The sequence below is a fragment of the Fistularia commersonii genome, chromosome 16 (genome assembly GCF_037954325.1).
Source record: "Fistularia commersonii isolate RoL2024-O1a breed Wild chromosome 16, RoL_Fcom_v1.0, whole genome shotgun sequence".
Lineage (NCBI taxonomy): Eukaryota > Metazoa > Chordata > Actinopteri > Syngnathiformes > Fistulariidae > Fistularia > Fistularia commersonii.
In genome coordinates this window covers 18,162,002-18,294,371 of record NC_141299.1, presented here as the reverse complement: position 1 = coordinate 18,294,371, position 132,370 = coordinate 18,162,002, and the positions used below count along the sequence as shown (strand labels likewise).

At 50.5% G+C, this 132,370-nt stretch overlaps 6 protein-coding genes across 11 annotated transcripts in view; 4 read left to right on the top strand and 2 right to left on the bottom strand.

The window, feature by feature from the left end:
• The window catches only part of myo1f (myosin IF), a 20,758-nt gene extending 13,493 nt beyond the window's left edge, over nt 1-7,265 (bottom strand). The window contains exons 1-9 of the mRNA XM_086162257.1: nt 6,960-7,265; nt 6,678-6,859; nt 4,452-4,580; nt 3,858-3,947; nt 3,683-3,777; nt 3,264-3,351; nt 2,435-2,524; nt 994-1,125; nt 735-869 (exon numbers count right to left, since the gene is read on the bottom strand). Coding sequence (XP_086018383.1) covers nt 735-869; nt 994-1,125; nt 2,435-2,524; nt 3,264-3,351; nt 3,683-3,777; nt 3,858-3,947; nt 4,452-4,580; nt 6,678-6,680 — 762 coding nt within the window. The 5' untranslated portion in view covers nt 6,681-6,859; nt 6,960-7,265. The remainder of the gene's footprint in view (nt 1-734; nt 870-993; nt 1,126-2,434; nt 2,525-3,263; nt 3,352-3,682; nt 3,778-3,857; nt 3,948-4,451; nt 4,581-6,677; nt 6,860-6,959) is intronic.
• Nucleotides 7,266-11,411: 4,146 nt separating this feature from the next.
• adamts10 (ADAM metallopeptidase with thrombospondin type 1 motif, 10) lies at nt 11,412-65,915 on the bottom strand. 6 transcript variants are annotated; one of them, XM_086161948.1, is made up of 27 exons: nt 64,837-64,874; nt 64,641-64,722; nt 60,056-60,423; nt 51,123-51,265; nt 50,823-51,032; nt 45,908-46,076; nt 44,578-44,780; nt 42,825-42,908; nt 38,551-38,696; nt 37,404-37,447; nt 36,650-36,755; nt 34,841-34,987; nt 34,482-34,623; nt 33,063-33,170; nt 32,586-32,731; nt 31,882-31,945; nt 31,623-31,725; nt 27,639-27,772; nt 24,726-24,849; nt 19,738-19,818; nt 18,886-19,049; nt 18,677-18,803; nt 18,397-18,526; nt 16,819-17,023; nt 15,437-15,613; nt 14,690-14,855; nt 11,412-13,294 (listed from the first exon to the last, which is right to left on the bottom strand). In XM_086161948.1, the coding sequence occupies exons 3-27, from the start codon at nt 60,156-60,158 to the stop codon at nt 13,185-13,187; spliced, it is 3,336 nt and encodes a 1,111-aa protein (XP_086018074.1). In that variant the 5' UTR covers nt 60,159-60,423; nt 64,641-64,722; nt 64,837-64,874; the 3' UTR covers nt 11,412-13,184. The 6 variants fall into 6 exon arrangements, with proteins under 6 accessions (XP_086018074.1, XP_086018075.1, XP_086018073.1 ...); XM_086161949.1 differs by lacking the exons at nt 64,641-64,722; nt 64,837-64,874 and adding an exon at nt 65,758-65,915 and having other exon boundaries at nt 60,056-60,409; XM_086161947.1 differs by lacking the exons at nt 64,641-64,722; nt 64,837-64,874 and adding an exon at nt 65,758-65,915 and having other exon boundaries at nt 60,056-60,395.
• Nucleotides 65,916-69,895: 3,980 nt separating this feature from the next.
• On the top strand, nt 69,896-80,188 carry zap70 (zeta chain of T cell receptor associated protein kinase 70). The gene is made up of 13 exons (XM_086161741.1): nt 69,896-69,944; nt 72,452-72,895; nt 74,212-74,372; nt 74,458-74,596; nt 74,680-74,761; nt 75,612-75,634; nt 75,740-75,779; nt 76,404-76,611; nt 76,797-77,003; nt 77,602-77,794; nt 79,007-79,147; nt 79,246-79,358; nt 79,515-80,188. Exons 2-13 carry the CDS (start codon nt 72,491-72,493, stop codon nt 79,630-79,632), a joined length of 1,830 nt encoding a protein of 609 aa, XP_086017867.1. The 5' UTR covers nt 69,896-69,944; nt 72,452-72,490; the 3' UTR covers nt 79,633-80,188.
• A 1,599-nt stretch (nt 80,189-81,787) lies between these two features.
• Nucleotides 81,788-87,638, top strand: mob3a (MOB kinase activator 3A). The gene is made up of 4 exons (XM_086161945.1): nt 81,788-81,998; nt 83,654-84,197; nt 85,596-85,798; nt 87,190-87,638. The coding sequence occupies exons 2-4, from the start codon at nt 83,780-83,782 to the stop codon at nt 87,217-87,219; spliced, it is 651 nt and encodes a 216-aa protein (XP_086018071.1). The 5' UTR covers nt 81,788-81,998; nt 83,654-83,779; the 3' UTR covers nt 87,220-87,638.
• A 6,597-nt stretch (nt 87,639-94,235) lies between these two features.
• mknk2b (MAPK interacting serine/threonine kinase 2b) lies at nt 94,236-104,514 on the top strand. The gene is made up of 14 exons (XM_086161944.1): nt 94,236-94,371; nt 94,909-95,131; nt 95,621-95,711; nt 95,900-96,001; nt 96,096-96,193; nt 98,345-98,424; nt 98,563-98,636; nt 98,811-98,915; nt 99,210-99,265; nt 99,465-99,560; nt 102,808-103,002; nt 103,088-103,252; nt 103,346-103,386; nt 103,482-104,514. The coding sequence occupies exons 2-14, from the start codon at nt 95,081-95,083 to the stop codon at nt 103,756-103,758; spliced, it is 1,431 nt and encodes a 476-aa protein (XP_086018070.1). The 5' UTR covers nt 94,236-94,371; nt 94,909-95,080; the 3' UTR covers nt 103,759-104,514.
• A 5,247-nt stretch (nt 104,515-109,761) lies between these two features.
• Nucleotides 109,762-125,170, top strand: rexo1 (REX1, RNA exonuclease 1 homolog). The gene is made up of 16 exons (XM_086161777.1): nt 109,762-110,067; nt 111,260-113,097; nt 113,646-113,747; nt 115,863-116,112; nt 116,204-116,340; nt 116,623-116,760; nt 117,165-117,288; nt 117,459-117,584; nt 118,171-118,311; nt 118,892-119,005; nt 119,086-119,159; nt 119,361-119,471; nt 119,553-119,668; nt 119,770-119,908; nt 120,653-120,773; nt 124,079-125,170. Exons 1-16 carry the CDS (start codon nt 109,887-109,889, stop codon nt 124,165-124,167), a joined length of 3,801 nt encoding a protein of 1,266 aa, XP_086017903.1. The 5' UTR covers nt 109,762-109,886; the 3' UTR covers nt 124,168-125,170.
• Nucleotides 125,171-132,370: the final 7,200 nt, after the last annotated feature.

Below are 132,370 nucleotides of genomic sequence, written 5' to 3'. Positions count from 1 at the left end.
CTCCTCAGTCCATGTCCAACCCATCTCGGTCTGACGTTTATCTCCGGATCATTAACATGCGCCGTCTCGCCGATGGACTCCATCCTCCTCCCTTCGCCTCCAGAGAGGAACCTCCAACATCTTCACCTCTGCTACCTGCAGCTCCGCATCCCGTCTTCTCCTCAGCGTCTCCGAACCAGACGCCACGCCCGCCGTCCCCCCCGTCTTCGCCACCCTTCCTTTACCGATGCTTTTATCACCCCTGACGCTTTTCTGCGCTCGTTCCGTCCTTCTTGCACCGGTTTCTCCACCTCCTCTCCTCCCTGGACTGTTGACCCTCTGTACTTAAAATCCTCCACCCTCTTCTCATGTACGTGCGTATATTCTGTCTTGCAAAGGCTGACCGTCATTCCTCTCCTTTCAAGGTTATACTTCCACCTCCCTAGATGTTCCTCCTCCTGCTCCCTGCTCTCACTATAGATGAAAACATCATCTGCAGACTTCATATTCCGTGGAGGTTTCCGTCTAACCTCATCTGTCAGCCTGTCCGTCACCGCTGCCGGCAGCAAGATGATCCCTGATGCAAACCCAGCTCCACCTTGAACTCCTCTAGCACACCTCACCACTGTCTTTCAGCTGTCATACATGTCTTGCGCCGCTCTACCGTGCATATCTGATAGATATCATAATATAAAACCCCAGCACTAGCAACTGTTAGCACAAAACCAAAGTATTCAACGTGTCCGTGTACGTACCATAGTCTCGTGGAATTCCTTGCTGTCGTTGGTTCCGTCCACCTTGTAGGTGCCGGACTGGTTGAGGTAGTTGTAGTAGTCCGGGGTCATGATGCCCAGGCCCTCCTTTTGCTGAGCGCTGGCCCCCTCTATCAGCTGCAAGACAACACTGCATGTCAGGAGCAGCGGGTCGATGGCGTGCGCGGCGCTCGGAGACATTCGGGGAATCGGGTCGTTTCACTGCTATCGTGCACGTGGGTGTGCGCGACACATGTCAGACCTGATAGTAAATGTGGAAGTTCCTCTCGTTCTCATTCTGGCTCACCACCCTCGACTTCTCCAGCAGAAAGTTTGAGATTTTGCCTCCGTCCGGCTCCCCTCCTCGGCTGAACTGGATCTCAAAGTACTTCCCCTGTGAGGAAGCATCAATCTGTCAAGAAATCTTTCGCCGCCTAAATGAACGTCTGCGCTTTGTGCAAAAAGGTGTCTCAACACGATGTTTCCCTTCTGGTGAGATACCGACCCCCCTGCACGGGGCAGCTTCAGACTGAAATTGAAATGCGCCACCAACAGGAAACCACGAGCTTGTTCACGATGATGCACTTGTTCCATATCCTGCACGCGCTCGCAGGCCGAGCGCTGTGATGTGGCTCCTTCACAGGTTTTGTCAGCGCCTGCAGCCGACCCGCCGAGGGCAAATCAGAAATCAGTGAATCAACCCTGGAGCGCTGCGACCCTCCTTGTGGCTGAATCATACATCGGGTGCGGCCAAAGTCCGGCCCGCGGGCCAAATGTGGCCCGTGTTCAAATTCACATCGGCCCGAAGGCTCTGACATCAAATCACAGATTTGCGTCCGCCAGCACTCTCGACCTCAGCATAAAACACTCTGAACACTGTAAAGCTATTTTATATTTCACCGAAGGCCAGCAGCACGCCTGCGGCCATTTTCTCTGCTGGGAAACCTTGACCCTTGTCACAAGGGTCACATTGCGTGATCCTTTCCAGCCCATTTTGAAACATGATGGGAAAAATAAAAAACAAAAAAAAAAAGGGAAAGTTGACGGTGACGGCTGCCGCTTTCAGGACCCGTGGAAATCCGATTATTTCTTCTGAGAAATACGAAGCGACCGTGTCAAGAGACTGTGGCTGTTTGCAAGGAATTCAAGGTGAAGAGGCCTCGCCAGACCAAAGCACACAAACTACAGCAAGCTAACTGGAAACCAACGTGGCGAAAAATTGAAGCTCCAGGAAGCTGGCTTTTAACGGCCCGGCGGTGCTTTATTAACCCGCAAATCTAATGAAACACCACAAAGGCGAGCCAGGATTGCAGAGCCTTGCAAACCTTTTACTGAGGCTGAATATATCACAGACGGCGTGAGGAAAATGCTGGGGAAAATTTGTCCTGAGAAGAAGCAAGTATTCGCTAATGTTCCCCTGGCTCGTAGCACCGGGGTACGGACATTTGAAGACGTTTAAATACCTTTTTTTGGATACCGTCCGCCCAAAGCACGGGCGCCTCAGAGAATGTCGGGCTGAACGGTCGGCACGCACGCATTTTCACCTGGCCAAATATGGCCCTCTTTGCATTAGGTTTGGACACCCCCGCCTTACATGGATTTGCGCCCACGTCAACGCTCAGAGGGTTTCAATTCCGTGTGGCATAAAGCTGAGAGGCCCAGCGCAGCGCAGCGACAAAACAAGAAGTGAAGACATTACTCACAAAGCGACTGGAGTTGTTGTTGCGGACGGTCTTAGCATTGCCAAAGGCCTCCAGCATCGGGTTGGACTGCAGGATGATGTCTTTGACATGCTGCAAACAAGGAAACGGTTAGAACACACACACACACACACACACCCATATGGTACGACCTACTGAGCTTTGCACGAAACTGTACATAACAAAAACTGTCAAATATCAGTCTGTATCTGCACCTCATTGTTTCCTGTTTACTGTTTAATGGCACAGTGTCCTTTACTGATCATTTGCACTCTCTTATTATTATTACTATTATTATTATTATTATGAGGAATTCAATGGATTTAGTGGTTTGGAGTGAGATGCAGTTTGATAAACCTGTTATGCTATGTTGTTTATGTGAATAACAGTTAAATGTTACGTAAACATAGCAGACACTTATTCTAATGTTATTCTAATTCTAATGTTCTAGAACTTGCTGTTCTTGGTCTCAGATTCTTTTAAATGAAATTCTCCCCAAAATTGCGACTATTAGTCCACTGCGACTTCTATATGTTTTTTTTCTTCTTCATTATAGATTTTTTGGCCGGTACAACTTGTACTCCAGAGTAACTAATAGTCTGGAAAATACAGTAAATCAATGAATGCTAATTTTCACTCTGTTATTATTAATATTTTGTTCATTTCATGTCACCATGAGATTGTGACAAATGTCTTTTGGATTCATCTGTATGTCCTGTACATGAGGAGACACTGACCATTAAGCTGACTGTAGCTCACACACACACACACACACACACACACACACACACACACACACACACACACACACCCCGTCCCGGAGTCCCCTTACTTGAACTTTGGATCCTCCCCCAGACACCTTGGAAATGTATCCCATGATGTATTTGGCAGCGACCGTCTTGCCAGCTCCGCTTTCACCGCTACCCAGACAGCAAACACACCGTGAGGAAGACGTACCATCTGATTTTCAATGAAAGAGTGTGTAGGAAGCGTCCGGAAAGGATCAGGAAGGAGTGCGTCAGAGGGACGGCACATGTTGGATGTTTTGGAGAGAAGGTGAGAGAAGCCGGGCGGAGAAGGTCGGGTGGACAGAGGAGGGACGTGAGTACATGGGTGGACGGACGCTGGAGTTGGACCAAAGAGAAGATGTGTGGAAGAAGGTGGACTGGCTGTGGAGACCCTGAAGGGAAAAGAAAGCCCAAAGGGGAGGCAGAAGAAGAAGAAGAAGTGTGTCGGACGGCGGCCTTTCACCTGATGATCACGCACTGGTTTTCTCCGTCGATCATCATGTTTCTGTACATGTTATCGGTCAAGGCGTAAACGTGGGGCGGATTCTCGTACTGGGCCTGCGGAGGGAGAAGCCGCCTGTGAGGACCGGCGGGCGAGGAGGAACCGTCCGGAGGTCGGCGTGAAGCCGTCCACTCACCGCCCCCTGGTAAAGCTCCACCTCTCTGTCCGTGAAATACGGCATCTGTTTGAAGGGATTCACGGAAATCAGCACCGGGCCGATGTATGTCTGAGCCGCCGGGATAAGGAGGGACTGCCGTTTAAAGCCGATGCCGGCGACGGAATGAGCCTTCAAAAACAAAGCAGGAGGACGCCTGGCCGAGAGTCCTGCGCCGTTTCCACGCTCATTCAGGGAACCTCGGCTCTCTGGAATTCATGGCTCAGAGCCTGCTCAGAGCCTGCTCCAGACCTGCTCAGAGCCTGCTCCAGACCTGCTCAGAGCCTGCTCAGAGCCTGCTCCAGACCTGCTCAGAGCCTGCTCCAGACCTGCTCCAAATGGAAAGTGCCAGCATGCCGCTAAAAATATGACATTTTGAAGACACAAATACACAACAGCAACAGAAAGTTGGACTGACATGAGCGTCCGCCAACAGGAAGGCCTGAGTCCTCACGCTTTGTTGACAAGACGGCCTGGCGAGTGAGTTGGATAGAATTTGGAGCAGGCTTTGGATGATGACGGATATTTTACAAGTGGTAGTGCAAGCGGGCGGCGGACCGCCGGCTAGAAGGATACGAAGATGTAGTCGTCCATGTATCTCTTTTTGAGGTTTTCCACGATGGCGTCCTCATTGATCTTGGACAACAGCACCATGTCGTCCACTCCGCTTTGCTTGACGTTCTGACTCTGCCAGTGGTACTTGGCCTGGGCCACCGAAGCAAACAACCAATGTGGAGAGAAACAGCGGGAATGAATGCAGGGTGGGAATAACGAGGGAGAGAAATCACATCGGGCTGAAGGTCTCGCCGGTTCTTCTCTCATTGCTACTCGGTCGAAATTCAGGTCCGACCTGCCGACAACAACATCTATGCTTTTTGAACGAATCACAACAGAGACTTCCAGCCCCTCTCCGAGAAAACCCGTTGGTTTTTTTTCTGACAACTGGACCTCAGACCGGTCGTCCCTTTCGAGGAAAAGGCGAAACCGGGTCATTTTACAGAACACTGAGATTTTTCAAAAGAGCAGAATGAGAAGGAAGACGGGGAAGAGGAGGCGACTGCGGCAGCAAAGTAGGAACTTTGCCGCTCAGGGAAACACGTTTCTACACTGAACACGTGACAATAAACGCTTTGGATCTCGTCAGCCGAGCACGTCGACCCGTCAACCGGCAAAAAATATCAGTATGAGTCAAATGAGATTCACACATATTCAACTGAACTTGCAAAAATAAGTAGAAAAGACAGTGAAGGTTCTACAGTGTGACCCAGTGCGGTTGCAATCACAGGAAGCCGGCGCTGGGTCGCCGAAACTAGTCTGTGGTCAAATTTGGGCATTTTAGAGAAGCACAGGCAGCGACATCATCCACGGCCATGACGAGCCCTAAAACATCGCTTCTCTGAGAAATGACTCGTGTGTCTATAAATACAGAGTCGGCCTTGCTGATGCACGACAAATGAGCTCGAATGAAGAAGTTTTAAGAAACAAATAAAGAACTCTCATTGTGAAAACCCCTCCAGATGTAGAGAAGCTGAAAGATGACCAGCAGCCATCATCTAAGAGCAGGAGCGTCAAACTCATTTTCACCGGACGAAGATTGGACTCTTTGGCAACCGACGCCGCCTCACAACACAAAAGACACACAGCTTTTTCTCCTCAAAGCACAAACATGTTCTGGCCTTCCCATCTTTCTTGAAACCGCCTTCCGTCCGCGTCAACGTTTCTCTTCCTGGACATTTAGGGATCATTCGTATGTCTCAGTTCCACAGTGATGTGGACACACTGCGATCTAATGGCGGGTAACACGATCGGCATCAATTGTGGGAAATGTAGTTTATGGTCAATTCAACCGTTTGACTATATTTGAAGACGATCAGCCCTCTGAGACGTTCTCGCCGGCCACAGAAAATGAGGCAGCGGGCCACATTTGGCCGACGGGCCTTGAGTTCATCAAGTGGGTTCGAGCTTCTTCTCAGAACTGGCCGGAGAATCTCCTAAACTCTTGAGAATGTTGGACGTCCCCATCTCAGAGCTCTGTTTCGGTGTCCATCCAAGCCAATCCAAACTCCAGGGCACCAAACCAACGGTCGATCGCGACCGATGCTGTTAAATAAGTGCAAACCAGGCGTTTAGCTTGGAGACGCTTTGACATTTTGAGCAGACACGAGAGAACCAAGGTTCTGAAACCTCGGCGCTTCACAAGATTGTTCTCATGGTGTTTTGTTTTTTTTTTTGCAGCCGGCCTGGTGACTCTCTGTTCAGGATAATTATAATAATAATCATGAAATCATGGAGTTGAAATAATCAAGTAGATCTGTTGGGGTTCATGTCGAGCACGAAGGAGGTGTGGTTGGACGGTTCGGTGCAGGCAGTCCTCCAGCACAGGAGGCTGAGGAGGAAGTGTTATGACAGAAACTGCAAGGCTTCTCGTCATCCACTTCCTCCTCATCACTGCCTCTTGTGAAACCCTCGAATCTCGTTGGCGTCCCTTTTTTAACTTGTTTTTTTAACACGCCCGCGGCCTGCAAGCATACATGTACACTTGATGTGTACACATATGTGCAGAGGTCAGAATCTGAATCAAGGTGTGCCGCCGCCGCCCAAAGCAGTCCAGGTGAAAGTGCACATCCTGGAATTGAGGAAACTGGCCCCGCTGTCGCTCGGGGCGTTCGGCGCCGATGAAGAGATTCATTTTTGATATGTCATTTGATGTCGGGCACCAAAAAAAACAACATGAAAACACAGAGAGGCTTTGCTGACTGTCCGACCGAGGAGATTGTGAAGAAAGAAGGTGCGGTACTCTACCATCGTTCCAAAGTCTTAGGCTCTCCTGGTCCAGCCTCGGGGGTCCGACGTCCAAAGAGCGCTCGCTCGCTCGTGTTTGTGAGAGTGTTTGTCGGGTGAAATCTCAAGATCCACGATCCTCACGAAGCCATCGCACGGCGGGGTCGGCAGCTGACGGCAGCCGGTGACCTACAAGGCATCGACTGCAAGTGCACAAACCTTGTTCCTCATACTGTCACAGAGTAGCAGAGTGAAACAAGAACTGCTCGAAGATTTTACACACAGATCATTGCACACACTCACCACCGCGCTCGCAGAGACCACTTCTGTATTTCCGTCGCATTCGTCGCCACAGAGATCAACCCGGGGACCCAAACTTGATAACTGCGTTTAACGGCGGGTCGAAAAAGGAGCGGCACGATCAGTCAATCCATCGGGCGTCGCAAACGCCGGTCGAGTGTTGACGGCAACGACGGCGGGCGTAAAAAACGGTTATTATCCTCGACCGGTTGCTAAATGATGGTGTTTCAGTTGTCGGCCGCCGGCTCCACCCAGACTGTGGTTACCACATGATGTGTTGTCAGGAAGACAGCTGACTTCCAACGCCCCTGAAAACCGATGCAGGTTTTCTGACAGGAGGGCCTCGCGCAGCGGTTAGCGCTTCCTCCTCGCGGCAACAAGGTCCCCGATTGGTCCCCGGTTGGGTTCCCTTTCTGTGCGGAGCCACCCTGTTCTGCGTGGGGTTCCTCCAGGTTCCTCAAAGAGTCCAAACCCTGCAGGAGGTTCACTGGAGGCAGAGATGGAGGTGAACGGTTGGTTGTCTCTATGATGTTTGATTGGGTGAACGGTTGAATGGCGGGCGAATGAGAAGCTAACGAGTTGTTGACGCAGCTGCACTTGCTATCACTGCCATCACTTTTTTTCTTTGCAACTGCACCTTCGCACTCCTGTCACTTTTAAAATCAAACCTAAACCAGATCTACCTCAGCATAAGTCGTCATTGTTTGTTCTCTGTGACAAAATGTTTATCATTTTTTGTACCTTTGCCCTGTGGGTCTTAGAGTAACGCTATCTCAATGCACTGTGCGTGTGAACCTGTGGCCGGATTGACAATAAAGTTGACTTTGACTTCTTGACTTGTATGTCTCTATGACGTGAATGAGAGTGAAAGGTTGGAGGTCCCTGCAGAACATGTGAATGAGAGGGTGAACCCTGGCATGTCTCCGGCGTGCACGAGAGTGCATGGTTGTCTGTGTTTGAATGCGTGAATGGTCGCATGCGTCCATATGGGGGTGCCACTCCATTCGCATCCTGTTTATTCCTATCCTTGTTGTTGGTCATTTTGACATCTATTTTTCATGATTGTCTTTCGCTATCATTTAATTGTCTTTTATTTATACTCATATTTATCGATACTGTCATTGTCGCTGGAAAGTGAAGGTGTGATGCTCAATGTTGTTAGTGGCTATGCCACTTCAGTGGACATGTAGGTGAAGGCAATAGAGGGGATGAAGAAGTGATGGGCAGATTTGGTATCCAGGATAGGAATGCAGAGGGACAGATGGTGGTAGATTTTGCAAAAAGGATGGAAATGGCTGTAGTGAACACCTTTTTCCAGAAAAAACAGGAACATAGGGTAACTTATAAGAGCGGAGGTAGGAGCACGCAGGTAGACTACATCTTGTGTAGACGAGGTAACCTGAAAGAGATCAGTGACTGCAAAGTAGTTGTAGGTGAGAGTGTAGCCAGACAGCATAGGATGGTGGTTTGTAGGATGACTCTGGTGACAAGGAAGATGAAGAGGACAAAGGCAGAGCAGAGGACAAAATGGTGGAAGCTGAAAAGGGAGGAGTGTTGCATGGTTTTCAGGGAGGAATTGAGAAAGGGTCTGGGTGGTCAGGGAGAGCTTCCAGATGATTGGACAACAACAGCTAGTGTTATCAGGGAGACAAGTAGAAGAGCACTTGGTGTGTCATCTGGAAGGAAAGTAGATAAGGAGACTTGGTGGTGGAATGAGGAAGTGCAGGAGTGTATACAGAGAAAGCGGTTAGCAAAGAAGAAGTGGGATACTGAGAGGACTGAAGAGAACAGACAGGAGTTCAGGGAGATGCGGCGAAAGGTAAAGATAGAGGTAGCAAAGGCAAAACAAAGGGCGTACGATGACTTGTATGCTCGGTTGGATAGTAAGGAGGGTGAGAATGATCTATACAGGTTGGCGAAACAGAGAGATAAAGATGGAAAGGATGTACAACAGGTCCGGGGGATTAAGGACAGAGAGGGAAATGTATTGACAGATGCTAGAAGAGTGACGGGAAGATGGAAAGAGTACTTTGAAGAGCTGATGAATGTGGAAAATGAAAGAGAGGCAAGGGTAGAAGAGGGGATTATTGTAGACCACAAAGTAGCACAAATTAGTAAAAGTGAAGTGAGGAAGGCATTGAAGAGGATGAAGAGTGGAAAAGCAGTTGGTCCTGATGATGATATACCTGTGGAGGTGTGGAAGTGTCTTGGAGAGACAGCGGTAGATTTTCTGACTAGATTATTCAACAGGATCTTAGAGAGTGAGAAGATGCCTGAAGAATGGAGACAAAGTGTGATGGTGCCTATTTTTAAGAATAAAGGGGATGTGCAGAATTGCGGCAACTATAGAGGGATTAAGTTGATGAGCCATACAATGAAGTTATGGGAAAGAGTAGTGGAAACTAGACTGAGAGCAGAAGTCAGCATTTGTGAACAGCAGTATGGCTTTATGCCTAGGAAGAGTACTAGATGCAGTATTTGCATTGAGAATGCAAATAGTAAAAGTACAGAGAAGGCCAGAGGGAGTTACATTGCGTTTTTGTAGACCTAGAAAAAGCATATGACAGGGTGCCAAGAGAGGAGCTCTGGTATTGTATGAGGAAGTCTGGAGTGGCAGAGAAGTATGTTAGACTGGTGCAGGACATGTATGCTAGCTGTGAGACACTGGTACGGTGTGCTGTAGGGGTAACAGAGAAGTTCAAGGTGGAGGTGGGACTCCATCAGGGATCAGCTCTGAGCCCCTTCTTGTTCGCAATGGTGATGGACAGGCTGACAGATGAGGTTAGACAGGAATCCCCATGGACCATGATGTTTGCGGATGACATTGTGATCTGTAGTGAGAGCAGACAACAGGTAGAGGAACATCTAGAGAGGTGGAGGTATGCTCTGGAAAGGAGAGGAATGAAAGTTAGCAGCAGCAAGACAGAATGTATGTGTGTGAATGAGAGGAACTCGGGTGGAACGGTGAGGCTACAGGGAGTGGAGATCAAGAAGCTGGAGGATTTCAGGTACTTAGGGTCAACAGTCCAGAGCAACGAAGAGTGTAGAAAAGAGGTGAAGAGACGGGTCCAAGCAGGTTGGAATGGGTGGAGAAAAGTGTCAGGGGTACTATGCGATAGAAGACTTTCAGCCAGAATAAAAGGAAAGGTGGAGGAGACACTGGTGAGACCAGCGATGCTGTGTGGACTAGAAACTGTTACAATGACAGAAAGACAGCAGGCAGAACTAGAGGTTGCAGAGATGAAGATGCTGAGGTTCTCTTTGGGAGTGACCAGGATGGAGAGGATCAGGAATGAGTCTATCAGAGGAACAGCACATGGTGGATGTTTTGGAGAGAAGGTCAGAGATGGTTGGGTCATGTACAGAGAAAGGATAGAGAATATATTGGTAGACGGATGCTGGAATTGGAGGTCTCGAGGAAGACCAAAGAGAAGATGGATGGACGTCGTAGGAGAGGATATGAAGGCAGTTGGTGTGAGAGAGGAGGATCCAGAGAACAGGGTGAGATGAAGAAAGTGGATTTGCTGTGGAGACCCTGAAGGGAAAAGACCAGAGGAAGAGAAGAAGAAGACTATCATGATTTTGGGAATAATGTCTGACCCAAATGCAAGGACACTTAGGAGTTCCTAAGGGGTTTTATTGACCAAGGAAGACGAATGGAGGGCTGTGCTGGGTCAGGGTTGTTTCTGGGAGTCAGAGGAACTAGGGAGAGGCTTCAACCCTCAGGGACTAGGGAGAAGCCCGGTTGGGGACAGGGAGTTTGGAGATGGAGTCCTGGGATGGGTGGATGGACCAGGAGAAGGGTCCGTGAGGCGGTACCCACTCTAGAAGACCATCTGGCCCCGAGGGTCTGGCAGCAGGATCCTCTCATGGTCACCCTGAGGAGTCCTGAGGAGCCCCAGGAGTGCCGGCAGCCCAGCTGCAATGATTCTCCCACTCAATCAGGCTCACTGGTGAAAGAAGCTGCAGATGCATCACCCGGATCCCAACTATCATCATTTATCATCTGCACACTTTCTCTTGCCATGACGTCCCTAGAGTTCGTCTAGTGTTTAACACATTGAAGGCACAGATCCATCGGTGTCACATGGACATCGTAATCAATCTGAAAATCGCCTGAATCACTGATGCAGCACATGGAGTTATTTAATTCACTTATTCTAAGTTCTTTTTTTTCCTTTCTGCTTAGATGCTAAGTTGCGATACGTTGCCCCGCCCTTGTACAGCGTAATGATAATAAAGTTCAATCGAATTTAAATCCAATCGACTCAAGAGTGAGAATCAGTTCGAGTCCGAGGCACCTGGACTCGGCACCTCTGGTGGCCTCGGGCTTCTTTCAGAGGAAACATGGTTTCTCAGAGGTCGAGATGAACCGTCGAGGATGATCTCATTCTCTGTCAGCAAGTGAAACGTTTTATCTTAGCATTTAGACGAAGAAGGAAATGGGCGTCGAAGTTCAGATGCCGATGCGATTCTCTGCCGAAAAATAAAAGGCACCGTGTTTAATCAGTTTAATATTTCCTTTTTTTTTTTTTTTTTTGAAAAGACGTACATGCCTGACGAAACGGGTCGGTCTGGAGAACTGAACAGCATACAGTACATGTCAGGGTATAATTAGAAAAACAGAACAACAGTTACCAGTACTTTTCCCCGCGTGGGAGTGCGGCCGCAGACGGCCGGCGGCGGCGGCGGCGGAGGGGAAACCCGACCGCAAACACGGCTCTCCGACTGAAAGGGTCCTCGCAGACCCGGGTGTTTGCGGGATCAGCGCCATGAGCCCCGGCCCGGCGGATCCACCCCGAAGAATCGCTTCCGTTCGTATCTCCAAATGTACGCTAGCGCCGTTCCCGAATACTGACGCGGTCATAATAAGTGTCGGGGAGCTGAGAGGCCCTGAGCTGCCGCCGGCCCGGGTTTGCTCGGTCTCCCCGAGCGTAACGGACTCCGAGCCATTCGTAAATAAAGACGGTACGATGATAAATCCAGACACGACGACGACGAGTCAACTAATAGCACCATTAGGAACCAAAGCACCACAAAAAATAAGGAACGACAAACTCGGCAGCTCATCGGCTCCGTCGGGCAGAGCCGCTTTCAGTGTGAACGGTTGACAGGATGGCCGCCCTCTGAGTGGCTTGAGCAGCAGGTTTCCGATAAAACTCCACCAGAGAAGAACGTAGCTTTTTTTAAAAGAAGGGTCTCTGCTGACGCTCCTGCTTTCCGATGCATGCAGGGTGGACAGTTGGACCGCGACACGTGAAGAGCTTTTCTTTTTGGTTTTAAAGCACGAAGCGAAGGCTTCGGTCATTCAAGCGTTTGGTATTTTCGGATTCTCTTTCGGCTTCTTCCCGCCGGACTGGAACTGAAGGCTTATAGTGATCTGCACCGTCCGCTCATCCGGTAAACCGATAAGAAAACGGGCCCCGCCGGAGGAAACGTAGGATTAACACACACACAAAAACACACACGAATACGCGTCAAAGCGGCACCTCCTGCTGGAAACCGTCCGATGAGTCGTCGCCACGGTTCCCCGCCGGCGGTCCGGCTTTTTTTCCGTTATTCGAGTCGCGGAGTCGACAGGATTCAAGACGGGGACGTCGAAACCGAACGCGCCCCCGTGACCGCACACGTCTGCCGAACGTCCGACCTTAAACACGAGTGGTCAAGTAACAGCTATCGAGATAATATAGAATCTTAAAATATAGATACTTTCTTCGGACGAGGATACTTGGAGGATCATATTCATTGGTTTCCAGCCGACGTGGCCGGTGGACGGAGCAGGTAGAGAAGAGCGAGCCGCCGAGAAGCCAAGACGACTCACAGTTCTGGGACGAGTCCCGCGGCCCGGGACGAATAGAGTAGCACCAAAATGTTGCGACGGAGGGACGATCTGGAGGAGGAGGAGGAGGAGGGGCGGTGATGGGGTCGTCCAAAAGACGCCGGAGGAGCTTCTCCTCGGCGTGTCGGCGTCCCTCCCTCCCTCTTCCTCCCTCCGTCGGAATGTAACTCGGCTTCGGCCGCCTCGGCCCCGGATTCTGGAGAAAAGGTCCCTCTGAGCGGCCGCGAGTCCGCCGGGAGCGCCGGCGGCTAACCGGTCGTTGTTGGGCGAAGCGGCCGCGCTGACAAAGGCTCTGCGGGAGGAATTCCGGTTTGAAGGAGTGTGTGTGTGTGTGTGGATCTTGTGAACGGAGACCAAAGACGGACGCTGCCGGTCAGACGGACGGCCCGTCAGTGGCCCTGGCACGTCTTGCAGCACATCTGTCGAAAATATGGCCGGCTGCAGAACTTGAACCTGAGCACCAGGGGGCAGTAGGCCACAGTGTTCACATCTTTACACTCTGTAGGGTCGGGGACACACACACACACACACACACACACACACACACACACACACACACACACACACACACACACACACACACACACACACACACACACAAAACATGTCAGTTGATTCACACTGCTCCATTCTACTGCAGTGTCATGTTGCAGTGAAAACATCCAAAAGAGGTCATGGCTGTGTGTGAGTGTGTGTGTGTGTGTGTGTGTGTGTGTGTGTGTGTGTGTGTGTGTGTGTCCTCAGGTTATTTCTCTGTTGAGCCAGAGATTACAGAGCAAAGGAGAGCGATGCCTCACACTCTGACACCCACATGCACCCAGGGAACCCGCTGCAGTATCAAAAACCAGACAAAGCCCTTGGCTTTGCCTCTTGGCTTCAGTTCACACACACACACACACACACACACACACACACACACACACACACACACACACACACACATACACATACACACACAGAGAACTGTGTCCCCACCTGGTGTTACATGCATGTCAGCATGCCTCTGCATCCTGCGCCCCCCTGGTGTGAGTGCAGAGGCGTCGCTCCCCCCGGTGGCTTTTCATGAGGACTGATTTCCGGTGCTGCCAGAAAGCTATGCTAAAGGCTACGGCTAACGGTTCCCCGGCCACACCTGTGCTGCAGCACGAGGCCCTCAGCAGGGGAATACATTTCAACACATTCAGGGTCTCGGAGTGCACGGCGGCCCGATGCATCTGACATGAATCAGTCAGCCGAGCTGCGCTTTACTTCTGATTTACACTCAGTAATTCTGAGTGATAATAATTGACTGGTGGAACCTTGGCCGGTGAGCAGGAGGCTGCCGGAGGAGCGGCGAGGGCTTCGGCGTGTCGCTCAGCAACACTTGGACGCACCGGGAGGAGGCGGGAATGTTCGCTCGACCTCCTGCGCCGCCGCCGCCGCCGCCCCTTATGGTTATTATTTTCTTAATTTCTTGTCAGCGTGGGCCGGTGAGAAACACCTTCTGGATTCCTTCTGTATCTCTGCTACAAACTCACTCCAATCAGCCACTTTGCTTATTATTCACTCCTGTATATTAGCAAATCGGAAAAATGTCTTTTTTTAAGATACTTTATACTTTTACACTTGATTTATTTCATTTATATTTAGGTGTGTATTCAGCTTGTCTTGTGCTTGTATGCGTTGCTGCTACTGCGGAACAATTTCCCAAGCATTAAATTAAATCTCATCTCCTCACGCGGACAAAACTGACAATAAAACTGACTTTGACTCATACTTTGAACGACACGAAGGGAACAAAAAACCCTTCGAACGACGTGCGACATCAAAACATGACGAAATAAGGCGGCGTCGGAGAGACGAGATACTTCTTTCTGTAGAAACATACTGGAAGTATTGAACTTTGCCCTCTGACCTTCGGGGTTGTCTGTGCTGGCGGGCAGACTGAGGTCACACTTGCTCTTGCACTGCTGCATGCCGGCCGGACGCTGGTGTTCCAGGCACTCGCTGGACGGCTGGCCGTTGTGGGTCAGACACTGGACCGAGCGCCGCTCCTGACCCAGGCCGCACTTGGCGGAACACTGCCACGGACAAACAGGCGGGGAAACGGGTCAACCTGGAAAATGACTGTGAAACGACTGTAACGGAGCGGCGGTGACTTTTCAGACCTCAGATAAAGCACAAAAACAGACGTGGAAAACATGAAATGCGCTTTTGAAACTACGGATCTGGAAGCCGGACGTCGCGTCTGCTGCGGAAACGCAGGAGCCTCCCTTTACATCGCGACAAACATTTCCAGGACTGACAAAATATCAGACTCCGATGAAAACGACTTCCGGGTTAGGGTTGCATATAAGCAACCGTCACTATTGTTTGATTATTGGAGCTACAACGCACTGAGAGCGCACATCAATAAATATATATGTGAAATACATAATGTCTTATATTTATCTTCTTCTTCTTCTTTATTGATACTGTCATTGTTGTGCTGCCCTGACAACATTTCCCCTATGGAGATCAATAAAGTGTATAATAAAATAAAATCATAATGTCGTATAACATTCCATTAAATAAAGAGAAGCCAAATACAATTGAACAAAAGAAAATAAAACCAAAGAACACTATAATAATGCGCAGGTCCAGACGCAGGGTGTGAGGTTACCTCTCCCCAGGGTCCCGTCAGCCAGTGCGGCGGCGGGCAGCGCTTGAGGTTGCAGCGGACCCTGGAGGTGGGTCGGCCCTGCTTGGGGCACCTGGACTCGGGGAGGGTCTCCCCGCTCTCGCCGCTCTTGCACAGGACCACGCGGTGCCGGTATCCGGGGCCGCAGCTGGGCGTGCACTGCGGGCGGGAACACCGCGCACGGCGTGAGGAGACCCAGGTTTGGTTACCAAGCAGGAAAAGCCGTGAATCCTCTCGGCGGCGGCGTGGAAAGAGACGCCCCGGGCGAAACTCCTTCCCCTGAGCGCCGCCGACCCCCCCTCGTGAGAAACATCAGCTGAACACACTTAGCGCTTCACACACCGTTACCATCAAATTCATATTTGACTCCGAAGCTCAACTCCGACAGCGGAATAGGAAAGGGGTGATTCATTATCTCGGCCGCTGCGGCTCAAAATAAAACTAAAAAAGCCGGAGGAACAGTTTGCGGAGGCTCTGAATGTTACTGACAGCCCGGTTAACGCTCCCTCCAGGCGGAAATAAACCCCGGATGGTTCCGGCTCTGATTCCCGGCTCCTCCCGGCCTGTGGAAGTGTTGTCGAGCAACTCGCTGAACCCCTGAGCGCTCGCGCTTCGTGCACGACGGGTCGGACGCAGAGGCAGACGGAGTCGCTGCGGAGCTGCACGGAGAGACGGCCGCGACTGAATAAAGGGATCCCGTTCTTTCCAAACGGGAGGTTGCGGAGCGTCGGGCCGAAGGGGAGCGGCTGCGGGCCACGGGAAAGCAAAATGTATTCGCTTCCGCTCCGCGGCCGGCGTGCCATCGCCCGTCTCTGTGCACGGAGCGCACGCTTGTTGTATGTAGCGCAATGGTAGCGCACACGCTTCACATGAGGGTCCGGGGTCGGATCCCCGGCATCTCCGTGTGACTCGCTTAGTTTAAAAGCGTCTGCAAAGTAACTGTCGGGTAATAACGTGCTCCAATCACAGAGAAGGATCAGGCCGCCGCAGGTCGCAGATTCCATCTTGGAGTTGCTGCAGAAAAGCCGTTTGACCGCGAATTCATTCAGTGACGGCGTGATCCGTTCACCCCTGAGGTCGCAGGGGCGCCGGAGGCCATCCTGGCTGTGGTCGTGCGAGAGGCGGGGCTGTGCCGGTTGCCGGCCGATCACAGGCGTCTCCTAGAGACACTCCACCGTTCGCCCGCACACTTTTTGCAATTCCGACGTCGGATCTCTAGTTGAACCACCCGCGTGTTTTCCACACAGAAGATCCCCGGTCGGAATCCCGTCGAGAACCTTCTTGCGGTGCGAGGCGAGCGCCGACCGCTGCGCCGCCTTGCATCGCCGTCATTCGAACAGAAAAGCGCGGCGCCGGCTGCCTACCTCTGACCAGTCCAGCGCCAGCCACTCGGGGGGGCAGCTGTGGTTGCTGCAGGGCTGGGTGAGCGAAGGACGCGAGGCGCCGCAGGCCGAGTCGTCCAGCGCCTTCTCCTCCGAGACGGAGATCCTCCTTTTGCACAACACCTCGCGCGTCTGCAGGCCGCCGTTGCAGCTGCGGCTGCACTCGGACCAGTCGCCTGTCCACCAGCTGGACGCACCGACACCCAAAGGAAAGAGGTTGAGATGTAAAGCGGGGGGTTACGGACCGAAGCGGAATAGGATTGACAAATAATTAGCCGCAGTATCGTACCGGAAGGAAACATGGAGGCCGCCGTGCTCCGAATACCAGCACGCGGCGGCGAGGGAGTCAAGCGGCCGCAAAGTATTTCACGATGTCAGCGGTTATTATGGTTTTCAGGATGTGAAAACAAAATGAGGGCTCAACTTATACAGCATACCATAATAGGAGGCCTGATAAGAGGGCGGGCGTGAGGCCCCGGGGTGAGGGGGGTTTTTGCTAATTCTATGCTCATTTTTTTATCACTTCTGCAAATTCTGATAAGTGATTTCTTCGAAAACTAATACAGTGCAGCTTCGCTCTGTGAATTGGACTCGTTCTTTGACTCTGACTCCGTGTCTCCCATTGAAATCCACGTAAATCCAGTTGATCCGTTCTCCAGCCCCAAAAAGCATTCTGCACTCTTGAAACAAATTTGTTTTTTTGTGGCAAAAATACAGAACTGAGTTACAAAAAATTTTGATCGTTACTGCTTTTGGATTCTTTCTCCTCTCACCAGCACCTGCACTCGACGCTTCCTTCATTAAATCAGCAAAAATAAAGCCGTCTTACATATGAGATCCTCGCTAACGCTAATGCTATCTCCATCTCCGGCTAGCTAGCGTTCCTTCATCCAAACTAACGGTCACTTTCCTACTTCTTCTAAGACTTCAGACCTTCCCTTCTTTAACGTCGTCGCCTCTTTAGCCGCATTAGCCATCTTTAGCGCGTGTTAGTTCCTCAGGATTTTACAGATGGTTGACGTTGCCATGTGGGACGCCGCTCTCACCTGTAGCTAGGATTTCCTTCTTCGCATCCGCTGTAATTCTTCTGAACACCACTATCACTTGCACTTTTTACTTTTTTGGGAGCCAAAATAAGGGCTGGCTTACAGAAAAAAAGCATTTTAACAGAACACAACGATGAAGGATGTAAACAATGCAGATTAGCACGCACAACTGTAGCTAGGCTACAACGCAGCAAGGCAGAAAGTCTGTGATATTGTTTGTTTGATTCTTTGATCCATGATTTGTGATTAGTGGCGTTATGAGCCGAGGTTCTGCTGTACAGGAGCAGACTGCGGATCGCCGGCTGAGCGGAGCGTCCGTCCAATCACAAGGTTGAAAGTTTTCTGCGCGCCGAGGAATCCGAACACCTGGTCGCTACCGATGGTCAGGTTAGCGCCGTGCATGGCCGCCGCTGCCGCCGCGTGAGTGCGACAAGGCGTCAGAGCGCTCCATAAGATCCGGACGGTAGATGCGGATTCCAAGGTCATAAAGTGTGCCGTAAAACCCTCCACTCACGTTGGGGAACACGGCTCAGTGTTGCAGGACCTCCGTTTCTCCTTGGGTTTGCCCTTCTTGTCGCAGAAGTGGTTGTAGACCACCGAGTTGTCCCCCAGCTTCCGGCACACCACCTGCTGGAGCTGCACACCTGCGGGCCGAGACGGCACGGGCGTATTCACCTTCTCCACGTGGAGAACATCCCAACGTTGCGCCTCCTTCCATTCCAACACCACAACGTTCATATTTTAGGTGTGTGTGTGTGTGTGTGTGTGTGTGTGTGTGTGTGTGTGTGGTCTACCTCCAGCACAGAGCGCCGAGCAGCGTGACCAGGACGTGTAGTGCCAGGCGAAGCCCACCAGCGGCTCCCGGCTGACGGGGGGGTTGAAGCGATAGTGGATCCCCAGGTTCTCCTCCCTGACCAGCACCTGGACACAGCAGAGCGCCACCGGTTCTCGTCCTCCGCCGTCACAAAACCCCGAAGGGTCCGGCGGACGCGTGGTCTCTCACCATGACGACGAGGGTCATGTTGGTCGGCCCCAGCGCCTCCAGAGTCTCCGGGGCGTCGGCGGGCCGCCTGTAGTGGAAGGTGGTCCCGGCGATGCTGAACCTGTGCGGCGTGTCGATGGTGAGCTTGCCGTTGATGAAATACTGGTCGCCTTTGCTTTTCAGCACTGGGACGGCGCAGACAGAGCCAGGACACAACAACGCAAGAGCCTCGTATGAAAATACAGCTACGTTTTCTCTCCCGAGTTATTCTGCATCTGGTTTTAGATTTGACTTGATTCAATCTGCCTCCAGAGATGATGTCACCTGCTGGGTGTCATGGAGGGATGATGGAGGGATGATGGATGGATGGATGGATGGATGGATGGATGGATGGATGGATGGATGGATGGATGGATGGATGGATGTTTTGATGGATGGATGGATGGATGGACAGCAGGTACATTCACACATTATAAGAGGTAGCATAACCCAAAGGAAACACTGTGTTGTCATAGGAATAAATACACACACATATATATATATATATATATATATGTGTGTGTGTGTGTGTGTGTGTGTGTGTGGATGTGTATATCATGGAATAAATATATAAACATATATAGAGAATTTTATGGATATTATATCAGCAGAATGAGATTGATATAATACATATAAAAAGAAAAAATATGAATGTATATGTTTTTAACAGAACTGGATACATGGAATACATTTAGACAGGATGGGATGGATTTATAGAATGAGATAAATATATAAAGATATAGAGCAAATGGAGATGATGAATACAGAATTATATGTGAATATAATGGGGTGTATAGATGTACCCATAGAGTGGATGGGCTGTTGTCTTCTTACCCAGGTAGTTCAGGGAAATGTTGAGTTCCTGGACGTGAATGAAAACAGACCCTTTGGGGATTCTGACCACCTCCTCGTAACCTGGGAGAGAAGGAGCGCCGTCTCAGCCCGAGGGACACAAATAAACGTGCGGACGGGAAGTCGGGATGACATCATCGGCGAGACCACACCCGTCCCCAAGACACGCTCTGGGGTTAGCGTCTGCGCCGTGCACGGTTGGGACGCCGCCGCCGCCGGGACGGAAACGGAGGCGGACGCGCCACGAGCCGCCAGAGTCCCGGGAGCAGATCTGCTGTGGTTTTCCATCCGGGGAGCGATGACAAAACACACACTCGCCGGGTAAAAACCAGGTGAAGTGAAAGCGGGGCGACCTGGGGTTCATCCTATCGGAGGGGCGGAGCTGCTTCGGAGGTCGCAGAGGCGGCGTTCACCTCCGAAGCCTTCGCTTGGTCCGTCGGCGACCCTGGGAGGCGGAGTTCACCTCTGCAGAGGCTTCAGATTCCAGCCGCGCTGCAGCTGCTCGGCTCTTCGCTCGAAAGCGAAAATAATGTGGAGAGCGGCTTCTCTGGAGCCCCGCCGCCCCCCCGCACCCTCTTTTGTTTTCCCGTCCTCGTCTCTTCCTGCTCATCTCACCTTCTCCTCGCCGTTCCGTCCCGCCGGCGAGCCAGACGCCGCACATAACTTTCCCCTCACCAGAGGAATGAGGAATGAAAATGGAAGAATAGAACGGCTCCTTCCAGGGCCTTCCACCACAAGAGGAAAAGAAAAGCTTGGCCGGCGAGCCCTCAGCGGAGCGCCGAGGGGCCGGACCGGCTCCGGCTCTCCAGATGAGGCTTAGCGAGACGGTTCGAGCGCAGGGGAGACGTCCTCCCGCCCGGTGAAACTCCGGAGACCCTCTTTGGACGGCGGCTCGCCGACGCACAGGGTGTTAAACCAAAGTTACCGCTACGCCGTCCATCCCTCCCGTCGCATTTATTCCTGCTTCTACGTCTGCGGAGGTCCTCAGTCACCCGGGTCAGGGGGAATCTTGTCATGGCAACAGGACTTGAATTTCTTCCCCCGTCATCCCAGAGGCTTCTTCTAAAGCGTGTCCGATGGGGAGCGTCTGAACTCCCCACCGGGCATGAGAGCTTTACGTTACATGTGTCTGGAAGCTCTCCATAGAGCTAGAAGCGAAGAAGCTTCCGGGATGAGGGTCTTCAAGCGAAGTCCTTCGAGTCGACTTGTCACGACAACAATTCCCCTTTCTAATTCACGCGGCTACGGTCGTCTTAGAAACCGGTTCTGCGCGGACATCGTTATGGCGTCCGACAGAGCGGCGGGGCTGATCAAAGCGCCGGCGTGTCCGACCCGCTGCCTTCCGTCCGGCTGACGGGGCGCGTTTGGATCACGGGAGCGGCGGGCGGCGCTGGCCGAGGGCCAGGGGCATCACACGGCCGCCGTGGACGCGACCGAGCGATTCCGCCGCCGCTAAATCCTCCCGGGGAGCCTCGGGGAGGGGGAGGGGAAAACCCGGGCGGGACCGCCAGAGGTCACGGGGGTCGCGTGGCCTCGGGGGGCGTTTTCGGTCCCGGTTTTTTTCTTCATGGGTCCAGATGAGCTGACGGGCGGACCGGCGAAGACGGCCGGGGTGGAAGTCGACGCCGAGGGGCTTTGGAGCCGCTGACGGAAAACACGTGGCGGGGCGGTTCTCCGGAGCCATGACTCCGGCCAGAGTCCCGACGATACCGGACAGAATGTTCGCTTCGCGGGACGCCAGATTTGCTCTGGGAGTGTCGGCATTCAGAGTCGCCGTCGACCCCGAGAACCCTGGGTGAACTCCCACAACTCCCGCTCAGCGGCGCCGAGCGCTCTTTCCCTTCTCTTCTCCCTTTTCACAAGAGATAAAAGGTGTATCTTTGACCCTGGAAGCCGCTGATCCTTTTGGACACAAACGGACTTGAAGCTGGAACTCATCACACACCACTTCCACCAGGAGCCACCTGAACCACCTGAACCTGAACCACCTGAACCACCTGCAGGCTCTTTGCAGGCCGAGTCCCTGCGGTCCAGCTGCCTGCTTGGGTGTGTGTGTGTGTGTGTGTGTGTGTGTGTGTGTGTGTGTGTGTGTGTGTGTGTGTGAGAGAAGAGAATCAAACCCAGAATAGACTCCGCCACCACCAGGCTGGACCTCAAGCCGCACTGCTGGACCTCACCTAGATGTGTCTGCCACCTGCCCGGCCCCGCAGATATAAATATACACATATACAGCGTGTAGCACGTATATCTGCTTTTTATATGGGCTTCCTTTATGAGCGTCGGGTTTTGCACGGTTTGTTTCTGCTTTCCAGGAAATAACGATCGCGTTCTGAGTCACAACGCCGGTTGTCAAAGAGTCCAAACTACGTCCAAACACTATATATAGTTAGCCTTCCAGAAAAACAACAAATGGTCCAAGAATTAAAAGGCAAACTTTGACGGCAGCAGACTGTGTTCGCCACTTCCAAAAGCACTGCGGCAGTGAAAGCAAGCTTTGGAACGGAGCAACTCGTAAACATATTTTTGTTTTACATCTATGAAAATGCGTATATAGTGTATTTAGGATTTGACTGAGCTATTTAACATGAAGGAGTAGTTACATTGATTTTACTCCATGTGGCCCTTTGAGGGCAACCATGATGTTGACGAGGCTCTCGGCCAAAATGAATCGGACACCTTTGGTCTGATGGAAAAACTATATTTTTCTATATTTAAGAAAGTGTTTCTTTGCAGTACCGGAGGCTGTGTACCCTGCACACACGATGATGCATATCCCTGTTGTCCTCTACTAAATACATGTGTCATATACATCATAATATACTGGTATGTAGAGACACGTTTATCCAGCTGTGTTTCTGTGCACGTTCTCACCGACAGCTTTACGGTGTTTTAAGTGTCCGTACTTTGCGTGGCACCGCCGCGCCACATATAATGTCTATTGTCCGATCATGGTTGTCCTTCTCCTCAGTATAAGGTGTCCAATAAGCCGGAGCCGCATTCCCTAAATGTTCGGACGCGGATCTGATTCTGAGAGCGTTACTGAGAATTCTGGGCTCACTGCATATGACAGTTTAAAACAGAACAAGTTGTAATTATGCAATATTTATCTTTTCTGCCAAAAGCCACTCTCCATTCACGGCCGTTCATTTGTTTTTCCATTAGCAGTCAGACGGATGAGGCAAAAACTACCGGGCCAACTTTCCGAAAAACTCGCCGGTGGGACGAAGCGCGGCCCAAAAAAAAAAAACCGTTCGGGTCTAAAGCGATGCAGACACGTTCCCTCTTTTTTTAAACTGCTCTGTTGGTGCATCTAAACATAATTTAGAGCGGAATTAACCCAACGTGCACGTGGAAGGGGAAGCATCTGGAGCGAGCACATGGGCGGGGGGGCTGCGGGGGGCCGCGGGGGGCCGCCGGCGCCGAGCGCCCGGCGACCCCGACGCCGACCTTCCGAAGCGACACCAGTTACCAGGTGGGATGCGGAAAAAGTCAAATCTCATGGCGACCATTTCAAGTTTTCCAGCGAAAGAAAAAGAAAGGAAGCAAAAGGCCAGACTCTGAGAGGCACAACTGAATCTTTGTCTTATTCGGTGAAAAAGCCAAGCGGTTTCCATCGCCTCGTGCGCGGCGGCACTGTGATGTCTGCGCCCGAAACCCCGAGACATAAATACATAAATCACGCCGCTTAATTCAGCGCGAATCATTGCTCAAACAAACGGCCTTATCGCGTGTTACTTCCAGTAATGAGTTCCCGCTCCTCCTTCCTGGCCGGAGCCTCAGACTCGCCCAGCGCCCGTCACTCGAGCGCAGACACGTTATGTACGAATCCACGCCGCAAAACGACACAAAACCCTTTCGTTCATTTTCTCCGGAAACTTGGCCGAAGCCCAGGAGATCCCGGCTCGCTTACAGCCGGGATACTTTATGGATCCGCACATTATTATCACGTTTCCCAGTGTGTGCCGCTCGCCGCTCGCCGCTCGCCGCCGCCGCCGCACGGGGAAAAGGTCCCCGGTTTGGATTCGGACAGCGGGCGGTCCTTGGTTTTTGGCGTGACGTCTCCATGTTTGCAGAACATGCAGGAGGTTCGATGAAGCCCCCGTAGCCCTGATGCACGTGAGAGGGTGAAAGGTTGCGGGTCTCCAAACCGGAGTGCATGATAATCCGCATGGATCGCAAATGAAACCGAATGTCGGCATTGCAAGTCGCTCGGCGCCTCGTCGTCCCGTCCGAGGCGTTCCCGTTTCTAATGTGGCACAGGAGGTCGCGCCGCATTCGTGCACGGAGGTGACTTTTGTCTCCTCCGCTGGCTCCATCTACTGTTTTCGATGTTCCTCGCGCGCCGGTTCTGGGCTGGATCTGTGCACGGCGCCGCTGCGTCACGCAACATCGCGTCGAGATAAAACTCCACGCGCCGACACGACTGACAACCCGTGATCCCTCGTACCTTGTAAAACTTCCACGGAGGGACTGATGTGGGTCCAGGTGGTCGGCGCACAATAAACCCTGGAACTGGGATCAGAAGGTGCACCTGACGCCGGCGTAGCAACGCCTGAAATGAGCGAAAGTCCGTCGTGCCAACTTTCAAATCTGTCCGGAATCAAAGCATCATCGGCAATAAAGCGGGTGCGATGTGGAGCTGCGCGGGCCGGCTCGGCTCGCGGCCGCGGCCGAGCGTCGCTCGCGAGAGCTTTTTTATGTGAGCGGAAGATTGAGATTTTGGACGTCTGGGGTGTCCTCGCTCTTTCTTCCAAGGCGCTCGCTCGCTCGCCAGAGGCTCCGCATCCAAAGACTACATGTGCTAAATCTTCGGGACGGCGGGTCGGTTCTCGCGGCGCGTCTACCTGCATCCATCTAAGACGAATATCTGCGTACGACGACACATTCGGACTTCAATCTGTACTTAAGGCCCCGCGGCCTCGGGTCGAGGCCTGGGGTTTCCCAGGAATAAGATAGAGAAAGTATTTCACCTCCTTCGGGCAGCGAGTCGTTGAAGACGCCCTCCAGGGAAACGCAGCTGCTCCCGTCGCCCCCGCAGACCCGGCAGCGGTCCTCGCGGACGTCCGAGCCCAGGACGCGGTCACAGCCGACGTGCTGCGAGGAGAAAGACAGCGGTCAGCCGGAGGCGGGTGCAGGCGGGTGCAGGCGGGTGCAGGCGGGCGAGCGCAGACGTGTCAGAGGGCAAAGCTGAAGGATTAGCCCTAATGTCTTCCAGACCCCTTTTGCAAAACACAGAAATATCAGATGGTAAGTCCAGATGTGTTTCCTGATCCTGCGCAGACATAATGCTCTTAGATTGCTAAACTCGGAGCTGTCGACATCAATAAGTTTCACGCCGAGCGAAGCAGGTGGTTCTACTCAACGAACCCCGACCTAAACAAAAGTGCGCAGAACGAACGTCAGCCGCTCGCGTTCTCTGCATGCGGGTGACAGTTGCTGGTTGCGGCGCGAGATAATGAGGCCCGGCTTTATCGCCACTCTTGCACTGATTAGATGGCGCTTCAAAAACCCGATCCAGGCTGCGATCCGCTCCGCCGTCGCCGCGGGGATCCGGTAGCTCCGCGCGGACGGCGGGAAGCGATTTGGAAACTCGAACCACCCGGGAGGCCTGTCGCTCCCGCATGTAGACGCCGCTGCAGATCCCGGCGGGCCGTCCGTCCATCGGCATTAGGACGTTCTCATCCGGCCGAGTCGGCGAGGGAACCGGAGGCTCGCGCCGCTCGGAGCCCGTCCTTCTCAATAACCTCAAGATGAAGATCTGGAGAACAGCAAGTCTGGTTCACTGCCGCGTTTCAAAAGAGACGCCTCCACGGTGTCCCGCCACCCCACGTCCGGGAATATTAATTACAAATTATTGGGGAAATCACACAAACTTTTGGAAAAAAAAACAACAAAATATTACCTTTTTATAAAGAAAAAAAAAACCAAGCATAATAATAGCTGATAATCCTGGCAGTCAGAAACGCTATTTTGTAATAAACCGCAATAATGAGTGATAAATTCCAGAAAAAAAGGTGTTGTATTGAAGAGATGTAAATAATCTCTATTTGTTTGGATATTTCTAGTTTGTGTGACGTCCCAACTTCCACATTTAACCACTGTTCTTCCCTGAACAAACTCCCCGTCACACCGGAGACCTCAGACCTCCGTCTTCTGAACAGGATGCCTCGACACTCAACTCCTTTTGGTTGTGAAACAATAAACTCTGAGCCTGTGCGGCTCATCTGCTGCTTGTGAAAATATCCGTCGCCATCAATGACGGATTAGAACATTTCGAGACAACCGCTTCTGATATCTGATGTCGGAATCCTGTCCCATTTGTAGTTTTTGCTTCTATAAGTTGCTGAAAGGCCACGCAAACGCGAACCCACACTCAAAAGGCAATTTTTTTATTTTTGTGGCTCTTATTGGCCATTTGGGGCCGGGCAGAGGTTGAGTCGGGGGAGGCAGGAGAGGCCGAGCCTCACTTGACAATCTTCGAAAGGAAAAAATGTCAAATGAGAACAAGAATGAAATGGTTCTTTTGATCAGTGATTTGCACGATAAATCCCCCATTTTTCATTTAACTTCACCACTATTAGATTGTTTTATTCAAATTTACTGTTCAAATATTGAGAAGAGACGTGCGGCGTGGCGGCCGACCGTCGAGCCTCGATGACGGCCGACAAACTCCGGATCAGTCTCTCTGTACGTCGCTATTAAAATGTTGAAAGGCTTTTGCTCAATCAGCCGCTGTATGAGTGTCGCTAGCTTCTTGTGCTGAGAGATCATAAAATATCTGCAAAGAGCCACCAAGTGAGGCACGGCGTCCTCCTGCCTCACGGCAGGGGGCGCTGCTGATTCCAGGGAATCTCTTGCGACTCCTCGGCTGCAGAACGCAGCGACGGCAAGCGAGCAAGTCAAGTGCAGCCGTCTATTTATTTTTTTCCTCTCGTCATTTTCAAGACAAAGGATTACAAAGTTCATTTTAAGTCAACGTAAGACCATGATTTTTTAATTAAATGTGCTTTTGTGTGTGCTATAGGGAATCAGCTCTGCAGGGTTCATATGTTAGTCAATCTGTTAGCGATGTAGCGGGTGGCTCGGCAGCCGTCGGCCTCACCGCACGTCATCGCCTGGCATTATTATTGATTACTAGCGTGGCTTTGACATTATTCGACGCAAACCGACCGAACAACGACATTTCCGATCAGCGTGCCGATCGGGAGTCGGACCTATTTAGCGCGTTGTAGATCAGCGGGCGAAATGGCTTCTTCACCCGGAACTACCTGCTCTACTCGTTTTGCGAAGCGACGGGTGTTTGCCGATGTTCTTTGCCTTCTGGACGTTGTCCGAGCCGTCCTGTTAGCGGCTCCTCAGCCTCCTCTGCTTTTCTAATTGTCCGACCCCTTACGTTTGGAAGACCGCCCGCCCTCGCTGTCCTCGTGTTCAGAAGAAGAAGGTGAAGAGCGGAAAAAAGAAAGAAAAAGGAGGGACGGATTCAGAGAAGGACGGAGGGATGTAGAGAGCGGGAAGGGAAGGAGAGGCAGAAAATAAGAGCGCAGTGAATGAAAGCCAGCCTGAGGCGCAGACAGACCAACAGCTGACTTGGAAGGTCACTGAGTGCAGGGGAGGAGAGAAGGGGGGACCAGAGGGATGTTGATAAACAAAATCCACTCTCTGGAAGAGTTCAGGGACTGCGGCCTCCCTCGGCTCCTCGCTCCGCCTCCAACACTTCCAGTGGAGCCGGATCACGTGGGCCGAGGGGCGGCAGGGAGGACGGAGGGGCAGATCCGGGCAGATCCGGGCCCGTTCGGGCCGCGAGCGGAGGCACCGGGACGGCCGCCGGAGGAGGTCTGGGCCTTCGGCAGGTGGAGCTCACCTCACGCTCACCTCACGCTCACCTTACACTCCCCGTTCACACACACATCCAGAGAGTCGTCTCGGCAGGGGGTGCCGTCCACCACGGCCGGGGCGCGTTCGGTGTAGAAGTTGTATCCTTCAGCCAGGCAGTTCAGGGAGCAGATCTTCACCCCACCTGGACACACACACACACACACACACACATTATGCATTGATCCTGTGTTTGGACACATGAAAACATTGGATTTCAGAATTTAGGTGGATATGGCTTGGATACACCATTCTTACACCTAAAATAAACGTTTGCACTAAATGCAGATATACACATGCAGGCAGGCAGGCAGGCACACACACACACACACACACACACACACACACACACACACACACACACACACACACACACACACACACACACACACACACTCAGCAGTCCTCAGCATTGTTGTAATGGTAACTCCGGCCTGTTGATTCCCCATTATTATTGGAATATGCTAGCTATTAGCATGTAACTGTTAGCGCTTCCGTTGCTATCGGTACGTCCCTCCGAACCCTCGTAGCCCCTCGGTCTCTGTCGCACTCTTGCTTTCTGTACGCCTGCCTCTCTCAGGCTCTCGGGTCGAGGCAGAAGGCCGGCCCACATTCTCCCAGGTTTGAAACAGACTTTTCCACGCTGCTGTCACTCCTTGAGGAATGTTGGCTTTGTGTTGATCATCTTAAAGAGTGCAGTCCAGACCTGCACTATATAGAAGCTGGAATCTTATTTTGATGTTTTGAAATACTGACTGACGTTCCACGTGTTTCTTTTTTTGATATAAAAGCACACAGGTAATATTAGCTTAGCATGCTAGACCTAGCATGCTCCTGCAAACAAGCCCTGGAAAGGCCGGGGGGGGGGGGACCTCACCAGATTCTATACATTTCGTGTTGAATTAATCCAAATCAGGTAATGAGGTGATGAAATTGCTTATCCCTGTTCTGCTAGCAAACCCCCTCCTGTAGCCTGAGCCACACCAACCCTTTGGGAAAGTCACGCCCGGCGTTCGTTCCCTCCTGGACGTCGCAGCTGCGGGAGGCCGGGCGGCGAGACCACAACGGGCCGCCGTCAATTCCTGGTCTCCGACGCTCGCGACTGTTTGCGCTCAGTGTTTCCACTGCCGCGAGGAGGTGAGCGCGCCAAGATGAAGAAATCACAGAAACAAACACACATTCACGTATGTGCGCACGCACACGTACGTTCACTTTTGCCGCGCATTTGCTGTTAGAGCGGCATTCCGGCCAAGTGGTATATATTCTTCATCCACTGGAGGCAGCCGGCCAAGAGCTCCAGCGTTTGAGTGGCTGTTGACATCAGTCTGAGCCGTGTTTGTTTGTGCTGGCAGCGCAGAGGAAGGTACAGTATGTACTGGCAGCGCTCGTGGACGATAAAGTGGTCTGACCACGGAAAACTACAATTCCCATGGTGCCTAGCTTTGGCAGGGCACTCAAGGCTTGCATGAGAGTGTGTGCGTGTGTTCGTCCGTGTGTGTGTGTGTGCGTGCGTGCGTGCAGAACAAGCGCGAAGGCTAAATATGAAAGCTGTTGGACGCGCGGCAGCGGCGTGGCGTCATTCCTTCATAAAAAGAAGCTTCGTAACGCCTGACCTTTTTTAATGAACTGTCCTTGGCTGTCTGAGCCGAGACAGAACGTCTGCCTCGGTGTCTGAAAACAACAGGCCGGAGGACGCCACGCCTCGCAACAGCCCAGGAATTAAGCGAGAGACGGTGTGAAGAAGCAAAGGAAGGCAGGAAGGCCCCCCTCCAAGACCCAATGGGTAAGTGGGGGGGCAGGAGGGGTATGGGGGGGGTATGGGGGGGGGCTATGGCAGGAGCCGGGCGCTGGGATTTGACCTCGACGCGGGGCAGAGTCCGTGGCGTCCGTCCTATTTTAACAGCTGCAAGGGATTTCCATTGTAAAATCAGCTGACTTGATGAAAGGAGCACTTGTTGCCTGAAGTTGGAATTGGCCTGCCGGTCGTCTCTGTGAGCCATTATGTTATTGGAGGCCCGGATTGAAGGCAGTTATGTTGTTGAAACTATTTATCTGTCACGTCCAGTGTAGCGCTCATCAGGGGCGAGGAATTCTTGCAAGGCATTGTGGGACTCGCCGGCATCTGCGGGCCAGACGGGAGAGTCTGCCGCTTCACAATCACTTTCTCCTCTCCAAGGAAAAGAGGCGCTCGCAAGAGAGGCGCGCGCAGAACATTACACTTTCTCCTGATGGATTTCATCCAGCCCGATGCCCAGAGTGTGTCTGGGCTTGTTCGGGGAAAGGCCTCCCGCAAGCCCCTTGCGGGATAATAAAAGCGCGTCGTGCTTTATGCGGTGAAAACAGGCGACCCTCGAATGCACCGCAAAAACTTCGGCCGTCTTTGGACCGAGACGCATGTTTACCTCGCTCAAGTCTGCGCCGAGGCGCCGCCGATGCCGGCAATTATCAGATGAGCCGCAGTTGACAAATGGGAGAAACTCTTTGCCATTGTTTATTGCTTCGCACTCTTCTGTTTCTCTTCGAGCGCAGCTGATTCAACACGCTCGCTTGGCCGGAACAAAAAAACAAAACAAAAAAAAAAACGCAGACGAGGTCAAGAGTGACTGCGATGTGAATCCAGCGAGGCTACTGATGCTCGGCAACATGCAGGAGACGTACCGGAGCAGAGAAGGATCCGTCGCCAAAGTCCAGGCTGGCGAAACGTGCCTGGCGCGCACGTGGCAGTGACGTAGACTTCAGGTGAACCGCGGCAGCCGTGTTCTGTCGCTCCGTAACGTTACATTTCCTCCCGCGGGTTTCCGAAAACACCCGATCCCGAACCTCCTCCTCTTCTTTTTGGGCCCTTCGGTTATTTCAGTACGTGTGACGTTCGATGTTCGTTCGCCGTGCGTAAAAAAAACAGCACGGCGGCGAAGGGTGCTGCCGCTGGCGGAGGAATATATCAAACTTGGGTTTGAAATAGAGCACTTGTATTCTAACAGCAACGAGTTTCTGCCGCTTGATAGATGAGAAAAGCGGGGCATCGATGCGAATAAGAATAAATTCTTCTCCTTCCGTCTCGGGCGGCTGCCCGCCAGAGTTTCTCTTCATCTTAGTGTCTCTTTTTCCTAAATTCTCTACTTCTATTTTTCTATCACTTCTTGCTTCAGTAACTATTAAGTTAATTGATTTTTTTTCTTCCCTCAGCCGCAGGGAATCTTCAATCTTTGTAGTTACAGTTAACAGTTAAGACAATTCATATTTCATTGTATTTCTTATTCTTCCTCCTTTCTACTATTATCTATTACTGTTATGTTTTTTACTTGAAACTCTGGCACAACAATTTCCTTCAGGATAAATAAAGTTGTTCTCATCTCATCATCATCTCTCATAAATGAAAGTGTCTGAACCCTCTTTTACGTGAGCGCAACGCAGCTGACCGATGAGGAGGACGCATCTACATGGAAGAGGAGCTTTGTGCACCGATAAATCTCCCAATGCAGAAACTGTAGAAAAGGGAAATTAACGCTTTAAGCAGCCATCGGCCTCACCGCACGTCACCGCACGTCACCGCCGTCACCACGTTAATTATTGCGCATCCTCGTGTTCCTGTTTAACTTTTCCCCGTCCGTTCCGGGGACGTCCCAGCCGATCCCAGCGGTCGTTGGGCGTTCGCCTTGGACCGCTCAATCACCACATCGAGGGACAACTATTTCCAAGGTTAGGCCTCTCATTCACACATCTGGCTCATTTAGGGTCGCCGATGGACCCGGAGGGAAGCCACGCAGACACGTGGAGAACATGCCGGACGGAACAGTGTGGAAGTCTGAAGATCGACAAGATTGAATGATCGGATCTCAAGTTGGGCGCCGTTTCATTGGAATGACTGGAACTGAAGCCGAGTCGGTCATAAACCCCTGGCTCAGCGGGAATCAAAGAAGGCCGTCAAAACACACCACACACACACACACACACACACACACACACACACACACACAGAAAGAATACACACTCACCTCCTCTGTACGGCTTCCAGGTGTAAAACTTTCCACGGAAAGGGACGCTGTCAAAGTCAGAGCACTGGATCTCCCGGAAATCCCGAGAGCCTGGAGGGCACTCCTGCATCAGATATAGTAACACACGCACACACACACACACACACACACACACACACACACACACACACACACACACACACACACACACAAAAATTCAATTTTTTTGACCAGAAGGAGGAAAAGGGTCCCGATGAAGGCGGAGAGCGGCGATACTCACATCGATATTGCAGGATCTGAAGCGTTTTCTCTCCCCGAGACAATACTTTCCACCGATGGTGGGCCTTCGAGCAAACACACGAGAAGATCAGACCAGCAGAGTTCCTAGAGTGAGCGAACAACCGACGGGACGCAGGAACACACCGGACTCAACGGAGGAGATACGGGAGAGGGCTGAGCCCGTTAGAGGTGATGGTGATCTTTTACTCGCAACCGTTTCTTCAAAACTCCAACGGAGCTTCCAGGGAGGCGCGGTAGAGCTGGCCTCCCCGGGCCGCACAGCCGCCACCCAGGTACGAGCTGAACGCGGTCCAAGCCTGAACTTCACCCAAATTGAAAACACCAGAAACTCACATCTGAGTGTTCTGCAAGCGTACGGCGACAGAGCGACCCCGAGCACACGGCGGAAACAAGAGCATCTCTGCTCTTGGATTATAATCTACTGGATTATTATCTCCCTCCGTGAGCAGCTCCCAGCTGGGTTCTTCTGTAACATTTGAGCCCGATGTTCTCCATCTTCTTCTGATGGTCACCATCCGACAGACGGCAGCCTGGCGTTTGAGTGTCGAGCCAGTGTCATCGTTAGATGACAAACGCTCATGTCTTCTGGCAGCGGTTCATCTGAGATCTTCCCAAACACCGGAGTCCTTCTAGTCTCTCTGGGCATCTACATCCGACCGGACGTCCGGCGTGAAGGTTCCATACCTGGGGCTGTCACAGTGTCTGAAGGAGGAGGAGACGCCGCCCCCGCAGGTTCTGCTGCACTCCTCCCACGGAGACCACAAGCCCCAGCCGCCGTCCACACCTTCTGGACGGGTGCCGTAAGCCACGCACACCCTCTTGTAGCACCACTGCAGACGTGAAGAAGACAAGCGGAGGTGACCTTCAGGTTCCTTCAGTCGATCATTAGCTGCACCGCGCACAACCACCCACACGGACGCACAACCTGTTAGTCACAACTCAGACAGAAACACACAACCGTTCACTCTCACTGACAAGTCATGGCCGGTCACTCAGCGAGTCACTCTTTCACCAGGCAACCATTCATTCACTCATTCACACGTCACATAGAGACATGCAACTAACCACAATTCACCAATGAACCTACTGCATGTGTGCATGTAATTACACACACACACACACACACACACACACACACACACACACACTCCGAGATATTACCCCTTTCTCTATGGTGTTGGTCTGACAGATGGTTCCCTCGGCGGCAGGGATGCTGCTGGTGATGCAGCGGTTGCTCTTGCTCATGCACCAAAGTTCACTGCAGACCTCCTGAAGGTGGCAGAGATGGAGAAGAGCCGAGGTCAGCGCAACCAGACATGGTCTTCGGTCTTTTCTCCGTCCGCAGTAGGATCTAACGCAAGAATTTCCTTCGGTGAACACGCTTCCAGCGCACACAGCGCCGGTCGCTGCTCCGGATGTCCATTTAATCTGAACCCGGCCCGTAAAAGTGGATGGCGCCGTCACGCCGATGCTTCTCGTCGGAGAATCGCATGACGTCGCACGTTTTCACCCGGTCTGACTTCAGTAAGAGTGGAACTGGAGAGTGAGCACGGACATAAACAACTCAGGCCGGGAAGAAGTCCGTCAAAGGGAAGATTCACAGAGTCGACATGTTCTCATGAAACCATTGCACTGATATTTTATGAGAAAATAGTTGATGCCGCCTCTTCCTTGAAGGTGGAATTGTGCACCGGGCCGAGCAAAATCAAGCCCCGCCCCCTGCAGAGTTCCGTTCGGGAGCTTGGACGTCGGACGACGGAACCGTGGACCTCAGTTCTCCCATTGAGACGCCGGGTTCCATAGGAGCTCATATGATGTAGGTGCTGAGTGATTGGTGGACCTCGTAAGCCACGCCCGTTACCAGATACTTCCAGCAGAGAGATATTTGGCGGTCGCTCGTTCGCCGGTTTCTTGCACCGAATTGTCAGCATGGGGCGACGCAGAAGTCCGAGCTCCTCTGGGCTGCTGCGCCTCAGAGGAGCTCCAGGGCTCGCAGGGGAACATCAACATTGTGGCCCAAACCATTTTGGAGTTAGCTAACGGCTAACGGACAGTCCACGGTCACTAGTCCCCGAAGGCTTCCACCTCCATGTCATCTTTCTCTTCTTCTTCTTCTTCTTCTGAGGTTTGTTTTTCAGAGCTTTAGGTGCCCGTTGCAGATCCGGTAGATGCAGATGTGTCCCAGCGGTCCCTGCCGTGGCCCCAAATGAAAAGGTTCCCGTGGGACCGGGCTAGCTCCCGGAGCGGATTTCAAGCCGGACACGTCTGAGAAGTTATTCTGTCTGAGAGCAGCGAGCGGTTCGGGTCGAGGTGCTCGTCAAAGAGAGGATTCACGGCGTCGCCCCGCTCGCGCTCCACGGGCGACTCGCGCCGGTTGCCACGACGACGAGATTCCGACAAGAATTCCCCGTGACCCGGACGGCCGAGAGCCTCCGCGGACTCGCTGCGACGGATGCTGTCAGACAGCTGGCGCGTGAAGCCGGCCGAGGTCACGTGTCCGGTCGGCGCGGCCGCCCGGACATTTGGCCAAAAGACCAAATTTAACTCAAGACAAGATTCCGGGTTCCTGAAAACACTCACCGCGTATTTGCATTGGCGGGACCTGACGCCGTACTGGAAGCGACACTGCTCGTCGGCGTCGTAGGCCTGGCCCGGGGCGGTGGTGGGGTACACGAACTCCTGCTTGGGGGGGATGTTGTTCAGACAGGAGCCCATACCTGAGCTGAGACACACCCGAGACACCAGGACAACGGGTGAGACCGAGACCATAACGGCCGAGTCACAGAGGCGGCGGGGCCGAGTCGGCTCCCGGACTTCGCCGGTACGTGAATTTCTCGGGTGCTTTTTTCGACCGCCGCGCTCACAGACGTCTCAGGGATTGTCTTTTGGCCGACCCCTCGCTACCCGAGAATTCGCGGCGTCGCAGATAAGTGACTCACTCCAGGAAGCTGGTGATGTAATCCCGGCTGCAGGCCGACCAGATGAACGGGTTGGTCTTCATGGTGATGTGGTCGGCCATCAGCTTGGCCGTCTCCTGGGTGCGCGGCCCGCAGGCGTTTCCCATGCCGTCGTGGTTCATCCCGAACCTTCGACCAACGACAGCGGCGGGGACAAAAAGGTCAGGCGGAGCGTTCTGGAACGAGGCCCCGGGGACGGAGCGACCGACCGCTCCATCAAAAGCCACGATCGGATGTCCCAGACATGCCGTCATGTCCGACACAAATATTAATCTCCTCCTTCGCGGTGACTCGTCGCGGGCGGAAAACGGCTTTAACCTTCTATATATATCTTTAAACCACACCGGCGTTTACAAGCAAACCCTCTCCTTTCTCTCGGTGGAATGTCTATCACGTTTGCACATCCGTCCCGTCGCCTTTTCATTTCCTCCCCCGGAAACGTTAAACCGTCCCGCCGGTGAAAAACAAGAGGGAGCCGGTTGCTGCCGAGTGCAACACCGGTCGTAAGTATCACGCCCGCCTTTCCGATTGGGACGGGATTATCGTCCGGGGGGGGGGGGGGGGGGGGTCACCCCGGACCGGGTTCATGCTCAGACAACCGTTCACTCGCTGGTTCACACCGAGCCGGACGGCTGTCCGACTCATTCGGGACTTCTTAGGTTTCTAAATGTTCATCTGTCGTTCATCTTTTCCATCGGCCGTGTTACAGCCTCGGCTTGGAAAAAAGCATCTCCAGCACATTTTTGCGGATGCTACCGCTCAGAGTTTCTGTGTAAATATCTCATGTTACAACGTGCACGCCTGCGGCTTGTAGATAAATGCAGCCTATAAATATAAACAGATGTATTTAATACATCCAGACTATGGAGCGCAGGTGTGCCTGGACCCAGGAAGCTGCAGGTGTCCACGTTCAAACATGAGACGTTAATGCAGCCAGATGTTACGGGAAAGATTTCTTTGAAAACTTTTAATGAAATAAATGACGGTAACATCTACGACTACCCGTACATATAATACATATAATACATATAATACATATAATAGCTAGTGCTTTTTTTCCAACAGACACCAAACCTCCGTGCAGCAGCTCTGCTTCCTTCTTGGACAGCCAGGCTGATGGATTTCAACTTGAAAGCACATCAAACGCATTTCTGCACATCTTTTTTATGATGTGTGTGTGTGTGTGTGTGTGTGTGTGTGTGTGTGTGTGTGTGTGCAATAAGTGCAAAAAGGCTGATCTGAAGAATGATCGGAAGCGAGCGGTTCCACTGAAAGGAAGCTCCTATAATTACCCTCTAAAAGTCCATCTATTGGCCGCCTTGTCGTAAAAAGTGCAGTTCTAAAAGCGTGTGAAAAAGAAGCGGCTCACATGACGGAATTTACGGTAGTTATTTTTAGCCGGTGCTAAAAATCAGCTAATATTCAGGTGCGCTCAAAAGTCCGGAAATGACGGTACTTGTTAGGAACCCTGTTACCATGACGATCTGGGGGAGGCGGATCCTTCACTGACCAACCATCTGTCGCAGGACCTCATTACAACCAACTATTCACTTTATAACTCTTTTTAAATTTAAAAAAGGTCAGTTCATGTCTTGATTTACCGCGTTTAGAGCGAGAAATCGCTCGTAACTATAAAACATCACCTTTCGGATCCCGAGGAACAAAACACATTTCACTGCCAAACATCAACATGAAACAACGGTCCATGGATGACCTGAAGAAACCGACCGCCATGTCTCGCAAGTAAACACAGTGAGTGTGTGTGTGAGTGTGTGTGTGTGTGTGTCTCACGTGTGTCCAATCTCATGGGCAATAGTGAAAGCTGTTCCGAGGCCGATGTCCTCATTGATGCTGCAGCTTCTCTCCGGCTCGCACATTCCTCCAACAGGTGCCAAACCTGCAGAGCAAACACACACACACACACACACACACAGTAAACAAATAAAAGGGCATAAGACAGTGGATGAATCCCAGTCCGAGCTACAACTGTGTTCCAGCGAGTTGAGATCTTCAGAGAAGAACGAGCACCATGTGTTCTAGTGAAGAGCGGCGGACGGACGTCCTCCTCCCTCTGCCTTTCCTGCCAATCTCTTTAAAGCTTATATTGTTACTTTCTGTGCCTTTTAATCTTTTTATCGCCGAGTGGAGCCGACATTAACGGGCTTTCTTTTTTGCACCGATTGCATTTTTCATTGCATTCTTGGAAAGTGTTTTTAAGTTGCCCGGCCCGAGAGCACTGGCTTGGGTGATAAATGGGCTTCGGCCTTCCTTCTTTCAGGAGGAGCCGGGGGGAGGGGGGGGGGGGGGTACATGAAGGTGCAAACGCCAAAATAAAAGAAATGAAGAAACAGATGAATCAAGAGCAGATAAGAGCTGTTAGTCTTTGGATCACACTTTTCCTCGAAAACTACACCGATGAGCGCTTTGGTCTGCTTTTAGTCTGGGATTTTATCACACAAAACATGATAAAGGTGCCCATACGTGCGCAATTGTGTGTGTGTGTGTGTGTGTGTGTGTGTGTGTGTGTGTGTGTGTGTGTGTGTACCTAGGGTTTCACAGGGCTTGTTTTTCTGGATGCAGATGTCATACCTGTAGATGTAAACAAAACAAAATCTGAATGACATTAAATCTCTAGAGCCAAAATTCATAAGAAAAAAAAAAACGATAAACTAGAATAAAAAATAAATACATAAATAAAATTTAAAAAAATATATACATATATATATATATATATATAGGTGTATATTTTTTTTTAATTCTTAATTTAAAAAAAAATGTATATATATATATATTAATCTGTCAGAGGCTATGTGTTTATTCATTCATTCATTATCCATATGTCATATCTTGCACTCTCAACCATTCACATATCTAGATCATTTAGGGTCTCCAATGAACCTCCTGCATGTTCTCTGACAGTGAGAGGAACCCGGAGAACCCGGAGGAAGCCTCACAGACACGGGGAGAACATGGAGACTCTGCAGAAAAAAGGCCTCCCTGTGGGAGCCCAACATGCCGCCTTCTTGCCGAAATCATCTTCAAACGTAAACGTCACTTTTAAACGTCACGGCGGAGCTTTTTCCAAATGATCCTCGTTTTCACATGCACGTTTATTAACACAAGCACTGAGCGACGTGCACACACCCACATGCAGCTACATACATTAGATAAATCCCCCTCGCAATCCCATGCATACAGACATACAAACACGTAGACGCACGCACACACACTCTCTCACACACACACACACACAAGCGGTGAGTGCGCCAAACAATGGCAGGAAATGACAGACGGTCACGCTGGTGTCATCAGTCTGGACGGCTTCCATCCTCTGCTTGATAAATACTGCTGTCAAAAACCCAAACTGTTCACAGAGAGAGAAAAACTGCTGCAAACACGCTGGATTTGACTTCTAACCTCCTGGAACACCGGAGCATCTGGCACGTTGGGGTCGGGGGGGCGAGGGGGGGCGGGCGGGGGGGATATTTGCGCCGGCTTGCGTTCGGACGACAAAACTGTGGTTGTTCTGTTTGTTGCTGCACATTCCTGAGTCGACGGCATCGGCGCTTTATCCGTTCAACATGCCACCGTTTTCCCGCAGCTGTATCGCCGGCCCGGGAACCGCAAAAGGACGACTCCTGCAAAAACAGCGCGGCGTTCTGAAGGAAGCCGCCGGAAAGCGGGCCTCTGACCTGGTGATGAGCACGGCCGTGTCGTGGTGAGCGATGCCGTTGTCGGGTATGGCGTTGCCGTAGCTGCTCCGATGCTGGATGGATTTCTGCCACTTGCAGAAGCTGTCCAAAGACTTCCCCGCGTGGTGATTGATCTCCAGCGTCGGCTGGCGGAGGGACAAGACGCCAGAGATCAAACACAGAAACAAATTTGCCCAAGAAATGCTAACAGCGGCAGGTACGCGAACCCATATGGTCTCGCGGTAGGGGACCCCTGCTTTTCACCCCGGTGGACCGGGTCGGACTACCGGTACGAGAACTAGCAGCACTTAGAAATGAACATCCTTCGCTGGCTGAAGGACGGCTCCGCAGAGCGGAGGCCTGGAAGAACCTTTTACCACACTAGAGGCCTGGAAGAACCTTTTGCCGAAACCCTGGGATCAAGAAGGTTTTAGCTTCCGTTTCTGTACAAATGGGAAAACGTATCCGTCTCTCGGGTCTCAAAAAACGGTGACGATAACGTTAAAATGTTAATAATACGGCCAATAGGTTTTGGGTCAAATACCAGCAGCCGCACAGATCTGAGCTTCCAGGTCCCGTCCACAGTTCCCCGGAAAACAAAGGGAGAGTCTTTCCTCTTTTACTGGACGCTGTTAAAAAAAGCATCAGAGGCTGCGGCCATCTGAACATCTAACAGAAACATGCGGCCGATCATCTGAGGAGATGATCAGCACGCGGCGCCATGTGATTGACAGGTCCGGGTTAGGCTCCGCCTCTCGGCCAGTGTGAGCCCTGATTGGCTCCAGCAGCCTTCAGCTCTCCGCAGGGGGTTAAACTGTAGAGATAAGCGTGACTGGACGGACAAAGGCGTGAACAGATGTTGGTTTCAACAGGAATCCAGGGATTCCTAGTCCTTGACCCAAAACTCGGAAGCGCCGCCCGAAGTTGCGAACGCAAAACACGGAAAACGCCGTCGGCGTAGTTTTTCCAACGAGTTTGGCCTCCTTCGGTTTGGTCCTCCCATCCCATCGTGGGCGTCATTTGAATTCATTTCCTGCTCGAACGCCGTTTCCGATTCTGATTTCTGATCTCGATCGGCCGGTCATCCCATCGACGCCCGGTACGAGCGGAGAGGGAAACGTTTTCAATGGGAAAGCGCGGCAGAAACCTCGTCCGATCGCAGCTATTCCTACATTTCCCCGAAGGTGGAGAGGCAGAAACGGGCGCAGGTGAACAGACGAGTCGGGAACAATTGCGGCCGGGAACGGCAAAGGCTGCATTTTTCAAGCGCCTCACATTTATGAGCGAGCCGTCCAATTCAGCAATCAGATAGAAGTCCAACAATTCGAGGCATCCAGCCGCAGACTTCCTGTGCTGCTGTGACTCACACTCGTATAACATCATTAGCCGGCGCGCCAAACAGAAACTTGAAATCAAGCGCAAGAAAAAAAAAATCTCAAGAACGTCCACTGCGCTGGAACTGCCTTGGCAACGGGACTAGTGCCAGGGCACTTTCTAGTATTTTGTCCCCGGGGAGGGGTTGGAGGGGAGGTAGCAGGGGTAGCAGGGGTAGCAGAGGTAGCGGAGCTAGCGGAGCTAGCGGAGCTAGCAGAGGTAGCAGAGCTAGCGGAGGCAGCAGAGCTAGCAGAGGCAGCGGAGCTAGCAGAGCTAGCAGAGGCAGCGGAGCTAGCAGAGGTAGCTGAGGTAGCAGAGCTGGCGGAGCTAGCAGAGGTCAGGCTCCGCCAGCCACAGCTGGCAAGAGCTGGTAACCGAGGAATGCCTGCGGTGACATAACTAGTAATTGTCTCATCCCACAGTCCCTCATTTCTGGGCCGGCGTCTGGCCCACGTTCCCTTTCCAGGGGCCGCGTGCCTTTTTCAGAGCCGGATGGCGGTAACGGAACCACTTGCGGAGACCACTTTCGATCCCGTCGCGGCCTCAACCCCTGCTGCCGGAGGAGTAAAATAACAACATTAATACGGCGCGCCGCTAATGATCTTAACATTTATTTCCTCGCCCAGTCAGAAGAGCGACTTCCAAAGGGTAAATTATGGGTGTAATTTCAGGCGGTACGAGCGGCGTGAATCCTAAGCGCTCCCTCCGGGCGGCTGCAGAGGAAGCCTCGAAGCCGCACTGTAATGGCACTTTAATGCAGCGTCTGTCAGATCACTAGAAGGTCAGTGATCTCGGCTTCCCCAAACACGGCAGGCCAATGAGGTCGCTCGCCGCCGGGCCAGGCATGCGCGCCGCAGGGACAGCTGGGCCGCAAATGTTTTGGCTCAGGGGCCGCATTCACTTTTAAAATTTGACAGATACGACAGATATGACGGATACGGCACAAGATAGGATACATATAGTGTAAAAAATAAAGGCATTAGTTAACAGTTCACAGTAGACTCATCCGACATCTGTCTGAACATCGTCCAACATTTGCTTGGAAAATAAAACCAGCTCGGTTTTGAAGGTTCTGACGTTTGCTCGCATTTCATGCACGAACCGGTTTTTCCCTCGTAGCTTCACGTCCGGCTCATTCACGTGTGCCGGTTTGTCCAGAGTGAAGGACAATCTGTGTCATTCAGCTCAGGAACATTCTCAAGTGTTCTCAAGAAGCTCCAAAAATGAAATAGTCTCCTGTTAGAGCTCACACATTGATCCGACCATTCAATCGTTGACATCAAGTAAGAATTCTGTACAAATCCTTGGCGGGCCGGATTACAAACACCAACGGTCCGGATGTGGCCCGCGGGCCGTGGTTTGCCCACCCCTGCGTTCGGCTCTTTACGGGCTGAACCCCCGCCTGGAGGTCTGCGCCCCGCTAAACCTCCACCGGGATATTTTTCCATTCATTCATTCACTGGTGAAACCGCTGGTCCTGCTGGTGAGCCGGAGCCCGATGCAGCTGTGACGGGCCGGAGGCCAACCTGTCGCAGGGACGCTTGCAGGCACGCCACTCTTCACACTTCATATGTGGACGTACAAGCATTCACACTGTCGTTCAACGCAAACAGACACACAACTTGTCCAGGACTACAGATGGAAATTAGCTATGAGCTACAATCTGGTACGAACATCTCTGCCTCTGTGCTTAATGTTATTGTACACTGTCCTGATAAACTTCTAAACAAACAAATCATTCATCCTCTCATGTAAGCTACATTTAGAGACACACAACCGTTCACCCTCCCATCTAAGCTGCATTTAGACAAAGATTCACCCTGTCGTCCGCTTCATATCGACACGTTATTCACCCTCTCGTTCACAATTTCAGTCAGACAACCACACGTCATGGCGGCAAACAACCCTTCCATTGATTCCCCGCGCGAGGAACCCGGAGAACCCTGAGGACCCGGCGTCAGGAACCCGGAGAACCCTGAGGACCCAGCGTCTGGAACCCGGAGAACCCTGAGGACCTGGCGCAGACATGGTGGACACGGAGGCTCTGTGCAGAAAGGCCTCGCTGAGGGAACTCAAGGTGGACCTTGCGTCTGTGACGTCCCAGGAAAGGAGAGGTACGAGCAGAAACGAGGGAGGTCTCTGCGCCTCCGCGAGGCCTCTGGATCGGATCGGGCGCTTCCTTCGTCAAAGAGGGTCCAAGACTTTTTTCCTTTTTTCTTCTCCGAATCTAACTTGGAGCTCCTCTAAGCCCGGATCATTGCGTCACCGAGACGCCGAGAAGAGGTGGACCCCGGGGGACCCCGGGGGACCCCGGGGGACGGAGGGGCTCCTCCCGCCCCCCAACGTCCTTTTCCTTTTCACCCACGTCACGCCGGGACGGGAACGGGACGCCAAAGCCGGTTCGACACCGGCGAGCGGCTGACGGACGACAGTCGGGTCAGAGTTTGGCGGAGGAATAATGAGGGCGATGGAAAGAAGGAGGCCGGCGAGGCCGAAGCTCCCAGTGTTTTCACAAGAGCCTCCAATCTTTTTTTATGTCCTTAAACTAACGTTGTGTCATTTCCCCTCAGCCGCTCCGGCTGGAGTTGCGAATGAGAGCGACGCGGCTATTTGAGGAAAAAAAAAAAGGGAAAATGTTGGAAAGCATCGGAGGGGAGGGCGCGAGCCGATGACTCACGGCGTTCCGGAGTGAGAAAGGGAGGAAAGAACGGCGAGGAGATCTGAGGAGGAGGAGAGGAAAGCGTGACGGGAGGAGAAAGAGATAATCGGGGGAGTGAAAAATGAAAGAGGAGCGATAAAAGAGGATCGGACGGCGAGAAAGAGGGTCGACAGGAAAGGGAACACCGGGAAGAAAGACGGAACGAACGGAGTCCCAGAGGAGCCATCCGGAGAAGATCTACCTGGTCCTCCATGAGCAGGATGAGCCTGGTCACCACGATGTTGACTGCGTTCCCCAGACTAGAATCCTGGAACAGTTTGGCAACCTGACCTCCAGGGAAACAAGAAAAGACCAGTCTTAAAAACAGCCGACGGCTCCGTCCGAAGCGTTTCCACCGCCGATGGCGCAGAAACCGGGTTTCAAATACGGATAAATCAACGGGGAGTTTGTGAAAATGTTCATTAAAAGGACCAAAGAAAGGACAGGGAAATTTAAAAACTGACAAATAACACCTCAAAAATAAATACATCAAAATGGAACAGTAATGTCTTGAATTTTGTGATAAATGGTTGTTTTTCTCCCTGCGTCAAGCGGAGCTCAAGGGTCAACCTCATCCCTGACCCCCGGCCTGCGAGTCAAGTCTTAAAAACACCAGCCCTGCACCCAGACCTGCATCCAGACCTGCACCCAGCCCTGCACCCAGACCTGCACCAAGACCTGCACCCAGACCTGCACCCAGCCCTGCACCCAGACGCCGTCTTCTGCCTCAGAACCCAAACAGGCTGCACTTGCTGCTGGCCGAACAATAGCTGCCGGAAAAACTGTTATTAAACACATTCCTCACACACACACACACACACACACACACACACACACACACACACACACACACACACACACACACACACACACACACACACACACACACACACACACACACACACACACACACACACACACACACACACGCACACACGTCCCTGTTAAAGCACATAGGTTGAAGTGATTAACGGTGTGTGAGGTGATTCTCAGATGTTGGTGGTCTGAAGCGCTGGTCTTCTGGAGGTCCTGGTCTGGAGCTCCCAGCTGTGGATGTTTGTTCTCCACAAACCTTAATTTCTTTCTTCTTCTTTTCCGTTGAACTTTTCCCTTCAGGGTCTCCACAGTGAATCCACCTTCTTCATCTCACCCTGTTGTCTGGATCCTCCTCTCTCACACCAACGACCTTCATATCCTCTCCTACGACGTCCATCCATTTTCTCTTGGTCTTCCTCTAGACCTCCAATTCCAGCATCCATCTAACAATACATTCTGTCCATGACCCAACCATCTCCATCTGGCTTTTCTGACCGTCTCTCCAAAACATCTACTATGTGTCGTCCCTCTGACGGACTCCTTCCTGATCCTCTCCATCCTGGTCGATCCCAAAGAGAACCTCAGCATCTTCATCTCTGCAACCTCCATCTCTGCCTCCTGTCTTCTGCTCATTGTCAGTGTTTGTAGATCATCTCACCAGCGTCTCCTCCACCTTTCCTTTCCTTCTGGCTGATGTTCTTCTATCTGACACTTTTCTCCACCTGTTCCAACCTGCTTGGACCCGTCTCTTCACCTCTTCTCCACTGCTCTGGACTGTTGACCCCAAGTACCTGAGATCCTCCAGCATCTTGATCTCCACTCCCTGTATCTTCAGCGTTCCACCCGAGTTCCTCTCATTCACACACATATATTCTGTCTTGCTGCGACTCACCTTCATTCCTCTCCTTTCTGGAGCATACCTCCACCTCTCTAGATGTTCCTCCACCTTCTCACTACAGATCATAATGTCATCTGCAAACATCCTGGTCCGTGGAGGTTCCTGTCTAAGCTCACCTGTCGGCCTGTCCATCGGCACCGCAAACAAACAAAAAAAACACCCCCAAAACATAACTTTTGAAATAAAACGCATCTGGAGCGTGAAGCCGCGGCGGACGGGACCTTTGTGTTGTGACACTTACAATATTCATGACGGCCAGGATGTACTGCTCGATGTCTCTGCGTCCGTGGTAGCCCACCATCATCTTGTCTGCCACCACCAGCGTCTCCACGTAGCGCTCCCAGCTCACCGAGCGCTTCAGGGGCAGCTGGCCGCGCCCCACCTGCTGCGGCGGCGTCTTCAGCGTCCGCTGCCACCATGACGAGCCCTTGGCGGGCTTCTCGTCTGAGGAGCAGCACGCACACACACACACACACACACACACACACACACACACACACACGCGCGTGCACTTGTGGAAACGAAGCCATTATCCAATGATCTATAAAAGCGTGAAATAAGCTGCAGTCACATTCTGCTCGCCCTCGTACAAACACCAGAGAAACCGCGGGGCCTGTGGCTGGAAAACTATTTTCCACAAGTAGCGCCGCTGAAGGCTGAAGGCAAGAGTTATTTTCAGACGTTATTTGTTGTAGGGGGAACGCAGCAAGACAGAATATATGTGTGTGAATGAGAGGAGCATGGTTGGAACGGTGAGGCTACAGGGAGTGGAGATCAAGAAGCTGGAAGATCTCAGGTACTTAGGGTCAACAGTCCAGAGCGTAGGAGAGTGTGGAGAAGAGGTGAAGAGACGGTCCAAGCAGGTTGGAATGGGTGGAGAAAAGTGTCAGGGGTACCAAGAGATGGAAGAACATCAGCCAGAAGGAAAGGAAAGGTGTACAAGACAGTGGTGAGACCAGAGATGATGTTTGGACTAGAAACTGTTCCAATGACCAAAGGACAGCAGGCAGAACTAGAGGTTGCAGAGATGAAGATGTTGAGGTTCTCTTTGGGAGTGACCAGGATGGAGAGGATCAGGAATGAGTCTATCAAAGGAACAGCACATGTTAGATGTTTTGGAGAGAAGGTCAGAGAAGCCAGACTGAGATGGTTGGGTCATGGACAGAGGAGGGATGGAGAATATATTGGTAGACGGATGCTGGAATTGGAGCTGCCAGGCAGGAGGTCTGGAGGAAGACCAAAGAGAAGATTTATGGACGTAGTGAGAGAAGATATGAAGGATGTTGGTGTGAGAGAGGAGGATCCAGGGAATAGGGTGAGATGGAGAAAGTGGACTCGCTGTGGCGACACCTGAAGGGAAAAGCCGAAAGAAGAAGAAGAAGATTTGTTGTAGGGTGAACAGACTTCTGCTCTTGGCCCTGGAAGGACCTAGAGGGACCTAGAAGGACCTAGAAGGCTCTGGAAGGCTCTGGAAGGCAGGCCGGGTCGCAGCAGGGGCTCGGACCGGCGCCGTTTACCCCTCCCGCTCCTTAAATAAAATAAAAAATAGGCTTGAATATCGGTTTTCTTACCGATGACTCCGCAAGATCGTCCCTTGTACTGATGGCGGAGCGACGAGCGCTTATAAACCACGTGCGGCCGTCCCTCCGCCCGGCCGCCCCGCTCCGACCCCGTCTGGTTATCTGCTGAGACAAGCGGTTCGATCAGGTACTCCTCTCCCCCCGCAACTATTACCCCCTGCTGCAGAGACAGAAAGGCAGGACAGAGCAGAACGACAAGGACGATTGCGATCATGAAACAAGATGGTAAAAACACACGTGGAAGCAACACTTCCTGCAGCTTCAAACAGCATCTGAACGGTTGAAACCAGAGGTCGGCAACCCGCCGCTCCGTCTTTACACCGCGGCTCCGAGCGGCTCGGGAAAATAAATTATAAATATTTAATGAAGTGTATTTCATTTGGTCTAATTCCTTTTTTTAACTTTTAGTTCTAGGTTGGAAGATTATTGTGATCTTGGAATATCAAATAAATTTATATTTATTATTTTTCGACGCTCAAAATAAGCCGGTATACCCGCCGGCCGGTAAAGTCCCGATGTGCAGATGCTGTGCGCAGAAGTTCAGGAGCAGAAGTCCCATAAACCAGGTAAGATAAATATTTATGAAGATAATTTTGCAAATATTTATTTTTTATTGTTTACTGACACAGTGATTTTTTCCCGATTTATTTTTAAAATTCAGGTCAAGGCTCCGCTACACGCTCTGAAAGCCCAAAGCTCAAAATGACTTCATTACATCAATAAAATTTAATTTTCTCTGTAATATTTTGTGAATTTCAGAAGCAACACACGACACACTTGTTAATACAAAGTGTAAAGGTAATAAAAAGCAATGTATACAGTGGTACCTTTATTTTAGACGTCAAAAAGTAATTGTGGCTCCCACTGTTTTCATTTCCAAGGAAACCGGGTCCAAATGTCTCTTTGGGTGTTACGGGTTTCCGACCCCTGGTTTAGACGCTCCTTCGCAGACGCTGCAACAGCAGCCTGGAGGCAAAACACCGGCTGGAGGAGCATCTGCACTGCTACCACAACCTCACTACCCCACCCATTAACTACCCCACCCATTAACTACCCCACCCATTAACTACCCCACCCATTAACTACCCCACCCATTCATTCACCCATTCACGTGTGATGCCGTCTCTCTGCTGTCTTTCATCCAATCCTGCTTGTTTTTGTAGATTTTTGTCATGACCATCGTCACTCTGTTTGTGTTCCTTGGTCGTCTATTTTACCCCTTGCTTCTTCTGTTCTCCATGCTGCTGTCCATTCTTATCCTTGTTGTTCTTTCTGCTGTCTATTTAATTGCGGATGTCTTTTGTTATCTTCTAATTGTCTCTATTTATATTTCTCTGAGTTGATGCTATAACTGTTACGCTGCAGTGACAAAGGCCTTCCCCTGCAGGGATCAACAAGTGTATCTCATGGTAGTGCATTGCTTCTGAAACAGTGATGTGTGTGAACCTGCTTCTGCTGCTGTATTTGCTCTCCGGCGAGGATGTTTTGCGTCGAGCACGAGCGCACGCACAGCGCAGAGCAGGAGACATGAAGTGAACCCACCCTCAAGAAACGCCACCCATAAATATTTAACCGGGATGATAAGAGACGGAGAAAAGAGAGACGAGCCAAAGTCGAGAAAGCCAAGACGAGGAAAGACGAGGACGCGTACGTAACGCTCGGCTTCACCGGGACGGACCGCTAAGTTTACTGGGTCGAAAAACATCGACAGCGGACAGCACGGAGATATAAGAAATAAAAGACATTACACTCTTATTACAACAATAAGCCACCCCAGTGTTTTCGGCAGAAACGTAAATACTGCCAACAATCTTTGCGCTTTGTGAAAGCGACTGCGGTAAAGCGGCAAACACCGTTATGCTAATATGCTAATACCGTTATGCTAATGCTTTCATAAAGCTATTCTTCAAAACCATTTCAAAGACAAAGTGATACTATTTACAGTTGTGGTGGAGAGCGGGGGGGGGGGGGGGGCAAAATCTTTTCTTCCTCCTGGTGGGGGGGGGTAACAGAAAATAACTGAGAAGCGATGATCTAATCCCATAATAGTGTTAGCGTCGCTCCCTCGGTCGCACCGGCCGCTCGCCGTCGGCGTGTTAGCGAAGATCGGAATCACACGTGCGGCTTGTTAAGGCTTCAGTGCGCAGGTCTGATGGCAGCTGTGTGGACGTACAACCTCTGTTTACAGCGGGAGGAGGCGCTTCCTGCGACCCACGCAGAAAAAATGTGTTTGGATGGACAAAGCCATGCGGCTGCGTTCAGCCTTTCGCTGAGCGCCAGGAGGAGGTGATGAGAATAGGAAGCGGAAGAAGTGAAAGCGATGCCGCGAACAAGTCGGGCTCTACGCGTGGAGATTACGGCTGGGTTATTGAGTTTCTGCGCGAGTGTTTGACCCACGGGTCCTGACAGGGCTGGATGAGTAACACTCCTCGTGGCGAGAAGCGCCTGACGTGCCAGACTCGCTCGAACCTCGTGGCAGGACCGGTTCGCCCGAAGCCTCCGCTTTTTCCTTTCCTTCTCCACGGTGGAAAATGTTCATCTTTTTTTTTCTCCCCGAGTCCCCGAAGACGATCCCCTTCCACGCATCATAACTATTTCGGGATTTTTAGCATTTCTTTGTAGAACTGCGCGGCCAGATTTCCGGACTTTGCCAACACGTCCGCATTTCTCTCCCTCTCTGGGTTCTGACTCGCACACAATAGCTTTTTTGTTTGGTTTCATTTCGAGCCACCGGAGTAAGATTGTATCTTCCCTCCTCCGAGATACGCGCTTCGTCCCGGTCGTTTCCGGTCCCTGCGCCGCCGGAAATCCTGACAGGAACCGCGACGACCTCCCGTTTGTGCGCATGGCGGCGCAAGGCGTCGGATTCAGCCTTGGATTTAGTTTCACGGCCGCCTCGGCGGAACCGACATCTGCGCTTCCGGCTTCGACGTGATGGTGATTTTATCGCGTCCGCCGGATCGCAGCGATTCCTCCGTAACGACATGATGACGCCGATTCTACAAAATGATGAATTTAAGCTTTGTCGCCTCTTTCTGCAGAACTTCAAGCGCACAATAACAAGTTCTTTCTTCTCCCTGAGTTTGGATCGGATCGGGCCGACGACCCTCCAGAACGACTCGTTTGTTAGTTGTTTCATCGTTCCGTGAGTCGGCGGCCGAGGAACGGAAGACATCTTCTTCCTCCAAGTCTGAGTCCGTGATCGTCCGCGGTCCGAGGCGGGGAATTTGCGTCTATGAGCCCTGAGGTGTGCACGGCGTGCGGTCCCTCCCGTGGCCAAGCGCTCCTTCCACTCGCTTCTCCTTTAGACGAGGCTCAGATGTTTACATGAGGCCACCGTGACATCACCCGCTTTCTGGTTACTGCTTTTTTTCCAGCAGATCTACAGCAACAGGCGACCTTTTCACTTTGGATCCATCTTCAGGCCTCGCAAACATTCACTCTCTCATTCCCACATCCGACCAATGCAGGGTCTCTGATGGACCTCGGTGTTTGTGGACTGCAGGAGGACTCCACAGGACTTAGAGACTCCTAACAAGATGCAACCTGCATGCTAGGTTGATCACATACAGGTCGCATCTTGTTATCGTTGCTTTTCTGCTAATGTTAGCTCGGGCTCTACAGGATACGCTAGTAATGCCACATTGTGCCGCTTTTGGTTGCAATTTCCAGTCCAGGGGACAGAGCGAGCAGATACCAGGCTTCGCCGCTTTCCTTTCCTGCTTGTGGACGTGGGCATCCGGACGCTTCTCTGCAGATGCCCTTGAGGCATTTAGCCATGCTAAGCTGCTGAAACACCCCGCGGGCGCTGCTAGTTTTAAACGGAGGAAAAAGTCAAACGCCGGACAGTTTTCTTTCACAAGCGGGCAAAAGATCCTCAGTGACGCTGGACGTTCTCCTGCGAGGACGTCAACAACCCGCTACTGCAGAACGATCACTGAGGAAGTTCAAGGCGAGTCACCTGGCCGGTCAGCGCGGCGCGGCGGTCCTGGCGTCTAAGCTAAACGGCTGATGACAAAAAGCGGAGCTCCTCTCTGTTAGCGTAGCGACGCAGTTCACCCAAGCAAGTACAAGACTGACTTCAGCCGACTCGGCGGTCTCCTGCTCGCTCACGTCCGAACAGGAAGGGTTGCCAGACGACAGTTTCGCACCGCACGGTAAAATGAACAGGACCATGTGACGTCGCTCCCCGGACAGCGAGAACGGCGTCCTGCGAGTGAAACGTTGATTTGGATATTCTGTTCTCGTTTTGATGGATCAATGATTGATGGAATGGGACGATAACGTCTCGGTAGGACGAGATCCCTCTAAAGACCACCTTGTCCAGCGGCTCTCTGATCTCCGTTCTATCCTCCCGTCACGCCAGCGTTTCCAGGCTCCATCTGAGCCTGCATGGCACCGACGCCAGGCTACGCAGGACGCTAATTTTTGCAGAGAACAAGGTCAATGCTTGAGATCTTTGCAAACAAAAGCGAATCCCCTCTTAGGGAGTGAGCGGGATTACAGTTCACGAACTGATCTTTATGGCGTCTCAAAGAGAATTTGAGCCAAACAGGACATCGGGAGTCTACCGATGACGGATGGCGTGCATACGACCTTTATGCAACCAGATTTCTACGTGCGCCCGGGGCGAGGCCCCCTGCCGGCTCATTTAAGGCTTTGAAAGCAAAGTCCTCTCCTTTTCCACGGTCGGCAGGACCACACCGCTTGATTTACCCAAAGATAGCTTCTGATGGGTTTGAGGGTGGAGGTTTAGCTTTTTTTCTTTTTTAATCTTCTTTGCTTTGATGTTGGAAATAAGCGGGTTTGATCCTCGGGTCGCTGAGCCGGCGCCGGCGCCGCCGCCGCTCCCAAACCTCACACGGCGCGTTAAGCGACGGATTAAACGCGTAGTTTCCCGTCTCACCAGGCCGTTGCAGTTGCTGAGGGCCACCTTGCTGGAGTGCGGCCGGTCCTGGAGGTGTCCGGCGTAATGGCAGCGGGGCGAGTACGGGTGGCTCCAGGCCAGCCGGCCCTTCTTCCAGTATTCCACCCGGAACTGGCGCGACAGCAGCCCGCCCTGCAGCGTCAGGTTCAGCAGGAAGTTGTTATGCGACGTGGACAGCTGGTAGAAGAGCTGAGGGACAAAGGACAAAGTGTTCCAAGTGCAAAAACAAAGAGCATACGAGGTACAGACAAATATAGGGGAAAGAAAAAGTCGTTTTACGGAGCCTGGCGGCTTTTCCTCAGCGCTGCGTCGTCTTCTTCGTCTTTGGTGCGGCGATGTCGTCGGCTCGGGCGTTTCTCCGTCGGGTCCGACACGCACCGGAATGGCAACCTCGTAATGGGCGAGACCGGACAGGAAGGCGACTGGGGGAGGAAGCGGAGAGAGGGTCACCCACGTCCAATCGCTTTCGCTCTACAAATCGGCCTGAAAGTGGGGAGAGGAACCCGCTCGGAGGCGGTAACCCACTCGGCAAAATAATAAACATGCGGACTCTTTTGGCTGCTCGCCGACGGGTCCAAACGGATATTGCCATGGTTACCTGAAACGGTACACGTCCTGCGCCCGGACGAGATTTATCGTCCAAATGCACGGGCGTCTCCGAGCAGCCTGCTTCAGCTAACGAACAGAGGGACCGCGGCCAGTTTCAATCAGAGGCTTTGGGCCTCGGGGCCTCGGGGCCTCGGGGCCTCGGGGCCGCCTGCGGCAGGGACGCCGCAAAAGAAACTCCACAGAGATCAGAGTTCCCTGGTACGGGCCGGGAGCGCCCGCCGCCGCCGCCGCCGCCACGTACCAGGGAAATCCGCCCGGTCGGTGAGGGACGGGTCCGGCTCGGATAAACAACAAGCACAATTGTAAAGGCTGCTTTCATGAGGGGGGTGGGGGGGGGTGGGGGGTGGGGGGTCACGAGGCTGCTGCTCTTACGGCTGAACGCAAAACAATTTATGGACGGCATGTTTGGAAACGTTGGTTTTATAAACTTAAAAGCGGCAATTCTTTCCATGGAAATGGCTTTTTCTTTCATTCATTCAGGATCTACAGCACCTGTCCTGCCGCTCGCTCCCGACCCGTCACTCACGGGGCCCAGATGGACCTTCAACCACTCATGGCACGTCATATCCAGACTTCTTCTCAAGATTCAGGAAAACCGGTCACGAATTTCTTCACCTGACGCCTTTCAGCCCCTCAGCCGAGAGGCTTCTTCACTTCTATTGGTCCGAGTTTCCCGATCCTGCGGTCCCTTCAGACGAGGGTCCCCAACCCCCGGCCCGCGGATCATCTGGTACCGCTACACAAAGATTATCTTTCTTGGTACAAATAATAGTTTTTCTCATTTGACCTTCCAGATCCTATTTGGAAAAACAACAGTTCCCGCCTTGCTGCCTTTGCCTGATATGAAGTGCGACGGTTGAATTCAGATGAAAGACTGTGAGCCGACAAAGGTTTCATTACTGAACCTCCACGCCTCGAGTCGGTCCACGGAAACACGTCCATGCATAAAGGCGGCCCCTGGTAAAGGCTGGGGGCCGCTGCCGAAAGATACCAATTTAATTTGTTCCAGGACTGGGATCCTGTCTGGATTTTTTCGTAGTGTAAATGAATTTTCCCCATTTAAAATAACAGAAATCAAATCATTTGTTCCAACCCCCCCCAAAACTCACAAAATAAGGATATTCATATAGAAAAATAAAAAAAGGAGGATATTAATAATGTAAGAGACCTCAAAAAATAAAATCATGGTAACTGTAAACGTAGTGCTGTAATATGAATCCTTAGCTCGGACAATCATGCAGCAAACGACGCCACAGCAGCAACACACCAGATCTGTGCCGACTGCAGCCGAGGGCTGCTGGAGGCTGCCAGGCCTTCTGCAAGATCAAGAGTTTTTTGGTATTTCAAGGATAAAATGTGCTTGAATCGCACTTTGTATCGTAAAAAAAATCGTATATGAAGTGATTCGAATCTTAAGAGGCCACTGTGTATTGAAATTCAAGTCCAGCTGCTGCAAGAGACAAAAAGGCAAAAGACAGCAGGCAGAACTAGAGGTTGCAGAGATGAAGATGTTGACTCGCTGTGGCGACACCTGAAGGGAAAAGCCGAAAGAAGAAGAAGAAGAAGCTGCCGCAACAAGAAGAGCTTGACAAGAACTCAGCGTGACCTGGATGAGCGAGAAGCTGCAGACACGTCCTTCCAGACATTCGACCGTTAGTCACTCATTCACACGTCAGTTAAACAGACGACCATTCACTGGCCATTTGGAGACATAAAACTATTCAACCCTGACGCCCTTCCAGCTGCTGCTCCCGGCCTGCAGAGCAGCCGACGGCACTGGACCTTCTGCTCCCTCCCGCTTGGTGGAGTCGTACGTTGCTGGAGGTTCGCTCATCTCCTCGGTGCTTCTCGTCTTCGCCGTCGCCTTTTCTTGCGCACCAACTCTGTGGAACATCGGCCTCCCGACCTGAAGCAAAGCTGGAGACCCGCTTGTTTGCTGCCCTGGAACGCACCAGTCAAACTCGAGGCCCGCGGGCCAATAGCTGCCCGCCGCCTTGTTTTCTGTGGCCCGCGAGAACGTCTTAAAAGGGCCGAGTGTCTTCAAAAAAAAAATCAGTCAAACGCGTGGATTGACCAGAAACTGCGTTCGCCACAATTCATGCCGATCACGTTAGGCACCGTGAGATCGCAGCGTGTCCACATCAACGTGGAACTGAGAAATCCAAATGATCCCTAAATGTCCAGGAAGAGAAAAGTTGACGCAGATGGAAGGCGGTTTCAAGAAAGATGGGAAGGCCGTGACGTGTTTGTGCTTCGAGGAGAAAAGGCTGCATGTCTTTTGTGTCAGGAGGCGGCGGCGGCGGATGTCAAAGAGTCCAATCTACGTCCAAACACAGAGCTAAGTATGCTAAAGTTAGCATACTAGTGTCCAAGTGTCCAAGGATTAAAAAGCAAACTACGACAGCGGCAGAATGTGTTCGCCAAAGAAGCAGCTAAAAACACGGCAGCGGTGAAAACCAGCTTTGGAACAGCAGCTGGTGGACATCCATGCACACACATAGGTAACATTTTGGATTTGAATGAATTATTCGACATGAAGGAGTAGTTACGTTTCTTTAACATAACATTTAGCTCCATTGATAGTGTTACCGTTCCAGCGGCCCTTTGAGGGCCACCATGATGCTGATGTGGCCCTCGCACAGAGGTTGAACCCCTGCTGGAGAAGAATCCTGAGGTCTCTGAGGGCGTGTTTGAGGGCAGATACAACCATCCTCACGTCTGGACGCTTCAGTGTCTCCAATGAAGCTCCTGCGTGTTTTTGGACAGAGTGAGGGATCCGGAGAACCCGGAGGAACCCGACGCCGACACGGCGGAGAACACGGAGCCTCCACACAGGAAGGCCCCGAAATCGGTCGTGGATGTTCAACCGGTTCCTCCGGAAGAGAGGGATCGACAGATTTCTCCGTCCGAAGGCCAAGAGTGAAACGGAAAACAGCCACAGCTTGTTTTTAAGCACCAACTAGGAGAACATTCTGTGTCGCTTCCGTTACAGATCTGGTGAAGGATCGGCGTTTCCTCCTTTTTAAGCGCGAGGGGCGGCGGCGCCCCGCTGAAATCCCGCCGTCCCCCCCGGACCCCGTTCTCATTTACGCCGGCGCGGCATGAAAACACAGCTGCTTTGTGTTTAGTGACCGCTGGCGGTTCTCAGCAGCTTGTGGAACGGGGTGGGCGGAAAAAAAAAAAAAAAAAGAAAAATCAAGCCCTTCAACAATAGATCTTTAACAATGTCATTAAGGTTTTCAGAAACCGTTGGCCTCGCATGTGTTTGTACCAGCTACATCTGAAAGATCGCATTAATCCCGGTCAGGTGTTATTACCACAACATTTAAGCGCAAGCAGCCCGGCGGAGCACGGCTAGCTCGCAGCTAACCAGACCCCAAACTCAACTCGCTGGACGCTAATGACCGGCAGCGTCAACTGGATGGAGAGGAATCCCATCGTCTTCCTCGACGGACTTTACCGCCGGTCGTCTCGTCACCGGCGGCGTTCTGTTTATCGTCCGGACGCGCCAAGAGCCAGGCGGCCGGGTGGCGCTCCACGCTTGCGCTCGGGCGGCGGAAAAATAAAAAGTAGGAAGGGCGGTGCGCAGAACAAGGGAGAGGAGAAGAATAGCCTTTGTGGCCGATGGCCAAACCCTCAGCGGGGCTAAAGGTTTCAGCGGCGGCGCCCAGGAGCCAAATCTAGCACAATACACACAATCCGACAGGAAAAAAAAAAGACACAATAAATGCAAACTACAGCCGGATTGAGAAGAAGGACGGCCGTGAGATCGGGTCACCTCGAGATCCCTCATCCAGAGGTGGAGATGTCGGGGTTTCTCTCGAGGACGGACGGGATCGGGAACGAGTCCATCGGAGGACTTGTCGGACGCTAGATGTTTTGGAGATGAGGTGAGAGAGGCCTGAGATGGTTGGGTCACTGGTTCAGAAGGAGCTCCAGAGGAAGACCACGTTTATGGATGGAGTGAAAGAGGAAATGAAGTTATCTGGTGTGAGAGACGAGGACGCAGAGGAGGAGCTTGATTCGCTGTGGTCCTTTGACAGGAAAACCCAAAAGAAGGAGAAGAAGCGACGCGTCCATCCATCCATCCATCCATCCATCCATCCATCCATCCATCCATCCATCCATCTTCTGCCGCTCGGTCCAGCTCTTCCAGAGGGAACCTCGGGGCGGCTCAGAGGGTTGGATCCTTCAGCGTGTCCTGGAGGATCCGACCCTCTGGCTCCTCTGGACGCTCTTCTCCGAGCCCGTCCTGGACGGCGGAGCTTCTGGCCTCGTCTCTGAGGGAGAAGCCCGTCGGAGGTCAAACTCCCGTGGAGCTCCCCGGGTCGCCTCCCACGGCTCCTGACCAGAGGTGAGGGTGGGAAGGATGAGCGAGCGGCTAAATCCAGAGCTTCGCCCTTTGGCTCGGCCTTTGGCTCCGTCTTCGTCGCGACTTGTTTTCATTTTGCTTCATCTGATCCGGGATCTTCTAATACGCGGAAAAAAAAACACACGATTGAAGTTTTCCTTTTGTGTTTCGCAAGAGCAGGCGTTACTTTTCCATCCCGATACTTCCTTCCACCGCTGATAGCGGCGTCCAGGACGATGCCCCGGCAGCGGCGGGCGGAGGTCCACCTTGGCGAGCGGAGAGGAGGCCGGGTTTCGCCGCCAAACGTCCGCTTCCCTTTACTTTCCCGAGCTCCGCGTTGGCGCTCGCTCAGACTTTGGGGCTTTCGCTCTGCGCCGGTCGAAGGAGAGGACGGACCGGCCTTCCAAGTCATGCCAGGCTTCCCCTCCTTCTTGGTCGTCCTTAAACCAGATATCTCCACGGTTTAGCGGTGATTCTTGAGATGTTCAGGGAGCGCCCGAGGGGTCGGATTTGATTTACGAGCCACACAAGCCACGAGCGCTGCCATCGCTGCCGTGTCTCGCCATAAACTGGATGTGTTGAGATGAATACGGCTGGGCGGGACGCGCCGCGGTCAGGTCTGGGTAACCGCCGCTTAAACACCGCCGCGCTAAATCTCACGTTCCGACATCTGGTCCGAATCTGACGAGGAAAAAACAAAACGACCGTCGAGGCGGCTGCGACACGTCCACGTTAAAGTGCTATTTCTCCAAGAAGTTACTTTACTTTTCACCTGAAGGCGTCACCAATCATCTGAATGGACCGGGAGCTTCGGGATCAGTCGGAACTGTCATAAACCCGACCCGGGGAAGATCTCGCTGCAGATCGGCCAGAATGAACGATTCATCCAGATGGATTCATTCGCACGATTCCTTCGATGAAACGACGGCGTGGATCTGAGCTTCCACGGTATCCGGCGTCGAGGCAGGCGACTCCAAACAACACGGCGGCATCCGGGCTGGACGTCGGGAGTCCGGACCAGACAAAAAGGTGACCACGGAGCAACAGGACGTTGTCATCACAGACCGCAGGAAAGTGTTTCCCTGCCGCCCAAGCGCTCAAGTACCACATCGACGGCGAGCCCACATCAGTCGTGGATTTCTCCGCGAGGGACTTCGGCCACTGACAAACCCTCGGGAAACATCGGGAACAAACAAGCGGGTCCGTCTGGACGCCACATAGATTTAGAGGTCCGCTGGAGTAAAGGCTACACGGGGTCAGTAAACGGGCTGCGGATTGTCAATGTTTTTGGGATCCGGCACCCAATCTGTTCTGGCAGCCGACATATGGATGCCACGGCTCTTCTGCCCCACACAGTGAAACATATGTCATGATGTGTGGAGGCTCTCAGTCTTCCACCTCACGGTGAATTCTTCTTCAGCGGCGTCAGGCGGCGGCGAATGAATGAACTGAAGGGACGAGCGGCGAGAAGAAACTCAAGACCAGTCGTCACGACGAGAAGATTTCCACCGGCATTAATAATAAGTGTGTTTTGAGCGCCATGAATCCTCATGAATCCATCTTGCGATCCATCTGATTTGAACGGTTCACGTCCTGCTTCAACCCTGGGCTGCAACCCGTACGGAGGTTCGGACATGTTGGAGGGAACACTTGTTCACGCCCGGATCAGAGGTTCATCTGAGAGATCTTCCTCAAAGGTCAGACCTTCTCCTTGCGGTCCGTTTGATCGAAACCCTCCGCTTTGTCCGGCGTTCGGATACGAGCGGGACGTATCGCACACAGCCGGGCGGCGAGTGACCCGGCCAGACGGGAGGCACTTCTGCGGTTCCAGGCTCCGTTCCTTTATTTCATCTGTTGAGTTTTAATAAAAAATGACTTAAAGGAGTTATCGTGCGAGTTAAGATATCAGCGAGGCTGGACGGCAGTCAAGTCCAAAGGGAGATACGGAAAGGAGAAAACCGTCACGGGCCGAGCGACTTGTCCGATCGATGGATATTTCTGGAGCATTTTTTACATACAAGACACGACCTTTCAAAAGGCCGTCCTGGGATCCACACCGAGGTGGATTTGCACGCTCGGACCGACCGGGACCGTCTGCAGCGTCCACACAACCGGGGACGACCCGCCGCCAGAGGCCGCCAGAGGCAGCCAGAGGCAGCCAGAGGCAGCCCTCGGGGGCGTCCACATGAGCCTCGTCCTTTGTTTGGCTTCACCTTTTCACATTTCGGTCTGGGTCGTTCCCCTAAGAACAACACCCCGCTAGCATCATGACACCCCGCTAGCATAATGACACCCCGCTAGCATAACGACACCCAGCTAGCATAACGACACCCCACTAGCATAACGACACACCGCTAGCATAACGCCATCCCGCTAGCATAGCGCCACCCCGCTAGCATAACAACACCCCGCTAGCATAACAACACCCCGCTAGCATAACGCCACCCCTTACGCCCGCTTTCTGCCCACCGACTCCCCCTTTACACAGCGAGCCACCACAAGGTGGACCCACTCAAAACCCTGGCAGATATACTCGGAAACTCCCTGCAGGTCTGAAGAGCTGAAGAAGCCTCAGCGTGAGGGCTGAAACGTCTCCAAGAGAAGAAACTCAAGTCCAGTTGCCAAGGCAAAATCTCATGACGTGGATATCTGCAGATTATACTCGGCTGCGGCTAATACACGTGTGTCAAACTCAAGGCCTGCGGGCCAAATGTGGCCCGCCACCTCATTTCTATGGCCTGCAGGGACGTCTTAAAAGGTCTGATGGTCTTCACATAAATAGGTTGAACGCATGCATTGACCAGAAACTACATTTCCCACGTTTCCTGCCCATCACGTTACCCGTCATTGGATGGCAACGCGTCCACATCCACGTGGAACTGAGAAACACAAATGATCCCTAAATGTCCAGGAAGACAGAAGTTGATGTTTTGAACAACGTTCATGTCAGAACTAGTGTGGGATGATATTTTTCTTGATTCACTTGGATAGTTTTATCATTGATTGATGGAGTAAAGCTTAACCTGACAATATAGAAGGATTTATGATGTAACAGAGCATCTACGAAACAATGTTTTTTTTACATCCATGCATATGTAACATTTGGATTTAACATTAAAGAGCAGTTACATGGATTTTATATTAGGTTCCATTTAAAGTGTAACTGAAGTGGCCCTCGGTGAAAGTGATTTTGACACCTTTGGGCGAATATATGTGGAAACATTATTTTTCTTTTTAAATGTAATGTCTGCGCACGGTTGGAAGACAGAACCAGAAAGAAATCCACCGCCACTACATATATACATTTATATAGAAAAATAGCAGAGGCCCCAATGTGGTGCCTTGTGGCACACCTGCACACCTGCACGCCTGCACACGTGCACGCCTGCACGCCTGCACACCTGCACGCCTGCACACCTGCACGCCTGCACACGTGCACACCTGCACACCTGCACGCCTGCACACGTGCACGCCTGCACGCCTGCATGGATGCACAGCTCACCCTTGACTAGGCAAATCCAACAAAACTCCCTCTGCAAATCCACCTGGGAGCGAGAACCGCCTCCCGACCCAAAAGACGGGTTTCTCAGAGGAGGCGGCGCCGCAGACGGGCGGCTGCCGGAGGTCGGAGGTCAAGTTTAGGAAACACACGGCGCCTTGTTCTGGGCGACGAGACGGGGACGCCCGAGGAATTTACGTCTTTGCCTTTTTTGGGGCCGGGGGATTCAGACCGGGCAGCTTTGGCGGGTAAGTGAGACACCGAGAGGCGGCCACGAGGATCGGGGGAAGGCGGAGTTCAAGTCCAGCGTCCCGGACCTCCAAACCCAGACCCAAACACTCCACTCTTAAAGCCGACATAGACAATAAGATGGGATTCAAAGAGAATAATTAAGTGGAAAGACAGTTGTTTTACCCCAATGTGCAATGGAAAACAGATTCCAGGCAACGAGGCCAAGCGTGCGCTCACACACACACACACACACACACACACACACACACACACACACACACACACACACACACACACACACACACACACACACACACACAATACGCCAATGACATTTTCCCAGCATTTAGGCCCAAAGAGCAACTAGTGGAATGATTAGCGTTCTGGACTCTTGCAGGTCTCGTCCAAACTGGAGAGTGAAACACCTTCTGAAACAGCGGCGTAAAGACGTGAAATCTTTGTAAATAAGGATTCTAGTCTCTGCCGGGCCGGATTCCCCTCAAAAAGGGATTCTCCCCTCACCTTGCGACTGAGCCGGCTCATCCCCGCGACCTCCCGTGACCTCCGCGGCGACCGCGGCGGCGATGACGGCGCAGACCAGGCCGGTCCTCCAGAGCGTTTCCATGGTTACCAGAGTAGCAGCTATAGCGAGAGATGTCAGTGCGGTGGTCCTCGGGCCTCTGTCCCAACATGTCTCCTGCCCTCCGGGACGCCCCCAGGCTAGCAGCCGGACGCCTCGGCGCTCCGTCGGGCCATGGTCCTGCCGGCGGCGCCGGCGGCGGCGGCGGCCTCGCTGGGGGGCGGCGAGGCTCGCCCAAGGGGGGCCGGCGGCAGAGGTGGACTCCGACTCGTCCCCGCGGCCCTGGGGAGGAGACACTGGTAGACTTAGGCTGCCAGAGGGAGGGAAAATACAAAGTTAGGCTTCATCTGGAGGAGGAGGAACTCTCAGGGAAACCAAGAGAGAGAGAGAGAGAGAGAGAGAGAGAGAGAGAGAGAGACATAGAGAGAGAGTGAGAGAGACATAGAGAGAGAGTGAGAGACAGAGAGTGAGAGAGAGACATAGAGAGAGAGAGTGAGAGAGACATAGAGAGAGAGTGAGAGAGACATAGAGAGAGAGTGAGAGACATAGAGAGTGAAAGAGAGAGTGAGATAGAGACAGAGAGTGAGAGACATAGAGTGAGAGAGAATGAGAGAGAGTGAGAGGGAGACATAGAGAGTGAGAGACATAGAGAGAGAGTGAGAGACATAGAGAGTGAGAGAGAGACATAGAGAGAGAGTGTGAGTGAGAGAGAGAGAGACATAGAGAGAGAGTGAGAGACATAGAGAGTGAAAGAGAGTGAGATAGAGACATAGAGAGTGAGAGACATAGAGAGTGGGAGCGAGAGTGAGAGAGTGCATGAGCTCCAGCTGACTGGTGCAGTGGTTTCTTCTCCTCGGTCCACTACGGAGCGTCCAGTCCTGCATGTTCTGTCATCTAAACCCTCTCGGCTGCTGAGACGCCGTCCTCCACCCTGAAGGCCGGAGTCGACGGCGGGTCTCGACTCGCTTTTTAAGCCGGGAGGGAAAGAAGAGTTCAAACATAAAAGGGAGCCATCGATCTTGTTAAAAAACAAAAAGAAGCTCTTGATGCCCGAACAGGGCCGAGCGGGTATTATGTCAGAGATCGGGGGGTAAAATGAGCCAATTTGAGCGGCGCAACGGGTTTCCGTCGCCGCTCCGCTCGGCTGCTCGGCTCAGCGAGTCGCTGGCCGGACGCCGACTCCGCAGATCACTAATTGGCCGACGTCCTGGCGAGCGGACGGACGGCCGAGCGAGCGTCCGACGGAAGCCTGTTCACGCGTGACACGGGAGGCGGCGCCGCCGTCGCCGCCAAGGCTGCTGCAAAAATAATGGTGTTTAGCAAGGAGGCTGCCTTCATTGGTGCAGGAAGAAAAATAACTTAAAAAGACATTTCATCAAGGTGACTGGATCACTTTCAGTTGGAACTAAAAGATAATACTTTGACATGAGATGAACTTTATTGATCCACTGACACATAAACCCTCATTTCCAGACCACTGAGCGCACCTGAATGTTTGCTGCACCGACAAGCCGACGGCTTTCTTCTTCTTCTTCTTCTTCTTCTTCTTCTTCTTCTTCTTCTTCTTCTTCTTCTTCTTCTTCTTCTTCTTCTTCTTCTTCTTCTTCTTCTTCTTCTTCTTCTTCTTCTTCTTCTTCTTCTTCTTCTTCTTCTTGGTCTCCGCAGTGAATCCACCTTCTCCATCTCACCCTGTTCCCTGGATCCTCCTCTCTCACATCATATTCCTTCACATCCTCTCCTATGACGTCCGTCCATCTTCTCTTTGTTCTTCCTCTAGACCTCCGATTCCAGCATCCGTCTCCAACACATTCACGACCTCAGCCACCTCCAGCTCTGCCTGCAGTCTTCTGGTCATTGTCAGTGTTTGCAGATCATCTCACCGCCGTCTCCTCCACCTTTCCTTTCCACCCATTCCAACCTGCTTGAACCCGTCTCTTCACCTCTTCTCCACACTCTCCTACACTCTGGACTGTTGACCACAAGTACTTGAAATCCTCCAGCTTCTTGATCTCCACTCCCTGTAGCCTCAGCGTTCCACCCGAGTTCCTCTCATTCACACACATATATTCTGTCTTGCTGCGACTCACCTTCATTCCTCTCCTTTCTGGAGCATACCTCCACCTCTCTAGATGTTCCTCCACCTTCTCACTACAGATCACAATGTCATCTGCAAACATCCTGGTCCGTGGAGGTTCCTGTCTAACCTCATCTGTCAGCCTGTCCATCAGCGCTGCGAACAAGAAGGTGCTCAAAGCCGATCCCTGACGGAGTCCCACCTCCACCTTGGAAGTTCTCTGTCGGCACCACTGTCTCACATCTAGCATACATGTCCTGCACCGGTCTAACGTACTTCTCTGCCACTCCAGACTTTCACCTCTCGAGATTTTCCCCGACCTGTAATTTCTGATGGGGATCATTTTGGAATAAACATTCAGAGCTCTCCGGAGTGGAGTCCAGCCACACCGGCTCGTCTCCTTGATAAGGATAAAAAGCAACGACCCCCCAGACAACAACGACAGGACAAACCCCGGATTAAGACCGGCCGTTTCACGGGTGTCCTCTCTGTCTGGCTTCCGGGGCTTTGAAACGCAGCGTCAGCTAAAACCCGACCCCTCGCTGAGCTTCTCGCTCCCCGAAAGGTTTGCCCACCCACTTCACGCTTGTTCCCCCTCCGGAGCCGTCTGGGGGAAAGAGGAGCGAACAGAGACGCCACACCGGCCCAGATGGCTGGCGGGAAACCAACTGCGGCCAAAGGTAATCGGAAGCAGATGGGAAACCTTTTGGTGACGAGAGCAAAGGGAACAAGTTGCCTCCTGCTCAAAAAAAAAAAAAAGGAGAAAAACCGCAAAGCCCACTGGGAACGAAAGGAGAGAGGCGGCGGTCCCGGCCGGCCGGCCGGGAGGGCCGCCGACCGCGGGACCCCCGGGGACGGCGGCGTGCCGACGAAAGCGGCGCCGCCGCGCCTCGGGTTTCAAACGGCACGGCATGGGGGGGACCTCGCTTCAAAAAACACTGAGGGGTCTTTGTGCTGCTCCCGCCGCCGTCCGACGTGGAACAACCCAAAGCCTCCCTCTTCCCCTCCCTCGGGCTCTCGCAGTCATTTCCTGCCCGGGACAAACTCCCCCTCCATTTTCATTACTCCCGCTCTCCATTTATTGCGGTTATTAAACTCGCAGCTCGATATCCAGCGCTTTTCATTACCCTCCAACTCTCATTTTGTTTATTTTAAAACAGGAATGGCAGTGTGTGTGTGTGTGTGTGTTAAGTAAAGCTGCTGAAGAAGATCCCCGAGCCGTAAATCATTCCCCCGTCATAAAAAAACCCCAAGCCGATGTAGGCGAGCGCGCCGTCCTGCAGAGGTGACCGTGTTGTACATCTTCTGTGGTCTTATTGTGCAAAAAAAAAAAAAAAAAAAATCCCTCCAGGGCTGTATGCCTTTTTTTTTTTTTTTTTCTTGCAAAATAAAAAACGTATGTTTGTCGGCCGGCCAAGCGAGCGCACACGGCGACTCTCCGCTCCGTGTTTCGCTCGGACGAAAGCGCCCGGACAGCCCGGTAAGATCAGCAACCGAGCGAGCGAGCGAGCGAGCCAGAGAGGTTGCCATCCTGGTCACAAAAAGACGGGGAAGGGATGGCGTTTGGGGCGAGGGGGGTTGACGCCGGGCCACGTTTGCAAAAGCCGTGATGCCGGGCGACCTCGAGCGGGGGTCCGAGCGGCGCCGGGCCTGTTCGGAGGAGGCCGGCGCCGGTTCCGTGTGAGCCGGCCCGGTCTGAGGCTGCCGCCAGGGGAGAGCGCAGCCATCTGAACACTAACACGCTAATCAGAACCATATGACCGGCTCAGAGTGAAGACTGTGTGCAGCAAACAGATGCGAAGTGTCCCTCGCTTTAGCGGCGCGCTCGCTTTTTCCCTCCCTCACGCACGCACGCCGTCTCGGCTCGACGGCGGGCTTCGGGTCGGGTTCGCCGTCAAACCGGCGACTTTCGTCAAACACCCCTCGGACCGCGAGGCCCTTCGGGTCGCTCCGCGTCCGGGACTCAAACAGGTGATCGGAATAACGCGAAGCATTCCGGGGTTCCCGACTCAGACTAAACTCTCACACGCTCTGTCTGGCTGGAAAGACAGAGGAAAAAAAAATGAGGAAGAAAAAAAAAAAAAAAAAAGGGAGGCGGGCATTCCTTTCTCAATTTCCCCAAATAAACAGTGCGCAGATGAAAAGTGGGAACGTAAACAGGGCCGCGGAGCCTCGGACGTCCTCCACGCACTCTTAAAACCGTGCTCTTTAAGTCTGGACCAATATTTGGCGAGGGGGGGGGCGGTGGGGGGGCGAGTGGACATGAAGCGAGTCAGTCAGCAGCTTCGGCTGCTCCACACAAACCAAGAGGGGGGTTTTTTTTTGCATCCCGGTCGAATCGATCCTTAAAAGTCAGCCGAGCGAGAAAAATTGAAGGTGATTTTAACGCGGAAATGCAAATGATTTGCAAATAAATGTTGAAACGGAGGGGAGAGGACGGTGTAATTACTGACGTGCAAAGGTGTCGCAGGGTAAGACGGGCCTGGGATTGTCATGTCCTTCAACGCGCCATCGTTCTGTATTCCACCACCTCCGCTAGGATAACACATCATGGATAAAGCGTGAATATTCCATCTTACTTCCTGTTATAAACGTTGATAAACTGTACCGTTGTGTTCATCTTTAAGCCATATTTTATACATTTTCTACCTGAGTGTCTGACAGTGATGGCTTGGTTGTTGCTTCTTTTTTAATTCTTATTATTATGGAGACCTCGTAGTCTAGCTCATCAGCGCCCTCTAGTGGACAACACCGGTACTTGCGTGCAGCGACTGTCTGAGCCTCCAGAGAGAAAATCGATCTGCAATCACTTATAGAGACACAATTTTCGCTTTTTTAAAAGTGGAATAAAGGGAAACAAGTTGGATTTTCAGTAGAATTAACCTATTTCGGTTTTAATCAACTGACAACGGGATATGGATCTATTTTCCAAAGCATCGCAGCAGCTTTTTGAAAATCTGCTCCACTTCACCGCAGCGTTTGTCGGTTATCTGAGGGATGTTTAAATGTTTTCAGCTTCTAAACGCCTCTGCATCTTCATCTGCTGCACCGGGGCTGCGATGGCGCTTCTGCATGACATTTCTGACACTAAAATATTTTGAGCAGGTTTTTTTTCTCCAACTGGGGCGAAGCTGCCCCCCCCCCAACCCCCCGCCTTGGAAAAAAAAAAGCATTGTCCACCGTCACATGTGTACCTGATGTCAGCTGTCGGCCACATCACCGGTCTGCGCACGCACACGCGCGCGCGCGCACACACACACACACACACACACACACACACACACACACACACACACACACACACACACAGTGCGTTGACATTAGCCACTGAAGGGAGCCCCCGGTTGCCCACTGCGACTGAATTTTCTTTTCTTTTTTTCGTTTTATTTAGTAAAGAATGATAGATGCCATTAAAAGACAAAATCGTAAAGTGTGAGAAGAAGCTCTGAAATGTTGCAACAAAATAAACAAGTGCGACTTGAACTCAACACCACGACTGCAAAGCTCATGCAGAGAAGACGAGCAGGAAGCATCACATATGGATCGATTTGTTGCAGCCGTGCGACCTACCTTCCCGTGTCCCCGGCAGAACTTTCCGCTGTCTGTCCTCCGTCCTCGGCGGCGGAGGGAGCGGAGGGAGAGGAGAGGAGACGAGAGGAGAGGAGAGGAGAGGAGGGAAAGGAGCGGAGCGGAGAGGAGGAGGCGGCGCTGGCGTCTCACTGAGGAAACTCGACTTCTTCCACTTCCAGCGCCGGGGAGCCGCGGCCACGCGTCAAGCTGCCTCTATTTATCTCGTACCACTTCCAGTTGTCGGCTGAGAAAATTTCAAATTAAACACTCCACGAGTTCCACGAGTCCATTCATTTGGGGATGTTTTGATTTGCAACGCAAGGAAAACACCATCTTATACATAAAACGTTGCAAAGTAATATTGATTTTTGGTTCCGGGAATTGTGAATTCAGAATTGCCCCCCCCCCCCCCCCCATGTCTGACTCTTCCATATCTGACTTTATCCTAAAAGTTTATGATCGACAAGGAGTTTCAAACTGTCACGCAACTTCACGCATTTCATTATGAGCCCTGGATAAGCTTTGACTGCGTCTCTTCATCGTCAACAAATCAACTAAACTGAGAAGAAAATAGAGGCATTTTAAGTTTTCTCAGTGTTTCTACCGTTGTGTGTGTGTGTGTGTGTGTGTGTGTGTGTGTGTGTGTGTGTGTGTGTGCGCGCACTAATTAATGTGCACTCTAAGCTGACATTTTCTTTGTATTTATTTATACGCTATTTATGCTGCGACCGGATGTTGATGCTTTTATTGTGAAATACCATCCTTCCCTGTCCGGGTGTGTTCGGGTGACTTGATTGATTTTAAGGCCGCTGATTGGTTCGCCTGGTCTCGACTCCAAGCAGCACAGCTGCCCATGCGTGTGCGTGCGTGTGCATGCATGCGTGTGCGTATGTGCGTGTGTGTGTGTGTGTGTGTGTGTGTGTGTGTGTGTGTGTGTGTGTGTGTGTGTGTGTGAGAGAGAGAGAAAGAGGGGGTGATCAAGCAGGTGTTCGAGGTGTGTACACGTGTTGCAAAGGTTATCCTACATTTAATGACTGCCTTTCCTTTTTATCCTCCACATTTGTATAAAGATTTAAAAGAGCAGAATATTGCACGTCGGCAGAGTTTGTAGTGATTTATAAACCAACTGGTTTCCAAACAAATCAAGCAGCGGTTAGCGCGCTCACTGGCGCCCCTAGTGGTTTTGCGTGGAACTGCATGCGGGGACGCTGCAGTGTGAAACGGAATAAAAGGCTGCTTGACTGCAAACTAACATCTAAAAAGGCTTCAAAAAAAGAAAAGAAACAATTCTAACTTTCAATTGAAAACTATGAAAGTCATTCTGATGTATTTCTGCGAAGCCCTGAGCCCGGATTTTGAGTGCGGCGGCCTCGACCAGAAGATAAGAAAAGAAATAGAAATAGTTTTAGTTGAAAGCAGCTCCTGCTGCAGAGTCCAGAGAGGAAGAATCCAAATAAAAAGTTGGAATTTCACTGTACAGAGAAACACATTTCTACACTGTACATGTGACATTAAACGCTTTGAATCTTGAATCTTGAATATAGAAATAAAGAACAAAATAGCAAATAATAAAAATGACAAATAAGAAAACTAAAAAACGGTAGAGATAAATAAATAAAAATGATAAATAAATTAAATAATAATAAAAGGTATGTAAAAAAATATATATGTATAATATATATAGTATATATATGTGTGTGTGTGTGTATAGATGTATATATATGTATATATATATACATATATATACATGTGAATTTATAAGTTCATTAAAAAAATCCTTGAGGCGATGTTATTTATTTTCAGTTTATTTTCACTCATTTTATATCATAGACATTTATATGTATTCGAAAAAAATGTCAAAAAAAATATACAACTAAAGGATTTACAGCTGTTAAAATATCCATTTTGAGTAGATAATCGAGGCTGCGGGGCCGGGGGCTCCAGGCCCTCTGCAGTTCGCTATGAGGGAGCGAGTAGCAATACTGCAGGGGTGAAGGGGGCAGGAGTGCAGGAGTGGGGGGGCAGAGGTGGGGGGGGGGGGGCGTAGACGCACAGACGTGCATGTCAGTGCACGCCGGTCCGAGAAGCAGGTGCTTCTTTGTCTCCGCCGCTCTACTCGGAGAAGAAGACGAAAAGTGAGTTGTTTTCATTTTTTTCCTCTTTAAAAGGGGGTTTGATGCCGCAGCTGTCGGACTGAAACAGCTTCATTATACATTTGAATTTACGCTGATCTGCAAACTGCAGAGTTTGTTGGTTCCGTGTCGTGCCGGGATGTCGACGTGCGTTTTTTAGGTGGTTTTTTAAAGAGAAACACTCGGCGTATAAAGTTAAACGTGGCTCGGAGCAGATCTGCGGCAGCTCCGTGTGTTTTTATGGTTTTTATTCTTCGACTAGTTGTGACTTTTCTTTGAAAGCACCGCATTGGCCTGGAGGGCCTTGTGTGCTCGACCTTTGGAGGAGGAATTAATCACAATCACGATTTCATAAAGAGAGAAACTGCCGCGCGTTTCTTTTTTCAACCAACGCAAAATAAATTACAATCTAAATTACAACTCCATCGACCTACATTTGCACACTTGATTGTCATGAATGTACTTGTCTTTTCCTCCTTGATTTCAGTTTGTACGAAAGGAAGCTGAGCTTCAGCCGCCTCCGATCTGAAGCGGGGAGTTGTGTTTTGGGATCTTTATCTTCTTTATATTCACGGCTTCAGCTGTCGCAAGCGATACTTTACAAACAGAGCGCTGCTTCTCGGAGCATCGTCACATCGTCACGTCAGTCGAACGACTCCGCAAAACCGTCGGGTCGCAGAGCAAAGAGGCCTCGGTTCCCGGCGCTACGCACAACTATATGTGTCGTGGTTGCACTTTTAGATAAATAAAAATAAAGAAACGCCGACAGAGATCGCCGGGGATCAATATATCAGAGCGTGGCGGCGTGATAAGTTCATCTATGTCAGCCTTCCGGCGGCCCTGGAGGCCCCGTTCTGATTCAAGACGCTCTTCCTCGTGGACTCCGACAGTCATAGAATCATAGAATTACACCCAGGGGTTACCGTTAGAGTTACCGTTTGTCCGATCTCGTCGGTCAATTTTTGTGGTTCCAACTGAAAGATGCGCCGAGGGCGATTCGGAAAAGCCCGAGCCGGCGCGCCTTACGCCATATGCCGTGAAGTTTGTACCCCGGTCTGGTTCAAGCCATGAAATAATACACAGAAGAGCAAAGAAAAAAAAAACGGAGCAACAAGTAAGAGCGACTATTAGTCAGACTGAAGTTAGCCTGTTAGCACGAAGTCTACCTGTGAAGAAACGAGGAACTTCTATATTATTATTGCACCTATGATAACGAAATATTGCTCCTCGATTGGTTAAAAGTGTGTGTAGTGCAGGTCGATAGAGAGTGTGTGTGTGTGTGTGTGTGTGTGTGTGTGTGTGTGTGTCTACAGAGCACAGGTTCAGTGAATTCGACGCTTCACGTATTCGATTCAGTTTAAACATTGAGTTGCTTCCAAAATGACGGGATATTTAAAGTGAGGCGCCATTTTTCTGAGCTTAATGTTCGGTTGCGTCGCCGGCGGGCGCGGCGGCCGTGCATGGGTTTGGATATTCATTCTGCCTTTTGCTGTTTGCACAAAGAGTGATCCATGTGAGGGGAAAATCTTCTTTGCCGATTTGATTATTTTGCCAATGAATAGTTGATCTTCTGCGGGGAGAATTCCTGTTCTCGCCTCAATGGGCTCCGGCCCACACGCGTTGAAAATGTCACCAAAGCGGTGAACGATTCGACGAAGAGGCGACGAGAAAACAAAGATGGTGTGGAAATCACCGCCGGCCGTCACACTCCGAGGCGGCGTTGCCACGGTTTCACGGATCTCCCTGACACCGTGGGTGACACCCGCTCGCTCCGCGTCCAGGTAGATCAGCTGCGTTTCAGCATCCGCGAAAAATCCCCGGGACGCAAACAAAATCTTTCTGGGTACGAATGATAGTTTTTTATTAGACTTATTTTTGAGCGTCTCCGCCTTCGCCTCACCGCCGCAGTAAACTCTGTCACGCCATTTCACACATCAGCTGCCACAAGCCAGCTCTTGAAAAGAAACAGCCCGAAACAAAAGGAGAGCTTTTTCGGGAGGAAACGAGCGAACGACGAGACCGCAGAAGCGTCGCCGGCACCCGGAAAAAAGCAAGGTGACGGGAGATACGCATCACTTTCTGAGCAGCACCGTCTCCCATCAGTAATGTGTCCAACGTCCAAACCGTCCACACCGTCCATTTCCATCCACACTCTACCGGCTGCTTTGCACAACCAACCGCAATCGCCTGATTTCACGTTACGTTTCACTTTATTTCACGCCTGTTAGATGCTGTCAGTTTAGCACCGGAAAGCAAATGCCTTGTAGTTCTAAAATGACCTTCCGATTAAAGCGATTGTGATTCTGATTCTCGTGGCGTGGAAGCGATGAACGGTGAATTGATATTATAGTGCAAAATGACTGTAATCGGCCAATATGGTGTAATGGTTGTCTGAAGATTAAATACTGTGAATTGACAAAAGTTTTTATCATCAAGCATTTTCATGCATAAAACGTGTCCCTGCCGCCGCTGGTCTAAATCCCTCTTGTAATATTTGGTCTCAGCGTCTCTGCAGACACTCGGGTCTTGTCTCGCGGGTCGAGGCTTCAGCCTTCTCAGCTGAGATCATTTTACCGGAAAGAACACGACTCGTGTTTGGCGCGTTTTGACCACGATCTGCATTTTGCAAGGCGGCTCAGGGCTTTTTCTGTGCGGGTAACGTGAGCGCCGCCACCTTTGTTGTGGCGGGAGGCGCTCCGAGGGCCACGGCCGCCTGCCGGCTTGCGGCCGCGGCGTTTTTACGCTGTGTTTGTCCGAGGTGGATGCGGGAGGCGGCCGCGCTTCCGCAGGAAGCTGAGGTTTCCACTCATGCCGCCGTGACCTGTGAACGCAGGCGGGGGGAGCAAAGACGCAGGTGTTCCTTTTCTTTCCTTTGCTTCGAAGAGGTTTGTCGTTGTCGTCATTCGCGCAGGATGGAAACCGCCGTGGGCGGAAGAGGGAGACGGAGGGAAACGATAAGACCCTCCGCGATCGTTCATTAACAATCTGAACGTCTCGAGCTGCGGACGGAGCCGGTCGGGCGAAAAGGCGGGGCTCAACATGGACAGTCCACCCAGAAAGGAATCCAACCCTCTGGGTGCGAGCTGGAAATGCCAACCGCTGCACCGCCGCACCACCCGGTGAAATTCCAATTTCGCTTATTTTAGGGTGTCTAATAATGTGACCTCAACAGCCGCCGAGGCTCGGAACGCTGTTCTGCACTCTCTTTGTCGGGTTCGGCCTTTTTCAGGACCTCCCGCTATGCTAACCTAGCGGCTCGCCTCTCACGCCGAACACTATTGCTCATGAGAAAGAATCTTCTAGAAGCAGCCGGCACCTGCTCAACGGAAGAATGAGACATTGGAGAATGGAAGCTGTGAAGGCGGCACGCAACTTCCTGTTGTGGCTTCTGTCACCGTTCAGTTAACTGGCGCAGTCAGAGAGTGTGGGCGCTCGGCGTTCGATATCCAAACGTCCTCGCCCACGTCTCGTCTCCGTGGAGAGAAAGTTTTTCGGTTGTTTTCCTTTCCCCGGTGCCCGAGGCTGCCGCAATGACGTTTGATCTAAAAAGGGGAAATAATAGATGTACGGCGTGTGCAAAGAGCAGGGCAGCTGACGGCTTCACTTCATTGCAAAGTCTGTTTGTGCCTCACTGTCATTTCACTTGTTTTTAGCTGTAATGTTGTAACAATAACCCTGATTTCTGTTTCTGAGTATCCTATTATTCCACCCTGGTCTACTCCAACTCTTAATCTGTTGTATTTCTTCAGTTCCCAATCCTTGTAGCGAGCACAAAAGGCACTTTTAGATATTTGTTTGAATAAACAGGGCAAACCTGATGACTGCACATTTCACGCAACACAAGTTTTCAAGACTTGTAAACACCCGTGACTCAGGACTTCCCCAGAAGTTGAAGGTCCACCGCAGGGGAGTCAAAGGTTCGGCCCGCGGGCTGGTACCGGCCCGCCAGGGGGTCCAGTCCGGCTCGTGGAATCAATCTACAATTTGAAAAAACACATAATCATGAACTACTTTTTTAAAATAGAAATGCAGTTCTTTTATTGTCTGCCGGCGATGCACTGTTTTAATCGGCGTTAGCGACACGTCACAACACAATGTGACTCACAACTCACAGCGGTAACGCAGCTTCCGGGTCTGTAAATAGCATTTTGTCTCGGTGTTGGAAAAGGGGAGATGGCGTGGAGGGTTTCACACTTCTTATTTGTTGGTTGAGGTTAATAAGAAACCCGTACGCTCGTGTGGATGCAGCAAGTTTCACAGAGAGCTGAGAAGAAAGAAACACGGTGTTACTTTTCTTTATGAGCCTCAGGTTGTTGATCATGTATTGTTAAAGGAACAGTCGATCACATAGAAAGACGAGTATGGTTGACGTGTTCTCCTTTACACTGAAACGCAGGAAACATTTGGACTTCGTTTTCCTTCCAGTAATTACGCTCTGATCTCGCCGGCCCGGCCCAGACGCACCGACATGAGCGAGACTCCCGGTCTACCGCCTTCCAGGTCCGGCACGATCTAATAAAAGCTTTTTCTCATGTTTAAACGCGATCGTCTCCGTCCTCCAGGCTTCGGCCTCCCGAGCCGCCGCTCTCCGAGGCGCCGCCATGTCCACCGACCCGGCGGCCGAGCTGCCTTTCTTCTACGGCAGCATCAGTCGATCGGAAGCCGAGCAGCACCTGAAGCTGGCCGGGATGGCGGACGGCCTGTTCCTGCTGCGCCAGTGTCTGCGCAGCCTGGGCGGCTACGTCCTGTCGCTGGTGTGGAACCTGGACTTCCACCATTACACCGTGGAGAAGCAGCTCAACGGGACTTACTGCATCGCGGGGGGGAAGAACCACTGCGGGCCGGCGGAGCTCTGCGAGTTCTACAGCAAAGACCCGGACGGACTGGTGTGCACGCTGAAGAAGCCCTGCCTGCGCTCGCCGGACACCAAGATAAAAGTGGGCGTCTTCGACAGCCTGAAGGAAAGCATGGTGAAGGAGTACGTGAGGCAGACCTGGAACCTGGAGGTGAGTCCACGCCCTCGTCCACACTCACGCTAACGGCTACATTACGTTACATTACATTGCATTTGGCAGACGCTTTTATCCAAAGTGACTTACAATAGAGGACATAAGGACTGCAAATAATACTTGTAAATACAAGATGCACAGGAAATATACAGAACAGTAAGCTGGGGTTAGTGAGTTTGTTTTGTTTTTTTTTGACAAAGACATACACAAACGCACACACACACACACACACTGCATAGCCTAACTTGCTGCCTAACCTGATCTGGGGCATCAGCGCAGTAAAAAGTCCTGAAAGAGAAAAGTTTTTACCTGTTTCTTGAAGGTTGAGAGAGATGATGCTCGTCTTGTTGCTTCCGGAAGTTTGTTCCACCACCGAGGCAGTAGAACTGAGAACAGTTTTGCCTGAGATCGCTTCGAGCGAGCAGAAGGTACTGCTAGTAGGTTTGTATTAGAGGAACATAAGGTCTTATCATTTGGTTCAGATATGCTGGACCTGTTCCTGAGGTGGTTTTGAAGGCCAGGGTCAGGACCTTGTGCTTGATCCTGGCAGCTACTGGACGAGCAGAGGTGTAACATGAGCCCTTTTGGGTTGAGTGAATACCAACTGTGCAGCAGCATTCTGTACCATCTGCAGCGGTTTTATTGCACGAGCAGGTCGTCCAGCGAGGAGGGAGTCGCAGCAGTCCAGGCGGGAGATGAACATGGCCTGGACCGATGGCTGTGCCGACGAAAGCGCGAGGGACATCCGTTGGTTCTTTTGGGGCGAGAGGCGGTTCCTCCCGGCCGGATGGCGAGCCCACATGTTGACGCACAGCCGTTCACCCTCCCCCGTTATTCACTCTTTCATTCATCCGTGCACTCGCCTGTACATCCATTCACACCGCACCTCCTCGGGTGCTGCTGCCGTGAACGTGGCTGGACGCTGCCAGCTGCCACCTTCGCACACGTTTATGCTGTTTATAATCTTTTATCTCTCGTTTATTTTTTGTTTCATTTTCTATTTTTCTCTGACATTCATACAGCCTGTCGCCTGTGCATTATTAACTCCCTTTTACTGCACTGTCCACTCTGTTGGCACACTGGGGCGACGAAGGAAGGCCCTATTCTATGCTGTGCAGGCATCATACGGAGACACATGAGCGCTCAGCCTCTCATTCACACCTCCGGGCATTTAGATCCTCCATGGAAGCTCCCGCGTGTCTCCGGGCCGTGGGAGGAAGCCCTTGCGGACACGAGGGAAGCGGCAACCTCTCGGCCGCGAGGCGCCGACCGTCGCGCCCTCTGCATTTTCATGCGTGGTGTGATCTTCCCAGGGAGAAGCCATGGAGCAGGCCATCATCAGTCAAGCTCCCCAGCTGGAGAAGCTGATCGCCACGACGGCCCACGAGAAGATGCCTTGGTATCACGGCAAAATCCCCCGGCAGGAGGGCGAGAGGCTCCTCTACTGCGGGTCGCAGCCGGACGGAAAGTTTCTGTGAGTAGCTCGACGAGATCGGCGTCGACGTCCTCCCGAACACGTTTTCGACACCCGCTGAAAAAGCTCTTTGCTCGGGCGGCAGGGTTCGGGACCGAGAGCAGCCCGAGACCTTCGCTCTCTCGGTGATGTACGGGAAAACCGTTTACCACTACCAGATCCTCCACGACAAGTCGGGGAAGTACTCCATGCCCGAAGGGAAGAAGTTCGACACCATCTGGCAGGTGATGATCCGGCGCGTTGGTTTCGGACGGAGCCAAGACTTGTTTGGGGTTTGAAATGAAAAGAAGCATCTCCGTGTCCCCAGCTGGTGGAGTACCTCAAACTGACGCCTGACGGCCTGGTGACTCTCCTCAGGGAGGCCTGCGCCAACACCAGAGTCCCCGCAGGTACTGAACAGTCTTTGCAGATCCCTCAGCTTTTCAGAGAGTTGGAGAAGTATTGTTGCCCTTTGACATAACGAGAGCTGGCCAGATGCACCTACTCCTTGCTGGTTTCGGTACTTCATTATCCCCCGGGGGAAATCGAAGCCCAGATTTTGGGTCGGTACGTGGACTTGAAGTGTGAATCTGCGCGAAGAGAGGACCAGACTTTGCACCCGGGTCGGGCTAATATGAAGATGAACTCTCGGTAGAGCGTCCGTCCGATTCAGAGGTTTGTCGGTCCGATTCCCGACTCCTCCTGTGCTCACGCCGAACAAGACGTCGAACCCTTGGTGGCTCCAGACGGCGTGGTTAGCGCCTCGCGCCGCCACCATCGGCGTGTGTGTGAATGGATGAATGCTATCCAGCCTAAAGCGCTGTGAACATTTTACCGAGGAAAACTTAGATAGAAACATTCAGGATCTGAGAACGTAATGACCTTCCATCCGTTCCACCGCCCCACAGGGTCGGATCGCGGCGCCTCCGTCTGGCCGAAGTAACTGGCCGACATCTCGGATCTCTCAATATTTAAAACAGCCAAAAAGATCCTCTCAGATCCATCCCACATCTCACACCCTGCAAACCCTTCGGCGCCTTACCGAGTGCACCGCCGCTCATGATATATTTATTATAGAAATGCAGAGAGAGCTTACTTACAATTTGTTTAATTCATTTATACATATATATATAATTCTTATCATTTTTTTCATTTTATTCTTTGATGTTGACGATTGATGCCGCTCCGCTCGGGGACACATTAAGTTTTTTCTGATTCTGGTTGTTGATACTGACCCAGGAAATGTGTTATCTCTTTCAGAGACACCCAGCCTCCCGACCACTGTGAGTGTTAATTACATCCCGGGCATTTCATTGTTTTCCATTTGTTGTTTTGGGGGTTTTTTGCATTCACTCAGTGATTCGCTCTGTGATTTGTTGCCATTCCAGAGGCGGATCAGGAGAAACAGCTACACGCCGCCACCTGAAGGTCAGTTTGCCACAGTGCACTTTGGAGAATGAATGTGCTTGGACACGCCTGAGTATCAAACCATTTAAAATTTTTAGGAACAAAAATACCTTTTTGGTTGTGTGAAAAGCAACTTTTCCTGCAATTTTTAGAAACAGTGTCAGCTTAGTGTCTGTCCACTGCTCACGGCTCATCCATGATGGCTTAAATGCAGAGAAAACGTTTCCCGCAAGGGATTAAAAAAGTGCGATTATATTTAAAAAATGTAAAAAGTAAATGACATGAAAAAATGATTCATTGACAATATTATAGATTTTTTTTACAGTCGGTATCAGACATTTAGTAATAATAATAATACATTTTATTTAAGATGCCTTACGCGACAATCGAGGACACCATATAGACATGTACGCATACACAGAATACAGGTTCGAAAGAAACAATAAAAATAAGAACAATAAAAGTGACTGGGTGGCGAGCAAATGAAAAATAAAATGGACAGAGCCGTTGGCATCAGATGAACTTGGCCACTTTAGAAGGACGTGTTTTGAGTTGTGATTTGAAGCGGGCGAAAATATCACTTGCGCGATGATGATCAGAACGAAGGGCGTTTAAAGAGTCTCTCTCCCCTCCGGCGGCGTGCAGCTGCGCCCGCCGCCGCCGCCGCCCAAAAGGCCCAGCAGCCCGTGGACCACCATCGCCTGCCGATGGACTTCGAGGACTTCAGCCTCTATCACGACCCCAACGAAGTGAGGAGGTTCAACATCGAGAGGGACCGGCTGATGATCGACGAGGTGGAGCTCGGCTCGGGGAACTTCGGCTGCGTCAAGAAGGGAGTCCTGCTGACCGACAAGTGAGAGATTGATTTCCAGACAAGGAAACACACCGAAGGCGGAGTTTCGGCAAAGTCGATCGTCCCCTAGATTTAACCTCCGTTCGTGCCGGACGCGTGGAGGACTTCCCCATGTTTCTCCGTCGCCAAACATTTCTGCGAAACGGGCGACGCTGATTGCACTCCTTGTGTTTACCCTCCGCCAGGGGCCAGAAAGACGTGGCTATCAAGGTGCTGAAGAACGACGACATGACGATGGTGAAGGAGGAGATGATGAGGGAGGCGGAGATCATGTACCAGCTGAATAACCCCTTCATCGTTCGCATGCTGGGCCTGTGCAACGCAGAGAGCCTGATGCTGGTGATGGAGATGGCCGCTGCCGGGCCGCTCAACAAGTTCCTCGTCACTAATAAGTGCGTGATGGAGAAAGCTCAAAGAGAGAAGGCTGAAAGTTTGGATGAGGGTCAGAACGAATGAGCGGAGATGGTTTTCTGAAGGATCACCAGACGTTGTCGTCACGACAGCCGGAAAGCGACCGCTTTTTTGCAGGCGGATTCCGGAATCAAAATCCAATTTTTTTGATATTTGACAATGAGAAAGACAAGGAGAGATAGGGTTGGTGCAGGCTGACGCTCACTTGCCCATTTGTAGAGGTAGAATTGATGTTTTAGAACACGAAATTAGAGAAATTAGCTTTGAAAGCCCCTCCCGCTCTAACAGCCTCCGAAAGCATGTTGAGGCGCCGCTCGGTCGATGCAATGAGCGGACCGGCGTCTCTGCCGTTCCTTCTGCATATAATTGATCGCCGGCGCTTTGGTGATGATCATCGTCAAATAAATAATGTTTATAACACTCCAATATTGAAAAGCTGATAATTCCCACGGTGCTAGTTTTACTTGGATGCGATCAATACACTGACATTTCTTAATCTGACGGAACACAAATCCTTTCGGTGAGAGGGAGAAAGGGCTGATCAGCTCGTGGCCGTGACCGTTCTCGCTGTGCCCTCAGGGAATCCATAACGGTGGAGATCATCGTCAACTTGATGCACCAGGTGTCGATGGGAATGAAGTATCTGGAGGAGAAAAACTTTGTACACAGAGACTTGGCTGCTCGCAATGTCCTGCTGGTGAACAAACAGTACGCCAAAATCAGTGACTTTGGACTCTCCAAGGCTCTGGGAGCAGATGACAGCTACTACAAGGTACCACTCACACACCGGGGAACAAGTTTGATCTATAAACACAGATATTATGGCTTAAAAGATTACCTGGAAATCCTAATCTCCGAGCAATGTCATATCCCAAGGTATTACCTACTTTGTGCAATTAGTAAATAATCTGCGGGGCGGCGCGCTGGTGGAGCGCTCACAGCAAGAAGGTCCCTGGTTGGATTCCCACAGGAAGCCGATCGGTGTGGCCCCTCCGTGGGGTTCCTCCGGCGGTCCCCGAGTCCAAAGACAGGCAGGATATTCACTGAGGAACCGAAGACACCGGGTCAAACTCGAGCCCCGCGGGCCGAACGTGGCCCCACGCCTTATTTACTGCGGCCCGAGAGAACCTCTTAGACGGTCTGATTGTCTTCAAATAAATAAGTCAAACGCACGCATTGACCATTAAGAATAAGAACAACTTTATTTATCCCGAAGGAAATCGTTGCGCCAGAGTTTCAAGTAAAGCATAAAAATAAAAAATAATTGTAAATGTAATAAATAATAGTAAATGTAATAACTACATTTCCCACAATTCCCGCCGATCACGTGACCCGCCATTAGATCGCAGCGTGTCCACATCACTGGAATTGAGAAACACAAATGATCCCTAAATGTCCAGGAAGAGAAAAGTTGATGCAGATGGAAGGCGGTTTCAAGAAAGATGGAGGGCATAGGTGACATTTTGGATTCGAATGAGTTATTTAGCATGAAGGAGTGGTTACATTTATTTGACGTTCGGTTCCATTGTGTCCCCGTTCCACGTGGCCCTTTGAGGGCGACCGTGATGCTGCCGTGGCCCTCGGAGGAAATGAGTTTGACACCCGTGTCTTAAAATGCCCAGACTAGTAAATGAGAGGCCAAAAGGCTCCGCGGCGAACCTCGCCTGACCTCACCCTGTGACGGCTGCGATAGGCTGCGGCCAAAAAGCTATCTGGACGCTCATCATGGAGGCACACTTCAAAAATATGGATAAATCTTTAGAGAAAAACGGGCAGTGTCCATTTTTAAGATGTAATCCTGTCTCATCTGGTGATGTGGTCGATCCTCCATGATGGCGGATGAAACGGAAAGATGGTTGGAGCGACAGGACGCCTGAAGTGTAGCTGGCGGAAGAAATGACCAGCAAAGGTGTCACATTAGTTAGTTTGAGAAGGTTAGATGGTTAATGTGCTGCTTGCTATGGTTGTGTTTTCTGTTGAACAGGCTCGCACTGCAGGTAAATGGCCACTGAAGTGGTACGCACCCGAGTGTATGAACTACCGCAAATTCTCCAGCAAAAGCGACGTCTGGAGTTTTGGCATCACCATGTGGGAGGCTTTTTCCTACGGCGGGAAACCGTACAGGGTAGGAATGAGCCGACGCACCGCTCCGCAAGCGGATGAAAGAAACTTAAAGGAGATCGTTTTGAACCCGAAATCTGTATTTGTCCCAACCGTGTCCAGAAAATGAAAGGCCCGGAGGTCATGCCCTTCCTTAAAGAAGGCAACCGATTGGAACGTCCGGCAGCGTGTCCGGAACGGATGTACCAGCTGATGCTCCAATGCTGGACCTTCAAGTAAGAAACGGAGTCGTTGTGCTCGGGTATCACGTCTGCGTCTGTTTGTCTTTTCCATTTCTGTCAGATGAAGGCGGCACAACAATGCCTTTCCTATGCTTGGACTCTCAGCGCTCACCACTGTGTTTTGCACACTTCCCTCTTGTGGCTCGCCAGGCATGAGGACCGTCCTGACTTCAAGAAGGTTGAGGAGTCCATGAGATCTTACCATTACTTGCTATCGAACAAGGCCGAGCCCGAGGGAGACGCGGCTGCTGCCGAGCCTATCAAGTAGACAGAAACAAGGCACATTCTGTCCCGTGGCTGCACAAAGTATCCATTCAACCGGTCATTAAACAACCAAAACAAAGAGCTTTTTATGAGCGGCGCTCACTGACCACCCTCGGCTGCAGGGCCAACACAGCGCTGGACAAATTCAAAGGAGAAACGTCCATGTCCGCCATGCCGATCCAGATATGTTTGGACGACGCTTTCGCGTCAGCACCTTTACTCTGACGATCAAACTACTTTCTTTACATCATGCTATCGCGTGTTTGTTACCGATATAGAATTTTTCCATCACTCTATGAGCTTAAAGTCCTGCTCCGGCAGCGGCACTTCATTCGGAAAATGGTGTGTGAGGGGCTGGAGGAGATTGTTTTTTTATTTGATAAATAAAAACAAAAACAAAACGTGTCCAGGTTTGAGTACCATGTGAGATTTGTGCTGAAATAAAGGCACAAAAAGAAAAAATATATAATCCTGTAGCCGTTCAAATGATCTGTCAACGGGTCATCGCTTCACTAATGAGGCACATTGGGAAAATGTCACAATACCCTAAAGTAGAAAAGCCTTTAAGGATTACATTTGACGACACGAGCTCCCAAATCATGTGCGGGCCGGGAGAAAAATCAAGGCGGACTAACAAGATCTTTAGTTATTTCTTGCAGATGGTTTAAGGTCTTTGCAACAATTTCAATGATTTTATTTTGCTCGTTTTTCAACTCAGAGGGATTGTTGACATTTCTCCAACGGTCAGGGTCAAAGATGTGCCAAATAGTGTTAGCGGCACAAAAACTTGCAGTGACGTAACATTTGTGACATTGAGTTGGAGGATATAAAGAATCTCAAGGCAATTTTTGGACGCAGCCTCGCCGCTAGACATGCATCCGTTGATTTTTATCGTAGCTATTGTTATCTCTGTCGTCGTTCTGCTTTTCGGTTGGTTTTGCTTTTCACATGCGATAGCTTAATACGTTACAAAGCTTGGATTGTGTGCCTCCGATGTTGAATAACTAAGTAATTAAACAGCATTGTTTAATAGAGTGAATGGGGTTAGTCCCAGGAAAACCCTTCAGAGTTTCAGAAGGACTCTGAAAGCCAGAAGAGAGGCTGCACACATTTTCAAAATAAGAGCCCGTAGTGAAAGCAGCGGCGTCCCTAGTTTGACCCAATCCTGGAGTCTAGACGTTGCTTTTTTTCTTCCCTCAACCGCGATGTGAAGCTATGGGACGACCGCTGAAAGAATTCACTTGTAAATGATACATATAGAAAGAAACCAATCATATGTCATTTCATGGGTTGGACTGGCTAGACAGAGAAACACTGTGAGCTATTGAAGACGATCAGACCGTGAAAAATACATTCAGAAGCAAATAACATTTCGACTCATCCGAATATAGGATCCTGCTTAATGTGTGACGTAGAATCATCAGCGTTGACCGACACTGATGCCCGCGTGAGGAAAAGTCATTTTAATGCGGCAGCTGTGTCGGCCTGTAATGTCCAGGCATTTTCTGCTTTTGAATTAATAGAATCAATAGAATTTAATCATAATTCATCAGTCTAATGCAAATGCATAAATACAAATCCTTTAGCACATATATATATATATATATGTCGATGTAGAAATTGAATTGGAATTTATCAGTCTCGTGCAGATCTATCCAATTCTTTTCCCTATTTATGTGTGGATGTGTAGCTTCTTATTTACGTAAAACACCAGCAATAAACTTTTTAAACTGCATTCCCAGTGTCAGATAAAAATAAGAATAAGAACAATTTTATTTATCCCAAAGCAAAATTGTTGTGCCGGAGTTTCAAGTAAAACATAAAAATAATAGATAATAGTAGGAAGGAGGGAGAATAAGAAATACAAATAAAATATAAAGTGTCAAAGTTAAGGCTATAAAGTGTTTTAAGGTCTTAAAAAGTACAAAGATTTGAATATTCCCTTCGGCTGGGAATTAAAAAGTCTGAAAAATCGAGGACTTCTAAAAGGAATAGTTCGGATTGAACTGAAATGTTACAAACATGTGGATTTGATGACAACGTGAAGTTGAGTGATACAAATGATTGCAATAAATCGAGTTCTCTGGGCGGAAGTTGTCGTGCTTTTATTTTGAAAATACTGACCGGAAGTGATCCGCGTAGCTGAGAGTGACCTGACGTCGGCGCGCTCTTGGTTTTGGTAGGGAGGAGTCAGACTATAGTTTCTGTATTAAAGTGACATGGGTGTCGAATTAACTGTAAATTTACAACATGAATCGAGCCGTGTATTCGTCGATTAGTCTTTGCGTGTTGCCGACATCACGCCTGTGATTATTCGCTGTCGTTTTCGACAAATATCGAGGAAAGTAGCGGAACAGGAAGGCGGAACAAGTAAGTTCGCGAAACTCGATTTCGTCACCTTTTTTCGAAACACAGCTGCTTTTGGTCGAACGTGTTTTACGATATCGGGAAAAATAACAGCCTGTCAACGGGGTACGTTTCGTCTTTTTCCCCCCGATTTTGGCGGTGTTTTCAGAGCAACAAGTCCGCCGGAGTCGGTCGTTCCCGGGCGTCACATAAACTTGGTACGGCGGTCATGTGCCCCGCTGTTTAATCTCCAGCTTTCATCTCGACAAATATGTGCAAAACGCCCCGATTTCGCGTCTCAAAGCGGGCGATACTTTCTCTTTGGCCTTAAGCTAACACTTTTATCGTCACACGGCGGAGTTGTTCTCTCTACGGTCACGTTTAATCTGTGTTTTTTTTTCCTGCCATTGCGCGGATTCTTCCAGTCCGATGGCGGAATTCGAGCTTTAAATAGGAAACGGCTCGTTTGTATCGCGAGATTACCAAGTCTCGTCGGCGTCCCACCTGCGCTCAGGTGGACTTCCGGTCATGCCCTTATTTGGCATGTGACCCCGGCAGGCCAGTGCAAGATTCTACAGCTCGCAATGTTTCTGCTCCAATTTAACGTGGTCTTGGCATCACCGTCTGGTCGACAGCGTCCGCAGGGTCCCGAGGCCTGAGCCGAAGAACCCATCCTGCATAAAAGATGAAAAACTCATGCGAAAACAAATCCAAAACACGGAGATGATATTTATGTTCATGTAATTTCCATGACAACACCGATCGATCGGGGCTAATAAGCTTGGCGGCTTGTCACCAAGCTGGAACGTTGAGGAATTGATCGGGAAAATCGATGTATGCCATGTTGCTCGGGGCATTTCTTTGCTTTGCTTTTGTTTTATTTTCCTTTGGGAACTTAAAAGAAATATATGCAATTTGAGATTAAAGAACAGGGACCCTGAAAAAAAACCCTCATCATTTTATCTCCCTAGCTTTTTTAAATTTAAAATTCCGTACTTAAGTAAGAAACTGAACTTGGAAGCATTTTTTATTTTCAAAGAGGCACAGATAAGTCATGAATTGAAATCGACACCGCAAACAGATAATCAGTGGTGTTGGTCAGCTAGTAGAAGAGCCTTCTTGTTTTAGAGATGAGCGATAAATGGCATTCCATGTTGAATTCAAGTTTATGCCTCAATATTTATAGGAAATGAAATTAGCAAGTAGCTGAGTTGCTGTTAACCTCAAATCCTCTCCTAAAACTGGCAGTGTAGGTAACAAGCGTGGGATCAGAGAATTTATATATATATATATATAAAATTAAAATGATAAAATATTATATATTATATATATGTACAATATTTTATAATTTTGGTTACAAAAGTCCCATGTGGCAAGGTTTAAATACATTACAAATGACATTTATCTTGGCATATTTAGGTTTTAATTCGATGGTCATTGTTTGTTGTCTTTAACCGGTAGTTGCTATTACAGTCGTAGCTATTAAATCGCCAAATCGATTTGAGGTTAGTGAGCTTGAAATTGTCGTGGATCTTTTTCAAATGTATAACCGACTAATAAAGAAGTATTGAAAATATTTGAAGTGGCAGCCATAACTTGTTACATCTGCTCAAAGAAGTGAGACTCTGCAATGTGCATCTATTAACCAAACCTTCCCCGTTTCCTCTCTCCCCCTGCAGACTGAGTAGAAATACAAACCACAAGACCATCTGCACGGCTCTGTATACTCGAGCTTTTGCCGGCTTCCATTTTAACAGTAATAATTCACCAGTCGCACCCGAGCAAGTCCCCCAGCGCGTGCGACCATGTCGTTGGCCCTGAAACAAGTCTTCAACAAAGACAGGACATTCCGGCCTAAGCGCAAGTTTGAGCCCGGGACGCAGCGCTTCGAGCTGCACAAGAAGGCCCAGGCGTCCTTGAACGCGGGGCTGGACCTGAAGCAGGCCGTGCAGCTGCCTCACGGAGAGGACCTGAACGACTGGGTGGCCGTCCACGTCGTCGACTTCTTCAACCGCATCAACCTCATCTACGGCACCATCAGTGACTCCTGCACGGATCAGACCTGCCCCGTGATGTCCGGCGGGCCCAAGTATGAGTACCGCTGGCAGGACGAGCACAAGTACAAGAGGCCCACTGCCCTGTCGGCACCCAAATACATGAGCCTGCTCATGGACTGGATAGAGGTACAAATCAACAACGAGAACATCTTCCCCACTAACGTCGGTAAGTCGAGACGGGCTTCGGAGAAACGTTCGTTCAGGCTGCCGTCGCGCTTCCTCGAACTCTCCTTGAACTTAGGTCACCGACACCTCTTGCCACTTCACCGCAGTGACGTGTTGAAATCCGTTTCAAAACAGACAGAGTACTGTTCCTGTCCTCTACCGACAGGCACGCAATCCTCCACCTTTTTCGTAAGTTCTCGTCCCATCGGAAGGCGTCCTACGTTCGGTTTAGAGGAGGCTCGCTCAAGTGAAAGGATGACGGTATTCATTGTGTTCGTCATTTCAAGGGCACGGCGTGGAACAGATGAATGCGGCTCGGGGGAAACCCGCTGCCTGGAGGCAGCCATTTTGATACCGTATGACCATTGAGGAAAACCAAAGGGGTGTGAGTGGATTAAAGCTTAAGCATAAAGTACAAGTGTGTATTGATACTCCAGGGTGAGATCAGGTTCTCCTGCAGGGACATTGCAGAGGAACGTATCACGACCGACGGTTTCCTTCTCCGCTGATGCCGTCGGAGGATTCCGTCGGAGGATTCCGTCGTCGACGTCGCGACGAGCGTGTGTTTCAGAGAGCCTCGAGTGTTTCGTGACGTTTCAAACCGTTCCTGTTCAGAGGTTATACATCCCGTGATGTAACGCACATACGGTGTATGTTAATGCGCTATCACTTTGTTTTAGCGTTATCCGTGCATTAGTGGAAAATCCTGTGTTGATGCAGTGGACGAGTCCTATGATTGTATTCCGGGCGTTGCAGGCAGATACAGGGATACAGAGACGGGTCGTCGAAGCGAGGACCTGTCAGTGCAGGGGACCAGTTATTATTCAATAAAAATATTCTCTTACCAAGGCTCGAATTATTACATTGCCGTTTCCCCGACGATCGGTTTATTCTCGGCCGCCGCGACATTGTTGATTTTGTGTTATTGTCAGTTCCTTAGCCGGCGTGCTCTGCTGAGGCGCATCATCTGACTCACCGCAGCAAGAGCCGAGCGAGGGTTCCTAAGCGGGACACACAATGTACAGCGAAACAAGAATGTGTAAAACTGGGGCTCCGTGGACCAGAGCGGCCAAGATATCGCCGATTTAGTCAAAGAAAGGCGACATGTTCAAGGATCTCGCTCGGAGGTCCGTGCTGTCGGTTCCACGTCCACTCATGAGCCCCGCTTTGACCCGACCCGGGGGCTGGACCCGGGGGCCGGACCCGGGGGCTGGACCCGGGGCACCAGCAGCAGACGGAAAACCCCAAAACACTCGGGGGAGAAAATGAAGGGTATTTCATAAACAAGGGCTCAGTATTTGAAATTATTCAGAAATCATTGGTTAATCTGTTTTTCCCGGGAGCTAAAGGTCATCAAGGATTGACTGGTGTGTTGTGTCTCCATCTGTCTGACTTGAAGGTACTCCCTTCCCTAAGACCTTCATGCAGGTGGCTAAGAAGATTTTGTCTCGTCTGTTCCGGGTGTTTGTCCACGTCTACATCCACCACTTTGACCGCGTGAGCCAGATGGGAGCCGAGGCTCACGTCAACACCTGCTACAAGCATTTCTATTACTTCGTCACCGAGTTCAACCTCACAGATCACAAAGAGCTGGAGCCGCTGGTGAGTTAAAAAAAAAAAACCAAAGAGACCGGCTCGGAGTCCTGGTGAAGATGCCGAAAACCCACATTTGCCGAGCGGTTTATGAAAAACAGCCGCTCAAAGTAGAGCTACGAGCCGTCCGGACTTTGGCAAAACAAGTCTGGGTTATGTGAGAAATACAAAGGATGCGGTCAAACGGAAAGATGAGCAGACCTGGCTCCGATAATCTGAATTGTATCGGCTAGATATCGTGCGATGAAGGCTCACCGTGTCAATAAATGGATATGTATGGCGACCGGTTTACACCGTACGTCTACATAAACACTACGGCAGTCTGATACGCCAGCCTTGCGCTGAATCCACAGCTTACCAAGATTAAAATATTAATACCTTAGTGCATTTCCGTTGTCTGTCGCTGAAAGACACGTATTACCCCGAGGAGGCTTGTGTTTGAGCTGCGCTCGATTACACCGGACGATGATCCCCATGTGTTTTCAAAGCACCGTCCGTGGAAAAGACCGCGGACGCTCTATACAATGATGCGTCTCGGAGTCATCCTGAAGAAGAATGTATAGCTTCACCCTCTCAGGCTCAAATTAAGTTGTAGTTGCAGGAAAAATCTGATATTTGGCTGTCGCAAATCTGCAACATCTGCCTGGAGAAGGTTAAACTCCTTTGATGGCAGGAGTGTTGCTTTATACCGCACATACGCCCAGGATAATACACTGTAAAGTAGAATGTGGTCCCACCAGACAGGACGACTACTATAAATATGTGCATATGTGCACTTGACATCACTTTATATTGACCGTTGGCCTTTTTCAAGCCGTTCTCTTCGCTAAATCTATTATTCTCTCGAATTATTTGAAGATTCGCGAGCGTTCTCAGAATTCCAAGGGCGTCTTTTTTTGTTTTTTCTCTGTCGTTTCTCGCTTCCCAAAGATCCAAGTGAAGTGTTAAGAGTTCAAGAATGCGAGTTCCTCTTTTTGTGAGAAAGGGTGTTCTGTTTTTCCACATCTAGCACGCCGCAGTAGATGTGCGTGACCAAGCGCTTATGTAATTCTAATTTTGTGTTTCATTAGAGATAAGAATACAGCTGTTTTGACCTTTTTCACTTGTTGTTTTTCATCCCTCTCTCTCTTTTTTTAAATTAATGCACCCAGTGTTCCAGAGGCATTAATTTGTCCGGCGGTAATGTGTTGTGGCTGAAGCGTTTAATCGACTCTTTGATTCGGGGCTAATCCACAGAGACACAGCTGTTGCTTTTTTTTTTTTGCCCCCCAGTATTAATATGTCAGCGAGCTTACATATTTCAACCGCCGTGTTTGTGCGTCCGTACGTTGGCGTGACATCTGGACCCGGCGCCGCCTTGGCCGCTCTAACTGCGTGCATGTGGTTGGTGTTCCCTGCAGAAAGAGATGACCTCTCGGATGTGCCACTGAGGAAGCGCAGTCACCCCGAGTGGACGCACACGCCACGCAAACACATCTGTCCGAGGAGAAGACTGCAGGAGAGCTCTTAAAGAACAAATAAATTCCAAAAAAAGAGTCTATTTTTATATTTAAGTACTGTAATGTATTGTAGCTGCATACTGTAGGCTTTAACCGAGAACTTTGCGGTGTGGGGCGTCTGGTTCCTTTGGAGAAAGAAAGAACCCAACGGTGGCACACAGTATTATGAGGTGTATGTTTTTTTTTTGCCGATGCTTTTTATTTTCTGTTTTATTTGAGTCTCGAATCATTCCAGCATGCTCGTATTTTTCTCTCTCTTTATGAAATGATCCCAAAAATAATTAGCACATCACGTTACTGTACATCTATAAGATCATCGTGTTGTAACATTAAAGTTCTCTACTCTGGTATCTTGCAAATCGCCGTTTTCATCGACGCCGATCGAACTTCCGTCCACGTGTTTGGATTCTTTGCGTGCTTTCAAATCTCTGAATATTTGTGTGTCACGGTTTCCCATGTGAAGTCGTACTCGTTGCGTAAGAGCAATGCCTCTCCGCTAATGTGGACGCCATATTTACGAGAGGAAATAAGCTAAGAATATAACGCCGGCCTGCCGGCCTCTTGAACCCAACCGTGCGAGTGCTTTTGTTCGCCTCGGGCCCCGAGCCATCCGGCAGGTTCTCAGATGTCAAACCCGCAGGTGTGTGCGTGTTCCCGATTCCTCCGACGGCCGAAGGTCACACGAGACCCGGTCCTCACATGATAACTAGCCCGTCACGTTGGCGGCGCGCTCTTTCTAAAGCGACCACTGGGTGGCGTCCGATGATCGCGGCGCGTGCGGGAGGAGGCGGGGACGCTTCCAATCCTCCGGTTTATGGTGTGGCTTTATGAAATCTGCCCGGTGTCCTACTTCGAATCATGAAGCACAGAGCCTCACAAGGCCAATTCAGGTTAATGATTCGACTCAGCTGCTTATGTAAGGGGAAAAAAGGCCGGACTGTGCTGCCGTGAAGAAAGAGGTTTTGTGTGGGGTGAGCGGAGCGCTGCGTGATTGGGTCAGTAAACTGTACCGAATGGGCCCCGGGACAACATTCATCGCCGCCTCGGTTTTCGGCCAGTCGACATCTTTTTTTTTTTTTTTTAGATTCTGTAAACCACAAGCGGATGTGTTACTAACATAGAAACACACTGAGGAAAAATACAATGTCCGCGCTGAAAGTGCAACAGCCTCAATGTAAAAGCATAAATATATAAAAGCGACACCACTAGATAAGTCAGTCCTGCAATGAGACTAGAATGTTTAGGTGTCTGAGCATTTGTTTTGTGATGAATAACTCACCCTGTGTTTCTTTATTGTACTGTTGCTGGTGTGTTCATGCAACCGTCAATGACTTCCTATGAAGTTCGGCATCTTTACTCGACAGGTTCGAGCTGGGATACTGTAACACGCGACGTCCTTTTGCTCGACAACATTACATTTTTACTCCCCCCCACCCCACCCCACCCCCGGTGAAGCATTGAGAAATGTTTATTTTTTTAATCTCGAGACTGATTTCCCAGAAAAGCCTGTCCTTGAAAGTACTTGAATCCCCAAATTCCCCGTCACAGTCGTGCGTGCTGGTTGTTGACGGAGGCCTCTAAACTTTGTGATCCTGCAAATTCCAGCCATCTGGACTCAAACTCTGCACAAACACAGCTTTGAACAAATATAAAACAAGAGGGGAACTTTCATTGTTATTCTTCACATGTTGGATACAGACTAAGGCCTTTGATAAGATGTCAATAAGTGTATTCATAGTGCAAATAAATGGCTCCCGGCAGCTTTTATTCCCCCGCGTTGAAACGGCGTGATATTTTGACATCTTAATCTACATTTGAAAAGGCGATCTGATGTAACTCCCAACCACAATAACATCAACCGATGGAATGACCTCATTGCTTCCTGCAACCTGATCCTCTTAGAAGATTGTCCCTCCTCTTCCTGTCCTGGTTCAGAGGCACTCACTTCCTGGAAGCCTCCACTGTACTCGGGCTGCGTGCAATACGACCGTTACGTGTTGCTTGTGCAGCTGAGTGTGCCTTTTTTTTTTTTCTGCCCTCTTCCCTCCCCGTTTGTGTGTTTTTGTTCCTCCTTCGGAATGCAGAAGAAGGATCTGAAAGGCCGTGCCTCCGCGAGACAGGAGGGGAAGTTCTGGAAAGAGGCCGAGAGAGATGAAGGCGGAAAGATTTCTCAGCCCGCAGCCAATCGGAGTGAAGCCAGTTCGGCTCTTGTCATTGTTTACGCGGGAGTGTGTCGTTGTTTTGATGGTACAATGTGATAAATGCCACGTCAGAGAGACGGCTTTGGAGATAATGTGACTCAGCAAATGGTAGAATGAACACACCCTTAACAGTTTTATTCAGTTACCGTTGGCCGAGATGACCGCCTTTTGCCTGAAAACAGTGGAACGAAAAAGCAAAAAAAATGAAAAGGCGATGATTCTTTCGAGGAACCCGGGCCTTGAAGGCGAGATCCAAACTGAAGCGGGACGGTAATCCTGATTTGATGGGACTTTTTTTTTTTTTTTTTTATACCTCGAGAGAAAACTTAGGTGCCGTAACCGTGCGGTTTTCGATTGGTTCCGATGGGCCAAGAAAGCCGACCAGAGGAAAAATACGTCAATAAATATGTAGAGGATGAGGGACTGTTATTTGAACAGGAAAACGATCGCGCTGAAGGATATTAAAACAAAAGTTGCTCGCGCAAGCAAGAATGGCAGTATTTGACGTCGACTGCACGTGGGACGAAGGAAGGCCTCGAGCGATCGCTCGTTCCTGCCCAGCGAAAGAATGTCGCAGCTGTCTTCGGCTCATGTGATAATAAAATTTGCAAACCCCGTCATTGTGTTCCTCACGTGGGCAGAATACATCGACTCCAAATTGACGATGGCGCTAAGGGGAAATGATGCGATTTATCAGCCGCACGCCTCGCCGATTCATGCACGGGGCGCTCGTTTCATTTTGCGAGCGCAGGACGTTTGAACCAATGTAGATGAAGGAGCGGCGTGCATGTGAGGGGTTCATCCCAAACCTGGGCTCCGTTCAAGCTGCGACCGCTGTCGCGTCACAGAACGCTATTCATAAATGAAATAGCAGCGCAAACATCTTAGCCCAAGGCCACGCTCACGGAAAACTACGGCGCCGCAGCAGCTTTGTTCTGAGTTGCCCTGCTAAAAGGATGTCCTGGGAATCTAGAACATAATGGACGTTAAAATATTTGGTTATGTAATGAAAGCGAAGAACAAAAGCGCAGTGGGTGGTACAAAGACTTCAATTCTTCCAAAAGATTTCGATAATTACTCCGCGTTAAAGAAGTTTTGTCTGATTCATCCTCCGTGAATCTGTTTTATTTCACCGTTTAGCCTGACGCAATCCCTAAATCCTCCAACAGTGCATACATCTTTGTCGGAGGGAGGCTCTGAGTCTTTTACGGCCGAGGGCGATGTACTTCCAGGAAATTTTCCCCTGGAACGTTTCGAAGAAAATGAGGGATCGTTCACTTTGGAATACCTTTCTACCCGAGACGCACCCTGACGTTACGGCATAAAACTGCTCCTTATTTTGTATCTTCACAGCTTCTGGAAGTATGACCGGGGTTATGCTTGCTGAAAAATACATAAAATTCAGTTATTTGAGTGCACATATGCACACAGAACTGGATTGTTTTTTAGAGGGAGGGAGTGTCTTCAATATATCCCTCTGTTTCTAATGTCCTGTAACGCAGGTCATCTCAATACATCCTGTTCTAACTTTTAATGAAGTGATTTGTTTTTTATTTTAACATGGCTGCAAGCTGTACATATTTTCATGAAGTAACAGTATTGAATAAGCGCACTTTTAACACTTTATGCAATCAGGTTTTTCCTCCAGTAAAAAAGTTGTTTTTTTTCATCTCGTCTCCACCGCATAGAATTCTATGCGACCGATTACACTGCAAAATATAGTGACGATGACTTTTGGTACAGTAAGTCAGTCAATGTTTACCACAATTAAATGGGCTGAATGACAAAACGGTTGACAGGTTTGTATCCCCCGTTTAATAATTGTATTAATCATGAGACGGTTGTTTTATTATTTCAGCAGAATCTCATCGGATACACAGGGAAGGGTTTGTTTTTGGGCCTTGATAAGTGTTTTCTAGGGAGTCCTAAAAAAAACTCGCCTTAATCTAGATGTTTTTCTGTAAATACTTTGGCCTTGACTTGGTGTTGCAATATCCAAAACCAAACCAGAAATATGCGAGCATTCTTGTGCACAATTTTACAGAAATTCCTTGAAAATGTGGGACATCCACCCGAACTTGTAAGCTCAGTCACTTTGAATAATATTTACCTTCAGGAAGCGTGTTTATACGGCCGAGCAGGCCGTGTGGTCATGGAAACCGGCAATTATGCGCGCTGAAATGTCCGAGGGGAAATTCTGAAACGCCGGCCGCATTTTATTTCTGTTCATCTTACGGGAGTTCACGCTGACCTTAGAAAACAGTCACGCGTGCCAAGCGATATTTTCTTTGCTAGTTATTTTGCAGGTGCACACATCTGTCGGGGGTTTTGTCGACATCGGGCTTCTTTGGGGCGAAAGCGTCGAAATCAGCAGCGGAGACTCCCCCCGCGATTATTTCAAGCTGAACACGGAGCCACCCGACTGAGCGAGCGGCATTTACATCCGAGATGTTGCCACCTGAAGCTATTTACGACGGCCCTTCCCTCTTCCTTCTGCCCTGTAGTAACACCGTCCCACCCCCTGAACTTCAACGTGCGATCTTGTTGTCCGTCCAAACCTTCAACTACACCATGTGCTTCCAGCCAGCGGCTTGCGTAATGTTTGCCAGCGCTGACCGTGTGTTTGAGGGGCAGAAGTAGAAAGGGAGGGGAGAGGAGAGGCAGAAACCCTCCAGTCATAAGACGGTTGCCTCCTGAAAACAAACCTTACATGGATTCGAGCAAGACTCCCTTGTCAAACAGAACAGGCTCGAACGCCGCGGGACGAGGGATCGCGCCGGGGAAAAATCAATTCACAGAACGAATCATTGCTCTTTGACGGCTAAAGCGGATCCGCTCGGTGTTTTTCAGAATATGAATACTCATATCTCTGACACGCCTTCGCCCTCCGCTTCGCTCGTGTCCAAGTAGACGTCTTTCATCGTGCCACGTGGAATGGAGATGTCACATCTGTGGCATCTCACAATTAGCAGGTAGCTTTAGGGTGGAGTTCTTGGATTTCTTTCATTATCACAGTCATGAGGCAGCTTCTCCACCCGTGTATGAACGGCCTCCCAAACGTGCCACGCCTGACCGCCGCCCGCAGACGTTCTCCCACTCGGACCGGGCGCCGTTCATAAATCGTATCCGAATGATCGTTGTGAGATCGTACCGATCATCAATACGCTCAGTGTTGAAGTTAGGAATTCTGTAAAAATAACCTCACCTGAAGCCAGCGGGGAGATAACCTTCCCCACCGACACGTGCGTCGAGGCGCACAAAAATACCAACGCAAATCTGAGTTGTTTCTCTGGTCGGAGATGGGAACGTTTTTCCAAAACAACAAATAAATCATTAAAACGCCAATAATTCCTTCTGTCTCGTTCTAATGTCTAATATAGGCTCTCTATCGACTTTATATTCCCAGTCCACGCCATAACTTGTCCAGGGTAAACACCAGTAAACGCTTTATGGACATATGTTATGTCATGAATGGAACCGCTGGGCTTTGCACTTAGAGTCCCACTTTAACTCCCGCTGGAGACAATTTACTCTTTCATCCGTGATTGTAAAAGCAGTGTTGTGTCACACACACACACATCGTTCAGCGCAGTTAAATTTAAACATTCAGCGACAGGAAGAAGGCGAAAACACATTTTTGACCGGAGGGGGGCTCGATCTATAAAAAAAAAAAAAAACGAAACATCGCGTTCATGTCCCGCACATGTTGTATCACCCAGGTTAAAAACAATGTTTCTGCAGCAACGCATTCAGATATAAATATCTTATTTTCTTTCCCCATTCTCCAAAGGTCATATGATTATTTGACCCAATAGTCTGGAATGTGTTTGACTGAACAAATAAGTCTTATTTTGCTGTCCACAGTCAAAGGCGTTACATAAGTGGCAAAAAAGAATGGTGAGCGTATGAAATGCATCAGTCTTGACAATCGCTTCATGTTACTCCTTATTTATCCACGTTTGCACTTAAGAAGTCTAGACTTTTGCTCGGAACTTGTCTTTCGCTCCATTGCGTTGCGATTGCATGAGACTGCGGTGACTCACAGCAGATTTCTTTGACACCTATCTGGACAATCGACACGAGGAAGCTCATGTTTTGACAGCATCGTGTTTGACTGTTGATATTTTCTGTTGTGTTTCTGATAAACACAAAGATGCACGGGTTTCAGTGTGCATCTGCACGTCCTCCACGCTTCAAAAATTCAAAGAGGCGCAGAGGTGACATGTTGTTTATGAGGCGCCGGTTCCGGTCAAGTGAAAAGAGTTCATTTCATGGCTAGCGTTGCACAACTTGTTTGGCTGGTTTCTGTTTTTCTGTCCTGCCTGCCGGCTGCACAGGTCCAGTGTCCCTCCACCTCCAAAGCGGCTCTATCTGACACCAGCCCGGATGAGTACGTGCAGGTTCCTCCATGGCATCCCGTCATGGGGCCTCCAGAACACGGCGGAGTTCCATTTTGGTATCGACGCACTCATTTGTTCCCTCGTCACTGCCTCGGTATGACTTGAAACTGTATTTTTTGACCGAATGTCGTGTAAATACACTTTTTGTCGGAGAATTGCTTTTTTGGTTGCTCGTTGAAGGATATTTGAAACGGCTTATCTTGGAAAAGAGCTAAAGTGCGTCGTATTGAAACGGAATGGGACGCGGCCGCCGCGTCTGCTTCTAGAAAGCACATGATGCATCCCGTCTCTGACGTAGGTGGAGGGGGCGGGGCCAAATGGGAAGACGAGCCGGGAGGTTATAAAACCCCCTGTGCGCCACCTTCTTCGCCACCTTCCACGCACAAACTACCGGCGTTCCCCTCTCCCTCGACCGTCCTCTGCGGCTGTCTCAGCAGCGGGTCAAACGACGCCAACACTGGAGCTGTAAAATCAACAACGGGGTAAGTGAAATGTTTTTTTTTTCCGCTCTCTAATCTTTATCCATCCCGCTTAAGTGTGACATTGCGATACACGAGCCAAGCGGCTGCCATTGTTACCCGACGTTACATTAAATGTCTATACGGACGACTCGCGACCGAGTGAAGCAGCTAGCTTGATCTATTGTTAGCTTTTATGCGGCTGTTGTTTTACTAACACCGCTATAGTGCCTCTTATTGTTCAGAAAGCTTGGCACGTTTGCTTACTTATGTCTATTTTGTCAAACGAGGCTACTAGCATAACTTCGCTCGGAGCAGTCAGATAGCCGTGTCCAAGCTAGCTAGCTAGCAAGCTAGCTAACGCTACGTACGACGAGCTCTCTGCTTAACCTCAGCTAATGCACTGTTATTGACTACTGGCTTGGTGGTGGCGGCGGCGTTGGAAATATACTATTGTGATGGCCCTCTGTCAAGTTTTTAACGTCATATCGCCCTTCAGCGGTATTTTGCACATTCAGAAAAGAAGTGCTAACGGGAATGCGCCATATGCATTGTCAACAGGGCTCCCGTTTAAAGCGTCGCAGCAAGCTGACCAGCCGGAGCAGTGTGATCACTTGCTACTGTCTCTGAAACGGTTTGGTTTCGGAGAGGTGCAAATTGATAAATCTAGAACCACTGCCGACGCTGCCGCAAATCCTCCAAAAACAAAAAACCCAGCCCCAAATCGGACAAAATGGTGCAAAATAAAATTACCGAAGTCACTGGATTCCACCGCTCTTTCAAGGTGAGTTTGCTCTTTGTTTGGGAATTTTATATTGCTTTCAGTGAAGACCATGTGCTCGTTGTTTCACGCGTAAGGTCGCTGATAAATATAAACACATCAGTTTCCACCCCCCATCTTATGCCAGACATACCAGCTGCCTTCATACCACGTGAACGTGCAGCAAGCAGGGTATGAAAGTATCTGACAGCACTGGAGTATCTTGCAACAACTGCAGCACAGTAGTACTTTGGCGGACGCTGGCCTGCTTTGGCCGTTTGGGATCCGTCAATGATATTGTGAGACATCGGTTTATTTGCCGACGAGACCGTATTTATCCGATTAACGGGGGAGAGTTCTTTGCTGTGAAACTTTCTGCCTAACAGCCACTATATTTGCTCTGGATTTTAATGGGACAGGATTTGAAAGACGAATAAATTGTTTTATCTCACCCTCCAGTTTCTTAGCTGGATATGTTTGCATATCTAACAAGCTTATTTATCACCTCTCCAGGGCCAAAATCCATTTGAGTCAGACGACTTCACTAAGAATGGATCCCATCTTATTGATTCGACATTTAATTTTGATTCATCCCCAAGGCATGGTGGGTACTTGTGAAAGCTGTCACTCATCTCTTGCACGATTTTGAAGAGTGGTCATCCCATCCGTATTACCTCCGTTGTACCAGTAATGGGTGTTTCTCGCCTGCCTTTTTGTTTTTGGGATGGCAAGGCTGGTCTTGTTTGCTTTTCAGTCCGTCACAAGGTCATTAAAGTTGCATTTCTTCGATAGACATACCTTCAAGCCAGCCCATTGACATCCCTGACGCAAAGAAGAGAAACAAGAAGAAGAAGCGTTGCCGGGCAACTGACAGTTTCTCTGGGCGATTTGAAGGTGAAAGATATTTTCATTGATGTCGGGGAAAATGTGTTGGCTGAAGGATGCCTGCAGTCATTTGATTTTAACTGTATTGCACTGTGTGTTACAGATGTCTATAGACTGCAGGAAGAGGTGCTGGGAGAGGGCGCCTACGCCAGGGTGCAAACGTGCATAAACCTCATCACCAACAAAGAGTATGCCGTCAAGGTAAGACGTGCTCCTTTATGCTAACGGCACCTTCCCGTAGAGAGGTGGTTGTCTCGTCATGCTTATGTGCACCAGTATGGAGGACCGCGATAGGGCATGGAAATTGATCGAGCTTAAATGAGTCAAGGAAAGCTCTGCAGCTACATGCTGCTATATGGAAATGAGGGAGGCTGTTGGATAGGTGTCATTTTCTTATTTTGTCTGCTTATTGTTTTTTTTTTTGTGCCCGGTCAGGGTGAGTTTTAGTGCTTGAGCGAGTCTCCCCCCTCAGAACTCCTAAGAGCGGATGTGTTCAGGCTCCCTCGGTGTTGCGCTGCTGCTGCACTGATACAAGTCCCTGTTAATGGACACTCCCCCCGCTGATTTTTATTTTTTTTCCCAAGTCTGTTGGCCAATGGCAGAGCGGGGAGGGAGCCGTCCACCCATTCTCTCTCCTCCTATTGCTTACAGAGGATGCTTATAGTGAGAACACCATGTACTGCACACTGTGCCAAAACAAAACCCACACACAGGGAGGAAGGAGGGGTGCGGGTTGAGGGTTGTGACACTGGGTGTTTGCACAGCTTTGTTCTCCTTTTTGCTCAGCACAGTTTTCTTTTTCCTTTCGGTGCGGGTTGTGGACTTGTGAAGTCACACATTTTTGGAGAACTCTTGTTTTTGTTTGAGAAAATGTTGCTCAATTCCTCAAATTCCAGAAACCAAACATTGGTGGGGGAAAAAAGTTTTTGCTGAAACGTAAAACCCTGGCCGGGATTTCTTTGTCACGGTGCATTTTGCACCCTGAAGTCATTAGATCCTGAATAGCAACAACAAACAATATTACCGTTTTGTATTCTTTAAAATTCAAACCGTTCCCAAATGTCATTTCCTATTTCCATAACAAACCGAAGGGCATATTTGGCCATGTGACCGAGATGGTTTTGTTTACTCTCCTGCGACGTGTCTGCTCTGGGGGTGTAAGCCGTGACGTTGGGCAGTTTACAAGGGGTCGTCGGGTGTCGGAGGGGCTCATAGCGCTCCTGCCAGATGTCCTGTCTCTCCCCTCCCCCGCCAGACAGGGTGGCGAGTTGTATGTGTGGGCTTGTGTTGCAGTTACAACAAAAGCTTGGACACCAAGGGCAAGGAAAGGACTATGCGGAGAATCCTTCTCCGTTTGGTTCTTTTACAAATCCCTACCTTTGTGCGTATTTCACATGACTTTCGATCATCCTCGCTGACCTTATTTTGCTGCAGACAACAACAACCTTAAACATGGACGCCCCTCAATCTCATGTCTCCTTTGTCACATTGCCAATGTGTTTCTCACCCAAACATTCCCCCGTTTTTTTTTTTTTTTTACATGCTAAATCTGCTAATTTAATTATCAGACTGGGGGGGTTTGTGTTGGGATCAGGAGAAAGTGAGCTGATTGGGGCTGTTTGTGCTGCTGACACAGACTGGAACAGTGCAAGGGGCTTTGGTTTGCTCCGGGCCTCTTGTCTGTGCATTAATCCTTGACACACTGCAGCTCTGGCCCCACTGAGCTTCAATGGCTGCTATAATCCATCTACCAGGAAGAGAAACATGTACAGCCTCCCAAGCAGACAATAACTGACCAGGACTGGAAAATTCAGGCCTTTTGCGTTTGTGTCAGCAGTCTATCTTGTTCTCTTGGCAGAGAACTGTGCAGCTGGTGGCCCCTCGGAGGTTTAGATCCAGGGAGCACAAAGTTATATTTAGAGAGATTTTGTTGATGCTGTAAACAGTTTGGGATTAGCTCATTCGACATTTCAAAGGAACATGTATGCCTCCTTGAGAGCACCGAAGATTTGAAATGGATGACACATGAGTGTTAAATATAGCGATGCTGTGACTCGTTTGTTTTTTTTTTTTCTGTCATGCCTCTAACGGTGGCAGTTAGTGAGGCATTTACTGTTGAAAGTAGGTTACACTATCTTTGCAACCGCGCCACGGGTTGGTAGAAGCGCTTTACACCGGGAAACGTGCCGGTATGAAAAAGGTCATAGAGACCTCTGTATGGAATATATAAACTTCATTACAGATGTTTGTGGGTGCAGAAAGGGAGAACAAGCAGGCGGTTTGCCCCGAAATATTTAATTACTGGCCTAGTGAGATACTTGTGGTTAAGAGTCGATTTTATTTTTTCTTCAGATAATTGAGAAAAGACCCGGTCACAGTCGAAGCCGCGTCTTCCGTGAGGTGGAAATGCTCTATCAGTGCCAGGGACACAGGTAATGGCCGTCTCTCAGGACTCTAAACCCAATCAAGAAATAAATGAATGTATGGAGGCCACTAAAAACTGCATCTTTTACACGTTCCTCCAAACATTTGAGTCCTATAGATGCCTTTTTTTTTTTTGTTTTGTGTAGTAACATACTGGAACTGGTGGAGTTCTTTGAAGAGGAAGACAAGTTCTACCTGGTGTTTGAAAAGCTCAGAGGAGGTTAGTGAGTGTTTTAGGATGCCGGTATCCTATTCTAGCATGTAAACATTTGTCAACTGCATTTACTGGGGTTATAGTCCAAGCTCAATTTTTTTATTTCTTTTTGATTCTGTTGAAATGCATCTTTGCTACACTCTAGTGCACAGCTAATGTAGTCATCTCCTCTTCGATCAGGGTCAATTTTGGCACACATTCACAAGAGACAACACTTCGGTGAGCAGGAAGCAAGTGTTGTTGTGCAGGACATTGCCAGTGCTTTGGATTTCCTGCATAACAAGGGTAAGACCGCTCCCACAAAGACCGGATTTTATTGCAGTTTGTAAAAGACGTGCATCCAGTAAGGGTGGATCTGTCCTGTGAAATGGGATTCAATTCTGTAAATAAAAGTCAGAACACTTGTTTCCTTAGCCCATAATGAAATTTGTAGCTATGATCCCGTCCCTTTGTCCAGACAGGGACGTCACAAGTCACCAGTTGGCTTGCAATTTAGTTTTGATGCCAATAGGAAAGTTTCACTTGAGTGCACATGCATTTCCGACTGACAAAGAAACCTATTCCTGTTTGTGTTTCCAGGAATGGCGCACAGAGACCTGAAACCTGAAAACATTCTCTGTGAAAGTGCAGACAAGGTAGGTCTACCTAAAACATTTAAAAGCTCGGTTTGTGAGGGGAATTAACAAGCTTGAAAACTGTGATTGTTTCCGATCGCTCTTCATCTCTGTAACAATGTGGACAAGGAGAGCTCAATACATAGCCTGTGTGTTTGCACATTATTCAATGGGTTAAAGAAACTCCAGCCGTGGTTCTGAAGATTTATCTCTGTGGCAGATTTCTCCTGTCAAGATCTGTGACTTTGACTTGGGCAGCGGGATCAAACTCAACAGCGACAGCTCGCCCATCTCCACCCCGGAGCTCCTGACCCCGGTAAGTTAAAACAAACACTATGCTAGAAAGGAGGACGCTCGAAGGTTACCTTTAAATATGCGCCCCCCCCCCCCCTTTTGTGTATAAACAGGCTGCTTGGGGCTGTAAAACTGTCTTTATCAAGTCGACCTGGCTTTTGATTGGGCAATCCCAGATGGCGTTAGTCAGGGGGCGTTCGCTGATTACCAGAGAATGTTTGGCAAGTTTTTCTGTATTGCTTCCTAAACGTCCCTCACTGGCAGTTTTCGTGCTCCTTATCAGGACCGGTATCAGTGAAGCCAGGATAGATATCTCCCAGTTTAATGTCCACGGACTGTTTATCGCTCGCTAACGCCGAGGCGCATGGGTTTGAGGTTCTGATTGTTTAACCCCGTGTTATCGTCACAACATTCGAATAGCTCCGAGTAGCGCTGAGAAAAGGCGGGATGCACCCGGTGCCAAAGAGCAAGGGTGAAGCTCGGCATAGCCTCCGCCGTGCGTGTCAACACGTGCGCTGTGTTGTCTGCGTGGCCGGGTAGATGAGCCCGAGCAGGTGAAGGCTGGAGATTTAGTCTTTAGGAATGTAGCGTGGGGGGTTTCTGCGCTGGTAACTTCATCTTCTCTAGCAGAACCAGAGGAGGGAGAGATCCCAGGGTTACTTAAGAAGCACTTGTAGAGGCCAGTCAGCCTCACCAAGTCAATCCATGCGAAATGTTCATGTAGAATCCCATCATCCTTGTTCAACGTGCATTCTATCCATTGCTTGGTGGGGGTTTGCGGTTTGACGCGACCCTGAACCGAATCCCGGCTTCAAGCCTTAAATCCTCACTCTTAATTTGTGCGCAGAATTTCAGATGGAATCCGAGTTTAATGTCAGTGGAAAACTGATGCCAGGGGTCAGAACGCCGCGTGGTTTCCTCGGAATGTAATGAAATCGGGAACACATTGTGACACTCAGAAGGCCATATCCTGTGGCACGAGGAATTGTTAAAAAAGAAAACACCACGTGAACTCTTGCTTATTTCCCTTTTTCTTTTTTCTCCCCCTCCCTTTGGTATGGGAGAGGAAAAACATCCACCCTCCAGCTGCTGGTAGTCTCTGCCGAGCGGCCCCTTCCACGCTAGTGCTGCTCTGCATTTTCTTTATGTTTGTTGTACAAAGGATATGCAGAAGGTTTGTTCTAGAAATGCTGGTCCCCCCAGCTCCCGCCCCGGCCCCGTACCCAGCAACTGCCACGCCATTGGCTCGGCGGGTAGGAGGGGGAGGATAGCTGGGTGGGACCGATCTCCGCTCTAGTCATGCGCAGTAGCTTGTTTTTCGTCGCCTTGATCAGAGGAACAATGTTATCTCATTTTCATCTGGCTATCGGCACTCGCGCCGCTCCTCTCCTCCGCCGCATTCCTGCCGTCGCTCCATATCATCTGCTTTTTGATTTATTACCGGCCGTCTTCGTCTCTCCGCACGTGTTTAATCAAACGATCGGTTGTAAAATGCAAAAAAAACAAAACAACCAAAACACAATGGTAAATCCTCTCACAGATTTTGCGGTTTTTAAATGAGAACGAGAAAAATGTGTAAGGCGAGAGCGACTTCTCTAGGAAAATGCTATTTTTGCATACTTAGAACTCTGCACAAGTGGCTGCCTGTCAGCTCGCCATAAATGAAATCCTGACCGCTCAAATGTCAAAGCTCATGAGTGTAAGAAGGTTTATAGCGGCCGCGTGCCGATTTTAAAACAAATTTAAGGAACGGCGACCGTTTCCGGTGCCGCCGCATGATGACGAGCCGGTCTTTTTCCCTTTTAATCCTATTCGGATAATCCTGCGGTTTGCAAACAGCGGAGGTGTGTGTCATTAGTGGCGTCACAGTATGGTCTGATAGTCACATGGTTTCAGGAAAGCCCCGGGTTGCGGCGCTAACAAATCCTTGAACGGCAGCTGATTAGCAGCTATCTGCAGCGTACAGGAGGGTTTGAGGAGGCAGCGTCTGATGTAACCGTAGAGGGCGTTTGCAGCAGCAAAACAAAAGGAACCAATGGGCTAAATATGAGCCTGTATCAGAGCCAATGACTTTACGGCCCCTCTTTTCTTATCAGTTGGCAGCTGCAGCCACCGGCTATCTTGAGGGTAAACTTGTCTCTGGAAGTGTTTTGGTGACGCGCTTTTTATTTTTCAATTCAAGACGGCCGTATTAATAGTATGTGCAAATGTAGGTCACCTTCATTGGCGAGTGAGCTCGTCATCTGCGTTTGCCCCGGATCCTTCGTGGCGTCTGGCAGGGCGGCCGGTCCAGAGTGGATGTCGGTGGAAACGCGGGGGTTGGGACTTTCTCCCAGACGGACGCAGTTTTGTCTGAGATGAGATTCCTGTGCTGCAAATTTCATTACATAAGGACACAGAAGGGTGGAGGAGGAGTTTGTAGACAGCGCAGTTGTCGTGCCGGGATACAATAAGACCTGCTGGCCTTCAGACGGAAGGAAGGCTAAAGGCCGTAGGGGTACGAGACCAGTACGAGACGGGTCCCAGCCGGACGCTAAATACCAAACAATTCACTGGACTAAAGCTTGTTAACCCTTGGAGGAATTGATGTTTGTCAGGCCTCAATCGCAAAAGACTATCTCTCTTTAAACGTGGGTTTTTGTTTATGAACGCTCAGTCCTTTCGGTCAGCAGCAGGGTCTTGCCATAAATAATTGTCCCGCTGAACTCCCGACCCGCTCCGGTTTTCCGTCAGAGACGCATTAAAACAGAATTGCGTTTGTGCTCCGGAGTTATGTAACGTGCAGGGGCTCAGCCCAGTCCCGGGCTCTGCGGGACAGCCAATCCTCTTTTACCGGCTGAGGGTTTGGCCCAATTTTCCGAGCTACATAACAAGGCGGTGTCGGGGCCGGGCCCGCCTTCGCCCTCTGGCCGTTTAGCGCAGCCGGGCGGTCGGAGCAGCGAGTCACGGCAGCCGCGTACCGGCACCATCCGGCCCGGCTCCTGCTCGGCCCTCCTTGCCCGGGTCTGCGACGCTGAAGCGCTCTTTGGCTTTGCATTAGTGCTTTGGAGAGAAGCTGCTGCCTTTTGAAAGGGCCAACGTCCACAGATAAGCGTGTGACCGTCACGTGGCCGCCCAGCCCACGGCTACGACCCAACGCTTGCAACAGCGAGACATCGGACGAACGCGGAAATGTTTACCCCGAGCAACAAAGAGATGCTTTCTCACTTACGGTGCTTCTTTTGGTTTCCGCCTCAGCTTCTAAACTCTGACTCGTTCTCTCCGTTCAGTGCGGCTCCGCGGAGTACATGGCGCCCGAGGTGGTCGAGGCCTTCAGCGAGGAGGCCACCATTTACGACAAGCGCTGTGACCTGTGGAGCCTGGGAGTCATCCTGTACATCATGTTGAGCGGCTACCCGCCGTTCGTGGGCCGCTGTGGCGGTGACTGTGGCTGGGAGTTGGGGGAGCCCTGCCACACGTGCCAGGTACGACGCACCTCCGCTACCACCTCTTTTCCCCTCAACCAAAACTTGTAGCTAAACGAGATCCCGTGTCCCCGCTCGGCTCCAGAACACTCTGTTCGAGAGCATCCAGGAAGGAAAGTACGAGTTTCCAGAGAAAGACTGGGCTCACATCTCCGCAAGTGCCAAAGACCTTATATCCAAACTTCTGGTCCGTGACGCCAAAAATCGCCTTAGTGCCAGCCAGGTGCTGCAGCACCCCTGGGTGCAGGGGGTGAGTTCACGTTCGACGAGCGCCTTCCGGAAACACTTGCAGCTCCAAGCCTTCTTCATTTTGAAATGTCTTTTTTTTTGTTTTGTTTTTCAGGGTGCGTCTGACACGTTGCCAATGTCTATCTTGCTACAAAGGTGAGGAGACGATGACATCTTTGGACTCTTTCATGTTTTTTTTATTTTTTTTATTACCTGGTTAAATTTGCCATGTTTTGTCTCCTGAACACCAGAACCAGCAACGCCAGGGACCTGACCTTCTTTGCTGACAAAGCCATGGCCGTGAACCGGCAGCTGGCGGAACGGGACGGCATGGAAGAGCAGCAGCAGCAGCAGGACGCCCCCTTTCTGGTCACCGCCGCCGGATCCTCCATGCGACTCTCTCCTCCTTCCGACTCCCAGCTGGCCAGGCGACGGCAGCGAAGCAGCCAACCCAAGGGGGGACCCGTCTCTGCCGCCGAGCTCCGCCAGCTTCTGGCCCCTCTGGTTATCGTGGGAGACTGTGCCTGAACTTTGTCGACCTCGACCTCCGACCTTCCGTTAAAATTGAAGTCCTGATTTAAGCTTGTCATGAACTCTCCCTCCCCAGTTCAGGCCCCTCCCTGCCTAAGCTGGCCTTGGTTCCTCAGCCATTCAGGCTTCTTTGCCTTGCTGTAAAGGGAGATCCTGCTTGCAGCTCTTCCTCTAAATGCCTTCTGATCTTCTGCAGCACTTCTGAAGCACATCAGGCCGGGGCCTGCAAATAGCACGTCCAGGTTTTTGTTTTGTTTTTCTCCGGGGAGGGGGGGGGTGATATGGGAAAGAGAGAGAGAGAGAGAGAGAGAGAGAAGTATTTTCTAAGTTATGTTCTTTTTTTTCATACAACTCAGTTCAGAAGAAATCCGAACACTTCGAAACTAAGCTCAGACACCAAAGGACAACCTGTTGTGCTGCTCCCACGTAACAACTGGATCCACTGTGAATTAAGTTATCTGGAATGTTCTTTTTGCCTGTATGTATACGCATGAATCGTCCATCTGCAGATACGTACAAGCTTATGCAATATGCCATGGGATGGCTGTTCCTGTTTAGAAGGGATTCAGTGAAGGGGTTGGAAGGGCTGGAGGCCAATGCTGTCTGTGCCTGGTGCGGTCTGATCTGTGGCTGGGACATCAACCATACTTTATTATTTTGGGATGGGCGGGCGGGCGGGTGGGTCTCCATCTAATACATTTCTGGAAACTGAGCCTCTTATCGTTGCTGGAGTCGCAAAAAAAAAAAAACAAATCCACAAAAAACAACTTTTCAGATGAGCGGCCATGTAAAATGGCTTCAAGGAACTAAAGTTTATCCATGCGCCGATTGATTTCCTATCGTATTGATAGAAATTCCAGTCCAATATGGGTCTATTTGACGTCAAAGAGTATTGTAGCACGTTGATATGATGATGAGCGTCCAGCCCAGACTAAGACTGGCTCAGTTTGTCCTGAGGATTGTTGTTTTGTGCTGCGGGCAGGTGATGTTCAACGGCCACACAAGTGAGATGGTTCAGTGTCTATCAATGTAAATGGTTCATGTTCTTTGTCACATGCAGCACTTGTGATTCTTTTTTTTTTTTTTTTTTTTTTACAAATTTTGTATCTTTCACCTTTAATATTTTGGCAGTAAAGATTAGACATCCCTGTCACAGGGTTTGAAAAGCACATTTTGGCCAAAGTGACCCGAGTGTCATTTGTTGACTTAATACACTTATTTGGGCCTTTTTTTTTCTCCAAGGGTTTATCATTGTGTTTTTGATGAGGTCCCTTTCAAAACAATTACATTACAATTCTTCTCACAAAAATATAAAAAAGATAAAAAAAAGGAAAACATTCCTCAAAAAAAGAACAAAAAAAAAAAGTCTTCCACAGATGTGTAGCTGTTTTAAGTTTACCTTATTTTTTCATGTTTGAAAACTCCATGTCAATGTGCCACACTGATTTTCTTTTTTATTTTTGTTATTTTCGTAAGGCTGTCAATAAGCTTTTCTACATGGTGATTATCATGGAGGTGCTGTCGAGTTCAGGTGAAACACAGGATGTTCTCCTTTTTTTTTTTTTTTCCTATTTTAATGTTTTGTGTTTTTATGATGTCCGGTGAGGTGGCGAACGTTTTAGTTGAGCTGGAGCGTTCATGCCCAGCAAAGGGTTTTGTTTTTTGTTTTTTTTTTCTTCCATGTTCCATAAGTTTGCGATGATGTTTTTTGTTCTTGTGTTCAGACTAAGGTAAAAGCTCTTTCTGAGACTGAGGGATAGTGTGCTGGTGATAAGGTCTCACAACATTAGCCATTTCACCAAAGAGGGGTAATATCATGAAATTTAACATTAATCATGAGTCGCACGTAGCGGTGAGAAGTTTGGACGATCCCGTGACGGTCCGCGTCCTGTTGCCAGCGCCGCAGTAACGGTACTCTGGAAGTGGTTCCCTCGGATCCATAATGCTGATAATAGGACACTGTAATAGTTAAAAAACTTCCTACAGATGCATCGTTATGGGGTTTATGTCTTATAATAAGACTTACTTGAATTTGTGTATGCAGCTGTTTCTTCTCCATTTGGGAAACTATTTTGCTAAATCTAAAAGCGTTCGCTGATGATCAAAGCAATCTTGGGGTTTTTGAAAACACCTAATACAGTTCAGTATTCTGCCTTTTTCTCCTCTTTTCAACATCCGACGAGTCGGTCCATACTGTTGTTATGGGAAGATATTGTGGCGCGGCGCTGCGCGGCGCGGCGCACCCCGTGCTGTGGAAGAAGCGCAAACGGTGAAGTAAGAGCGTTCTCTGTCATGACCATTTCTACGTTTTGTCAAACGACAGTTTGGACTGCCTTTGACGGGGGAAAGTGATATCTTTTTCTTTTTGTATTCATGTCGTTTTGAAGTTAAAAGGTGTTTATTCAAGTAAATCATTCGAAAGGACGGTCCCATCCGCAGCCCCACAATTTGAATGTAGCTCACAGACAAAGCATTTACAATCCAGAAAAACCGATCAGATGTTTTGGGAGTCTCTTATGAACGCCGAACGGGGCACTACTGATTCTGTCCGTGTGTTTAGTCTTCAAGCTCGGGCCTCCTTTCAGACCCGACGCCTGATTTCAACATGGTCTGAATCACCCCTGCCAGTCGTGTTCATTTGAAGAAATTTTGAATTCTATACATCCTAAGTACAAAAATACTTTTGATTTAAAATAAGCACTTTACTGTACCATGTGAATGATTGCAGTTCACTCGAGGCAACATTTGACAGTTGCTACAGAATTTTGTATTGTTTTTCTAAAAAAAAAAAAAGCAATAAAATGCTTTAAAAAAACCAAACCCTTGTCTGCGTTATTACTGTAGTGTCCTTGTTTTGTACATCACAGTTGTTTGTGTCTTCCCATCCGTATCGCCAGTCTCAGATTGGCCGGTATCTTATCTTTTTGCCGAAGGCCGAGGTGCCTACGTTTGATACCGGACTGTAAATGGACAGATCAGCAAACACTCCCTGATATGTAAGATGAAAGTGCCACACGTGACCTTGGCAGGTGCTAAACGAGTTCACTCGGCTCCTCATATAGATTGAAATGTGACTAAATAGGGTTTCACTTTGCATGCGTGGTGCTGCGACGGCGGCACCCTGTATCTGACCGGACTGATGCAACCCGCTGCAACCACTGCTGCTGCTGCTGCTGCTGCTGCATGCCACCTCACAGGATGTCAAATGAAATGACGGGCAAGAGTAAACAGTCATAAGAATAAGAATAACTTTATTAATCCCGAAGGAAATTGCTGTGCCAGAGTTACAGAAAATATAACAGTAATAAATAATAAAAGAAAAGGCAGAATTAGAAATAAACTAAAGTGTCTCAGTGAAACTATAAAGTGTCTAAGTAAACAGTGATAAAACTATAAGTGTCTTAGTAACAAGTGAGGTAAGAAGTGCAAAATAGTATGATAGAAGAGAAACTTGTAGTGTAGCTGTTATGAGATGAAATGAATCATTCCTAACTTTATACTAGTCTTGATTTATGCCCTTTCACTCAGCTGTTTAAAAGTGCTTCGAGCATGACTGAGGTTTAAGACAGCAGGTGGGTTCAGTCCTCTTCGTTTGAGTCACTGACCAGAACAATACGCCACGATATTCTTCTAAGAATCATAACATTTGGAGAGGAATTGAAGCTGACATAAGACTGATGCCTGTGCCGGAAGTCATTTATCACTGTTTAAAATAAATTTAGTTATGAAAAACTGCCAAATCATTTCGATTTAATAAAAATTGGAAAGTGATCAAATAGCGGGGATACTGTGGTCACTATTCCTGCCCGTAAACGGCATCTAAATATATTTAACAGCTTCCCCGACTCCCTATCAACTGACACCGGACTTTCCACAGACACAAAGTGCAAATTTGTCAAAACAAATAAAAAAACCTGTTATGACTTGCATAACATTTATTCTCGCAGTGCGGACGTCACAGGGGCAGGACGGGGAGACCTGATGCAACCGCGGCGTGTTTGGTTGGAGCTGCAGGGAAGGCCCGCCGCGGAGGGACCGCGGTGTTTGCCGCTCTCTAGCGGTGAGCGCTCGCAGGCGCCTGCACGGCCGAGGGGTTGGGAAGTTCAAGAGGGCTTCACAGCTGTACTAAAGAAAAAAAAAAGATCCCAATGTGCTGCAATGGGGTTTAAATATACTGCTCAAAAAAATAAAGGGAACACTTGAACAACACAATGTAACTCCAAGTCAATCACACTTGTGTGAAATCATAGTGTCCACTCAGGAAGCAACACAGATTCGTTTTGACTTGTTTTAAGAACATTACATCAAAGTTGGATCAGCCTGGAGTTTGTTTTTACACTTTAATTTGGAGTGTGATTCCTAATCCAGACCTCCATGGGTTGATACAATTGATTTCCATCGATCATTTTTGTGCGATTTTGTTGTCAGCACATTCAACTGTGTAAAGAGCAAAGTATTTCATAAGAATATTTCATTCATTTAGATCTAGGATGTGTTTTTTAAGTGTTCCCTTTATTTTTTTGAGCAGTGTATATGCATTTAATATCAAGCTGGAGGATGAAGATTCTGCACCAGCATCATGAGCTTTCCTCGGAGAAACACTAAATGTGTCGTGTGGGGGGGGGGACTTCCTGTCTTGCTTCGTTAGAAAGAGATGTTAAAGTGAACAACAATAAAAAAAAAGTTAAAATCAAAACGTATCAATAGGATTCGAACGTTGAAAAGGTGTTAAAAGAAAGGCACAAACAATCAACGCTGCCTTTCGAAGCGACTTAACAGTATGAGACAAAGGGGAGTGCAGGTCGTTTTACCAGCCCGACCATCCGATTAAATCTAACGATATGCTTTTGTTTGGAATCTTCCTCGGCGGTTTCGGTGACCTCAATCCCTCTCCGGGTCTGCTCGTAGATTATGCGCAGGTCTTTTCTCTAACCGCTAGATGGCGCTAAAGCCCCGAAACCCTGCGTTGGAACAGTCGCTATCGTGTATTTTTTCCGCCGAAATTCTAAATAAGATAGAAAACTGGCTGTAAATGTGAAACTCTTGGATTGAAAGCGCCTCTTCTTGGAAAATGAACCAAAAAAATGGCCACGTCTTAAAACAAAATGGCTAAAAGAAGCGAATATAGTTTGAACAAGCTTACGTTCGGTTGAGCAGTCAGTCAGTTTCTGGGTAGCCGCAGTTTGCTGCTTCAGTCTAGATCACCTTTATTTCTGCCATCTTGGGATAATCAATCAATCAATCAATGATCAGCACCTGAGACCCTGAGAGAAGGTGAGCCTCATTGGTTCAACCGTCTCTTTAAAAGTCTTTGAAAACGTCTTTACTTCTGAGAGCCGCGGATGTGGAGGGCAACCGGTAGGTATCGTGCAACATTAGTGGCGGCAGTGTTTGTGTCGGTCTCCACCGGCAGGGAGGAGACCGGAGACCGGAGGCCGCGTTCGGTCCACGTCTTAATGAAGCGCATCATCGGCTGACGCATCGACACTCGGACATGCGCAGTAGGGTTGTGGACACTGAAACCACAGCGCTAGCTAGCTAGCTACCTTCGCCGAACAGCCCGGTCGGCGCTTTTCCTCCACGCCCGTCAGACCGAGGGGGCCTCAAGACCAGACCTCTTCCTCGGATCCTGTGAAATAAAATCCCGAAACGCTTCTCCCTCTCATTTGTTTTCCTCGTTTACACAAGGAGCGAAGTACGGCTCGCTAGCCATTAGCGTTACTACCGGCTTTACGGCAAATGACTTCGCTACATTGCAATGAACGGGATAAGCAGCCGACATTGTTTGCAATGTAACAGGGTTTACTTTGTCCGTCCGTTTACGGACGACAGAGTGTAGAATGTATCGTTTACGAGCAAATACGACCCCTTACTTTGCCGCGGCCGCCAATGTTGCCGGCGGCCACCGATCTAAGCGGAAGCTCCGAACGAGAAGTCCTGCGTGACGTAGGCGGGGAGACGCCGCGAGTTCTCGCGAGATTATCATTTCCACGACCAATCCAACATGGCGCCGTAGAGACGTTGTTATTGTTCCGTCGCTCATTCAAGGCTTCGCATCGCTGCGATTTCGACGCAGAAAAGGGCCGAGCCGATTCACGAGGGCATGAGACGAACACCCGGGGACGATGCTTAGATCGACCGGCTTCTTCCGAGGCATTGAATGTCCGTTCTTCACGGAATACACCGATGGCAAAGGCAGCAGAAATGGGTGTAACAGACCGTACTGTCACTTCAAGCACAGCCAGCAGAGACGGCTGTCCTACGGAGCTGCTGCCGATATTAAAAAGCTTCACTCCGCTCTGAAAGGTGATCGTAGCTCGCATTTCGTAAACCCGGCTTTCACTGAATACCTTTGCCTATCGCGGACACCGGGTCGGGGCCGGTCGCGGCTTGGTTTCGGACAAGGGGAAACGAAACGGCGTCAGCGTTGAACGCCGACCCGGAGAGCGATAGCATCCCCGGTACCGGCTCGGACGGAACCTGCGTGTTTCGGTAAACGCTCGGTAAAGTGTCGTCCGTCCGGACGGAAGGGAGAGGGCGTTACTGAAGGGGAGCCGCAGAAGCGGAAGCGCCGCGCTTCCGAACGGGAAACGTTAACTTTAAAACAAACAAAGAAACCGTTAAGGCGCAGGGAAAGACAAGTGTGTCGAAAGCCAGCGCCGCGGCCGTGTTTGCATGAGGAGCTGTCACGTCACGTCACGTCACGTCACGTCTGCAGCTGCTCGCTCTCGCAACTTCTTGGATGCTTCCTGAGAATAAACATCGGCCCTGACTCTGGAGGCACAGCTTGTATTTTTACTCCAGGACGTGTAACCACATGTAAACTGCTATCTAAGCTTTTCCACTGAAAAGGAGCATTGCTTCTCTGAATATCTAGAAAGCTACAAATTATGGTTTATTTTAAGGTCTGTGCCGCTGTGGTTGGAAGTGAGCTTAAAATACAAAAACGCTCTAAAAGACAGCATCGGTACCTAAAGGGCTCCGATGGACTGATCGGGGAGTCGGGAGGAAAAGCGGGTCTTGTCAGGATGCGGGCGTTACTTGAGTGTCACGGTTCTTCTCCCGGCCGAAGGGGGTGAAAGACCAGACCCGGGCATCAGCACTTCTGTCGCACGACCGTCGGTCTCAGGCCAGGATACGTGCCGACGGCGAGTCTCTTACTCGAGCTCGCTTCCAAAGTAATCACAGAAGTATCGGATCCATATGAAAATACTCCAGTCGATTTATTCAGGCGAAGGAGAACTGGCAAACGGTCGGTCTCGATCAGCTGCTGCTTTCCAGTGGTTGGCGAGGTCCATCAAAGCGCTTTAACTCCGTCATGAGTCACTAACGATCTCCCTGGTTTCTTGTATTGAGAAAAATGTACGAGCGAATGAATTGCCTTTTACCAAATCCAGGAAACCGCTCCGGATACGTCCGAAGGGTGCGCCTCCGGGCCGAAGTCGCGATAAGTTGCACTTGACAGATGCGTTAAGATTGTCTTTTTGTTTTCCGGCAGACCAAGGTTATGACCCCTTCAATCCTGAAGTCGTGCGGCCACAAGAGCAGCAGAATGGGAAACCGTCTGACTCCGGGGACCTCAGCGGCGCCTTGGAACTGGTCAACAAAGCCATCGAGGAGGTGCGAAGCGAGGTGGAAAGGGAGAAGAGAAAGCTCTCTCGGATCGGCGACGAACCGTACGATCCTTGCGGAAGTAGCGGCTTGTCCTCCTGCGACGCCGGCAAAGGTCAAACGGGAGCGGCGGCTTCACACATGGCTTACGATCCCGGGAGTTATCAGATCACGTCGGGAGGGTACAGTCCTGCTCCCGGGTCTGGAAAGTACACCCTGGATTCAGACACCCAGGCAAATAGTAATAACTCCATGGAGTACGTTCCTACTTCTTTAAAGAAGCCCTCGTCTCACGTGCACACACCCAAAGTACCCTCCTCTCCCCCCAGTCCCAAGTACTCCGACAGCACATCTTCTTCGAAGTGCAAATACACGGTGGATAATTCTAGACCCTCGACGGACATGGAGTACGACCCGCTGTCCAACTACTCTGCGGGGATCGCAGGAAAGAGCAAGAGGGACGAGGGTCTACAAGCCGAGGGGACCAAGGCTCTGGGACCACCGGGGTCGGACGAGGGCTACGCCGTCGGTAAGAAGCCGCAGCGGCAGGGCGCGGACACGAAGAAGTACACCATCTCCGAGTCCGACGGGGAGAGCTCCGGAACCGAGTATCGACCCACATCACTTAGCAACCTCCAGCAGAAGAAAGGCAACCGTGTTCTAGGCGGAGGCTCTCTGGGGAAGGAGAGGAGAGACAGGACTAAAGGAATCCTAAACGCACTGGCGCAGAGGAATAAAGAGGACCTGGCGGACGACCGCGGCGTCCGGGAAGAGCGTCGGCCAAAGAGCGCCTCGGAAAAGAAGGACGCCATCGGTCAGAGTAGTCGTCAGAAAAGTGTCAAATCTGAAAAAGCCAATAAACTTGAAAAGAAACCCCCTAAGATACCCAGTAGCAGTAAGAGCGGCGGCAGTAGCAGCGGCGGCGGCGGCGGCGGCGGTAAGGACAAAGCCAATCCGAAAAAGTCAAACGAGGACTCTGCCAAGAAGGAGAACAAGAGCCTTGGGAAGAGAGACGATAAGAATAAGCTCAAGACCGGCGACAAACTTCGCAGAGAAGACAAAAGACGTGACGGTAGTCTCAAAAAAGCGAAATCTGACTCCAGTAAACGGGAGAAAGACCGAGAGAACGGCGCGGGGGAAAGCAAGAGACCCAGGACGCTGGAAAAAGAGAGGGTGCAAAGCAAGCACAAGGACGGGCAGCATCGAAATGGGAAACTGGAGTCCGGCGCGAAGGAGAAGGATGCCAGGAAATGGAGTAAAAGCGGCTCCTCCAGCCTGAGCGGCAAAGGGACGGCCGACAGCAGGAAGGACCGAACCAAGCAAAGTACCGGCTCATCCAACGGCGGGCGACCGGAGGGGAAACGGCGCTCTCTGAGTCACGCCGACCTCTTTGGAGACGAGAGCGCAGAGGAAGCCCAGCCCATGGACGAGGAGGACGAGGAACCGGAGGAAGTGATCGTGAGGAAATCCGCCAACGCCTTGAAGAGGGTGCAGCAGAACAAGAGGAAGGCTTCGGAGCTGACGCCGTCTTCCTCGGAAGACGAGGGCCACTGTGGATTCGAGCAGAGGACGGCGGATAAAAACCACCTCGACGGCGTCGGAACGGACTACTCGGCTTTCCAGGACGAGCTGGACTTTGACTCGGACCCCATGGAGGAGTGTTTGCGCATCTTCAACGAGTCGAAGGACGTGAAGAAGGAAGACAAGGGGAGGCAAGCGAAGCAGGTACGACTGGCGTGAAGCCGGGGCGCAGCGGAATCGGTTGACGTCGGACGTGCATTTCGACGCTTTTCGAGAATTCATTTCGACCCGTGACGCCGCTTTGACGCGGCAAACTTAACAGAAGGGGTTCCATTTGGTTGCAAATTGAAATCAGATTGTCAGATTTAAACCTTCCACTTAAATGTGAAAATATAGTCAAAGCTCTACTCTTAAAGGGAAGTCAGAACTTGGAAGTACTTGATCCCAATGTAAGGTTCAAGATTCACAGTGTTTACCGTCCTCGTGCGGTCGGGAAACGGGTTCCCGCACAGTGAACTTCTTACTCTGTCGTCCGCAGCGCGTCCAGACAAGCATTGCTCAGTAAATAACGGTAAGCGTACCGTAAACGGCGCAGGGAAATGCAGGCGGTCTTGTCGGGCGTCTCCAGTTTGGAGACGGGATCCGGCGGGATATCGTCCGCCCGCCATAGATAGCGTTATCGGTGTGTGTGTGAAGGACCGGCCCGGTGTTGTGGGTGGGATTGTCACGTGGTTTTTGTCTCCTCTCGTCAGGCCTCCAGGGACTTAGACGAGGACAGAAGCACAGAGAGCACTTTAACCACTCTCTTCCCCGGACAGAAGAAGAGAGTCTCTCATTTTGTTGCCAAAGGAAATGTAAGTTTTCACCTTGACTCTCTTTCTCTTTCCGCCGCCACGAGACGGAGCGTTAAGAATAGACCCGCCAGCTCCGGCCCGGGTCTCACATCAGACTTTCACAATATATTCACAAGCTCTCGGTCAGTTTAAGAATTATTTACTTTCTTAACAATTCATGGATTTTTTTTTTCTCAACATTTAGTCGTCAGGAGGCAAAAACTCCTCCATATGAGCGTCACGCTCGTCCTGATAAGAAAAAAATGCTTCCTGGCATCACAAAAAAGAAATGGCATATCTGCAAAATGTCTCCACACCCACCCTAGGAGTGTGTGTGTGTGTGTGTGTGTGTGTGTGTGTGTGTGTGTGTGTGTGTGTGTGTGTGTGTGTGTGTGTGTGTGTGTGTGTGTGTGTGTGTGTGTGTGTGTGTGTGTGTGTGTGTGTGGGCTGCTGCTGCAACAGTGTAAGCTGAAGCTACAAAACCTCTGGCACCCTCCAGTGAGGTACAGATGTTCCAGCTGCAAATGCGGTGATATTTGGAACCGAACGCGTTGGAATGATGAAAGCAGACCATCGGATCCGTAAAAGTCAAAATCCGTCCCATTTGTTTGCGATGCCCGATGGGAGAGAAGCCGCTCGCCTTCAGCTTCTTCTGATCTCGGCCTGCGAGGATCCTCACACACCACCTGCCTTAATGTTCAGCTTTCTGCCGCTCTGCATAAACAAATTTAAACCTTCGCGCTCGTCTGCCCACCCGTTCACTTTCCCTCTCGCAGGGATTTCTGGGTTTCCATCGTCTTTGAAAGGAAAGGACGCTTCAGAGACTTTCCTTAATGTCCGCTACCGTCAGTGTGTCTGGTTGCTGTTCTTTCCCTTCAAAGGAACAGACATTCTTATTATTCTGCATTTCTTCTTTTTTTTAAAATTGAAATTAAAAAAAGGCTCTCACAGTGGAATTTGACCGTCGCATCACGAGAGCTCTAGGCATCGGTGCACGATGGGCAGGAGCTCCGGGAATCCCTGCAGCAGCAGTGAACATACATGGGAAAAACTAAATGTAAATATTGCAAATCGATCATTTGTCCATCGGGTGTTGGAAGGAGATTTATCAGAGATTTATCAGAGAATCAGCAGGACTCCTGGCAAATGCGTGACGATAAAAAAAGAAAAAGGTTGATTTAAAAAAAAAACCAACCTCCGGGGCGTCCTGGCCATCGTCCTTGAAACCGAACATCCCCGGTTGGATTCCCGGCTCCTCCCAGCGTGTCGAGCGAGACTCCGAACGCATAACGCCTCCCCTGGCGCTGCTCCTGGTTCATCCATCAGGGATTCAACGTACAATAAATGAATAAATAGAAAAGAATATATTCATCTGTGGCATTGCGCCATCTCCCGCTTGTGCCGTATGGTGAAGCCGGCCGTGCCCGTACGTGCGCTGCGCTCCCAGGGCTCCGGTCTTTTGTGTCACCGAGGCCCTGAAAAAGCCCGTTCTTTTCACGCACCAGCTCCGGATCCGCCGCCTCCCGACACCAGCGGGCGGCCGAGTCGATTCCTCGACGCAAAGCTGAACATCCACCTGTTTGCCGTCGCTCGTGAATCCGGAGTTGTGTCGCGGAGTGTTTGCTGTCGTGGTAAACTCTCCCGGCTGGATCCCGACTGGGAGCCTCCATGCGGCTCCTTCCATTCCCTCAATTCCTCCCAAAGTCTGAAAACATGCAGGAGGTTCAATGGAAACTGTGACCCTCATCGCGTCCCCCCCTCCATCATGTGCAAAATAGACTAGAGATACATGAAATTTTAACATTTTGCATCCTACGCTTTGGTTTGTGTTGCACTTTGATGAAATGCACATTATTATTATTATTATTGTGACTGAAACGTCTCAATGAAAGGCATTTCTAATGACCACGACTCGTTCTCTATCTGATCCTCCGACCCTCACAGATTTTGTGGCGTTGATAATAATTCAGAAGTATTTCAGCAGATCAGCTGAGTGGACTGAAGTGTGTGTTAGCCAGAAATCCAAGCGCTTTTACTCCATCGAACAAATGAAGATTTGATACCATTTAAATATGACATGCCTTTTTTGAACACACATTCTAAGTTTTGTCGTTTTGTTTTTTTTGCGTTTCTCAGACCGAAGTGACCCCTAAGGCTGCGCCGCAGCCGTACAAAAGACTCACAGCTCAGGAGGTTTGTTATCGGCGAATGCAGATGGCGCAGCAGCAGCAGCAGCAGCAGCAGCAGCAGCAGCAGCAGGAGGCTGCTCAGCTCTCTGCCTCGGTCACAGCCGCCACGCAAAGCTCTTCCAGCCCCACCTCTTCTGTCGGAGACAAGAAGAGGATAGCGCACCGTCCCAACCCGCTGCTACTCTCATCCAAAACGAGTAAGCGTGAGAAACTCACCGGCTTCCATCCAGCGTGGAGGTCTTTTGCCGGATGTTTCTTCCCGCTGAGCCTCCTGGTGTTTTCCACTAGGTTCGGATGCCAAGCCGGCCGGAAATCGAGGGTCGTCCCCCAGCCGGCCGGCGAAGGCCCAAACCACCGCCGGCATCTTGTCAAAAACCACGTCCACCGTCTCACAGAAACGAGTGGCGCACACACCCACCGTGAAGGTACGGAGCGAATCCTTGGAATCGCCTTTTATATTTCATTTTTTACATTTCACTCATCGACCTTTTAGCTCAAAGGCTCCTCGCTCACTTGGATAAGAGAAGATAAATTGCTCCCCGTCGGTGATACGTGGATGTGTGTTCATGGTTCATACTCAGTCTTCCTCCCAAAGTTTCCGCTCTCTTGCTCGTTCGCCCGGCAAGTCGACGACGCGGAAGGAAGAGTTTGTTTAACCCGTCAAATATGAGGCGCCGTTTACGATCTGTTTGTTTTCTCCCGCTCAGAGTTCGTCAGCGAAGCGCCCCGTCATCCCCGCCGAGTTCGGAGCCAAAGTGCCGACCAACATCCGCCAGCGATACCTCACCACGTTCATAGATGAATGCGTCAAATTTTGCCCGTCAGAGGAGGCGGCTTTCCAGATGGTACGAATAAAACCCTCTCGGCAGCGGCCGCTCCTTAAGCTGGCGTAAAGCTGTATTATGCAATATTCCCAAAACAGTTGAAACATCAGTTTGGTGGTTTGCTGACATGCAGCGAGTAGAGTGGCGCTCTGCCCGCCGCTCTTGGGAGGAGGAGGAGGAGGAAACGCCCGAAATGTCCTGCATTATTTAACCTGAGCGGGGGAACGCGTCCGAGCTCGTGGCTCCGCTGCGAGTCAGAGCCGCGGCATCCGTCACGCGGAAAGATGGCGGACGTGGCGGCGGACGTTTTCTCCTCGCATTTTTCGATTTGAAAACCCCGTCGTCGAAGCGCTTCGCTTCGCTCGGCGGCTCGGAGTAAAAGGGAAGGGTAAACGTTGAACTAACAGCTTGGATGCTCCCTCCAGGGCCTGGATGAGGAGAGGCTGGTGTACGAACGCAGCAACAGTAAAAACATCTACCTGAACGTGGCCGTCAACACGCTGAAGAAGCTCCGAAGCAAGAGCAGCTCCCGCCCGGCCTCGCTCAGCAGTACGTGCCGTCTGAACCTCCGGCTTCGGGGCTTCGGTCAGCCTTATGAAGAAAACCTCGTCGCGGAGCTTTTAACGGCTGTCCCGCGTAGCTTCCCGCCCGATGTCGGCATCAAAACGGAAGGTTTAGCGGGGAATGCGTGCTGTTTCACCTCGGCCGTGTGTTGACAGAGGACCCGGGCTCGGCGGGAAACAGGAAGGCCCAGTCACACCAAGAGGTTCTGGGAGGTCGTCTGGCTGCCACGACCAGCTTCACCGTCAACAGGATGGGCAAACTGCAAGAGGAGAAACTCACGGGTGAGAGTCCAGTTTGAGATGAGAACGACTTCATTTATCCCGAAGGAAATTGTTGTGCCAGAGTTTCAAGCAAAAACATAACAATAGTAGATAATAGTAGGAAGGAGGGAGAATAAGAAACACAATGAAATAGAAATTGTCAAGGTTGAGGCTATCAAGTGTTTTAAGGTCTTAAAAAGTACAAAGATTTGAAGATTCCCTGCGGCTGAAGGAAGAGGAATTAAAAAGTCTGATAGCCTCAGCTAGGAAAGACCTCCTGTGGAGTTGAGTGGAGCTCCTTGGTGGGATCAGTCTAGTTTGACGGGTTTCCTGGTGTTTCGTGGCTCCAAGAGGAGTCGTCCCATCGCTTGTCTGCTCCGGTGACTCCGTACACGCAAAGTTATTCATAAACAACTTTTCTGGGTGAAAGTACAACCCGTGGCATGTTTGCTCTCTCCTCTTTTGGAACGTTAATGCAATAATAAGGTGAAAAGTGAAACCTCTATCCAAGGATTTAAACCGCATGTCCTTCTCAGCTCCAGACTTTCCCTCCGAATGCCCCGACACGCGTGCAGTGAAACCTTTGTTTGACTTTCCCGCCTGGCAGGAGTCAACCTGTACAGGAAGCTGAGGGGGTACCTGATGACGGAGGAGCAGCTGCAGGAGCACGGATACCCGAGATCCAACCCCGAGGCGGCCGGGAAGGCCGTCGTGTACAACTTGGCAGAGAAAAAGGCGCCTGCGGACCGTAAGTCATCCTAAAGCTCCCGGCCCGGGTCGCTAGAACCTCCGTTTGGACGAGGAGGTGCCGATAACAGTGACGTGCGGTCGGGAGGCAGGAGAGGCCGTGCCTCACTCATCTGGGAAAGAAAAAAATGTCAAATGGAAAAAAGAATTTAAAAGTTCTACTTATCAGTGATTTGCACAATAGAGATATTTTTCGTTGAACTTCACCACTTTAAGATTGTTGTATTATTCACATTAAGTGTTCGAATGCTAAGAGGAGATGTGCGGCGAGGCCGCTGACTGTCGAGCCTCAATGATGGCCGACTTCCGGCGTTCTCCGCACGAACACGGGATTGCTGTCTCTTGTATGTCGCCATCAAAATGTTGAAACACTTTTGCTGGATGAACTACATTTCCAAATTTGTCAACAGCTGTATGTGTGCTCCTAGTTTCTTGTGCTGAGCGATCATATAACGGCTGCAAAGAGCCGGTGAGTGAGGCACGCCGTTCTCCTGCCTCATGGAAGCCAGTGCCTCAGCAGCCATGAACCCGGCGCGTTCATATTCCTGATCTGACTTCCGAGCGATTCTCCGCCTCCGCAGCTTTCGCCAGGATTTGCTGCCGCTGCGGCGCAGAGTACAAGGTCAACGTCACGGGCGGCTGCGTGCGGCGGGAGGAGTGCGCCTTCCACTGGGGACGTTTGCGGAGGCAGAAAGGTGCCTTCTTTGGATTTTGTTGATTTAGTTTTGCGCGCAGATGATTTCTTTCTTCCTCATGCGCCGTTTCCTGTTCTCAGTGGCCGGCGGCTGGGAGACCATCTACAGCTGCTGCTCCGGAGCCGTGGGCTCTCCGGGCTGCCAGATCGCCAAGGTATCGTCCGCCCGAGGGCCGCCGCTGTTTAGAGAATTCGAATATCCGAGGCCTCGCGATGGTTTCGATGCCTTGAAACGAAAACGCACACAAAAAGCATCCCCTCCGTTTTTTGCTTGCTGTCGAATGATGTCGTTTTCGCAAACCGTGCTTTTCCGTTGAAATAAATGTCCGCATTTACCACGTTTCTCGATGTCACAGCAACACGTCCAGGATGGGCGCAAAGAGTCACTGGACGGCTACGTCTCCACCTTCAGCAAGTCTTTACCGCCGGACGGGAACGGCGGGGTGTTTGCCCTGGACTGCGAAATGGTACGTGACGCGTTTGGTCCCCCAATTCACATTTTCAATTTCTGCCCCGTGTCTCCGAGTGACTTTGTGCTCGCAAAACAGTGCTACACCAAGCAGGGTCTGGAGCTGACCCGCGTCACCGTCATCGACTCCGACCTGAAGGTCGTCTACGACACGTTCGTCAAACCCGAGAGCAAAGTGGTCGACTACAACACGCGGTGAGTCCGTCGCCCGCGACCGTACGAAACGCGACGCTCCCCCGCATCGGGACGGTCGAACCGTGTTGTAAAGACGGCGTGTCTCCGAACCCGACCGCCAGCTTCTCAGGTGTGACCCAGGAGGACCTGGAGAGCACCACCATCACTCTGAGGGATGTCCAGGCGGTGCTGCTCAGCATGTTTAGCGCTGAATCCATCCTGGTGGGACACAGTCTGGAGAGCGACTTACTGGCGCTCAAGGTCAGTGAAAGACCGCGGGTATTCGTGTTGATAAATAGACGAGGAGCCATGATACAAATGGTTTCCTATTGGTCGATTTCATCGCCTGGGCTTTACAGTTCTAAGCACAGCAGGGTGTTTAACAATTTAAGCACTCGTGCTAACTTCCCTTTAAATGGCCTTGGCTCGACCATGCAGGGCTGAATATGAGCTACACCCGCTAAAAATAACTAAATCCATCCACGAGTGCGTCTATAGGCCGCACTCGTCTATAAACTTCAAGTCGTCCACGTTGAAACGCGAGATATTTACATGCAAACATTTCTGTCTTTTAATTAAATCCATCCCGGTAACATCCGCAAATTTGTACTGGAAATGCTTTTTTTCCAAACAGTGGCTGTAACAGGGCCGATGATGAAAAAGGTGAATAATAAATAAGACGAGGAAAAGTCCCTGTTCTCTCCCCGCTTTGTCGTCCCGCGTCCGATGTCTACCTCGGCCGTCCTCCTGCGCGCTCAAACCATTTACGCCGTCTTTTTCCACGTCGGAATTGCGCGAATTTCACGCTCATTCGATCGTCCGGATGTGACGAGGCGAAACGCTTTGGCGGCGCGAAGCTCGTCGGACCCCCGAAAAAAATCCACGAATTAGCGGCGCGGCGGTTTAAGCCGCGGCGTTCGAAGCGTGTGAAAAAAGCGACGGCAATGCAAATCTGAGCGCTGCGGTTCCTCATCTGTCTCTTCTCTCCCCTCCGTTGACCTGCAGCTCATCCACAGCTGCGTGGTCGACACCGCCATCGTGTTCCCTCACCGCCTCGGCCTGCCCTACAAACGTGCCTTGAGGAACCTGATGGCCGACTATCTCAAACGGATCATCCAGGACAGCGGTGAGGAGAACGCCGCGTCGTGATTGGAACGAGCCGCGGAAGTTTGAACCGTCGTCTCGGAAACCTAGGAAGCGTCCTGGCGCTCCCGGGTCCTGCGGCGCGGGGTTGGGAGGCCCGAGCTCGCCGCCACGTCCCTCCGCCTTTGGTCCCGTTCACAAACCCGTCCCGGCAATATCTGCTGGCCTCTCTGCCCGTCCCGCTTCTCCTTACTTCCTCCCTATCCTTGCACCTTCGCAGCCCGAGAAAGGAAGGTTTCGGCCTCGAAACCCCAATCTGCCGTCGGAAACGCCGTAATCGCCTCGGCTCTGACCCCGTGCTTCTCCTGGCGGACCTTTTCCTTCCTTCTGCAAAGGGACACCTGGTGCTCAGACCGCTCGCAGTTTTCACAATGCCGTCTCTTTTAGGAACTAAATTATATATACATATATAAATATATATATACGTATATTGCAATCCTATTCACACTCTCAACGCATTTATCTCTCCCCGTCTGGTTCTCCGGTCGCTCGGCTCTGGCCGGCGCTGAGCGGCACGCCTCCAAACCACTCATTCTGCTCTTTCATCGCTGGAAACTCTGACTTTTCCCTTCGCTTGTCATTTTCTTGGCTTGTTCCACCTGGACTCGGTGCACCGTCCCGGCGGGAGATTGTCAGCCAGTAAGAGTCGGAACATTGCGTTGGAGTTTGGCGCACCGTAACGCAAACCTGATGGACTCGGCGGCGTTGTTGCTTCGCAGCGCTGCCTTACGGTCTTTCCTGTGAGCCCGTGACGCTGGAATGGCTTTTTGTCTTACGTCGGTGAGACGGCGCTAACTCTGAGCCGTGAAGTCGCTAAACGCCCGCCGCTGTACGACATCGCAGCTCGGGTTTGTTAAAAGATGTAGCGGACAAGCGAGCGGGGATGGGATTAATGAATGCCCCGAGCCGACCGCCCCGCGAAGCGGCTCGCCGCGAGGTCGAAGCGCCCGGGTAACATCTGTCGGCGGGCGGTTGCGATGGATTACGTCAACTCGGCGGCCGGCTTGTACGGTTGGACGATCGGCCGCAGGCTGGAGGAACGCTGAAATCACTTCCTGCGTTTTCCACAATTCTACAAATATCACAAACCGGTGTTGGACCCACGCCGTGTCGGACAAGAGGACGCCTGTATTTATTCAATCAAAATAAAGTGCGTGCTCGGCAGTGGCTTGGCACCTCGCCGCTCAGGGAAACCTTGAACCGCAGGGCCCGGCGCCTCACGTTTCGACTGTTCAGCTTTTAAACGCTAATTACGGATCCAGGCCGATAACTCCTCCGGAACACTCGCTGATAAAACGTGACACAAAGCGAAGCGTCGGCCTCTTCAGTCATCTGAAGTCCATACGTGTCAGGACAGCCCTTCTCGCAAGATAATAAAAGTCTTATTACACGCTCGAAACCAGCTTTGAAAGCTCCTTTCTGGCTAGGCTGCTTTCATGACTGTGGATTTCAACTTTTATTTTCCACCCTCGTTTCAACGCGCGTGCGCCCGGCGGACGGCGTAGCTTGTGCTTCCCTGTTCTGGCAACTTTTTCTCGCCCATATCTATTTCCTCGTGTACAAAAAGCAGTTTTTCTCAGTGTTCTCACTCCAGGAAGTCGCTTTGTTTCTTCATAAGAGCTGGTTTAACGTTCAACAGTTTTATGTTGGTTGATGAAAGAAAAGCCAAGCCTACAGGGAGTAAGTTGAGGGACGGCGTCCAGCCAGTTGTTGTGACTTCTGTGTCGCACAGCAGCAGGACTCTGGTCGCAGTACCTCGGACGGCCAGTAGGGGGCGGCCTTGCGCACCGGGTTTAAAAAGGAAACCATTTTCAGAAGCGTGGACTCGCTCCGGCCGGTGAGGCTCCAGGGAGTGGAGATGAAGAGGTTGGAGCGTTTCAAGTACTCAGGGACAACAGTCCAGAGCGTAGAGTGTGAAGTCCAGGCAAAGAAATGGGTTCAGGCAGGTTGGAGTGGGTGGAGAAAAGTGTCAGGGGCACGAAGAGATGGAAGACCTAGAAGAAGCATACCACAGGGTGCCGAGAGAGGAGCTCTAATTTGTATGAGGAAGTCTGGATGGGCAGAGATGTATGTTAAACTGGTGCAAGACATGTATGCCAGCCGTGAGACGGCGGTACAGTGTGCTGTGGGGGTTCAAGCTCAAGGTGGAGGTGGGACTCCATCAGGGATCAGATCTGAGCACCTTCTTGTTTGCAGTGGTGATGGACAGGCTGACAGATGAGCTTAGACAGGAATCTCCATGGACCATGATGTTTGCAGATGACATTGTGATCTGTGGTGAGAGCAGGGAGCAGGCTGAGGAACATCTAGAGAGGTGGAGGTATGAAGGTCAGCTGCAGCAAGACGGAATATATGTGTGTGAATGAGAGGAACCCGGGTGGAACAATGGGGCTACAGGGAGTGGAGACCAAGAAGGTGGAGGATTTCAAGTAAGACAGCAACATGTTAGATGGGCTGGAGAGAAGGTCAGAGAAGCCAGTCTGAGATGGTTGGGTCATGGACAGAGGAGGGACGGTGAACATGTTGCCAGACAGATGCTGGAATTGGACCAAAGAGAAGAACGGTGAGGCTACAGGGAGTGGAGATTGAGAAGCTGGAGGATTTCAGCTCCTTGGGGTCAATAGTCTAGATCAGTGGAGAGTGTGGAGAAGAGGTGAAGAGACGGTCCAGGCAGGTTGGAATGGGTGGAGGAAAGTGTCAGATAGAAGAACATCAGCCAGAAGGAAAGGAAAGGTGGAGGAGACGCTGGTGAGATGATCTACAAACACTGACAATGACCAGAAGACAGAAGGCAGAGCTGGAGGTGGCTGAGATGAAGATGCTGAGGTTCTCTTTGGGAGCGACCAGGATGGAGAGGATCAGGAAGGAGTCCATCAGAGGGACGACACATGGTAGATGTTCTGGAGAGAAGGTCAGAGAAGCCAGACTGAGATGGTTGGGTCATGGACAGAGGAGGGAGAGTGAATATACTGGTAGACGGATGCTGGAATTGGAGGTCTAGAGGAGGACCAAAGAGAAGATGTGTGGACGTGGTAAGAGGTTATGAAGGCAGTCGGTGTGAGAGAGGAGGATCCAGAGAACAGGGTGAGATGGAGAAGGTTGGTTCGCTGTGGAGATCCTGAAGCCCAAAGGAGAAGAAGATTCGGTAGCCGCCGCGTTCCCTGCGGCAGGTCCTGACGTGCCTGATGTTTCTTGATGTTTCCATGGAGATATCAGACTGCAGTAGCATGTTGTGTGCGTAGTAGTGATGCACTTTTTTCTTCTCATTTCTCCACGCTGTGCTTGCAGTGGAGGGCCACGACTCGAGCGAGGACGCCTCGGCGTGCATGGAGCTGATGATCTGGAGGCTCAAGGAGGACGCCAAGGTTAAAAGATGACCCCTGACCTTCCCGGTCCACATTTCAACTTCCCGCCCTCTCGGGCGACACGGAGAGGAACCGGCCGAGGCCGCGGCTGCTCCCGGAGAGGCGAGCTCGGTCCTGGACCGTGGGCGGTTTTCGGGCGGACGTGGGGCGCCGTTGTTTCTTACTGCTGTATTTGTGAAAGAGAAGTGTCGGTCCTTTCAGAGCAATAGGAGCATATTATCAATGTTAACCTCCTTTGAGATATCGGTCCCGAATAAGTTTGTTTTTTTCTGTTTATTTAAGCGGTGTCTTTCAAGGCCGAAGGTCTCCTAAAAGCAAAAAAAAAAGCTTAGGGATAAAATCGTACCGAGCTTCTTCCGATGCCGCGGCGTCGTCCGCCCGGCGATGATCTTCACGCCGGCGCCGGCGGTCAGCCTTTATTGCACTAGAGAAACGCTCTTGTTGTCCAGGGCCGAAGTCTGAGTACCTCATCTGTGTTGAAACGCCTCCACGTCTAAGGAACGACACCTTCTCTCTTCTTCGTCACACTCGATCGCATTGACTTCTTCGTCTGTTACTGTGGAAATGCACTTGTGTTTTCCTTGTCACCGTTCGTCCGGCGGTCGCTCCCCAAATTCACCTCTTGGGCTCCCAAACTTGACTAATCCTATGATACTTGATGGGAAATAGAAGAATCCTGGGCAGGAGTGCGCCGCGAACCCCTCCGCTCGAGTTTCGGTAAATCTCGCCGTATGGAAGAGTTTGGATGGAGGACGGCACGTTTGACACGTTTGTCTCTGAGCGCCGCATGAAACAAACACACAAGCAAACAAACAAACAAACAAACAAACAAACAAACAGGCCCGAGTCTCGGAACGCAAACGACAACGGTGTGTGTGTCAGGTCGCCTTTAGAGTTGAAAACGACGACGACAAAAACGTGACCCGAGTGCTGTAAATACGCCGTATGCAGTATCATTTTGTATTTGTTAACTTTCGGTTGTTTATCTTTTTCTATTAAACTATTAGTTAAAAGAGGATGTTGACATCTATTCCTATTCTGGCCAAATAGTTTGTGACAGTGTGACAGCTTTCTGTAAGTGCGGCGCCGGGCCTCTCGCCGTCCGTCCGCCCGGTGCTGGATGTGTCTTCGGCAGCAGGTGCGGCGCCGTAATTCTCCTTTCTTCAGCGGATGTGTAAATCGGGGGGAAAAAAAAAAAAAAAAGGGAGCGAAATGCTAAAATGAGAGGCCCGTCCTTTTCTTCGGCGCGTTCGCCTATTGAGCTCCTCTCGTCACATGTCAGCACGCATTTCCCCCGGCCGGCCCGGAGACCCCAGGTATTAAAAGAGCCAGATAGCCGGGATCAATACCTACACAATGTTCCAGTGACACGGAGGGGGGCTTCCTAGTGTTTGTCGAGTCTGCCGGAGATTTCGAACATGTGGAGCAAAGCGGCTTAGAGGGGTCGTCTTCATTATCAAATTCGATCAGCGCCTCTCTTTCTGTTCCTCTCACCTTTGAGCGGGGGGTCACCGGGGGGAAGCCGCCAAACCCACCCCATGCTGGGACATGGAGAGGCGCTTTATCTCGGCCGGAGGCGGCACAAAAGACGCGCTTGAAAGTCGGCGTTCCGACCGCGTTCGCCGCGGCTCGTCGGCTCGGATCTCGTGTTCACTTTCATTGTCGGACGCCGCCGACGTACCGACGCTGTTTCTCTTTACGTCGGGGATGTTTTCACTTCCAATGATGTGTCAACTTCCATCGTTTCGCGCAAAACTCAATCGACGATTCGGAAAAAAGATTTAACGGTGACTGAATCGAGTAAATATTCGGAAAGAATGGCCACTTTGATCGGCCAGAAAAACAGCAGTAATAAAATGAAACCGCCGGGATGAATAACCGGCCCGTGAGGATGCTTAGTTAATCTGTGTGAAAGCTCCCGTTTCGAACGCCGACGACGACGGTTTGAAAAGAGGCCGGGGTTCGCGTTTGCTCTTGTTTGGAGGTCCGAGCTCCCCGACCCCCGACCCCCGACCCCCGAGCTCGGAGCCCGGCCGCAGAGGGTGACCTTGACCCTTGGGACGGCGGCGGCAGACCGGTCCCAGCTCCATCTTTAAGCTACAAAACTGCGGCCCAATTAAGAGTCGGACCTCTCCTGGGCCCCTGGTATTGATCTGCTCCCGGGGGCTCAACGCCCATCATCACAAACTCATTGGAAGCTAGTAAGCGGGAATTGTAAGTACCCCCCCCCCCCCCCCCTCCCCCGCCGGCTCCCCTTCGGGCCCGTCGACGTCTTTGTGTACTTATCTTTATTAAAATGTATTTAGCGTCCGGCTCATAAAAGTTCCACTCCGGCAGTTATCGGCGTCTGTGTGTGTGTGTGTGTGTTTAAGAGTGATGTGTGTGTGCTTAGTGTGTTTGCGAGCAGGTCCGTGTGGGTCTAAGCCCCGAGTGTGTCGCAGCCAGTGTCATTCTTCACAGCTTGATCCCGAGGCTTAAGAGGAGCCGCTGAGCCGCCGCCCCCCCCGTCCCCCCCGGGTCAAAGGCCGGCCGGCCCGATCGAACCGAGGCGCCTTTCGCTCCGCGGCGGCTCGCCTCCCTTCGGCCCGCGAGCCTCGCCGGCCCCGAGGCCTCTCAATTGTGTCGGGCGTGCCGATTGATCGGCCGTGTCCGAGGGGACCCCCGCTTTCAAATGACGGACCACTACAAAGGTCCCCTCCCGACAGCGCTTGTCAATACGAATTTCCACTATTGATAATTAATTAAAGAAAGAAAGGCAGGAGGCTCGGGGGGGGGGGGGGGGCATCTGTTAAACAGGAGACAGAACAGAACGTTTTAGCAACACAATAAAACAGGAGAGAAAAAGAAAAGCGTCCGCCGGGTCTCAGACGCCCCGCGGTTTCCGTCCGCGACGCTTTATTTCAAAAGGAATAAACGTGTTGTTGCAAACGGGAGCGTAGATTAATGGCCGGCCGTGTTTTCCTGGATCTAAAACACGGATGTCAACATTTTCCGCTATTGTTTGTCTCCCAAGAGAGGAAAGTGTCCAGGACGGCTCCGAGAGCCGAGGCAACGGGCAGCGTTTCACGGAGGCGTCGCCGCGCGTCGCTTGCCGGCGGCTCACATTTTTTCCCATATCTATATTTTATCGTTCAATGGGGTCCGTGCGGATTCCGCATTTCTTTCTTTTTTGGGTTCATCGTGGTGTCACTTCAATTCCCCTGAATAAAATGTATAACAATGCGATTGTCCCCCCGCCGCGACCAACACGCACCAGAGCTTCAAACGCCAAACGCTTGCGGCTTAATGTTATTAAGCATCAGAAAGGTTGAAATGGGTGTTTTTACGGCGGCTCTTCACAATGTCATTTCCATTCAGCTGGGCAATTAGGTTCCTCTAAATCCCCGCACTGTATTACATGGGTTAATAAAGCGGGGAGCCTTCACCTGCTCAGCCGGGAGCCTGTTGTCGCCGATGTGACTTAGGCCCGGATCGTCTTTGTCTTTTATTCACTGTAATCCGTGCATGTGTTAGTGGATCCTCTAAGAGGAGGATAACTCCTCTTAAGCGGTTTTAAACCCACCAGGAGAGACTAAAATCCGGTAACTTCTCATTTTCCCGACACCACAGTCTTCGACGAAGATACTCATATTCACCTGCTGCAGCGCGGAGTACAAAGCGCGCAAAACAGCTCCCGAATATGAATCTACGATTGAAATAGTGCATTCGGCGTGCGAATTGACATAGACGTGATTCTGCAGTAAAAACCCGGTGGGATGGAGTGAAGCCGTTTGTTCTGGACTCAGAGGCCACACGTGGCTCATTTTAGAGAGCGTCTCAAAAGGTCCGATTGTCTTCGAATAAATAAGTGAAACGCGCACGTTGACCAGAAACTACATTTCCCACAATTCATGCCGATGACGTTACCCGTCCTTAGGTCGCAGCGCGTCCACATCGATGTGGAACTGAGAAACACAAATGATTTCTAAATGTCCAGAAAAGTTGATGGTTTTGAACGACGTCCATGTCAGAACTAGTGTGGGATGATATTTTTCATGATTCACTTGTTTGATCGTGCATCGATGGAGGAAATCTTCACTTGACAACATGCAAGGATTTATGTTGCAACAAAGCAACTAGTAAACCACATTTTTTTTCCATCAATGCAAATGCATATGAATGAGTTATTTAACATGGAGGAGGTGTTTTGTTCCTGTTCCGTTTCCGTTTGGTTGGATTGACGGTGTTCCCGTCCACGTGTCCCTTCGAGGGCGCCCGCGACGCTGCCGCGACCCTCGCCGAAGAGGAGTTCCACCCCCCGTTCCAGACTCCACTTTACGGTGGTCATCGATACGAGGCTCAGAAATCCACAAAATCTGTTTTGCCAGAACGGAACGGCCACGTTGGATAGATTTTACGTACGTCGCTTATTTCCTCCCCGTCGATTCAACGGGTCGGATCGTCTTCGAACAAAGTCGGCCGTTGTGGCGCCGAGCCACCGAACTCCTCGCAGCGACGGACGACCGAGAGCCGGGGAGGCGACCGAAGCGGCCGGCGGCGGTTTGAAGCGACCGGACGGGTAGGAGGCTGCGCCGGGCCCTCGGGAGGGGAAAGTATCCAGGGGAGGGGGTTGCGGTGAGTGGTGGCAGCTCCAGGACGGGGAGGGTCACACACAGCCGCACTCTTTGTGTGCCTATAATCCCCCCAGCCAACACAGCTTTGGCCAGGTTTCATCATGAAAGTGCCATGAAATAACTACTTTTTTTCTCTCTTCGCAGTAAATCTCCCCTAATCCTACGGGCCGCGGAGACAAAGGCCTCTGGGACCTAATCCCGGAGCTTTTAGTGGGACTGAGGGGCTGGTCGACAGAGCCTCTTCTAAATGACTTATTTCTATCGGACACTAATAAAGCTTGACAGCCAAGAACAGCAAAAAGGAGGAGGGAGAGAGAAGGGAAAAAAAAAGAGCTCAAACATTTCCACATATTTTGGAAGTCCGAGCGGATGAATGTGCGAGCGGAGAAAGTGAACCGCGGCGACGGGCCCGCGCCCGCCGAGCCACGCATTTTTCAGAAATTACCCCGCGACAAATCTTTCCTGCCGTGCGAAGAAAAAATAAAGAGGCGTCGGGAATTTAAACAAAACAAAAACAATATAAGATAAAAACGGGATGTCAAGGACTCCTTCTTCAAGTCCTGCGCTGTGAAGAAACACTTTACAATGAGTTTGCTTACAGCAGCCAGTAAAATGTTTGCTAACTTAAATGTCTCAACTTATCGTTGCGTTCACTTTATATGGTGGCGAGCCGGGGTTTGGAAAAGTAACGATGGGCGTCAAGGATAACTTGCTCTTTAGAAGAGCTCTTTGGTTTAACAGACAATGAACGGCGGAAACCCATGGGGTGTCGCTCTCTCTTTAGCGCTAACAGCTAGCCTGAGGTGGACACTCGCCCGTCATGGCAACCGACGGCGCAGGCTAGTGTCACACATCCAACACAACATTTTACAAACATTCAACCATGGAGTTCTTGAACAAAAGAACCGAGAGCCGCCCCAACAGTCACCTTCATCACCTTCATCATCATCATTTGCAAAGGATTGCGGGGTTCCGCTGGCCGCACGCTACAATACGAAGAAACAACATTTGTGCTATAAAGTACATTTACAGGCAGTTTAGACATGACAACATGACTCACTGACTATATATATTTTTCTTTCCTTTTTTTCTTTTTTTACTATTCCAACTCCGAAGCTGATCGAGCCGATCAGCTACGCGGTTCGGTTAGCTTAGCAAGCTGCGCCTGCGCACACAGCAAGTTAGCGGCCGCAACGATCCAACCCGACAGATCCTGTCCGGTGACAAACCTCTTCCCTCCTGTCCGGGTTTATGACGCTTGTTCTGTGTCACCGCCAGCTGTGTAACAGGTGATGGACGATTAGCGCTGTTAGCTTAAAGAGCTAAACGAGGCAGAAAGACATGGTTCATGAAGGCGTGGCTGCATCTCGGCTCAAGGTGAACAGGGAGCGGCTGGAAGTGTCTGCAGATACAGACCAATAATATTGGAAATCACATTATAGGATGAAGCTGAAAAACAGAAAGCAAAGCGCATTCCCTGACAAACTTGGGAGTTTTAATCCTGGAGCCCGATGCATCCTCCACGAGACTTCCCCCTCTGACTGGATTTTTGTAAAGTGCTAAGATTCACAAAGAAAACGCAGAATATTTTCACAAAATACCTTTTTTGTAAATCTGCACGCAATTATGAAACACGTTCTTGAAGCGTTGCGTTGCACACTGAGGTTCCCAAGCCGTTGTCGATAATGCATGATTTAAAAGTAGCTGAAGTGCAACAATTAATCACAACTTCTAACCTCATAAATGTTTCATAAAGGGTTTGTTAAAATGAGCTGTCTTGTGCTTTGCATCCAAATAAAAGTGCAATATTTTCTCCTCTGCACGAGAGCGAACCCCACAGCGACATGTAAAAGCTATTAAACCGTAATCCTCACTTCAAGTCATTTCTTCAAAGCTCTGGAAGGGAATTTCCGATACTTCTTACATATAAGGCTGGAAAATAAATAATATGTATTATTCAAGAGGATCTTAGAAAGTGGGAAGATGCCCGCGGAGTGGGGAAGAAGTGCGATGGTGCCCATCTTTAAGAAGATGTGCAGAATTGCGGTAACCGTGGAGAAATAAAGTTAACGAGCCTTACAATGAAGTCATGGGAGAGAGTAGTGGAAACTAGACTGAAAGCAGAGCTCAGCATTTGTGAGCAGCAGTATCATTTTGTTACTACAAAGAGTACTTCAGATGAAGTATTTGCTTTAGGAATGGCGGTAGAGAAGTACGAGGAAGCTGCAGCGTGCCTTTGTACACCTAGAAAAAGCATACGACAGGATGCAGAGAGAGGAACTCTGGCATTGTGAGAGGAAGTGTGGAGCGGCAGGGAAGTCGCTTACACAGGTGCAGGACATGTATGCTTGATGTGAGACAGCGGTGAGGCGTGCTGCAGGTGTGACAGGGAAGATCAAGGTGGAGGCGGGACTCATCAGAGATCAGCTCTGAGCACCTTCTTGATGCAGTGGTGATGGACAGGCTGAAGGATGACAGGGATCTCCACGGACCATGATGTTCGCAGGGAAAAGCTGGAAGAATGTCTTGAGAAGTGGAGGTATGCTCTGGAAAGGAGAGGAATGAAGGTTAGCAAGACAGAGTATAAGTGTGTGAATGAGAGGAACCCATGATGAGACTACCGGGAATGGAGAGCAAGAAAGTGGAGGATTTGAAGCACTCAGGTTCAGTCCAGTGTAGGAGAGCGTGGAGAAGAGGTGAAGGAATGCGTTCAAACACGTTGGAACGGGTGGAGAAAAGAGTATCAGGCAGGATGAATAGAAAGGTGTGGAAGATGGAGGTGAAGCCAGCCGAGCGGTCTGGTGTGGAGACCTCATGAGGCAGCAGGGGTGAAGATGTGGAGGTTCCTCTTCGGGAACGGGAGCGAGGCCATCAGAGGGACGGCACGAGATGAAGTCAGACTGAGCCGGTTTGGACGGAGGAGGGACGACGAAGATCTGCTCAAAGGACGCTGAGGTCGAACGTCCAGGCGGGAGGCCTGAAGGAAGACCAGACGCCAGGTTTATGGACGGAGGGGAGGAGGACGTGAAGCTGGGCGGTGAGTAGATGATAGGACCAGATGGAGGCAGATGACTGGAAGAAGGAAACATCTCAAATAAGTAAATATGGGTTTGTGACACAGTCTGACATTGTGATATATTTATCATATAACTGCAGGGCGCAGTTTAATTCACAGTCTCTTACAAAGGTACTATTTGCACAATTCTGTGCAGTCATTTATTATAACTATAGTACAAATATTCACCCATACATTTATTGATGTTCACAATTTGTTGCTGTTACCCCATGTGACACCACATGTTTGTTTTTTTCTGATTCCAATCCCAGTCATTTTGCTCCTTTGGAATATTTTTTTCTCCAAAATGTTTAACTTTTTCCCGGACAAAAAAAAAAAAAATCATCAAAAGAAATAAAAATCATTTTTTCCGGTCGTTGCGCGTCTCCTCGTCCGGAAGGATCCGACCTCCTCCGCCAGAAGAGGCCGTTCATCCGGGGTGGATTAGGAGACACCGGCCCTCAGATTAACTTCCCGGCTTCACACGGTGGCCGTTTGCGGAGGAAAACACGGCGTCCGTTAGGAAAACAAACCCCGGGAGAAGGAA

Coding starts and splice junctions, on each gene's coding strand:
- adamts10 (XM_086161949.1), bottom strand. CDS start 60,158: ATGGAAACGCTCTGGAGGACCGGCCTGGTCTGCGCCGTCATCGCCGCC. Junction 33,171..34,481: donor CCCGCCAATGCAAATACGCG/GTGAGTGTTTTC, acceptor TGCCACCTTCAG/GAGGTCTGCAGTGAACTTTG. Junction 32,732..33,062: donor CCAACACCATAGAGAAAGGG/GTAATATCTCGG, acceptor TCACGTCTGCAG/TGGTGCTACAAGAGGGTGTG.
- zap70 (XM_086161741.1), top strand. CDS start 72,491: ATGTCCACCGACCCGGCGGCCGAGCTGCCTTTCTTCTACGGCAGCATC. Junction 72,896..74,211: donor GGCAGACCTGGAACCTGGAG/GTGAGTCCACGC, acceptor TGATCTTCCCAG/GGAGAAGCCATGGAGCAGGC. Junction 79,359..79,514: donor CTCCAATGCTGGACCTTCAA/GTAAGAAACGGA, acceptor GTGGCTCGCCAG/GCATGAGGACCGTCCTGACT.
- mob3a (XM_086161945.1), top strand. CDS start 83,780: ATGTCGTTGGCCCTGAAACAAGTCTTCAACAAAGACAGGACATTCCGG. Junction 84,198..85,595: donor CATCTTCCCCACTAACGTCG/GTAAGTCGAGAC, acceptor TCTGACTTGAAG/GTACTCCCTTCCCTAAGACC. Junction 85,799..87,189: donor ACAAAGAGCTGGAGCCGCTG/GTGAGTTAAAAA, acceptor TGTTCCCTGCAG/AAAGAGATGACCTCTCGGAT.
- mknk2b (XM_086161944.1), top strand. CDS start 95,081: ATGGTGCAAAATAAAATTACCGAAGTCACTGGATTCCACCGCTCTTTC. Junction 95,132..95,620: donor GATTCCACCGCTCTTTCAAG/GTGAGTTTGCTC, acceptor TCACCTCTCCAG/GGCCAAAATCCATTTGAGTC. Junction 95,712..95,899: donor TGATTCATCCCCAAGGCATG/GTGGGTACTTGT, acceptor TTTCTTCGATAG/ACATACCTTCAAGCCAGCCC.
- rexo1 (XM_086161777.1), top strand. CDS start 109,887: ATGCTTAGATCGACCGGCTTCTTCCGAGGCATTGAATGTCCGTTCTTC. Junction 117,289..117,458: donor CCGCCCGGCCTCGCTCAGCA/GTACGTGCCGTC, acceptor GTGTGTTGACAG/AGGACCCGGGCTCGGCGGGA. Junction 119,472..119,552: donor TTGCCCTGGACTGCGAAATG/GTACGTGACGCG, acceptor CTCGCAAAACAG/TGCTACACCAAGCAGGGTCT.